This window comes from Xyrauchen texanus, chromosome 27, assembly GCF_025860055.1.
Source record: "Xyrauchen texanus isolate HMW12.3.18 chromosome 27, RBS_HiC_50CHRs, whole genome shotgun sequence".
NCBI classification, from domain to species: domain Eukaryota; kingdom Metazoa; phylum Chordata; class Actinopteri; order Cypriniformes; family Catostomidae; genus Xyrauchen; species Xyrauchen texanus.
Window position 1 is genome coordinate 37,403,568 of NC_068302.1, and position 144,179 is coordinate 37,547,746.

The window sequence follows — 144,179 nt, forward strand, 5'->3', positions numbered from 1 at the left end:
CTTGTAAAATAAAGAGCTAGTTAGTGTCAGCAGAGCTCTCCTTGAGTAGGATGCAAAATTACGCTTGACACTTAAAAAACAATGGGGTAAAAAAATTAGTTTTCAGCAAAAGGAGGTGCTTTTGGTTAACCTTAATGTTTAACATGACTGATTATTGTGTTGTAGCCGAGACCGAGTCATGACCAAGACCAGAGTGTATCGAGACCTAGACAAGATCAAGACTTTGAGGGGTCGAGACCGAGTCAAGACCAAGGCAGGGTGAGACCGGGTCAAGACCAGACCAGTGCAAGTCCCACACCGCATGACACACTTAAGATAAAACTTGGAACATGCTAACATAGGCACGTCTCAAATTGATCTGAAAGATCCACGTTCCTATAAAAACACTCATTCACCTCTTTTATTGCCACACATACATATATATAATATATAACATATAATAATATAATATATAATGTTGTTATTTTGAACAAACAAGTGTGTGCAATTTTGCTAACCACATAGAAAATAGAACAAAGAATGCCAATCATCCAACATATAAAATGCAGAAAAGCTGTAAATGAGTTTCAGAAATGATGACATAATATGCCAGACCTGAACAACTGCAGTGGCAAAACACTCTCAAAACACTCAACATTTCTGTTTCAGCTCTATTTGAGGAGCTCCACGTGTCTGCTCCAAACACCATTCAAATTCACTGACACTTACTTAAAAATGACAGCAAGTTATTACACATCTTGGTACTTGTATACAAATGAAGTAGATAGCCTTATAAGAAAACATAATATGCCAAACCTGAACAACTGCAGTGGCAAAACACTCTTCATAAATCCAAGCGCAACACCATCACTTTTGGGGTGCGGGGAGGGGTGATGTGTAATTTCAAACAAAAATGACTGAAGTTATTGGTTGCATTTGAAGCGTGACGTTTTACATCCAATCACAGTAATGATATTAACAAATAAATTAAACAATGCACTGACAATTTTGTGATGTTTCCACAGTTGTGGTCTTGACCGGTCTTGGAATAAATTCCTGAGACCTCTTTGTCCGAGACCGAGACCTTCAAAAAGAGACCGGTCTCGAGTACTACAACACTATCAATATTATCTACGTTGTTTTATTGTACAGTTATTTAACCTCCTGAGACCCGAGCATGACTGCTGCGTGCATTTTCCATTCCGCTTTTTGATTCGTAACTAATAGCACCAAAGAAAAATGCCCATTTTTTTTTTTAAATGTTTAGACAAAAGAGTTTGCCTCTTGGTGTCCACATATGTGGACAGCAGTAGTGTAGCGCAAACAGTGGTGGCCCACAAGCAAGAGATGCTTGTATTCCTGGCTGCTACCTCAATAACTTATATGTGCATAGAACACGATCTCAGAGTATGTTATGTTTACATTTGGCATTTTCAGAAACTGTCATCTTTTTGCACCACTGTGTACTGGTCGGCGCTGCACTGTCTCTCACTGTGCCCATTGTCCTGTTAATTTTTTGTAATTTATTGTACTGTCCCGTACTTTTTGCACACGTTTGCACATGCACTTTATATAGGTATGTTAGTTAGTCTGTGTAGTCTCATGTGGTTCTGTGTTTGACCTATGTTCTTTTATGTAGCACCATGGTCCTGGAGGAACGTTGTCTCATTTCACTGTGTACTGTACTAACTGTATATGGTTGAACGACAATAAAACCACTTGACTTGACTTGAAGAGAGGAGGCGGGGCCCCTCACCACATTACCAAATCAGGGGGGACTCACCTTTTCCTTCAGCATTGCATACCAGTTCTATTACCCTTGCCATTTGCTAGTCTATATTCCATCAAAACTATATTCGGCTATATGACAGATGGTCAAATATAGTTTTGAATTTGACAGAATTGTCTTACGGTATATCAACAAACAGGGTTAAAACGAGTTAAAGTAAGGAGTTAGTTTGATTCAATGAAGCTTTTGATAAAAGAATGCAATAAAGGAAGTCTTGAACATTGACTTCCTTTACTCATAGCATCTTACCATTTAAACTCCTTAACGATGTCTTTTATGTCCATCTGACACGCGAGAGTCTGTCCAGGCTCATTGTGCTTCTCATGCAGTTTTTTATACGTTTTAAATTAGAAAAAGACCTCATTGCACTTGCCACGGTGACAGGGATCGTCACAAAAAGCGTCAAAGCAGGTAGAGTAGATGTATGCTTCAGAAGCAGCAGCTCGGTCAGATATTTAATTGACCCCATTTCAATTGTTTTTAGTCCTTACAAAAGGGCACTTCAAAACGAAAGTAACTGTGATGGAATATCGGAGGAAATATCATCGTTGTGAATCATTGCAAGTGTTTTGGCATTGGATGCGTGCAACACATCATCAGCTGCATGTAGGAGTTCACTCGGAAGTAAAAAACTGAATCGTCTCGCAATTTTATCCAACCCTTTAAAATGATGTTTAAGCTGGGAAACAGCTGTATCAATGCAAGCTAAAAACACCTAATTTTGACATTTTCCTTGGGGTCTGTAAGACACTGATCCTCACTGAGTTCACTAAAGTGCCGCTTTATGAGTCATGCACATTTTTGAGCGAAATGACAGCTAATTGCCCCAGGATGCAGCAAAGCCTTGTGCGGTGCTTTTGATGTTCTCAAACTGATACCTTAAGGTGTTGCAAGTATTGACCAGTAAGGTAGCTGCTTTAAGAAGGTCCACATCTTTTTGTCTGTAGTGTTTGCGATACTATATTGACAAACTCTAAAACTCCTGAATCATCGCCATCATTGCGAACTTCAACGTTTCCATTGATTTGACAAGTCCAGTTGCGTTTGTACGTTTGTGACAGGGCGGAGGGCGATTATCAGGCTAATTAAGCCTCCAGTAGCACTAGCCACTGGCTATTTAATGACATTTAAGCCTCCACTGGCACTAGTCCATACTATGGATCAGCACAAGGATTTTTCTTTTTAGACAATCTGCAGTTTGATCAGTGATATCCCAGTTTTCTGGAATCCCAGAAAACTCTCATTGACATTAACAGCAACTGGATTATCATTTTCGTCTAAGCAAACAGTAATGTGTCTGAAAACTTAACTCAGTTGGTCAATTTACTGATACATATTATGATCAAATCAAACTCTGCCTCCTTTATCTCAGACATAATTTGGTTGTGCACATTCTTAGATAACAACGCAATCAATTCATTCTGAATTATTGGGCTCAAATAATTGGGCTTTTTTATCCAGTAACACAATTGTATTTCATAACTGGATCATACCGGCCCAACAACTCAATTACTGATAAAATAAATTCCCATTGTTTGGGTCACCCAATTTTTCATTATGCACTCTGAATACTAGATAGCATGAGGCTAATGTCAGAGTGATGTCGGTGATTCTTGTGAGCACCAAAAATTAGCCTGACTCTTGTATTTGCTGTCAAGTTGTAGATCAAAGGTAAGGTTGTTTTTCCAAGTATCATATGTTAAACAGGCAGCTAGATGAGCATGTAGGATGACCACCCGTCCCGCGTAGCGCGTGCGCGCACAGCGTTTTAAGCCCAATTCATACGTCCCGCAAATTGAGACCGTGTCACGCATAATCAATGCTTGCTCAAAAAAAAAGTTTTTCGTTGTTGTCATGACAGCGCACGCATGTGCATACTAGACGCTGGGAAGGAACTTTTAGATGCGCGCTTTCCAATTCAAAAAATGGAGATTTTTGTTTTTTCCTGCGCCTGCCTTTACTAAAATGCAAGTTCACCATCCTTCCTCCCCCTTCTCGTTCCGTGAACCTCTGGAGTTGTGAGTTTAAGACTTTTTTTTTTTTACTGTTCCTGTGGTGTTGAGCAACTACAATTCCTGTTAATCCTATAATTTTATATTATAATTTATTTAAAGTGAATAAATTGTAATGAAAAATAAATACAATTAAATAGCTAAAGTAAATCGTAAGTGGAAGTGCATCTGTCAATTCATTGAATGTTCAAAATATTATTAATCTTTATTTAGAAAAAAAAAATACACATTGGTTGGCCTATTCATGAGGATACATCAGCAATTACACATGTTTAGGGGAATGGGGCATTATTAATATACCATGTAAGGTGGTATGTGCTAGAAATGGGTAAACCACTATCAGTGAGTCTGCCCGTGGGGTGGGGGCACCGCTGCGCCAGGCAGTGTCCCACATTGTCCCTCAGAAACATACCCCTTGTCCCCCCTTGGGCTTATTAGCAGGTGGTCACCCTATGAGCATGTGAAGATTTGTGTTTCTTTATTTTGCCTGAAAGGCCCTACCAATCATTTATTCCCACAGCCCAGGATGGATGGTGGGACGGACACCTGCTGTCTGCAAAAAGCCAACATGGCTCACAATAGGCTCGGTCCATGTTTGGAGAGTAACACAGCCATTTCCTTATCCATCTTAGAACGTTTGAAATAAAACTCTTTCGGAAAGCATCTGCCATTTTTGTCATAGGGATAGGGTTCGTCTGGTTTACATGGTCCCAGGCTAAGTATGGTCCTCTTCACACTGGGATCAGTTAAACCAACTGGGAAGATTGCTCTGTCTGCTGGATGGTGTGCACCTGTTTCCTCTGTGATATTTTCAGTGCTGTCATTGGTCAGATGGAGAATCGTGCTTTCAGCGATGGGGTCGCTGTTTGGCGGTTCAGTTAGCATAGCTGTACCCATGTTAGCACTAGCACTGTCCATGCTGCTGCTGCTAACATCCACTGTACTGGTGCTCACAGCTGGCTCCCGTTGATTTGGGAGAAATATGGATGAGATTTTTGGTAGTTTGCATTAAATTCCTCTTCTCTGTGTTCATTCATTTTTGGGCCCCAAGTACTCATTATATGCTACTAGGTTCACTCTCAAAGCACTTGTGAAAATTCTAGATTATAATTAAATTATTATTATTAGATTAACTGGCAACAGGGTTGAAAAACAATGTATATGAATATTATTTAATTGTCTAAGTAACCATTTTAACGATTATTCCACTTTTTTGTAATTAGTGGAAATCCGTGAATGTCATATAAAATATTTAACATAATCTTGATTATCAATTCAACAGATTGTCATAATTATGACATATGAATTTAATTGAATACAGTCAAAACCTCTGAGGTGCAACAGGTCAAAATAACGTTATGTTCATTGTATGTTAAATAATAGTTTAACATTTATAATAGTTTTCACAATGAAAATGAATAGATTTGTACCTTTATTGTTTGAAAATGCATGTAAGAGCAGTGCTGGGAGTAATCTGATTGAAAAGTAATTAGTTACAGTAATTTATTACATTTTAAGTAAAAAAAAGTAGTGTAGTGGATTACTATTTTTGAGTAACCCAACACTGGTCATGAGACACTAAAGTGTACCAGTGTTTTTCTGTAAGATATTCTCGACTGCTTATTACATTTGCTGTTGCATTTAAATAATTGAATAAAGGTAAGAAGTAGCCACACATGGTGTTTTTCACGGCAATCAGAAGGCAGAAAAGAGAAATGGAGGGAGAGAGAATGATAATAGCATCTTGCTCTATCACGCTGTCACTCTTCACAGCTAGCTCACACTCTCGCGCTGTACCTGCAAAAGAAGCTTCACTCGGTCGACACTGCGATTAGTCACATCCGCTTCAGGCTATCACATATTCATCATACACAACATTGCTAACCAATGGTTTACATAATATATAACTTCTATGATTTGAGCAACTATAAGCAGAATGTCACGGGGGAATATAAAATTGTGACCTGAGGAGATGGGTGAACTAAGCGTAGAAGACATGTGGTTTAGCAAAAGACACGTGGAGCAATGGTCAATTGCTTTGCTTAAGGGCAAAATGTGATTCTCATGGTGTTGGGGGTTGGCCAACAAAGAGTACTTTAGCTTAAAGGGGTATTTTACCCCAAAATGAAAATTCTGCCCTTCGGTATGACAAATGAAATGTTAAAAATACAAATATTGCATCTAGTCTCTCAATTAATATGAGGTCATAACTGCTGCATGCAAGCAAATAGTGTTTAAAACAGCTTTAGATTGTATATACCATGTCAAACGCACATAATGTCAACTAACCCAATTCTTTGGACTCTCATGTACAGCGTTTGCTTACTGTGTAACGTCATGTCCCCATTGGTTCTGTACTGTGAGCTCCAGCCAAACCTCAGAGGTTTCTATTTATACCCATGAGTGGTGAACGTGTGACCAAAATGCTTGTCAGTCCTCTTTGATAGCTATATTTTCTCATTGTTTTAACTATGTGCCACTGTGCTGTTTTTATGAAACTATGGACTCCAATCTGCAAGCTCAACATGATTGAAGAACTAGTGTATACAGACATGTTAGGAAAGCATCAATATTACTATTGCTCATACTTTTAATCTGAACAATGCTCTAACCCTAAGTATTAAACTTTGTTGACATGACATGAACAATTTCTCAGATCGTGCAGTTTGTGAAGAAGTTTGTGAAGGTGTGCAATTGCTTTTGTAAGCAATCAGGCTCACAATTTTCCTGTCAAACAATAAAACAGGCAGAAAAATCCCATAGATTTAAACTAGAGGCACACAAGCCATATCTAGGGAACACACACTTGCATATAAAATACTGTGCAAAATGTTGCGGCAGTTGTGGAAAATAAGTAGATTGAGGATGTTTTCAAAAATAATGGCATGAATACTTTTTTTTGTATCAATTAACTTCATACAAAGTGCATTAAAATAATCAATATTTGATGTGACCAACCAATGCCTTTAAAACAGCACCAATTCTCCTCTTGCACAGTTTTCAAGGTATATTTTCTGTATACTGTATAGATCTTTTGTTAATGCTTTACGTGCAGAAACTGTTGTTGCTCTGAACTACACCTGAATCAGTTCAATCCAAGAGCAACAATCATAAATAATGGTTTGAACTGGGGTCTGGGTAGCTCAGCGAGTATTGATGTTGACTACCACCCCTGGAATTGTGAGTTTGAATCCAGGGTGTGCTGAGTGACTCCAGCCAGGTCTCCTAAGCAACCAAATTGGCCTGGTTGCTAGGGAGGGTAGAGTCACATGGGGTAACCTCCTCGTGATCGCTATATTGTGGTTCGCTCTCGGTGGGGCGCGTAGTGAGTTGTGCGTGGATGTCGCGGTGGATGGCGTGAAGCCTCCACACATGACAGATCTCCATGTTAACGCGCTCAACAAGCCACGTGAAAAGATGCGCGGATTGGCGGTCTCAGACGTGGAGGCAGCTGAGATTCGTCCTTCGCCACCCAGATTGAGGTGAGTCGCTACACCACTATGAGGACTTAGAGCACATTGGGAATTGGGCATTCAAAATTGTGAGAAAAGGGGACATTTTTTTTATTGATTTTGCTACACTCACGCCTCTCATCCACACTTGAACAGCGTTTACCTCTGACTGCAATAATGTTAAAAAAACTGAAAACGGAGTGGACAAGCATAAAGTAAAAGTAAAAATGTGCTAAACACATGTCTTTGGATGTTATTCAGCATCTTACTGGTTGTTTTTCAGCATCTTACACCATGGGTGCTGGCAAGGGGCTTTTCCACTGCACGGTACAACTCGACTCTGCTTGCTTTTTTGGGATTTTCCACTGTGGATACTTTTTTTAGTACCACCCGGTTGTGGTTCCAAGCGAGCCGAGCTGATACTAAATGTGACGTCAAAATCCTGCAGATCACTGATTGGCCAGTGAGAATCGTCACTACCAGCGTCACTGGATTTCCGACACGCGACATCAACCTGCTAGTTTTAATGTTAGCAACAGTGATAACAGTATAATTTGTTCACGCGACTTTCGAATTGTGACAAAAGAAATGGCTGTGTGCAAAACCACGCCATGGTCAATAAACAAGGTGCAGACGGTCCATTCATTAGTGATGAGCAAAACAAAAAGTCTCTCAGGAAGTTTATCAGCTGTTGGCCGCACACAGCTACCACCGGACCTACCAGCAGTGTAGGGAAAAGTAAAAAAAAAAAACTTAAAAGTGACTACAGGACCATCAAGGAAAAGTGGAAGTGGTTCGACCAAATGGACGCTATCTAGACCGGCGAGCAATGAGAGGGAGAGTGCCCTGGACTCAGCCAGGATGGAGGATGGTACATTTGGTTACGTTAACTCTATACTCTGCTTGAAAGCTTCACTTTAGTTAGTTGACAAACTACTGGAAGCTTGCTTCTAAAACAACCAGGCCAATTTATCTGTTTAACTTGTGTAAAATCACCATGCAACAACTGCTTTATGCAGCACACTGAGCTAGTAGCTAACAGCTAGCGGTTGTGTTATTGTTTTGGTCAGTTTGTGTTGTGTAAAAGATGATGTCACGGCAGTAGGGGTGGTGCAACTATGACGGTCAGCCTCTAATCCCACCCACGTTGAGGGGCACTGAACTGCAATGGAAGTGCAAGCTCAGAAAAGTAAAGCGAGTAGAGTTGAGGCGAGTCGAACCGTAGCATGCAGTGGAAAAGTGCCAATAGATTCCGTGTTCAAAATGTAAAAACAATGGACTAATCAGATGAATCTTGGGGAGGGGTAAGGATATTTATGTACATATGGACCATCATTTGACCGGTGTTTACATTAGCAATATGAGTCAATGTATCTAAAATTGAGCTGCTGCACTCAGTCTAGCTGTTTTTAATGCAAGAATGTGTCTGGTGTCAACGGCCCCTTAGGCTGTTTACATACACTTGAGGTCTGGGACATAACTCCTTTTCTAATCCCATGAAGGGAGAGAGACGTAACTACTAGGGGTTTGTTCAAATCACTAACCCTAAATAGGAGCAATAGTAATACATGCTAGCCTTAGCAAACATCATTATTACCCATGTTGGATGAAGTTACTAAATAGTGCTCACAGGTAGATGACCTTCAAGCATCCACATTTATATCATCAAAATGTCCAAACATACAATTATTTCACATTTCATAATATTGGAAATTAAGACACATTCCCAGAATGGAAAAAGCCACCTCAGAGTAATCTAATCTCTTCACCAGCTGGCTTTTATATGAGTATGTGGCCGTTTATAAACGTCTTAAATTGTATGTCTGTTGAATTAAAGGCATAGTTCTTCTTGCATTATTCCAAAGGCTGAGAGAATTTACTAAGGCTAAGAATGAAGCTTTAAAAACATCAGTGTCACTGACGCAAACCAAATCAGAACTTGTATGAAGAGTGTAAGGTTTTTATCCACAAATAAACTGAATGAAGACTTACTGAAGACTTACATTGGGTTGGTTGCAATTACCGAAAAAGTGAAGGTCTGACTAGGCTGTGCACAAGATCTGTTACTCAGCCAAAAAGATCAAACAATGACTATAATGTGCAATATTGACCACCCACTAAATAAAAGGCTTTGGGTACAGAAATATTTTTCTCATTCATTTCCTACAGTGAGATTTCAAACACTTCTTCAGTAAAGAGTTCTAAGCCGTGAACCAAACCAACCAGCTCCAAGATGAAAGGGCGTGATCTTCTCATCCCATGAAGGTCTTTGATGACAAGCCAGAGTTTTTCAAACGTTCTGATGCAAAGGACCCCTAAATATGATGATCCTCTTGCAAGGGACCCTCTTTCTAAAAAATTATGGAATTATAGTAGCTACATATTTCATTATTTTCATGTATAAAGACCCATTCATACTGTGTGAGGTAAATAATAAGTGTGATATTATAAAGACAGCAGCATGTTGTTTGCAAAATGAAATGATTGACATTTAAATTGTTGCTGTACTAAAGCCAAAAGAAATAATCTCGAAAACATTTACTTAGACCCCTGCATATATATATATATATATATATATATATATATTTTTTTTTTCATACACTATTAGAAAAATGCTACATGTGTAAACTTGAAAAGAACTTGAATAACACTTTTGACAAAAATAACAATTAAATTTTTTTTTTATTTATCTCATTATTTCAATTACATTTTCCAATAAGCATGTTTTTTACTTTTTTATTACCCTTATTTACAAAAGAAAAAACACTGACGTAAGCAACTCAGAAACATTGGTACAAAATAACAAATATTTATTTACCTTTAAAGATCAAAAATTGCAAAAACAATATTATGTAGTATATCTAATAAAAAATATTAAGTACTTTATACATTTGTACTCAATTCAAGCATGTAAAAATGAATGCTATAGCTTTTAAGTAAATATTATTTGTGATTGTTTGTCATCTTTACGATATGTCATCATGTATCAATCCTAGAGTAGAAAACCTTGTCATATTTATTGGCTAATTTCAGTAAATTTCCCAGGAAAATTAAACAAGTAAATTTTACTTAACTTTATAAAAAGTTGGGAGCTTAAAAAGCTGGTGTTCCCAGCATGCCGAGCTTGAATAATTAATGAGCATACATTGTTTCACTGTAAGTTTTTTCCATTTTCATTGGTTCATTGCAAGTTGATTTGACACTGTTTCTATTGTTGGTTCTTATTTTATCAAGTTTGAAGTAAATTTTCTACTCAAAATTACACATTCATGATCAATGAAATAATCTGTTGATTGTTATCACCATCGTAATTGTGTTACGGTCTGCGTGGCTTGTTTCTATCACAATTGAAGCAAGGTGATAAATAATGGACAGCATAACATGCATTAAGCTTCCCCATGGAAGGCTTCTGGGTGCCATGTAATGCATGATTAAGTATGTTAAAAAAGCATTGAAATGCAAGTACACTAATAAAAGCATGGCTTAATTCAGTGCAACATTGCTTGTGTAAAATGTACAAACAAAGATTAAGTACAATTTACTTGAAACAGAGTATTGCAAAGTAAACTTTACTTGAGAATTTCTAATTAAAGCCACAAGGAATTGTGTGTAGCCTTCACTTGAATATATGGTCTGTTACATTTACTAGCAATTTCTAAGTAAAACTCTGTACTTTTTAGTTAATTGCAAAGTTAATGCAGATATTGAGTGTAGGAAGACCAACTCGTTTACATTTACATTATCCGCAACATTTGGGAATTGGCGGCCAATGAGCTGGATCTCTCTTCCATATTATGTGGACTAGTACTTCACTGGGAATGCAGCTATTAAACACTTTTGAATTTTTTTATCACACTGACTTGTGATGTCTACAAAAGCATATACCATCACTTAACAACCTCTAAGCTCATGGTAGGTCTGTCTTGAAAAGTGTATTCGTTATCATTAAAAATTAACTGGTCTATTGAAAAAATGTAATGGGATTTTCACTTCCGGAGCCAAACTTTTGAGCTCTGCTGCACAACAATCAAACTAGGACACGGTAAAGTAATCATGCTGTAGATGCCAATGGGGTCACGAGTGTGGGTCTGTTTTGCATATACGGGACTTCCTAAAGAAAAATATGGGCTAGAGAGCCACTGCAGAGCCCATCTCCTTCCCAACCTATATATGGATATATCTCGCACACGGTCTCAGCGCTCTTGAGATTTACAGGGAGCCTGGCTCATTCACACATTTGTTATTCTCCACAGAGCGCCAGGCTGAGCAGCCAGACAGACTTCCTACACATCTACCGAGTTGGCCGCTGACCAATGAGATCTGCTGCGCTTTCATGCTATCATAATAACAGCACTAAAAGATGAAGTGGGTATTTTTTCAAGTTAGAATAGTTTCTCCTATCCTAGCTTAAAGGAATAGTTCACACAAATATTGAAAACGGTCATCATTTACTCACCCTTATGTTGTTATAACCCCCCTTTCTCCTTTTTCTCCTTCCATTTCTTCCATGGAACACAAAAGGAGATATTAGGCAGAATGTAGCCTCAGTCACTATTCACTTCCATTGCATAATTTTCCATTCATGGATGTGAATGGTGACTGAGGCTGTATGTCCCTACCATTCTACCAAACATCTCTTTTTGTGTCCCACGAAAAACAGAGCGTCATATAGGTTTGAAACAATATAAGGGTGACTAAATGGTGACATAACATCCCTTTTGGGTGACAAAAACTTGATTTTAGCTGAATAAGCCATACTTTTCTTGCTCCCAGTTACTCATGATATCTGTCTGGGAGGAGACAATATTGTTTTCCAGAACTATGTGACAATGATCAGGGGAGTTGTAGGGTTTGATTGTAGGCAGGCTGTGCTGTTACAGAGATATTTACCATTTTAGGAACAGACAGATCCCAGTTTTTGCAACATCCCTCACATTCTAACATTATCCAGCGAATCGTTATCCAAACCAAACAGACACAGACACAGAGACAGAGACATAGCAAACATGGTATAAAATATGATTGCTGCGATTATTTCTGCAATGACATATTCTTAAAGTAATACTCTGTGTTAAATGCAAGTTAGGCTCAATCAATCGCATTTGTGGCATATATTGTTGTCCCTCCTTTACTTAAAAAAAAGCAAAAATCAAGGTTACAGTGAGGCATTTACAATGGAAGTCAATGGGGACAAAACCTGTTAAATTTTTATGCATTTACATGGCCACATTCATTCGCGTTCTCCGTGAGAAACTTGGATGTGTTAAAACACTTTCTCTTAATCCCTTTAATGGTGTAAGGAAATCTCAACCCAGTCTCATGAAAATGTCTACATATTTTACAAGTTGGCTATTTCGTATGATGTTGTACAAGTTTGTTAGATAAATTTGTACGATTTCATCACGTGCAAATGCCCGGATGTGTAATGTGGAAGTAAGCGCGAGTTTCGCGCACGAGGCATTAAGGAAATGCTTGTTAAAATTACACCCTTACCCAAACCCCTCATCTAAACCTAACCGATCGGTAGAGTGTGTAAACATGATAGGAAGCTGCTGTTTGTGACAGAAACAAGTAATTGTCGCGTATTAGATGGAAACGACGTCAAGCGACGTCATTGGCTGTAGTGAAGCTCATACGAATACATACAATTAGCAACATTTTGAAAAGTCGTATGAATCCTTACGATTTCGCCGTGAGAGTGTGTAGGGAAATCTGCATTCTCGTTTACATGACGTTTCAGAAGTTTTCCACTTTCTGCAAAAACCCTGGAATAAACCATTTTCTTATGTGCATGTACCAACGTTGCTTACCAACCTTTTCTGTTTAAAGATATAGCCAATTTTATAACTTCATTGCCAAACCCTAAAACGACCATAAAAATGACAATTTAAACAAATTCACAGCTGAAATAATACCGTTGTTTTGTTTTTTTTACAGAAGGACTGATGTAAGTGCTTTCATAAAATTATACCCTTCACATTTCTGCCTTTAAACCCTCCAAAAACTGGCCTCATTGACTTCCATTGTAAGTGCCTCACTGTAACATCGATTTTTGCTTTTTGTTAAAGAAAAGGAGGGACGAGATGAAAAATAAATTTTTTATGGTAAACAACATTATGCCACAAATGCTGTCGATTAAACTTAACTTGTATTGAACCTGGAATATTCCTTTAAAATGGAAGGCACTATGTTCAGACCATTCGAATTTTCACCGAGACCTTCCTTACAAAAAACTTACTATGGTGATAACATGGTACAGAAATGGTATCATAAATACCATGGGGTTTTGATATATAACATGGTACAAAGAAAGATTACCAAAGTTATATACCAGTTACATACTCTATGGTCATTCAAAAAATACCATGGTATTACCATAGCACATGTCCAAATTGCACATGGTACATTCATGACACACACACACACACACACACACACACACACACACACACACACACATACATAGATATAGATATATATATATATATATATATATATATATATATATATATAAAACACACTGTAATAACATGGTATTATTATTGAGGCCTTGCTAACAAAAATGTACAGTGGTGATAACATGATACACTAATGGTATCAGATAGTTACTGAATACCAAATGCCATGTTCAAATACCATGGTAATACCATATTACATGTCCAAAAACATGGTAAAACCATGTTACATGTCCACAAAAATCAATAATATCGTATGTGCTGATCCAGCAAAGCCATTTTCAAAATGAAATGGCTTGTTATAAATACATTTGAGCGCAATCTTGAACCACATCCCTCCAAGTTTTCACACACACTGAGTCTCATTACACTATATGGCATTCCCCTTTCCTCTCTCAAAACCTTTGGAGAATTCAAACGATACAAAAAACACATGAATTTGACCACAATCTGTGAAGTCTCACAACAAGGCCTCTTTAAAACAGCTCATGACAAAAACACAGTATCTGTAAATCTATCAACAGATGCTTAAGCTGTGATCAGACACATCCAATACAGTTTTTATATCCAGATTTATATCTGAATGCATTTTAGGGTAACAACTTTCAATAAAGGGACAAAAAGCCCCATGACCCCATCTGTTACTTTCATCTGCAGTAAGGACACAAATGTTTCAAAACAACAGATTTAAAGACTCCCACCCTATTTTTATGGGTGTCCATGGAAAGTGATCCCATTCTGTGAGTCATTATGAGAGACTCTTGAATGGTAATCCTTGTGTTGAAATTTCAACAGTAACAGATAATGATATGTCCATTCCAAATACTTTCGTAATTAAGGTCAACATGAGATTATTAAAACGAATTCAAAACACAAACCAACTGCTGATGAGATATCATGTATTGTAGCATGTGCCAATAGGGTGTTTAACTTAAGAACACATCTACTGCATATGGCCCTTTACACAACAGAGCTATGCCATTAATCTAAACCTCTTCGTCTATGCCATGCAATGCACCAAAAACCCAAGCTCATGGCGTCAATGGAGGTTAGCACAGATGCAACCCACTGCATTGCTCTGTATTTCAGACTTTAATTGGATTTCACAGTGCAGTGCTTGAGTAAAGATCCCAAACTGACAGGCTCTTAAAGAACCAGACAGTAACACATACACACTTGAGTACTAACATGGCCGTCTAGGGCAAACATATAGCAATAAGATACAGGACGACTAGGCTATGCTTCAAGGTCTCTGCTGTTGCCTTATCAGCAAGTGAGCAGTGGACCATGTGAATATCATTATAGGCACACAGAGAACATCTGATGGCATGCATCACTAACACTTAAAATACCAGTTTCTATATTACAGCAAGCTTATTGTGACTCCTTCAAACTGCAACCTAATACGCTGTCTAACTTAGAGTCTACAGTATTAAGAGAAACAGTATGCATGCTTCTTAGAGACAGTCTTATCTTCTCTCTTTTTTTTGTTTTTACCAGAATACTAGTAGGATTACATGGCAATCCAGAAAATGTAATTCTGAAACAGAGGGCATTGATTTAGTGACAGGCTCTCCTCTGAGACAAACACGTGTGGTTACAGGCTAATACATTATGCCACTGTGACTGATGACCTTCTTCAAGCACATCCATTCAGAGCATGATTGCTTCTGTGATGTTGGCTGCATGCAGGATAAATAAGATGAATGGTGATTTCTTTCAGTAATCAGAACAATGAGCTCGCCCGCCTCTTAATACAGTGTAAGGTGACTTGTGTGCGATTCAACCAAGCAAAGACCTACACATTATGGTAAATGTGCTGAATGTCATGGCAGGATTCAGTATGCAGTATGCAGCATTCAGAATGCATTTAAGTAATAGGTCGCATTCATATTACTCACCTTATGCTGTGTCAAACTCATATGATTTTCTTTTGCGGCGCACAAATGAAGGTGTTTTGAAGGATACACATGATGTGTTTATATCCATACAATGCAAGTCAATGGGGTCCAAAACTTAAAAACTTTAAAAAGGACATAAAGGCTGCATAAAGATAATCTGTAGTTTAGTCCATGTCTTCTGAAGCTGGGTTTTGGATGCGAATAAGACCAAAACTCATTGGATATAAACGCATCATATATCCTTTAAAACAGTGTTTCTCAACTGTTGGGTAAAGCAAAAGTGCTTTAGTAAAGACACCGCTTAAATCTCCGTGCTCTTAAAGGCTCCTCTGCTTAAATCTCTGTGCTCTTAAAGGCTCCCCGCTTAAAAGGGCACCTTTACATTTGTGAATGAAAGGGGCTTGTGCCCCGTAGCCTCCGTTCTGTGCACGTCACTGTTCCTATGTAAAGCACTTTGAGAATAGTGTCAGAAAAGTGCTATATAAGGGTAAAATTAATTAATGCATTAATTTACTTGAATGACTTTAAAACAGGGCCAATGCATTTTTACCTTATATGAAGGTACATTTTTTATAACATTAGAAAAACATACTCTATGGCATGCTTGTATGTAAAATCAAATCATTAACCTAAATTCCCTGAAATAAACATTATTTAGAATTTATTAGCCTTTCTTTATAATATTAAATCAACATAAACTCATACAGTATTTTATGCAATAATGTGCACAACTACATCTGCAGTAGTATATTAAAAATATATGAAATGAAAGAAAATGACCTTTTGAAATTTGGGGAAATTTTTGCCCAATATGCCAATGGCATAAGAGGAGCCATAAGCTCAATCGACAGCATTTGTGGCATAATGTTGATTACCACACAAATACATTTTGACTCATACCTCCTATCTTTAAAAAAGCAAAAATCTGGGTTACAGTGAGGCACTTACAGTACAATGGAAGTGAATGGGGCCAATCCCTAAACATTCAAATACTCACCATTTCTAATCTATAGCCGCAAGATATGGGTTAATATGATTTTAGCGTGATAAAATCGCTTAGTAACCTGTTATATCCAATTTTAAAACTTCATTGCCATGACGATGTAATGCTGAAAACCCTAAAATGACAAAAAAAATTTACGTTGATTTAAACAACTTTACAGCTCAAATTATACAAAAGTTTTAACAGAATAATTAATGTAAGAGCTTTTTCTTAAATTATAAGCTTTACATTTCAGCTTACAAACCAGCAAGAAATTGGCCCCATTGACTTCCATTGTAATGACTCGCTGTAACCTTGAGTTTTTGCTTTTTTAAAACAAAGGGACGGACGAGTCGAGGTTATTATTATTATTATTTTTATTATTTTTTTGGTAATCAACATTATGCCACAAATGCTGTCAATTGAGCTCAACTTGTCTTGAACTTGTTTACCGTGAACCGGTTTTAATGGTTTTTTTTTAAACATTAAACATTTTTTAGTCTTAAAAATGTGCAGTCATCGCAAAACATTAAGCACCGTGGTCCCTTTTTTACATTACCCAGATGCAAGCATTTTGTCATTTAGCTTAATATTTTAGCCAAAGCAATTTACAGAGCAATCCAGTACATTAAGTGTATATGTGTCCATGTCTTAGTCTATTCCAAGCACTTCATCTATAGTTAACATTGTCATATTCCAACTGGATTGTCATGATAAAGTCTCATTTGCTGCTTTAAAAGTGTTAGGGTGATAACCACACTTAAATAGCAAAGTTGAAAGTGTAAAAAAAAAAAATCCCTAATGATTACCCTAATTCACCCTGCATTTCTTACAAGTTCTTTCCACATAGAGTAACCAGGGTGTAAGTGTCTCAAGGAGACAACAGTGATGGATCAACCTTGTGAGGTTTGAACCTACAAGCGGGTCACCAGACATTTATATTCATAATTTACCCAAATGTAATTTATAATGATGCTCTGGTAGTATTGCATTAGAAAAGGTAATTCCAAAGCACACTGATGCTGAAAAGAAACGTAGCCTAACTGATACAAATGTCTTATCATTTATTCTGTATAGCCTATTTATTAGATCCACACTCACCTGTTCTGCGCAGGGCAGGCTGAGGACTCGGCAAACCGCTGCCGATGTGGTATGAGAAGCGCATGGTTTTGAACTGGCTGGAAAATGAGGACGAATTGTGCGGACTGGAGGTGATCACATGAGCGCTCTTGGGTCGATTCAACTGCATGCCTGCCTGCTCAATCCTTACGCAGGCATATATGCCACAGGATGCGATCGAATCCAGGAGGGGAAATACACACAGTACGGTTTATATCCCAGGTCCAAATATAAGACCCGAATGCTCAGAACAGTCCAGGTCCAAAGACACAAGAGTCTCCTGCGTCTCGTCTTCTTGACGATGCTGTAAACGGTAAATCAAGCAGTTCAATCCCATCCGATCAGACGGTGGAGTGCAATTCCTATCCAAGTCGCTTTGAGCATTAAAAAAAGCCATCAACGATCAGTTGAACCGCAACCACACGTATGTTCCCAAGCCAATTTAATATACCGAACTCCGAGAATACGCAATGACCTTTAGGGGCCGTCCAGACCGATCGTTAAAGAACGCAAGTCGAGGCAAGTTGAAGTTCTTTTTAACTTGAAACGGCGTCTATATAGAAAAGACGGACGCAAAACGCGTTCGGTGTGAACGGCCCTTTAGGAATATTCCTCTTATGCCATTGGCAGTTTTATGCTTATCCCTTTCAGAGGTCACAGAATACATCGATGAATGACAGAATACACATGCATACATTGTTATGCATCCATAACAGAAGCAATATTTATCTCTTCATCTATTTTCATCTATTGACACTGTTACATTGAGTTATCCCATGCAAAATCAGGTTGAACTAAATTCACTCAGTTACTGACATTCCAAATGGAACTTTCCCATTCCATCTTTTTAAATTTCAAATTCAAATTTCCGATCTTAAATTGCGGGTTAAGAGCGCGACGGGGCAACGCGATAAAGCTTGCCGCACATTGTCAGTATTTTTTCCACGCTATTCAGACGGGTTTCCTCATTTCCTTTCTGTACAACCGTATCCAAAAATATGCACACTCAGCTGCTTTAAACAAAATCCTCAAACGCTTTGTTTACTAACTCCTCCGAATGTGTGTATGTGTCTCTTTAAATATAATCCTTTCCCAAAAGAACTGACAATATCGCGATGACCCTTTCTTAGACCGATTCAATGTTAAAATTTTGAGCTTGTTTTAGTCTCCACCGGTTGCTTGTCTATTCTTTTGTGGGACTCGACAACGCCAAAGTGTGCTAAACTGAAAATCCTCCTCCTCCTTCAGGACATATGAAACCGAGCCTCAACCCCCTCCATCTCTCTCTCTCTCTCTCTCTCTCTCTCTCTCTCTCTCTCTCTCTCTCTCTCTCTCTCTCTCTCTCTCTCTCTCTCTCTCTCCTCTTTTCCCAAAGTCTGTTTCTCATTTCTCTCTCTCTCTCTCTCTTTTCTCCAAAGTGTTTGTGCTTGAAATCTGAAGCGAAGGAAAAACTTTCAAATTATTTTTTAAATTGTCACCCTTCCTGAAAAGAACACATTTGAGTGTATAGCTAGATCAAAGTAGATAGCCTATAATTCACAAAATAAACATTTACACCCCCATAAAATATGTGGATTTTGGAGGAGAGCTGAAATGAGCTGTAAACATGGACTTGTCCCATTTGACCTAGATTTGAACAGTAGCTCAAGTTGAAGTTCAAGGGGGTAAAAAGACTTAGATTCAACTTTTAGTCAAGACATTTTTATTTGTATCGCGCTTTTCACAACACGCATCATTTTTAAAGCAGCTTAACAGAAAATGATGCACGTAATATAGTAATGTCTTCGAATCATAATAGACTAAGAACATGATTATATTTAACTAGTTAAATGTGGAAGTGAAAACAGATGCATTGTCTATTGTTATTTGGCTGATGAAGGCTGTAATTAATTTTATTATGTACGTATTCCATTTTAAGAGTGTAGTCCATCCTTTGAACAAGGTGATGCAGGCAGAGGTCAGTAAGGTCCACGATCATAAGGAGTCCATCTTAAATCCAAGTGAAGTATCCCGTCTGACGGTTGGTGCTGGCATCAGTTCGCCCTCAGTTTCACATTGGGAGGATCCAATTACTAACACTTTATTGTCCTTTTCTTGCCAGTGTTATTTTACTTAAAAATAATAATTTAAGCTCAAATGTAGCTTGTAGTAATCAATGGGTGAATATCACAAGAACGTGTCAATGCAGGTTACATCTCATAAATCAAAATAAATAAAAAAAAAAAAAAACGACATTATGAACTTGTTATCGTGCCAATTAAATAAATATTCTGAAAATAACTTTGCCTCGTCCATCCTTTTCTTTAAAAATGGCAAAAATCTAAGTTGCAGTGAGGCACTTGCAATGGAAGTGAATGGGACCACGTTTTAGAGGGTTTAAAGGCAGAAATGTGAAGCTTACAATTTTATAAAAGCACATACATTGAGTCTTTTGTTAAAACTTGTGTATTATTAAATGCATGAAAATGTCAACACTTACATCTTACATATTCGGGTCTTCAGAGACCCGGCACTTATATCTATCACAAATGGATGTAGAAATATGCCCAGATAAATGTAACATTTTCGAAATATTTTCAAGAAAATTAGAAAATAATAGAATGAAAAATATATTTAGCAATTTTATTTTTCATATATCAAAGAGAAAATGCAACAAATCAGGACAAATCATTCACACTAAAATTTTCTGAGACGCAACTGGCTGTCAAACACAAAATCTAGAAAGTATTTTCTCAGGCACTTGTTGAGTCCAAATGGATGCACAACCCAATATGACAATAGTCATATACTGTTCATGTGTTGTACTTGCAATAGCTTACTTCCATGTTGTTTATTTGTCAAATAACAATGTCAAATGTATCTCAAATCAATCACTAAAACATCAGCGCCACCTTGAGAAACAAATAGCATGTACACCGATCAGCCACAATATTATAACCACCTGCCTAATATTGTGTAGGTCCCCCTCCTGCCACCAAAACAAGGCCAACCCACGTCTAAGAATAGCATTCAGAGATACTAATAGTCTCACAACAATTGTACATTTGTACAAATGAGTGATTATCTGAGTTACTGTAGACTTTGTCAGTTCGAACCAGTCTGGCCATTCCCTGTTGACCTCTCAAATCAACAAGGCGTTTCCATCCACAGAACGGCCCTTCACTGGATGTTTTTTGTTTTTGGCACCATTCGGAGTCAATTTTAGAGACTGATGTGTGTGAAAATCCCAGGAGATCAGCAGTTACAGAAATACTCAAACCAACAAACACACACACGCACCAACAATCATCCATGCTATTATCTAATCAGCCAATCATGTGGCAGCAGTGCATAAAATCATGCAGATACAGTTCAGGAGCAGATACGAATCAACCATCATAATGGGGAAAAATGTGATCTCAGTGATTTGGACCGTGGCATGATTGTTGTTGACAAATGGGCTGGTTACTGAAGTATAAATATAATATAAATATAATAAAAAAAAAAAAAAAGTTATTTTTAAAATCAATTGCTTCATTGTCATGTAAATAATGGTCCTAAACAAGTTTTATTTTTAAGCAATATATATATATATATATATATATATATATATATATATATATATATATATATATATATATTCATTTATTTTGATTTTAAGATGAAATGCCACCCAGATATGTTCTTGACAGGTTTTGTGAGATTCACCCAATAATATATGAAATTATGCAGGGCATGCATTAAAATGGCTCTTAAAAAGACAGCCATCAAACTGGACAAAGTTAATGTAAGTTGAGTTTGTATAGGTGGAGTCAGTAGCATCTGTCCAGCTGCAGAACTGGATCTCATCCCAGATCAGTCTGATTCCTGTTTGTATGTTTATCTATATTTAGAAAGGGTAAAATAAATTCAGACATTTCTGAATCTATTCCTGCACCTGTCATGTTTAGTTCAGAATTCCCTCCATTTTTAACTTAAAGAGCCAAAAGAGCAAAACCAAAGGGACCTGCCCACCACTAAGTACAGGGATGACAGTATTTGACAAGGAGGTTTGAGCCTTTCTACAATTAGAGGCCACAACTACAGCATTTGGCCATTAGATGTCAGTCTTGCTTGGAAAGCCAGATAAAACATTTGAGCAAAGCCGAGTTAATAATAAAGGCCAAGGGGTTTTCATCAACTACTGATATTTTCACCATCAGTTGATTCCAAATTTTTCTTTTTTCTGATTAAACAGTTTTTTTATTCACATATTAAACACACACACACACACACACAAAAACATATATACACAGAATCAACAAATAACCCCTCCCCCTCCCAATCCCTAACCTCACCCAGGCCCCCAACAACATCCCAGTGGTCATACATGATTACACACACACACACACACACACACACACACACACACACACACACACACACACACACAAAATAATAATCACACATCCAGAAATGCCACATTTCTGCCCCATTTCCTCACAAACAAGTTCAATTTCCCAGTCTTCTAAATGACCCTTCTTCAAAGGCCGCCACCCTCCCCATCTCTGAGCACCACTCCTATAATGAGGGCACTCCAGATGACCTCTATCCCCTTAAATCTATCTGTCTGGCAATCAGGACACGGGTTAGGACCCAACTCTTTATGCGTCTATTCTCTACATCAAGGGTTACTTTTGAAATGTATTCCACTACAGATTACAGAACACATGCTGCAAAATGTAATTTGTAACATATTCCGTTAGATTACTCAAAGTCAGTAACATATTCTAAATACTTTGGATTACTTCTTCAGCACTGGTAGATTTTTTTCATTTGTTTTGACAATAAAAACTCTGTCAGTACAGTAAGACAAAATACACGTTAAAAATACATTCTCTGAAAAACCTAAATATCTTATGCAGTGTTCTTTCTAAAACAAGATCAATCAAATGTATCTTGTTTTAAGGATTTTTAGATATTTTTACAGGAAAACAATACAACAATGATTATCAAGAATAAGATTTTTGCCCTAACATCAAAAGTCTTCCTAGAAAAAAGAAATGATGATCCAACGGGAATTTTCTTGATTAAAAAATATGATCGTGTCTGGTAACATGTGCATGTAAAATGGCTAGAAATAGCATTTTAGCTTAGCGTAAAGCTGACAATTTACACAAGGTTTATTTCTATTTCTTCTGCTCCAAACTTACTTCAAACTCACTTCTCTGTCTGCTCGTATGAATGTAACATCATAAGAAAGTGTTTCACCGCTGTTCAAATGCACTTTGGATCACATCATTTCTATGTATAAATGTTTTCTGTCTGAAAGGAATACAAATATTAAATTTTAACTATTAAATATTAAATTCTTCGTGTTGTGACTTAATTTTATTGTATCTTAATTTCATTGTGCTGTGGCTTAATTGTGTTGTGGTTAATTTCTTTGTGTTGTGACTAAATTTCATTGTGTTATAGCTTAATTTCTTTGTGTTGTGAACTTTAGTTTGCTTTGAAATTTCATTATGTTGTGCACCTCTGGCCCACAGCACTTAACATCCCCCAAAGCTCTGAAATTTTATTTGCATTCTGATTACTTAAATATTTGAAAATAAAATGGGTTGTTTTCTTTTTTGTAATTTTTACTTTGACCTATTTTGGAATGAAAAAGAGCTGTATGAAAAAGTTTCTAAAGAGATCCGTGATACATGGAAGAAATGACAGCATACAGGTTTGGAACACACGATTTTTGCATGAACTACTCCTTTTAAAAAAAATAAAAAAATTGTGAATCCAGAAAAAAAAACAATCTGCAATACAATACTGATAAAACACTCAAAACAATATCTGTATCTGGCCTCTAAATTAATATATACAAAATGTATACTACAGTATTGCCATCCACCAGCACACTGTAGCTATAGACTGCTGCACATGAGACTCTGAGGAGTGCCGTGGAGGTTCCTTTATGGCTTCTATACAGCTCTGGATTTCTAGCAATGGACCAAAACTGTCACCATGCATGCCTTGTTGACAATATACATTTGCATTGGGATTTGGATTAGTTTTATCTTAATTCAACAAATTACAGAAATAAGATATATTATTGTTATGTCAACCTTCTTTCACAAAAAGTATTTATATTATTGTCTCAGCTTCAGAGGTTACCCTCTGAAACATGTCTTATGAAATGCAAATTGTCTCCTGCTCAAATTAAAATGTCAACACATTTAGAAGCACATCTTACTGCCATGATGGCCAGAGAATGTCAATAAGGTGGCACTAACAATGCTCGAGGGATGCAAAGAAACTAAATTGTCATCTCTATCTTCCCACTTGCTTTCCCAATGTTTTCGTCTGGACCTCTTCAATTTGTTGACAAATGCAGAGGCACTTTCTAGAAGATGCTACAAGAGAGATCATAACAATGTGTGGAACCAAATTAAAACAATCTAAATGTCAAGGAATCTGCTCTTCAGGATATACCTATCATACCTATGAAATTAACTCCCTCAAAATCTCAAGACTCTCTCTGCTGACATTGCGATACCGCAGAGTAAAGAACAGCAGAACAAGGCAAACAATGACAACCATGGTTTTTCTAAGAAGCCCAACTAAAATGGTGATTCTCTCCTATGCAAAAAGGAAAAAAACACGAAAAACTCCCATGAAAATCCATGACCAGAACTGTAATATAGCTGAAAATTGAATTCAAGATATGTAATATTAAAGGGATAGTTCCCCCAAAAGCAAAAAAAATGTTCTTTCTTCAGCTGAACACAAACTAAATATATTTAAAATAATTTTTTAGCTCTGTTGGTCCTTACAAGGCAAGTGAATGGGTACCAAAACTTTTAAGCTCCTAAAGTACATTAAGTCAGCATTAAAGTAATCCATAAAACTCCAGTTGTTTAATCCAGGCCTTCTGAAGTGTTATGATAGGTGTGGGTGAGAAACAGATCAATATTTAAGTCCTTTTTAACTATCCATCTCTGCTTTCACTTTCTTCTTTTGGAAATTCGATTTCCTTTTTCTTTGCAATTCTTCTCATAAGTCCTGCACCCCAGAGTCTTCTCTTTACTGTTGTACATGAAACTGGTGTTGAGTGGGTAGAATTCAATGAAGCTGTCAGCGGAGGACATGTGAGGTGTCTATTTCTCAAACTAGAGACTCTGATGTATCCTCTTGTTTAGTTGTACATCTGGAATTCCACATCTCTTTCTGTCCTTGTTAGACCCATTTGTACTTTGTCTTTGAAAACTGTAGTGTACACCTTTGGATGAAATCTTCAGTTTTTTGGCAATTTCAAGCATTGTTTAGACTTCATTCCTCAAAGCAATGATTGACTGATGAGTTTCTAGAGAAAGCTGTTTCTTTTTTGCTTTTTTTTTTACCTTATATTGACCTTAAGACATGTCAGTCTATTGCATAATGTGGCAACTCAAAAACAAACACAAAGACAATGTTAAGCTTCATTTAATGAACCAAATAGCTTTCAGCTGTGTATGATATAATGGCAAGTGATTTTCTAGAACCAAATTAGCAATTTAGCATGATTACTCAAGGATAAGGTGTTGGAGTGATGGCTGCAGGAAATGGGGCCTGTCTAGATTTGATCAAAAATGACTTTTTTCAAATAGTGATGGTGCTGTTTTTTTACATCTGTAATGTCCTGACTATACTTTGTGATCAGATGAATGCCACTTTGGTGAATTAAAGTACCAACTTCCTTACAAAACAGCAAAATCTGTACATTATTCCAAACTTTTGGTCTCCAGCGTAGGTGTGAGTATAGGGTAAGGATGTCGGTTTTGTTTATTTAAAACTAGTAAACAGGTTTTAAAGCTAAAGTTAATGCTCTATCATCTCAGATTTGCCTTTAAAGACACTATTAGATAGGTTAAGGTTAAAGGTAAAGGATATTGAGGTTGAAGTATTGATTCTGTTTGCATATGATTTTCTTTTCTTTGTTTAATATATGAATCAATAAATAAATGTTAATAAAAAAAAATAAAAAAAATATATATATATATATAGGGAGGTTGGTTTGTTCATTTAACCCCTTAAACTCAGATGATTTCCTCATCAAAAGATAAAATATTTTTCCGCTTACTTGTTTATCATGCTTTTTCTGGTGGACAGCTATTTGTTTCTGGACATCTGAGATATAACATTGGATTATTTACCAAGCAAGCTCACAGACAAGTAAACAATGGCTCATTTAAAAGAAAACAGCCTAAGGTAAGGATGAGGAGTTTTGGCTACTTGAGGCTTACAGAAGCACTAATCGGAGCACACATGACAAATTTGTCCTTGTTCACTTACAGAGATTTCATTTCATGATTCGTTTGATAATCATTTGAGCTGTGTTACATGGGAAACAAAATAATCTTTACAGTTACATTTCTGAGAGCTTTCATTTAATATACGACTTGTCTATTTATGTGTGAAAAATATACGCATCATCACCTCTAGGTGGCGCTTATTTGCGACATACAAGATTTCAGGCTTTATTTAGTTATTTTATGTAACATAAATGCAAAAATTATGATATTCTATGAAACTTTTAAATTCTAAGCTTTCAAATTCTACCAAATATGTATGACTTATATATGCGGGGACTTTTAAAATATAAGCGTAACCTTATCTTATGCTGGCGGGTCCATAGAGTTAAAGGGGTCATTTAAAATTCCATAGCCTTAAAATCATCATCTTTTTTGGAGAAACATTTCACTTTCTTTAAGTGCTCCTCAGTGGACATTTAAACTTTAAACTGCAGTGATACATTTACTGAATCACGTAATTTTATTTAGCAAAGAGTTCGCTAAATCGCTAATCTCTTTTATGGAGATTTTTCCATAAACATTTTTAGTGACTTCATACATCCAGTAAAAATAACCTTGGGACCAGTTAGATGAAATACTCAGAAAAGTGAAGGTAGTTCTGAAAAAGCTCAAGCATGGATGCATCAACATGCAAAATATAAGATAAAAATAAGATGAAGTTTAAAAGAGTCGATGATGATGACCTGAGAATCAAAACGGAGAGGGAATAACTGTGACATCCAAGCAAGCCCTTTACACCTCTTGGCTCCAAGCAACTGCATACATGTCATAAACAATTTCTCAAAAAAGCTTTATGAAGACCACCTTTTCATTCATAGAACCAGACAAACAGGTCTATTTAAAACAGAACCAGCACCTTGAGTTGAGTCTTGCAGGGTGCTCTTGAATTCTTCTCCATTGAGAAAGATATTCTCCTGGGATTTAAGTGCCGCTATCTGGGCTACAACCAGATCTTCTGCCATCCGCTGGGTGGATGCCAACTGCTCTGCCACACCGGGCGAACTCTCAGTCAGTCTGAAACATAGATGAACATCGGGGTTACATAAATATTTTAAACACATCATTGGTTCGATTCCCAGTGAACGCATAAATTGTTCCCACTGAATTTTCTGTAGGTCACTTTGGATAAAAGCGTCTGCCAAATGAATGAATGAATAAATAAAATAAAAACATCTATGAATGGAATGAATGACATAAATAAATAATAAGAAACTTTGTTTATACAATGCCTTTAAAGGTACAGTAGCTTCAAGGCATTTTACATAGAAAACATATGAATGAGAATATACAAAAACACAACATAAAAAAAAAAAAAAAAGAAATACAAAATTCAGTTATAAAATAACAATTAAGTTACGGCCCATATAAAAACTAAAATCAAATACCTTTTTAAATACCCTATGAAACTATAATTTCTACTGACCTTTGTACCTATAAATGGTGTTTTCGGCTCTCTGTTGCCAGCGTTCACTCTGCAAATATTGACAGATGCTGTGTGCGTGGGTGAAAAACTCAGTGTAGGTGTTGAAGGCCACAGGGTCCATGTCCTGGGTGCATGTTTTGACATCACTATTTTCTGGGCATCCCTACCAACCTAACCTATACTACCCTACCTACCCTAACCATAACCCTATACCCTATAGGGGCTAGGGGGAAACAGATTCTGTCGGGGAACACAATTTGATAAAATACCAGCAAGGCCAATTGTAAATGTTTAGGCCGTGGTCGAGCGCCTAAAGTTAGCTGGGTTAGAGAGAAAGTGGTAAGGACATCCACCTGGGATTATTTGTGACTAATTACAATTTCTATGTTCACAATGAGAGTTGGGGGAGATAATAGACAGCCCAGTCCATTTGTGATCAGAGACGATTTATGATTATTGCTGAAAAGTTGGACTTGGTTTCAATTTATGCTGAAAAGCAGTCTTTTGTTTGATATTTATACTGGGAAGCAATTTCTGTTTTATTTTAATAAAATCTGACTGACTTGGCTCATGGGAACCGGCTTCAGCTTCCTCCTTTATCTGCCCAACAACTAACCTTTGTTACACCGATAAACAGCCAATATTTGGCCACGTTGAGATTATTGGTATTGGCCGATTACCCCACCCGCTTGATTCGCTAAAGTATTGGCTCTCCTTGGTGTCACTTTCATAATGTACCAACTATCTAGCCATTGGATAAGAAACAATACTATTTTTGGGTGAATTTTGCACAAATGTTAACTCAAGAATATGTCACTCAAAACATTCAAAACTTTGAATGTCAGCATATTTATTTCTCAATTGCTATCTGGGAAATGATTCAATCATATATCATCAGCATCTGACACTGGAAAATGCATCCCCAGATACCACATGTACATCTCAGAGATGTCTGGAAAGCATCACAATCTAATTAAAATCTGATAAACATCTTAAAAAGATCAGATTTACAAACGTTCTAAATCATAAGCATCTCAAAGACATCTGCTGAATATCTTAATTGACATCCGAGACATACTTAATTGACATACGTCTCATAGACGTATTGCAGATAAGAAACCAACTTAAAAATTACAACTTCCAGATGCAAATACACACAGCAAATTGACATCTGGGTGACGTACATGTGTAATTGGGGTATTTGGTTGAGCACTAGATAGATAGAGTTGCAGACAGCAGGTAAAAAATGACTATGGTTGCAAATAGTAAAATAAAATTAATTTCAAAAATAAAATGCAAACGAAACTTTGACAAACTGAGTAAAATGAAGCCACCCTTGATAGCACATGTAGGCTACATCACCCAGACGTCTATTTCATGTGTGGGTTTACATCTGGATGATGTAATTTTTAAGTTGTTTGCTTATCTGCAATATGTCTATAAGACGTATGTAAATTAAGTATGTCTCACACAAGACTTTACGTTGTTTGCTCATCTGCAATCTATAAGGCGTATGTCAATTAGTATGTCTCAGATGTCAAGAAGCCATTCAGCAGATGTCTTTGAGATGTTAATCTGATCTTTTTCGATGTTTAGCAGATGTTAATTAGACTGTGCAGACATCTCGGTTGTCTATTCCCTGATAGCATGCATTCATCACCCAGACGTCTATTTGATGTGTGTTTACATCTGCAACACGTCTAGAAGACATATCAATTAAGTATGTCTCAGATGTCACTAAAACATTCAGATGATGTCTTTGAGATGTTAATCTGAACTTTTTAAGATGTAAACTAGGTCTTGATGCTTTCCAGATGAAAAGATCTAAAATAGACATCTCGGAGATGTATGTGTGTTATCTGGGACATTCACAAGTGTCCCATTGATTTGAACAGGCTACTATGAACTGCTGTTTGTTTACAAATGGTCATGTTACTATTTTATCATTGTGCTTTGCCTATGCAGTTCATGATAATATTAATAATACAATTCAATGTTTGATTTTAAGAATATCTGTTTACCTTTGCATGATAAAACAATTGCATTGTATAGGGTCACTACTACCAGAGTAAAATCTACCTCCTGAAGAAAAAACTGTTGACAACCACTGCTCTAAAATACAGTGGAACATGCCTCTGGCTCAGTGGGGTTTTTCCAATTGATTTCAGTAAAATATGCAGATGACCTCTACAGGTGGCAATGCGTGAAGGACAACGCGATCTTGCTCTGCATATCATCACTGAACTCTCTCTGCAGTTTGACTGGATTTTCTCCAGAGCTCGAGACCAGCTCGCGCCATAACGCGGCTGTTCTGCCAGTTCACGCACTCGAAGTAATTTGACGCGGCCCTTGTCCTCTAAACTTCTGACAGCGGTGCCAAAGAATGCAAAAGCCCAGCGGTCCACATTACATGAAAAGAAGGCCGCGAGGAGTTTAAAGAAGCTCACAATATGACTGGAAGCTACACCGGTGTTTTTTAAAGGAATGCAAACGTTCACTCTATGTAGTATGACCCAAAAGCAAGCTAAACACTCACCACCACTATAGTGAGTGAAATCATTTGTCCCATTAACCAGGTGGTTGTGCTCCCGCCTTCAGAGAGTGAACGTGGGCTGTGGGGTAATTGGATATGGAGGCCCAACATGCTCTTAATGAAACAAAGCAATACATTATTAAAAAAAATATTTTATATATTCCTTGAAAACAAAAACTTGTTTAAAACATTTCATGATATCCACTTTCAAAAATCTACTACTATCTTGTAATAAAAAGATAAAAAATACTATTTCCAAAAGTTGCTAGTTTTTCAAATATATAGGCTGAATTTACAAATTGGACGAATCCAGAGCCATATAAAGAGAGAGTTGCGACAACGGAAGTTCTAAATGCTTGATCGTCACGTGATTCACGTAGACTTCAGATAGTTCCAGGAAGTGATTTTGCGGTCATTCCAAACTGTTAGAGTAGAGTGACAGAACTGCGATTTCTGGTAATTAGTAGTCAATAAATGCATTTATTTTATATATTTATGTAACACACCGACATATGTATGTAGCATGAGTATGTTGTTACAGCGATGTTGTTTTTTTAAAGATCAAATCAGCTAATATTTGAGGATTAGTGTTCGCTAACCGTTATTTGCCTCAACTTATTTCAGGCTAGGGTTTCTGTTGCCTTTTTATGTTACCTCATGTTCATTGTTTTCACTAATCTCATGGTAACTAATGTCATATTTATGACTTTTCAGATAGTACAGAGACAGGCTGGTGACAGGTGATTTCCAGCTCGCACCGCACAATGGGTCAATGAACTATTAGCAGCAGTTACGTAAATGTAAAATTTAGTAAAATGAAGCTTATTGTTTACAATTCTTACAATTCTATATATAGTAATATAATTATTTATAATATTATAAATATTATATATCTAATATATAATTCTTACAATACTTATTCATATACACAATATATTCAGCTTTAAAACAACTTAAGCATACTCGTATATAAACTGCCATTCAAAAGTAATGAGGCTGAAAATTCAGCTTGGCATCACAGGAGTAAATTACATTTTAAAATACATTAAAATAGAAAACAGTTATTTTAAATTGTAATAATATATTACTGATATTACTTTTTTTTGTATTTTTATTCAAATAAATGCAATAACTATTTACAGCAATTCATGAATACATTTCTAATAAATTAAATAGCATGCCAAGCATTTTGTATGTGTCCTTTCTTTCATGTTGTCGTTGCATAGTCTTCACCATGGTTTGCTGTGCTGCATGGGGATGCTCCAATCAGCTCAGAGAAAGGTGTGCTGAATGTATGGCTTCCCCACTGACATGGAGAGGAGAAAAAATGGTTGGCTCAAGTCAGCAGGAGCAATCTAAATATAAATAAAAATTACAACAACAAAGAAATGTGTGAGGTATTTGCAAAGATTTTACAATTAATAGGGTGTTCATTACTAACTTTATCCAGCTCCAATCCTTGCCTAATCTGTTAGTTATCCGATAACATCCCTTATCTCCTAATTTAATGAGTAATACTCAACTATAAGGTTTTAATTTACAAGTTATTTTTATTTAAATGTACTGATAATATACAGAATAAGATAATATTATTCTTTAAACGTCTCACCTTTTAAAAGTGCGTCGCAAACGGTTTGTTCTGATGCATCTCTACGGTGTTTGCTGCTACTTCCGGGAACTATTGAGAGGCTCCACGAGCCGCCATTGCTGTAAAAAAAAAACGTTCCATTGGAGTCAATGGAGTTGTCGCAACTCTCTCTTTATATGGCTCTGGACGAATCATAGTACAGGCCACTCCTTTTTATTCCAATTAATATTTTTCAAGCTATGTGTATTTTATTTATTTATCCATGTTTAAATCAATTTCTGTGTTGACATATCATAAAGTCTTGGCCATAAAAGCTATTGAACATTCCCTCTGTCTGTTATGTTTTTAAAACTATAGAATAAAAAATACATTTTTAATTTACATGAAACGTCCAAAATGCTTTTTGTGTTTTCCATGGCAGTAAATGTATCATTAACCAAATCTGTGAGTAAAATTTTAAATAAACTTGGTATGCAACATGCATGTCTTTACAATCTTTAACTTGAGGTAATTCAGTTTAATTAAGTTTGATTTGTATAACACTTTTTACAATTTACATATTGTTCCAATGCAGCTTGCGAAGAAGGCCATTACAACAAAAGAAGACTGTGAGTTCAAAGAAGCTGTTTGGTTTAAAGAAATAAGAAGTTAAAATAACTGATAAAATTGTCTTTTCTGTTCTCAGCCAACTGCTTTCGATGAATTATGCCACACTTTTAAATTTAGGCCCATAAGAAAAGATGTGGGATGTCCCCTAATAGTATCTCATTTCCTTGTGCTATTTCTATCTTTCTTTCTTGTCACATTTATGTGCCAAAAGAGGAAGTTGGAACAAAATGAACTGCAACCCTCAACAAACATAACCCATTTTGGCCCGTGCAACTTGTTGGTTGCACACAGCTGGATTGATCAAAATGTCAATGTTAAGCTGAATTTACTACTGAAGATATACACTGATAAACCTCAACATTAATACCACCTGCCAAATATTGTGTAGGTCCCCCTCATGCAGGTTGGCACTGATTTGGCGGCATCTCAGAATTGCATTTCAAGATGCTATTCTTCTCACCACAATTGTACAGAGCGGTTATCTGAGTTGGCGTAGACTTTGTCAGTTCGAACAAGTCTGGCCATTCTCTGTTGATCTCTCTCATCAACAAGGCGTTTCCTTCCACAGAACTGATGCTCACTGGATGTTTTTTATTTTTGGCACCATTCTGAATAATCGCTAGAGACTGATTTACGTGAAAATAACAGGAGATCAGCAGTTACAGAAATACTCAAACCAGCCCATCTGGCACCAACAATCATGCCACAGTCCAAATCACTGAGATCACATTTTTTTCCCTATTCTGATGGTTGGTGTGAACATTAATGGAAGCTCCTGATCCGTATCTGCATGATTTTATGCACTACTGCCACAAGATTGGCAGATTAGATAATCACATGGATGATTGCAGGTTCCAAACAGGCTAGTTGAGTATTTCTGTAACTGCTGATCTTCTGGGATTTTCACACACATCAGTCTCTAGAATTTACTCAGAATGGTGCCAAAAACAAAAAACATCCATTGAGTGTCAGTTCTGTGGACGTAAATGCCTTGTGGATAAGAGAGTTCAACAGAGAATGGCCAGAATGGTTCGAACTGACAAAGTCTATGGTAACTCAGATTTAAATAAACAAAACCGACATCCTTACCCTATACTCACACCTACGCTGGAGACCAAAAGTTTGGAATAATGTACAGATTTTGCTGTTTTGTAAGGAAGTTGGTACTTTAATTCACCAAAGTGGCATTCAACTGATCACAATGTGTAGTCAGAACATCACTGATGTAAAAAAACAGCACCATCACTATTTGAAAAAAGTCATTTTGATCAAATCTAGACAGGCCCCATTTCCTGCAGCCATCACTCCAACACCTTATCCTTGAGTAATCATGCTAAATTGCTAATTTGGTTCTAGAAAATCACTTGCCATTATATCAAACACAGCTGAAAGCTATTTGGTTAGTTAAATGAAGCTTAACATTGTCTTTGTGTTTGTTTTTGTGTTGCCACTGTATGCAATAGACTGACATGTCTTAAGGTCAATATATGGTAAAATATGGCAAAAAAAATTGTTTCTCTAGAAACTCATCAGTCAATCATTGCTTTGAGGAATGAAGGCTATACAATGCTTGAAATTGCCAAAAAACTGAAGATTTCATCCAAAGGTGTACACTACAGTTTTCAAAGACAAAGTACAAATGGGTCTAACAAGGACAGAAAGAGATGTGGAATTCCAGATGTACAACTAAACAAGAGGATACATCAGAGTCTCTAGTTTGAGAAATAGACGCCTCACATGTCCTCCGCTGACAGCTTCATTGAATTCTACCCGCTAAACCCCAGTTTCATGGTCAACAGTAAAGAGAAGACTCGGGGGTGCAGGCCTTATGGGAAGAATTGCAAAGAAAAAGACACTTTTGAAATAGGAAAAAGTAAAGGTTTGAGTGGGCAAAGAAACAGACATTGGACAACAGATAATTGGAAAAGAGTGTTATGGATCTTAAACCAATGAGATTTTGTGGGATCAGCTAGACTGTAAGGTGCGTGAGAAGTGCCCAACAAGACACGTCTATGGCAAGTGCTACAGGAAGTGTGGGGTGAAATGACACCTGAGTATTTGGACAATCTGACAGCTAGAATGTCAAGGATCTGCAAAGCTGTCATTGCTCCAAGTGAAGGAATTTTTTGATGAGAACTCTTTGAAGTAGTTTAAGAAGTTCTGAATTGTTTTCTTAATTGTAATAGTAATTTTTCACATTATTAATGCCTTGACTTTACATTGTGATCAGTTGAATGCCACTTTGGTGAATAAAAGTACCAGTTTCTTTCCATAAGAGCAAAATTTGTACATCATTCCCAACTTTGGTTGCCAGTGTTTATAAAATATATATATATAGATTCCAGTCACTACCAGCTTCATATTGCATGCTCTTGTATATATTTATTATTTTTATAAGGTGGTTATTTTGCTTTTATTGTTACATGCAACATTGTTTACCAGAATTAAATACATTGTTTTTTCTATTATAATTTTACTTAGTTTAATTATTTTTAGCTGATTAAAGTTATAATAAATTACTCCCTTATTTAAGTTACTCTAGTCTTTTTTAATATGATGCGTAGGCCTGTACATTTTGAAATTTGAAAAGGCTGTTTAGAAATCTATACATTGACTTTCAAGACAATGAACTCAGAACGTAGTTTAAAAAAATACATAAATGTATTTTAAATTAACTATACTTTATCACAGAATGGGAAACAATTAATAAGCCTATGCCATGTTGTTCTGATGTGCAATGCAGTTTTCCTCGCCCTGGACTGATTATACACTTTTCAAATCTCGCGAGAACGTACTTTTCACCCTCTTTCCCTTGCGCCCCACCTCTCGCGAGAGCTCACGTCCGAAGGATGGTGTTGTGTGAGAGGGAGTGGGGAAGAGGAGGGTGAGGGGTACCCACAAAGATGTTGCGTGATTTTTTTGGACATTTATTTATTTGAATAAAAATGGCCGCCGCAGAGAGCGGAGTGGAGAGACTGTAAGTGTGAACCGCATCTATTCCCATTGTCACCGATTCCAGTGTCAGGCGTCGCGAGCGACGCTGTGATGGCGTAGGATTTTGATTGTTTTGTCAGACAGGCTCTCGGGCTGAGGGGGGAAAATGTCAGCCGCGCTAGACGGCGAAGGCGTTGAGAATACGTCACTCGTGTTTCTCCCGCTCTTTTTCCACATCATGGATGATCAGCGGACACTTTGTACGGCACGAGAGCCGCTTGCGTTAGCCGCGCTCGCGCTAGTCTGAGGAGGTGTGTTCGGTGTCAATTTCTGACGTTACTTCAAAAACTCTTTTGAGATTTAGAAAGAAAGCCTGCCAAGGTGTTTAGACAGACACATTTGATGCCATATGTTTTGTTTGGGTGATATTTACGTCTCTTGTTTTAGTAGAATTCCAAGTGTTTAGTGGTTGTCAAAAACAGCAGACTGAAGTAAGTTAGCTTGCTTGTGACGCTGTACACAGCTGCAGGACAAGGCAGGGGACTGAAATTAGATTTGCTCCACATATATCCGTCTGTCTTGGCATGAAAGTGCTGGAAATAAGCGTATAAGTGATTAAGATCCTGCACAATGGAGCTATGCTTGGGTTTCCTGTCTAGGTAGCTGAATATCTTAAGGTACCAAGTTTGCATTTGCAAGCAAGTTGGCCAGTGTGCTATTTCTCTGCCTGATGTCACTGTCAGTTGTTGTTGTTGTTTTTGCTGCTGCTCCTCATTTTGTCCCTGCAGCATGCAAGCCATATAACTTGAGGTGCAAAACACTGTAAATATCAGTGTTCCTATCACATCATTGCGATATAAATTGAGCATGCTTTGGCAATGCACAAGGCACTCCCATGTGAGAGCAGGCTGGTAATTTTCAGAGTAATATTGTTGTGCTGCTGACTTCCGGTAGCCAGATAACGGATCTAGCAGCATCATATTTGTGTGAATATGTGTGTGTGGTCGACCGCATGGGGGTTTGCACAAACTGCGTAACATGCAAGAGACACTGGTACATGTCTTCTGCACAACACACTTGTGACATGGCTCGAAGTTTAATATTGCATCCTCTGCAACTTATTCCTGTGTTGCTAGGACATTCATTGGTTCATTTGATATAAAATTAGATGTACTGTTTGCCTGATGTAGAATATTTGACTCATCTTTCCTGTATATTTGGCTTCAGAGGGATGTTCAGTTGAGAATATTTGTAATTGCATTAAAATGGAAGTTTTAGCATTGTGCGCCCTGATAATGAGTAAATCAGATTATTGTCATTAACATTTATGAAATTAGTGATGTTAATCAATTATAATGTAGTTCCTAAATGAGGCAAATTGAATTGGCATTGTTATGACCCACAGTGATGGTGAAATACACACAATTACAACCTTCATGCCACATCAGAACCCACTGTCTGTCAAACATATTTTATTGGATTGGAATATTTCTACTAGGGACTAAAAACGTTGCAAGGAGTAGCCGAAAACAGGAACAAATTTCCTTTAAATTTTTCCAGAGTAGAAACATAACCAGTTAATTTTGTTCCCTGTAATGTTTTTCATGAAACCAAAGTCTAAATGGTTTATTACTAGGGCTGGGTATTGATAAAGATTCCCTGATTCGACCTCGATTCGATTCCGATTCAGTATCGACTGACATGGGCATATTTCAGTTTTAAAGTCCCTTTTGCTTGCATATTAAATAGATTTGCTCTCAGCTAATGCTGTTAATTATACAGGGAACTTTCTAACAAGGTACAATATGAAAATGTAAATTTTACAAATTATATTATATTCGTTTTTCAACACTTTGGTCACATTTTAAATCAATGTCTTTAATCAATAAATATTATCTTACATTGCATATATTATATTTTGGTACATGTTTGTTTAATTGCATCATTTGTACTTGTATTTACATTGATTTGTTGAACGTTTCTAAAAATCGGTACTGTCTTTAAGGAAACACGGGATTTCTGTAAACAGCATCTTTAAATGTGCACATGTAAATGAGAGAGGGCTCAAATGGCTTTATCTTCTCTGTGCTGTGCCTGATAAAAATTAAATGTATATTTGTTGTTGTTTTTAATCAACAACTGACTGTAAAGAACTGAAAAGGTATTAAAAGAGACATTATTCGTTGACAAATCGGTTGCGTGGAATAACTTTTACTCTCAACGTGGAGTGAAAGGATCTCACTGCTGAATACTCCACCACTATACTACAAAATTATTGGTGAGTGAAATCTTAACATTTACCAGCCAGTCGACAATATAAATTTTAGGTCGCATAGCACAAAATTGTATTGCAAATGTGAGTGATTTCCTCTAATTGAAGTGGAGTTGGGGATAGATTTAAAGATCGTTCATGGGATTTTTTTAATTGATATCCCTCAAATAAAGATTGCGATTCATCGGAAAATCTACATTTTTACCTACCCCTATTTATTACAGTACATTTTTAGAATTGCACCAAATTAATTGCATATTATTACTTATTTTGGATGAGGAAAGTCCCTTATTTTAGTGTGTTTTTCCAGACCAGGTCCCTTTTTTCTTTGTAAAACTGCAACTGGTACATCACTCACCCTTAAAACAGTACTGCCATTTAATAAAAAGAACGTTGTTTAATTTTGTTCTTTAATTTCATTCTAAGTCAACGCTGGAACGAAATGAAAAAATAGGCTACAGTCCTATTTAAAAGTCCCTGATTTCTACTCCTGTGAGAAAATTGTTGTATCCTGTTGACACCCTTTAAAATGTTTTAACAAAGTCAATCCAAATGCAATTTTGTTTTTTAGTAAACATTTTAGTTTTTGGATATTTCGTTTTTTTGCCCTACTATTTTAACCTGGTGTTCGCCATGAAAATAGCCATAGAAGCTGGCATGGCATAAAGAAACAAACAACCTTCATGTCTCTTATTCCAATGTCTTTTCAAATGCACACAAATATTAGGCCATATCTTTCAAGAAGAATCCTTTAATAAAGAAATTCAATGATGTCCAGGTGAGGTCCAATATACCTTCAAGTCCTTATCAGAAGTTCCTACTTGTTTGTAATTATGATGTGATATGCATCCAAGTGGTTTTTATTGAAATAAAATGAACACATTCGGAAATGTAATATTTCTTTCTCTCTTTTTCACATCCCGACAAAACAGGTAGCTTTTTATAGTGCTAGTGCAACAAAATTAAGAATAAAAGATAAGCATTAGGTGTGTTTTGATGCTTTTTCTATTAATTTATAAAGCTTTTTTACCATTTAGTTAATACAAGCTAAATCGTACAGTCAAGATTTACCATTATAAATGAATTATGATCAATACCAGTTAACTTATTTCTTTAGTTAACACATCCTCATCTAGTAAAGCCACGGCTTAAAAGAGTTTTCCACTGGTAAATATGACATTGTGATTGTGTTCATGTGCATTCGTCTTCGGGAAAACCGAGCGGGCCGGTGTGTTGGCCGCGAACCGGGCCGCGATGGGCTCAAATGAGCCACCGTGTTATGCAGAAAGGACCACAAAATGGCGCCGCGACAGTGAACACAACCTTTGGGCCAGTTGCTATGTAAAATCCCAGGCCGATTTATCTTCCCAGTCCAGCCCTGAATACGATGATTCTGACAATACGACTTGAAGTGTTTAATCAAACATTTTGTATTTTTTAACGATTTGTCATTATATTCTTGGGTCTTGTATTAACCTAGCAACTTGCGGAAACATGCAATCATGACAGCTGCTCCTCGATGATTAACAAAACATTGGCTAAACCAAGAAAACAGATCTGAATCTGAATTAAGAAATGATGCTGAGGGGATAGCACTGTCTTTAGTGTTAGTTTGGGTTTAATTAGTGGCCATGATTCATTTTAGCCAGTCTGGAATTTTTATCTTCATCTTGATTCTGACTGGTTTCTTAATTCTTTATCTCTTACTATGAAATGTCACTTAATGTGTCACAAATCATTTAGATAATATTCAGTTTAATTTTTAGTTTCCCATCCCTTGTTAATGTCCGTTTGATTTTCAATTAAAACATGCTAGGTGTTTTGCACACTGCATCACTGTAGACTAGACTACCTAACTATACTGTATGTATACTGTAAAAAATTAAGGCAACCAGCTTCAGGACTTTAAGTTTTCTGAACTCAAGGGCAAATTAGTTGTATCAACTTAACAATTTAAGTTTGTCTGTGCTTTCAGTTAACTAAATAAATTAATCCAACACACTCAGATGTAACAATGATTTCTACATGTTCACCAAATTTCAACAAGCTTACATTAAGTTTGGAGAAAGAAATACTTTAAGCAGCTTTTCATTTCTACTCAAGTTCATGTGTCAACCCCACCATAATACTGTTTAGTTAGGCTTAAACAGCAGTGTCGGTAATCACCACTAAAACTTTCATAAAAGTGAAATCAATATGAAAACTGAAGAAACTTCACAAAACAACTTTTTACAGCAAGACATCATTAAAACACTAAAACCCCCCAAAAAGAAGCATCTACTGTATTCATGCAAAACAATAATAAGGTCCATGTACTCGTATGTCGCCATGCTTTGACCAAATACATCTAAGCGCAAGGGAATTATGGGTATTGCCTCCACACAAATTGGTTCTCCAGTCGGCATGCTCAGTGGCAGATGCAACAGTATAAAGTTTACAAATCTTTTGACCCGGTCATTTTCAGTACCTTATCATGACTACTACAGAATATTCTTAAGAATCAAAATCATACATTTTAAATTGCCTAATAATTCCTGATTTTTCATGTCTGTAGGTGCCCTGGTCTTAACTGACCTACTACAGTAAACATGAATCCACTAAATGGACAATCCTATACAGTATACACACCGATCAGCCACGACATTAAAACCACCTGTCTAATATTGTGTAAGTCCCCCTCGTGCCGCCAAAACAGCGCCAACCCGCTTCTCAGAAAAGCATTCTGGGATGATATTAGAGTGGTTATTTGAGTTACCATAGACTTTCTCAGTTCATAATTACATGCTTTGATTTGAAGCAACAACAAAAATTCAGATTGGTGGTATTCGCTTTGGGAATATGGACAGTTTAGTTCCTCAACAGGAATCTGGCAATTAAATATATATTTTTTTTAATTAAGTTGAAATCCTTGGCAAATAACTTCTGACTTCTAAAGAAGCATACCATATAGAGCTGGGATAAACGATTATTTTTTAAACGATTAATCTAGCGATCTATTTTTTCGATGCATCGATTAATCTAATCGATTCATTTTTCCAGTCCGATTCGATTTCGATTCGATTAATCGACTTGTGACAACACCGGTAATACCGGTTTCATCGGGGGTGGGGGTGTATAAAATGTAAAAAAAAATAAAAAAAAAACATTTGCTGGGAGTTTGATTGACTGGCAATCTGATCAATCAATCATAATACGCCATTTTTGTCCGACAAAGTAGTCAGGAGAGAGAAGATTAACGTCGTGGATTTGGATTTGAATAATGGATTGTAGGCTACTGTACTGACATCTTTCCGCGGTTAAAACAACAGTCCTTCTGATGTAGGCTACATTCATGTTTAGCCTATTTGATGCTATAAATTAACCAAGGAAAAGATGATCGGTTCACAAGCAGCTTTAACTGAGGCAATCTGTCACGACACATTAAAGAGCCACAAAATAGTAGGCCTATTTATGGTTTAATTTTCTTTGAATGACCAAATTTTAAAGTTGAGACTTTATTAAATGTTACCTGCTTGGTCCGGTCTGTCAGCGCGTTGTCAGTGTCCTCTATGTATTTTTCACGACATTCATAGCTATAAGCGCATTATTAATAGCTATAAGCGAAAACTTTAGGTGTTGACAACGTATTATAGCTTACTCCAACATCGAGTGCAAAGTGGGGAGTTGAAAAAACACTTACGGTGCTCTGTCATCTGCAGCTGCTCCCGGGTGGCGCCTCTTCAGATGCTGGTGCATTGCCGTGGTGCTAGAATGGAAGGCCATCTCTATTTTGCAAAGACGACATATCACGGAATTGTTTCCTTTTAAATTAAAGAATTCCCATACTTTAGAGGAACGAGTGCATGCCGCTTTGCACTTCTGATAGTCTGAGGAGCCGCCATCTTTGTTTTGGGTCCGACGAATCGACGTGCATATTTTGCATCGACGTCGCGTTGTCCCAGCCCTAATACCATAACTTAACAACCTCAGAGCTCATTGTAGATCTGGCTTGAAACTATTATACATTATCTATAGAGCTGTTCAGGTTGTTGTCCAAAATCGCCAAAGAGAATTAGCCTTTTCGGGACATGTTTTCCCTCTGGACTTTCCTATGGGTTTTTAAAAATGGCAGTTTTGGATTTGGGTAAAATAAGATCTGTGGTAAACATTACTTGAAGACACTTGGACAGTTTGTTAAACATGCACAGTCATATCTCAAACGTGAATTTTGAAGCTGTTTTATATAAATTATGTTTTAAAACATGGCAACTTCAAAATTCACATTTGAAGGATGACTGTATGTAAAAGTATATCAACTACATATCACTTGCATAATGTACTTAAAAATAATAATCCACTATAAATAAATAACTATTTCCCTAAAATTGTAATCAGATTACTTTACCAATTACTTAATTGAAAAGTAATCTAATTACTAATTACTTTTAATTTAGGTCATTTTATTAATTTGGTTACTATCTAAAACACTTTTCTGCTAAAAAATTCAAAATAAGGTCTAGATTTCTTGTTCATTGTTACACACAAGTCATGCTCAGCACCTCACATCTCTGCGTAACAATGACTTGATACAGGACCATAATTCTACATAAATAATATATATATATATATAAAAAAAAGCATCACACTATAATGTACTTAAAATTAATTAAATTAATTGAAAGTCAGTTTAAAGTCAAGAATTTAAAATGTAATGCATTATGCTACTTTTATTTACTAAAAAGTAATTTGATTACAGCAACTAATTACTTTGTAATTGGATTACACCCGACACTGCTCTATACTAAATGCATATAAAATGTGTTTCAATCTTTGAAATGTAGTATGATGGCATGCTATTTTGATTACAACAAAAATGTATCATTTCTGGTACGATAAATGATCAAAGTCAGTTTTTATGTCAACATTTAATTTCTTCTTTATATGATGACTTCTGCCTTAAATGCCATGACTAGTTGATGTTACTACTTTTTACTTACAGTTACACTTTTTGAGGATTGTTAGCAGTATGTGTAACATAAAATAACGTATTAACCAGTCACCATTTGCTGTGTTCATCATTTGACTGAATACTTTTTTGTTTTTAAATAATGAAACATCATTGAGTGTAGTACATATGTGGTCTGTTACAAGTAATGCTAGTACTACAGTAGGCTTTGCTTTTTAAAAGCACAGACGCCATCAAATATTCTCTCATCCAACACCTCTGACACATATCCACAGCGCCTCCCTGTGGACTTCATTTTAACTGCGAGATTTGGTGAGAGGTTAAATGGGAAAGTACATTATTCAGCGCTGCTCACGGCAGTAAAATGGGCAAATTAAAATCAATTTGTGATATTCGAACAGTATTTTTAAAAGTGAACTACCTGGTGCAGAACGAGTACTCGATTAGTCGATTACTTGTGCACGCCATTAATTTGAGTGCAGTCAAGTTGCGCGGTAGCTCAGCTGATAAGGTCCTAAAGAGAGCACGCGATTCGACATATGAGCCAAAAGTGTCATTAAAGTAACAAAAAATTACATGGTTGCATTTTTCATGTCACATTTGCTTTTATTACACTAGTGGTTAGGTTTAGGGTAGGGAGGTAGGTAGGTAGATTTTGTTGATTTAAAGCAAGGCATTAACCTCAAAACACGCAACTGCTTGGGAGAACATATAACTCGCTTTTTGCACCACAAGGTGGATCTTTCACCTCGGAACTACCGCAATACATGCAAGGATCCACGTAATATCCATCCATCCATCCATCCATCCATCCATCGTCAACCGCTTATCCTGTGTACAGGGTCGCGGGGCCACTTAATATCATTTTGCAAAAATGTGGCAGCAGTTACGCAATTTCAAGAAATTAGGTCGTCATTTCTGCAGCATTAACATCACCAAACAAAATTGCAAAAATGATTGTTTTCAAAACAATTTCCATTGGGTGGACAAACAGATAGTTATGCCCCAAACTCCCACCATTAGTTGAGGCAGTGTTGCTGTGTTGGGCTGGTTGAAATGCTCACTCAAATGTTTTGATAGTGCAACAGTGTTGTTTACACTTAAGGGGTATCAACCTACGAATGGCTTTCTTGAAATTATGTATTTTAATATCGAAAACTGACTTAACCTTCAAGCTGCAAATTGCATCAATTTATTTGATTAAAACTAAAGCCAAGTTTTATGCTTATACCTTAAATTCTGGCCACATCTTGCATGCTCCTTGGTATTTAATAGAGCTTGTGTGATCTGAAAGTGAGCATGCTTTCAGCCAAAATATTGAATTGATGATAACATATGAAAGCACAGCCCTGTTTTTTCTTTTGTTTTAAAAGTTTTCATAGACATTTTGACAAGCAGTTGAATGGAATTAGGATCTGTAAAATTTTCATCCTGTCTAAAAGTGTCACTTATCTCCTATGTTGTCAGCAGAGGTGAGGACAAGAATGAAGACCAGGAGGCCTCAAAAGACAAGACACAGAAACAGAAGAAAAACAAGAGAGAAGTTCAGAATGTGGAGAAACTGGAGGCCACTGTGTCTGTTCCTCCACCCGCAGCCCCCTCCACAGCGGTGGATGACGGACAACAGACAGAGGCAGGAAAATCCGAACCCACTGACCCTGAAGTTGGAGCTGCTCTCAGCGCTCCGGAATCTTCTGCATCAGCCAAGCAGCGGCGTTCCATCATTCGGGACCGAGGCCCGCTGTATGATGACCCTTCACTGCCTCTAGGTTGGAAGCGCAAGCTGAAACAGCGCAAGTCTGGCCGATCTGCTGGCAAATTTGATGTCTACCTTATCAAGTTAGTATAAAATAGAACAAGTGCATTTTTAAAGTACATCTGTGTCTGTTAATATTATAATAATATATCCAAATGACATTATTCTAGTGCTTTCAAGACAAGCAGTGTATTGAAATACCTCTTGACTTTTTTCTTTTTTCTTCAAATTTCAGCAATAAATTCCGCCTGAACCACTTAACATATAGATTCCATTCATATGTTTGTTTTGTAGATCATTTTGAATGTAAAATTAAATAAAAAAATGGCCCACGGACGTGCATCACGTTACATTACATGCATTAGAAATGTTCACCATTCAAAATCTAACCTACAGCGATGACATTATAATTGCACTTTGAGTGATGGCGTTATGATTGGTCTTTGATCTTGCATGTATTTCCATTCTTGATTGTGGTTGTTTTTTCTTTAATTTCTCTATTTAACCATCTATAGCCACCTTTATACTGCAAATATACAGTGATGTGAAAAAGTATTCACCCCCTTCCTGATTTAATCTATTTTTGTGTATTTTCCATACTAAATTGTTTAGGATCTTCAAACGAGATATAACATAAAACAATGGCAACCTGAGTAAACACAAAATATAATTTTCAAATATATATATATATATATTTTTTGAAGCAAATAAGTGATCCAACACCTATATCGCCCATTTGAAAAACGAGCTGCCCTCTTAACTTAATAGAGATCGGTCTTTCACAATGCTGTGGTTGAATTTTGGCCCACTCTTCTTTGCAGAACTGCTTTAGTTCAGCCACATTGTGGAGGGTTTTCAAGCATGAATTGCCAGTTTAAGGTCCTGCCACAGCATCTCAATCGGGTTCAAGTTGGGACTTTGACTAGGTCACTCCAAAACTTAATTTTGCTTCTTTTGAGCCATTCAGAGGTGGACTTACTCCTATGCTTTGGGTCATTGTCTTGCTGCATAATCCAATTGCGCTTGAGCTTCAACTCACGGACTGATGACCGGACGTTCTCCTTTTGGATTTTGTGGTAGAGAGCAGAATTCATGCTTCCCTCAATTATTATAAGTTGCCCTGGCTCTGAAGCAGCAAAGCATCCCCACACCATCAAATTACCACCATAATTTTTGTGGAATTCTGTGTTTGAATTAATGTAACGGGACTCCTGTCTTCCAAACAGTTCCACTTTCGACTAATCAGTTCACAGAACATTCTCCCAAAAGGTTTCCATGGATGGAATTTTTGCCCAGTGTCTTTCTGATAGTGGAGTCATGAACAGTGACCTTTATTGATACGAGAGAGTCCTGCAGTTCCTTGGATGTTGTCCTTGGCTTTTTTGTGACTTCCTGGACGAGTCGTCGCTGTGCTATTGGTGGAATTTTGGAAGATCGGCCACTTCTGGTAAGGTTCACTACTGTGCTAAGTTTTCACCATTTGGAGATAATGGCTCTCACTGTGGTTCTTTGGAGTCCCATAGCTTTTGAAATAGCTTTGTAACCCTTCCCAGACTGATGTATTTCTATCATCTTTTTCCTTATAATTTCTGGAATTTCTTTCGTCCTTGGCATAGTGTACTATGGGGTGAGACCAGCTTCATGCTGCTGAAAAAGTTATATTTCAGTGATGATTTGATTGAACAGGGCTGGCAGTAATCAGGCCTGGGCATGTCTAGTCCAGCTGAACCCCATTATGAATGCAGTTTCATAGATTTGGGTATCTAGTAACTAGCAAATACTTTTAAACACAGACCCAGTTGGTATTGGATATATGAACTATTTTGCTTCAATAAATAATATTATCATTTAAAAACTGTATTTTGTGTTTACTCAGATTGCCTTTGTTTAATGTTAGATTTATTTATTTTTCGAAAAAAAAAAAAAACTTAGTATGAGATATAAACAAAAACAGAAGAAATCAGGATGTAGCAAATACTTTTTCACAGCACTGTAGTATTGTCATGTTCATTGTTGTCCTTTGTTCTTTTGTGTACTTTTATTTTGAAATTCCTGTTCTGTTCCTAGCCTTGTCACATCCTGTTTTCCCTCCATGTTTGGTATCTGGTTTTTATTGGTTCATTGTTTGATTACTTTGATTCAGTTCTTGTTTGTCATTGGTTTTAATTAATTATCTTGTTATCCTGTTTCAGAGTTCTGTTTGTTGATTGGCCTTGTTGGCCTTGTTACCCTTGTCCTTGTGTATTTAAACCCTGTTTATTCCTCCATTTCCTTGTCGGTCGTTGAATGTTTGCACTTCGATCGTTGTTCCCTACTTTCACTTACTCGTTTGAGGTTCCTGTGCCCTTCGTAGATGTTTCCATGTTCTGTCAAGGTTTAGTCTCTGTTTTCCCTTCGTGGATGTTTCCTTTGTTCCTGTGTTTTGTATTATTTTTAGTTTTAGTTGTTGCAATAAAAGTTCGGCGTTTGGATCCACACCTCCCGTTTGCCTCTGTCATGAGTAGAGACAGAGGCAAACGGGAGGTGTGGATCCAAACGGGATGTGACAAGGCTAGGAACAGAACAGGAATTTCAAAATAAAAGTACACAAAAGAACAAAGGACAACAATGAACATGACAAGTATTGTGTGTTGATTTTTATACAGAGTCAACAGAAAACAACATTAACCCTATTCTTTTGCTGCAACGTGAGCACTGGCATTTCTTTCAGGAAATGCGAATCTAGTTAAAGTTACATTGCCGTGTCTGGGGACTCTTTGCGCACTAATTGAAACACTGTTTACACTGGACGCAAGCTGCATGTCATGATATGACAGAAATAGAACGTTTCCATTATAATTAAATAAATAACATGGAGCTCCTCACATGAGAAGTGCCTGTTGCGGCTTCATTTGGTGGAATTCCATTTTCTTTGTCTACTAAAATAAAATTATTGTATTTACACAAGTCATTATTATTATATATATGAAATTATAATTAATTTCTATAATTATTTTGTTAAAATAAAACATTTATTTACACATTTGTAAAGTTGTGTTTATAAATGTATCATTCTGACTCTTAGTTGTGATTGGAAGAGTCTCGTTTGGCTCACTTACAATTAGGAACTAAAATTAACTATATTACTTGGTGGAACAATTGCTTATTCCAATTTGTTAATGATAACTGTTTATTGAACATTTTTTACCATATTGCTGTTGCCACTGTTTTATAAAAGCAATAAGCAATTGCCATCTGTGATTTTACAGTGATTTTACCACGGTTGGAGCTAAATTCTATAAAAAAGAATTAGCTTTGCTGAAATGGCCAGTCCTGTTTTTTAATACCAGTACTTGCGAAAGCATTTCTGTTGAAAATAAAGTAGATTCATTCATTGAAAATAAATTCAGTTTTACTGTGGCTAAAGTCGATCCTCGAGTCCATGATAGGGAACATTCTGAGGTAACTTAAGGCCAACATACTCGTCGCAAGTACTTGAACTTACAGGCACTGTTAGCTTGGAAGTTGGTTTACAACCACAACTTTTCTCCCCACAGAATGATTCTTTGGAATAATATGGACATTAAGATTAAAAACAGATCGATTTTTTTGGAAAAATTATTTAACAAAGACATATTGCAGACCTGTTTGATTGCAAAGGTGACATTTTGGTATATGAGGAATTTATGAATATCTAGCAATATCCTTTGCCATTTAAAGATTATCAATCTGTTGTAAAGGCGATACCAGAGAGCATAGTATGTTTGATGAAATCATCTCTTAACTTATGGTGTTGGTCATAAACAACAACCTCAGTTATTTTTGGGAGGAATGTTATTTTTAAGTACAGCCTGTAATAACAAATTTATCCAACAATTTTCCCGTTCGCAGTTAGCAATTGCACCAAGAGGAAATTTGTTTTGGATGTCTTTTATTGATAATATTCAATGGAAGAAAGCGTGGTTGTTACTATATAAATATTGTATTTCAAATAAAATTAAAGAAGTGCACTTTAAAATTTTGCACAAAATATATCCATGTAATGCACACCTGGCGAAATTTTGTGATGTAAGCGATAGGTGTACTTTTTGTAATAATGAAAGTGAAAGCCTTAGCCATTTATTTTTCTCTTGTAGTATATCTTCGAAGTTTTGGTGTGAATTGAGTAATTATTGTTTTTCTACAATTGATAAAAATTATATTTTTTGCATTAAAGATATTATCTGTTATTTTGAACATGAGAATAAAGCATTAGTTTGGTTTGTTAATTTTTTTTAATTCTTGTAGCAAAATTTTATTTGCACAAGCAGAGATATCTTAAAAAGCTACTCAGGCTCACCGAGTTCTTAGTTGATGTGGAGTACTTGGTTAAATCCTTAAAATTGCTCACGAATAAGAAATGTTCTTCTTTTTTAAGGTATTATGATAACATTTCTGTATGAGCCGTGAACTAGGACAAATATTAAGTTTATTTGTCTATATGTTTATTTATTTATTTACTGTTTTTTATTTATTATTTATATATTTTTCTTCTATTGTTATTGCCTTTTTGTATATGCAATTATAAATGTACAATTGTAAAATGTTTTGCCTTTACAATAATTTTCTTTTAACTTAGATGCAAGCGCTTAGCCACGCTTAATGTGTGTTTTTGCATTACCATGGCAGGAACAAACCTCATTACTCAAAGGGGCAATAGAGTTACCTTCAAACATCTGTGCCATTGAAATGTATGTTATTATTCTGCCATGACAGTAGTTGACTTTAAAGAAAAAACTCAGCATAGATGCTGACAGTTCACACTATTCTCGCTGTAGTGTCCCTTGTGGCAACATTGAGAATGCAACGCATACTTGCGTTGTGTGATGAATTGCGTTCTGACAAATATTAGAATGCTACTATGCACAAGATCAAGCTTGCGAAGGTAGAAGCATCTGCGTTCCCATACTTACGTAGAGTATGTTTCGACCTTTACAGCTTCAATGCTTCAAGTGTAGACTGCTTTGAGATGTTGCGGCATGATGTGAGATCAGTCGCTTCCAGTGTTGAACATGTGTGGCAGATACCAACAGTAAATAAAACTCTGTTTAACAAATTAACTGCAAGAATAGAGAGCAATAAACTAGCAAGGGCCTCTGAGATTTATATTTTAGAGCTGTATGGGGATTGATTTACAAGACTTGTTGTGAGGCTAAATAATTCAATATTGTGAAGTGTATTGTATTGCTGACTAATTTGGTTAATGCTGACCGATGTGTCCTGGGTCCCACATCACTTTATCAGCACTAATTTTAGTTAAATAAAGGTAACATCAAATAAGATGTTCATGTTAGGACAACAACTGATTATGATGTACTTGATTACGCTGAATCAAATTTGGTACAAATATACTTTCCCAAGTTCAAATACAGTGGCCCAATAAAATGTTTAAACACTTAACCCACACTGGTTAATCTCTGAATGCCACTGCATTCGATAATCAAATATAAATCCAATGTGGCATCTACAAATATGCTTGTATATTGAATTTTCTGAGCCATCTGATGACTTTTAATGAACTGGTTGTAAGAGAATATTTAGTAAATTTATGAAGTCAGTTCCCCTTAAGTTAACACAGTTTTTGTCCTAGCAGAGTAACCACATGTGTAGTTCATCACATTAACTATGGACTATGTTCCACTGTGTTAAATTTTATTTGAAGTCACATAATTATAATAAAACATTTGTATTTCTTTTCTAGCCCAGAAGGGAAAGCCTTCCGTTCCAAAGTCGAGCTCATGGCATACTTCCAAAAGGTGGGCGATACCTCCACGGACCCCAATGACTTTGACTTTACGGTCACGGGCCGAGGGAGCCCCTCTCGCAGAGAAAAGAGACCACCAAAGAAGCCTAAAGTGGCAAAACCCACCGGTCGCGGGAGGGGGCGGCCAAAAGGCAGCGGCAAGATACGGCCGACCACAGAAGGGGTGGCAGTAAAGCGTGTTGTAGAAAAGAGTCCTGGGAAACTCCTTGTGAAGATGCCTTTTGTGACCCCTAAAACTGAAGCAGGGGCTCCCTTGGGGCAAGCGGCAGTTGCCAAAGTGCACAGAGGGCGCAAGAGAAAATTGGAAAAGAAGCCACCAAGTACTCCCAAAAAACGAGGCCGTAAGCCAGCAGCTGTATCTCAGTCGGCAGCAGGGACTGGCTCTAGTGCAGCTTATGTCGCTGCCGCCATTCTCAGCGCAGAGGCCAAGAAAAAAGCTCAGAAGGAGTCTTCTGCAAAGCCTGTTCAGGAGAGGGCGCTTCCAATCAAGAAGCGCAAAACACGAGAGACTATGGAGGATCTGGAGGGATCTACCACCTCTACAACCGAGATGTCAGCACTAAGTAGTGGGACTGGGGTAGCAAAACGACTGACGGCATCAACTGTGACCCCTACAGGGGAGGAGGTAGAAATGGAGAAACAGAGGCTTCACAAGCATCTGGGTCGGAAACACAAAGAGGCATCTATGGATCCAGGGAATGGCAGTAGCAGCAGTGGTACCAGCGGTGGTGGACCAAAGGGTCACAAAAAAAAAGATCAACGCGGGCAGCACTTTAAACACCACCATCACCATCTTCATCACCACCACCAACACCATCTGCAGGCAATGCCACCCTCAACCTACACTCCACAGGCTCACCAGCTCTCCCTGGGTCACTCCATGCAAGGAGGCCCACCTGTCTCCGCAGAAAACGAACCCCAGGACTTGAGCACCTCTAGGCCCAAACCGGAATACATGGTCTGCAGGGAAGAGGCCAGAACTGACAGCTCCTCAAGCAGGGACGCTGAGAACGCTGGCAAGATGGCTTCCACTGACCTGAGAGGGGATGGCAAGGAGCTGAGAGACATTGTCCCACCCTCCGCCGTTCCGAGGCCGAGCCGAGAGGAAACGGTTGAGTCGCGGACACCAGTGAGCGAACCCGTGAGCTGACTGACTAACTGACCAATCAGCAACCGCTTTGTGTGCAAAGGAAGTCGAGGCTGCCCTAGCGAGAGTGATTTTCGTTTTTTTTACTGATGGAAAAAAAGAAAAAGGAAACACAAAATATACAAAAATGTAAACGTACTTAAACAAAAGGCAGCTGTTGTGTCTCGTTCTCTCTGTGGGTTGGACGTGGGGCGGTTAATTATCTCTGCCGTATTGCTTCCGGATGAATTCTCTGCTAACCTTTTCCTTTATACTTTTTTTTTCCCCTCACTATATCTTTGTATTAGTATATCTTAGAACTCACCTAAACCCCGATATTTCTTTGTCAAATCTTGTAGGAAATAGAAACACACTCGAGTGGTAATGAATGCATAAGTCACACACCATAGTTGTCGTAAAGCAAAATTTCTCAGATTGAAATCCTCTCAAAAGTACTAAATTGCTTCATGGTCATGTCATCTCAGTGCTAGGAAAAAAATATGTCATATTACTTTTTTCCTTTTTTTTTCAACGAGACCTTTCCATTTGAGTCGGACACAGCTGTTGCTGCATCCCCACGTTAACCTTTTTAAATAAAAGAAACTAGCTTAACTCCGACAGAAAAGAACTTCCTAGTTGTGGGTTCGTGTTGACCTATGAAGATTTATTGAATGCTATTTCCTTTATTGTTGCTGAAAATGCTGTAGTGAAATTTTATAAGGCTGGGGTATACTTTGTTTTTCTGCTTGCCGTTCTGTCTTGCACGGACGCGTTCAACGCATGCGTGCCAAGACTGCTCTGTGATAGACTTCTACCACACTCAATGACGTGCACTGTCTGCTTGTCTAGAAAATCTAGGCTGTACGCGTACAGTCCACTCATGCTGTGCTGATGACGAAATTGAAGTCACGCACATTGTGTGTGAGAAAATTGAAAGTATACTTTTGCCTTTATTTATTAGTAGTTCAATTAACATAATCGCTTGTTTTAGTAGTGTCCTAGAAAAAGCAACCAGAGAGTGATGATTTCTTTTTTTTTCTTTTTTCTTTTGGGAATGCTAAAGCACAAATGTATTTGTTAAGGAATATTGAAAGCACAGTCCAATGTAGAGTCAGGAGTAGATGTTAACTCGGTTAAGTGAATAAGAAAAGTGGAATGAATTTGTTGTTTACCTGCGTTTGTCCATGAAGTACAATTGAAATAGTGGCCTTGTGTTATAGCGACACAAATCCCTAACAAAAAAGCCTACAGTTTCAAATGTAGCTTTTCTTTTTGTTGTGTGTGGTTATAGATTAATCCCATGAGCTGCTGTTCTAAAAAAAACCGATTCAGACGGAAAAGTTAATAGATGGCTATATTTATATAACGTCTTGTCAGGCTGTAGCGTTGTCTAATGCATGGGTTGCTTATGTTTGTGTGTTTTAGGTCTACACACACAATAGCTGTTTACTTCAGTACTCTAGCTTTGTCTTTCCTGTACATAAACGTTTATACAGCCAGGTTCAGCACTTATGGCTAACCAATGGGGGTGAAGCATTTTACACATGTAAAAATAACGAACAAACATTTATAATGACTTGGTTGGCTTGGCAAAAAGTAAGAAAAATAACGTTAATCTACACGCTTTACGTTTTAGACCACCTTGCCATCATGTTTATTTCAAAATATTTATTTTTTTAATCTAATGCCTACTGGTTTTCTTTCTTAAGGCTGATAAACTATTCAGCAGAAATAAAAAAGAACATTTGTGAAGAGTTGTTATAGATTGGACAATGGATGTCTTAGTAATTACATTTCGAAGATAGACAGTATATTTGATTGTATATTTGGGATGAAACTTAATCCTAAGAAAATTGTGAACCAAACTGAGGAAGTTCTTCTTTGTTGATTGTGTAAAACTTTGTTTAGGATTTTGCAGGAACTTTACAGCACTTTTTTTTCTGTTTTATTTTTATTTTCTAGATGAAATGCACCTTATTTTAAATAAATCAGAAGTGAAAATTAAATCACGTGAAATTGCGAGAGGCCCACCCACGTTTTTGCAGATATTTTTCTTTTTAGCCTTGCACACACTTCGGTTTCATGTCGGGAGGTATTAACTCTCTTGAGAAGTTTGGATAGATTGCATGTTTAAAGTCATTTTAAAGAGCATTTTTTTTTATTTTATTTTTTTATTTTGCTTTCTCTGTTAAAATACCCCAAATATATCAAATAATATGTGGTACACGCATCTGCACGTGATCTAAAATTCTCATGTCAGCCCTACAGTTCACCTACAGTATATTATATCACATATTTCTGGCCAGTAATGAGGTAATGAAGGCACTAAAGTCATTTAATGACTTTTGACTGTTACCATACAAATTCTAGTAAATCTAGGAACATGCAAAAGGAAAAGGAAACTTTTAATGTGCTCCAAATACATGAAAGACACAATATACCTGATGGATTTGTATTTTCACTGACATAAATAAAAAAAATTAAGGTTATTACTTAATCTAAATCAGGAGAGTGAGGTATAAAATAACACTTAGTACTCATTAAATATTTTTGTCTGTTAGATCTACTAGAGTAGGATGTTGTTTTTGATATTTTCTGTCATTTAGGGGTTAAATTGCATGCAAGGGAGAACTTGCCAGTCATTATTCTGAAGTGTGCTTTAGGGTAGTCTTAAAAATTTATTATTTTTGTGTTGCTAAATGTGTAGATTAAACTAGAATCGACAATCACACGGGACATTACATCTTACATTTTTTCGTTCTCAACTCCTTGCTATAATTGTTTAAAGGTTGAAAACTTGTTGTACGTTTCCATTCTCCTCCTCCAACCCCCCGTTCCCTCGATCCTCACCACTGGGAAGAGGCATAGAGAATAATAGAGCATTTACGCTCAGAACAAGAGCTATGTAATCGTTTTTAATAGTCGAAAGGTAGTGGGTTTTGAAGTCAGTGTTTTTGGTTTGAAGAAAGCGGAATCCATTCAGCTCTGTAAAAGCAAACTCTGTTAATTGCTCGAGGTTGAACAAGAGACTTTAAGCATCATCAAATACCATTGGCTCATTCTGTGTTCTTGTAAGAGTCTGAGCACTCAATTTACCAGCGGCTGACGTTTGTGACCTGTCCGCAGTGAACGCCTCCCTGATCTGACTGAACTTAGGTGGGAGAATGGAGGTTGCAGAATGGATTCCTTCAACTTTAACTGAGCAGGCAAGGCACAATAAGTACATTAAATACTTGTAGACATTCTCAGTATTACAGGGGAAAATCCAGTTAAGAAGAAAATAATATGTAATGAAAGAAATGTAACCTCCGGACATTAATTGAAGTTACGACAACTCTTAATTTGAAATTTTGACTCTAATTGACCATAAACGCTGCATTGAACAGTTTGGCTGCAACAGAAAGGGTAGTGCCTTTATTTGGGGAGATTTTCTAAGTGGTAGAAGTGACCTTTAAATCTGGAGAAAAACCTTAATCCGAATGAAGCAAAATGGATGTTGAATTGGTTAAGACGTGCACTGGTGTGTGTTGTAACTAGTTATTGTTATTCATATATCTTTTTTGCCATCAGCTGGATGTTTTCGTCCACCTAGGAATGGCGTGTTCTTCAAAACCCTCTGCTTATTGAACTTCTTGCTTTTTATAGCGCTCAAAGCCCATTGACAAAAATGGAGCCCTACAAATGGGTAAAGAATAAGAAAATTACTTTTGATCATTTATATGTTTGTTTGTTTGTTTGGATTTTTTGTGCCTCTGGCAGTGAAACATGCTATGGAATGTCCTTGTGTCCCTGTACCCAAAAATACATGCTATGTATGTGAACATGTATCAGTATGCATGATTGCCATTAGAAGATATGACATTGCTTGCCCTTTGCTAATATATATATGATGTTTTTAAACAGCGCTCAAAGAGCTGAGCCCAACCATGCCAACTGAATCTGAAGATTTTGATGCGGTATAAAAATACTGAATGTGCTCCGGTCAATGAAGGCTGTGCTTTTAGGTCTGTTTTAATGAACATTTTATTTCATTGAAGTATTTGTTAACTGATGGTAGCTGAGTTTTGGCTTCAAATGCCACTACTTTTGTCAGCAGCTGTAGTGGCTAGAATAGATTTACATGTTAGATTTATTTTACTTTTATAATTATTATTATTATTATTATTATTAATAATAAATCTAACATTGGGAATAGGCTGTTTTAACTTCATAGCAATAGTATACCCAGCAGATCTAATGAGTTTTCACCTTTAGCATGTCTGTAATTTAGCAAAAGGAATACTGAAGTTTTACCCATATAACTGAACTACAGCACTTCAAACCATGCAAGGAGAACAATTTAAAGTCAAATGAAACAAGTTTAACTATAAGAACTAGTTTCCAGATCCACCGTTGTAGAGAGTTCATGGTCTATTTAACATAGTCTTGTGCCTTGAAGTTTGAATAATAGAATTTATCTTTATACCGTAGTTGTATTTTTATTCCGAGTCCTGTGTTTGCCTCTTGTTGGTATTCAGTGCTTTGGATGTATTAAGGATTTCTAGAGAACAACAGTATGTTTGCCTTGCTTTATTTTCTTAATTGAAAAAAAAAAAAAAAACAATGCATTGGATAATATCTGGGAGATGTACTTGGGCAATATTGATTATGTAAAAAAGCTCTAGGATCTTGATGTGTTTCTCATCCCTGGTATGTCGAATGTGTCTCGGATTATTGAGTGATGTGTTTGTTGGGAAATATTCTCCATTTTAACATGACCATAAAGTAACCTGGCTGCAAACATAATCTTCCAATCAAATTACATTTTGTGACAAAAATATTTCAACCTTGACCGGATGGACAACCAAGTCTAAAGATCTGCACTTTATAAAGTATGTTTCCCGGCAGGACACCCATTAACTTTTTGTATGTATTTTTTACCTTTGTCCAAAGCAGTTTTTTGTTTTCATATTATTTTTTAATTTAGTTTTAAATAAAAGGGATGGGTAGTATGTATCTTAAAAATGTTATTTTAACCAAACAATCCTACAGACTAGGTGTCAGTGGTTATTCGCCATCTGCCAAGCTAAGTCCTTGCCTTCCTGACAGTGAAAAGTATAGTTTGTGTCTACTTTTATAGTACTGTGTTACTGTATCATTTGTTTGCCGTATGTAACAGATACACAATAGTAAACAACATTTACCCGCTCTCTGTCTAACCTGTTTATTTCACTCATTACAAAATGGCATTTTGACAGATACTTAGGCCTATAATAATGTAATTTAATGATGTAGTACTACGGGAATGTAAATGAATAATATTAAATCACAAATTTGTATAATCATTATTGTTTTATTATCCACAATGTAGTAACGCCTCTATTTCTGGAGTCACTCCAAAAGTCCATTGTTAAAATGGAAAATTCAGTTCATGAGTCAAAAGTGAAAATATAATGTAAACAAAACCAGGAAAAGTAAACTGATGGCTTTTCATTTGGAAAATTAAATCAACAGTAAAGTTTACTGTCACGTTTCAGTTTTGCTTTGAGTGTTTCTGTGTAATTTTTGCAGTTTTGACCTAATTTAAAACATAAATGTTGATTAGTATATTTTTTCATTGCGTTCAAACTTGATGACATTTATCCGACCATTTGTTTATTTATTTATTTATAACAAATGTATTATTGGTAGAGGGGCCTACATAAGAAAGTACAAATTTATTAACATGGTTAATGTAACGGGATATGGTGATGTTGCATCACTTGAGATTAAAACAAACAAAAAGTCATAATATGTAAAAACAGCACATTTAGTAGGCTATACTAGCGGTGCAATTTGCCGTCTAACAATATCATCGTGGAAAAAGGAAGTGGAAGATGTGAATATATTGTTTGACGTAACGGCGAAGGAATTTACGAACCCTATCATGGTGAAGGTTTTAGCTTATGAATATTAATTCCGTAACGTCACGTTTGTCCAGCACGCCTTCCTGATTGACTGAAAAGCAGATGTTTAGTAAGTGGGTGTTTCAGTAACCTGGCGACGTTTAGAAAGTGGGCGTTTCAGTTAGCTGGCGTGTGTACGGCGTAGGCTCGTAATTTTTAAATGAGATGACTCGCGACCTATTTAATATTCATGTTCAAAACCTTTGCCATAGTACGATGCGTAATTTCGGTGAAAAAGACAACTGACACAGGTGACAGCCACAAGCAGGAAAGTCCCTCTTTAAAACAATAGCAGGGCTGATTTACAAACTAAAAGTACACTGCACAGAAAGGAAAAAAAGAGAGAATAAAATCATCTAAAACACGCAAGGTCTTTGAAAATGTCTCGATCGGAGTTTGACAGCGAGTTTCTGTACAACTTACCCGCATCTGTTATGAGTGACTTTATACGGCTTATGGACTCGTTTTCACACACGGACTGGATATTATTTGGTAAGATTACTATATTTATTCGTAGGTGTGATAATGTTGTTTTATTGTTTTATATTAATTTAATTCGTCTTAGCGCGAGGAAGTGTTGATTAGCTCATCCGCTTACTCGCTTAGCCGTCTGAATAAATGTGAGGTTAAACGTTCAGATTGTGTGAAATACTTTATTAAATGTTCATTTATTACAGCGATGGGTTATTTACTTATTTTAGATTGTGAATAAAGTTACTCGATCTTTGTAATGGTAGTTGTTTGTTTATGGATCTGATTTAATTTACCCTTATGCGTCAATAAAAATGTTCCTCGGAGGACCTTCCATGTCAGAAAACTGCCATAAAAATATTAGATATAAATATTATTTTCCACTTTCACTATCTTAGATTTTTTTTTTTAACCAACAGCAGTCCTGATAACTACCAAATCTTCGTAAATTTTCGGGATTTTAACCCTTTAAATGCCAGTTTAATGCCACTGTTGTTTACACACACACACACACACACACACATTTCTCAATGCACACATACAAAACATACTCTGACGTCCATACCAACACAACCATACAATTTTAGCTGCATCATTTATTCAATTGGCCTGCTGTGCCCTATAATAGAGCAAACAGACAATAGGACAGGGGTGGGCAACTATTTTGGTAAAGGGGCCACATCGGCTTTACGTAGTGCATGGGGGGCCACATTGTATTCCTTTTGAGATACAATGTTCTGCATTGATTTGGTTGTTGTATTTTTAAAGCCCAGAAAATAGTTGTGTACTCAATTTTCTGAAGTGTATCAGTGACTAATGGGACTATTCTGCAATTGCCTAAAGTATTATATTGCTCTACAAAGATAGATACTTTTCTATCAGGCATTAAAAAACTGAATAAAGGCTGATCCTATAAATGTATTTTACCATCTCTACTTCCCTGTTAATTTATTATTCCATTGAACAATCTCTACATCAGGGGTCTGTTTTAATCTAAAAAAATAAATAATTTATAGAACTTTTAATGTTTAAAAGTGTGCAAGTTTACTTATTTTTTTTCTAAAACATTACCTGTTTACATGTGTAACTTTATTGTGTACACCGTGTATTATAGATGTATTATTGTAACTGAGGTTGAAATATCAAAATTCCCCAAAAATACACACCTTTGGCAAAATGTATGCCACTGGCATTAACACAGCCAAAATGATAGAAAAAACAAGGTCGCACAAGGGTTAAGCTAACCCAAGGTTTAGGAATGTTGACCAGGCCTGATGATCGATTTACATGAGAGTAAATAATGACATTTTAGATGCTGAGATTTTATCTTTTACATAGTTATGGTTAAATCACAATGCCTTTCCTCAGTTGAGAGGACTGAGATTTATTTGAAAAGTTATTAGCTTTATATTTGGAGTATGTCCGTGAATGCTGTCCATTTATTCAAGACATTTTTATTTTTGTTGTTGATTTAAGTTTTGGCATGTTTGAGAAACGTATTTTGTCTTTTGTAAAAATGTACTATGTAACCATAATTTTCACCCAACATGCCAAATTGTTAATTCAGTTAAACTGTGGCAACTCGTTGTTAGCCAATACTGTCGTTAAATAAATAAATAAATTGTAATTTAAAAAGAAATAAAAGAGATTAAAAATGCCAGAAAGCTTTTAGAATGTTAATTGTAATTTTGCAAATGTAAAAGGTCATTTATTATGATTTTACTGTAGTAAAATGTTTATTTTGGTGGACAATGTGAATACAGTGGTAAAGCTTAGTAAGGGGTGCTTAAACTGCTTTTATTTCCAATCCAGCTTCACAGATAATATCTGATCAGACTGAGCTGCGCCTTTTGGAGCAAAGCAGCAGACGGACAGACGAACTTATGCACAAATGGGGCTGTCGCAATGGGACAGTTGGAGAACTTCTGAAGATTCTTGAGGACCTGCAGTGGTTTAGACCTCGTGATATCATCCTTGAATGTATGTCAGTTTTTATCTCATTGTAACTTCTTGTCTAGATATTCTTCACCACAGCTACCATAACCAGATAGCTTATCGAGTGGGTTTTTTGCCAGCCTCAAAACCCACTTGATAACTTCAATTGAGGACTTAACTCTGGTACTGTATAGACAAGTCCCAACCTTCATTTCAAAACTGAATTAAGAAAACAAGCATGATCTTGTCAGGTCTCGCATATCCCTTGTCATTAGGGCACAGCTACTACAAATGACATTCTCCATTGATATCTTGAGAGAAAAACAACTAATTTGACTAGATCTTGAAGTAAAAATGGACACTATTCACTTTAATACATATTCCTTTTCTTATTGTGTATGATTCACAAGTGGAAGTTAAAATACTTGTTTTTGTAATCTTTCAATTGAATCCAATAACTTGCTCCACCTCTGAAACTAAACAAAGTTGGTAACAATGAATAGTCAACGGATAAGTGTTTTTCAATGGCTCATACCTATAACTAGAGAATGGGATGGCCAATATACTGCATACAGTATGTGTGATATAGGCTAATAATATGTAACCCTTTAAGCTCGATGGGCACACGAGGAAAAAACAATTGTCAGAATATTGATGACTACTGTCTTGACCAACACATAATAGGTATCATTTCAAAGCTTAGAAGCTGTACTTTACAATACATGTAGGCATTACGACCTAAACTAAGTTGAAATTAGCATACAAATCAGAAGTGTTTTATGAAATGTATTAATCATTCTGCTCTTTACATATTATTGTAATCAGTAAAAACATCAAACATTCATGTGTCATATGTTGTTGGAAAGCTCTCAAAGAGTACACTACGACCAGCTCTTTGTTTTGCTCAAAGACAAAAATATAGCGAGTAATAGCTAAGTATATATCTTTAGCATTTATGTTGATGTTGCTTATATGACGCATTATCGCTTATAACTTATCTTTCAAATGAGCCCAAACCCAAGGTAATAGGATGCATAGATCATTAGATAATCCACACAAAGCACAATGTTACATATGGCAACCAGGAGATGTGGCCAAGTAAATGACACCGACTCAATCATGGCTCAAATGGCACAGAATGAAACTCATTCTGTGAAATCTTATTACTAATATCATGTCTCCATGCTATACCAAACTTTAGTCATTGTAGTGTTTGCATGTGTAAGTAGTTATTATGTACATTTATCATGTTATATTTGTATGGAGATGTTTCTGGACACTATGATGAATTCTTTTTGGAATGTTATAAATTAGGGGTAGGCGATATACATGATAAACCGGTAGAAATTTACCAACCAGTATACATTTTGGATTATCGTCTCTATCGCATTAACGCAAAATTGCCACATGAGAAATGTGTACAGCACATAACACACACGCATTACACACTCTGTCAGATAAATGGAGGAAGGCGGGGGGGACTGCTTGTTCTTCAGATTAATTTGAATGAGAAGATGAGAGGAGATTATGAAGGAAAAAGTGCGTCCTCCGTGGTGTATATATCAGTGGTCAGGGCTTCAAATGAGACTGATAGAAATAATGAAACGCAATTTTCAGCTGCACGTGTCATTAGATGAAAAGCTTGTCTAGAATGCTTCTGCGGCATGAAATTTCGCTTTAGCCACCATCAAAGAAAATTCTGTGACATTCGTCCCACGCTCCAAACATGCCTCCCATCAAAACATGCGCAACGGTGTTTTGTGCGAGTGTTGCGCACGCATTCTGAAGTGCGTGCGAGTGTTGTCATCCCAGTCCATTCATTTGTGCTCCTGTGAGAGAAAAAGCACAGATCATACTGTTACTCATTCTGGTTTCTCTCAATGTTATGTGGGTTTGAATGATGTTTGATATCAGGAAACAAACCAGCCATATTTTCCTTCAGATATTTTAGATTTTCTTTATAGAATTTATTAAAAACACAATTACTTTCTGCATTGATTTGAGAAGATGTTAAGTTTCTTCAGGAAAGTTATAACAATAATCATAATAATAATAATAACAACAACAATAATAATAATAACAAAAACAACAACAACAATAATAATAATAATAATAAAAGAAAAATAAGAAAATTGTTGCACATCATCAGACTAAAATACTTTGGCTATGTTTGTCAAGTTCAAAATAAATGAAGTTTTCCTTTATAAAGTATTTAATTCACTGACTGGATTACCGGTACTCAAAATTACACATTGCGACACAGCTTAATATATAATACAATTAATTTTATTTTATCGAGATATATATATTTATCATGATATAAAATTACTCATATCGTGATATAGGAATTTGGTCATATCGCCCACCCCTACTATAACTTTTGATTGCTTTGACGTATCAGCACAATTTTACAGTTGAAGTGAATGGGAACTAAATAAAAGCAGTTTTTCAGAGCCACCTCATTTACACCCAGAGATATGTCAAATAAGAAAAATAAGACTTTTGACTTTCTTACTCATTATTTTGTGATTTTTCAGCAGTTTCTTAGGCTGAGAATCATAATCTATATCATAGGTTTTATATGATATCAAACACATTTTTTTTCTTTTTGATTTATAAGCCTTTAGTTTTGGGTATGCCACGGTAACAGGAAATCTTAAAAAAACACCCTCAGAGCTTAAAGGGTTAATTATAGCCATTGATATGTACCAGGGCCTGAAATTATTTTCGGGTATTTTGCACAATTTTAATAATTCCCTGATGTTCCACGTTTATAATGTGTGAAATTTCTACATGCTTTTTATTTATTTATTTGTTTTTTTAAATCAAGCTCTTGTGCAGCTGTCAACAGTTCATTGAATGCTTGTGTTAAGTGTGAGCACACACAGGGAGGAAGCAAATATTTCCTTAAGTTAAAATTTGACACATGTATAAACCTGCATAAACTTGTTAATTCGACACCCAAATGGTGTTATACTGTCTCTGTAAGCAAGCAATGTGATAAAACTATCACTCTTATAATCAACAAGGCTGCCTACTCTGCAAGAGTGCAAAGTTTTCACAGTCTGTTTTTGCCTTGTGACATCGTGGCGCTCCATTATATTACAGCATGTTTGACAAATGCAGAAATAACAAAGATGCTTTGTGTAAAGCAACCAGAACTACTCTTTGTTACATCTCTCATCTCCATCTCTATAGAGCTCCATCTGACATATGACGTCTGCATGTGAATCAGTCAATTATGTGATAATATACAAAAATAATAATAATCTAATAATATTAATGCTATAATATTAATAAAATACATAATCTGAATATATTTTATATAATATATATCTTTAATATACATATTATTTGTTTTCAATAAGCATCATAACTATTTAGCAGCAAGGTTCTCTGTCAGGATTTAATCTGTTAAAATTTTCAATGTATTTTGTCAACATTAAAGGTGCTGTAAACAAATTTGTTCATGGAAAGGTATGCAAAAATTTCCCTCTTCTCTAAAAGATATCACTGTTATAAGTGCAGTAAGATATCCCACCTGTTTCTGTGACCGCACTAGACGCTGTAAACGGCAAATATTATTGTGGCGTACCTCCATTTTTAAGTCTGAGAGTGCTATTTTGCTGCTGTTGTTTTTAACAACCGTTTCTGCATTATGTCGGTCTCATTAAAGCTAATTTGCTATCTTTAAGTGTAGGGTTTTGGAAAGAGGGGTGTGGCTAATTCTCGTGAAAGTTGAATGTCTGAAATCGCACCTTCAAACGGCCATTTTTAATGTAACTGATGAGAACAGACTTGAACACTTAAAAGCATAGTTCACCCAAAAATCTAAATTCTGTCATCATTGCTTGACCTCATATTGTTGTCTTCCATGGAACTACCCCTTTTCAAGGATATATGCATTATCTACATTGGCACACCCTTTATTGTCTCCAAGTTTTTGGCACTCCTATGCATCACATACATTGCATATATGGTTTTTGCACCTCTGGGCTTGAGGGTGAGTAATTATAACAGAATTTTCTTTTGGTGAACTGCCCATTTGTTGAAGCTATCTACCAAGAACAAAAATATAAATGTAATTTTAAAAGACTGAAGAGAAGGGTCATAATTAGGCTATATACTTTAAAAATAATTAGAATTGAAAAAAAATAGGTAAGAATTGAGAAAAGTAGCCCTCCCCATGAGCTTTAGGTGAGATTGTTTTAAAATTTCAGATGTTTTAGTATAATATTGTGTGCGTATTGTAAATCCCCCCATATGATCCATGTAAGAGGGGAATTCCCCTCATAAGAGAAGTGTAATACACATATAGAGTTTGTATGTACCATCTGATTTTGTTTTGTGCAGACACTACCGGTAAAGAACTTAATAAATCTGCTAATGTACTTTTGTGTGCATTTCAACAGGGATATGTATTCAGCAGACTCGCTTGGTGCAACAGTACTCTTCAACAGTACCACAATCTACAATATCTCAACCAAGTACAGACATCTATGTCGAAAAGCTTCTCCCTGTGCCTGGTAACATGTCATTTTGAGTTTTAAACAGTGTTTGTACCTGTCAAACTGTAGTCAGTCAAATATTATTAGCCTTAGTCACTGACTTCACCACTTCCAATCAGACTGTCATGTCTTTTAAACCTTTACATCTTTTAAAATACTAATTTGTTTTTTTTTAGAAATCAGACGACTACCCAAGCCTGGCCCTCCACCCCCTGATCTGGATTCTATTTATTCAAGAGTCCTTAATAAGGAAGAAGAGGTGATTAATTTCATTTCATAAAGACAGAACTTTTAATAAACATTTTTAGATCTGTCAGTACACAGTAGGGGTGTAACGGTTCAAATGTCTCACGGTTCAGTCTGTTGCGCCTTTTTAGCGTCATGTTTCAGTATGATTTGGTTTTTTTATGTTCAGGGGGGAAAAAAATATATTACTGCCAAACCCATAGTTAAAATATTCTATTTGGTAACAGACAATTCAAGAGATTTGCCATCACTAAAAATCACCCTGGGTTTACTACAGTAACCATAGTTTAAACATTGTATTTGTAGTCAAATCAAAGTAACCAAAAAATTGTCATGGTTCCTGTCATGGTTACAATACTATAGAAAATAAGAATCGTCCTCTCATTTTTAACTGCTTTTTTTTTCAGCAAACTTATCATGTGTAAATATTTATATGAACATTAAAAGATTCAACAACAAAGACATAAACTGAACAAGTTTCACAGACGTGTGACAAACAGAAATGGGATAATGTGTCCCTGAACAAAGGGGGAGTTGTCAAAATCAAAAGTAACAGTCAGTATCTGGTGTGGCCACCAGCTGCATTAAGTACTGCAGTGCATCTCCTCCTCATGGACTGCACCATATTTGTCAGTTCGTGGTGTGAGATGTTTCCCCACTCTTCCGCCAAGCCCCAGACATTTCTGGGGGAATGGCCCTAGCCTTCACCCTCCGATCCAACAGGTCCCAGATGTGCTCAATGGGATTGAGATCCTGGCTCTTCGCTGGCCATGGCACAACACTGACATTCCTGTCTCACAGGAAATCACACACAGAAAGAGCAGTATGGCTGGTGGCATTGTCATGCTGGAGGGTCATATCAGGATGAGCCTGTAAGAAGGGTACCACATGAGGGAGGAGGATGTCTTCCCTGTAATGCACAGCATTGAGATTGCCTGCAATGACAACAAGCTCAGTCCGATGATACTGTGACACACCGCCCCAGACCATGACGGACCCTCCACCTCCAAATCGATCCCACTCCAGAGGACAGGCCTCGGTGTAACGCTCATTCCTCCGATGATAAACCCGAGTCCAACCATCACCCCGGGTGAGACAAAACTACGACTCGTCAATGAAGAGCACTTTTTGCCAGTCCTGTCTGGTCCAGAGAAGGTGGGTTTGTGCCCATAGGCGATGTTGTTGCCGGTGATGTTTGCCTTACAACAGGCCTACAAGCCCTCAGTTCAGCCTCTCTCAGCCTATTGTGGTCAGTCTGAGCACTGATGGAGGGATTGTGTGTTCCTGGTGTAACTCGGGCTGTTGTGGTTGCTATCTTGTACCTGTCCTGCAGGTGTGATATTAAGATGTACCGATCCTGTGCAGGTGTTGTTACACGTGGTCTGCCACTGCAAGGATGACCAGCTGTAAGGATGACCCCTGTAGTGCATTGCAATTTATTTCCCTGGCCACATCTGCAGTCCTCATGCCTCCATGCAGCATGCCTAAGGCACGTTCACGCAGGTAAAATATGGTATCCTGAAAAGGGGCAGTTTATTACATAAACTACAGTATTACTGTTGTAAAAAAACAGTTAATTCTATCAAAACCATGATTTCTGCTAAGAAAACCATGGCGACAACAGTCCTTGCTATTACAGTCATGGTTACTACAAGATTACTATAGTAAAACTATGTTTAATTTTTGTTAGGGTCCTTAACTAAAATAAAAAAAACTTTCTCTAATTACTAGCTCAACATTTTAACTTAATACATGCATTATGACGTGACATGCATCAACATAAAGTGCATTTCAAACTCAATGTATATTCACTATAGAGAAAATAAACTTGCTATTAAAGTGAATACGAGAACGTATGTCATAATGCGACTCAAGGATTTTAGTCATACGCGGAAATCCCACATCTTCATCGATGGCGTAAGGGCAACATAACTTTGGCTATGAACGCCCCAAGGGCTTTAGTTCTTGTTTCATGTCTGTCCGAACTAACTTAAGACGGAAGGGAGTGTGTCTGTTGGCCCTTTTCCACCAAAATTGTGATGGTTCTCGTGCCGAACCTGTGCTCCGCTGGTTCATGGCCGGGGCAATCTGGAGCCTATTGTAAACTGGCCTCAATTTTCCACTGACCTTGAGAGCATAACGGTGACGTAACTGGTTACTGTCTACGTGGATGGTTCATTTGACTACCTCAAACATAAACAAACATGGTGCATCACAGTGTGTTTGTAAACAGCTTGTACTCTTGTTTTTGAGGACATATTTACACATATGTATTAATGCAATCCATTGTTATTACATTGCTCAAGATTGTCAGAGATGACATCTACGCTAAAGATGACAGGTAATGTAATTACATTATATTGTATGAGCTATGGCTTAACTTGCTAAGTTCTGTAAACTGTTACAGTGGAATCATTATTAACATTGGTGTAGCAGATGATTGTATATGGATTTTTTTCCATAGCTTATAAAAATATTGATTGAGAATCCCACCGTTTTACTTAACAGATAGCCACGATCTTCCAAACTTCGTGAGTAGCTGGTCAAAAATCCCCTCACAGAACAAATCAATGCACAAAATATGATGACAAGAGTGTAAGAAAAGCTAACAAAGTTGGCAAATATAACAACTTACTGAGATCAGCTGTAGAGGACACCGGTGATTCACTGTTTATCACAAGCATTACTGACTGAATGAATTGCCCCGGTTAGTTAGCAGGCTGTATTCGCCACTGTCGCTTTTGCTCTTTCTTACTCCCTTAAGTGTTTTTCAATTTGTTTATGATTTGGTCAATTGTCCGATTGAAGGTGGCATGCATCATTTTGTGCTGTATCTTCTTTCTTGTAGAGTATTTTTTCCTTTGCGATCTTTCTAGTTTATCTCGGATTTTTGTAAATACCATATCGCAAGTAGAGCACTCGTTTCATTGTGTTACCTGAATGCTTTTGATGTCTGATAATACTTTTTTTTATTATTGTTTTTATAGAGCAAAGAAGTACTCCTTGCTGCAGGCGGTAGCTACTGTTGTTGTTTGGGAAAACTTTACCATGGTGATGAAACATTACCCCCCCCCATCCCATACAGCAGACTTAAATGATGTTTTCTCTGCTTGCCATTTTGCCAACTAACGTGTGCAGAACTGTGGTATCATCAACTGAATTAACATACTAACAGTTAATAAATCAGCTTTTCTCTGTAAAAAGAAAACTTGACCTGTGTGAAACACAGGTGTAGCGTGTCCATCTACAGAGACATACAGGTGCATTAGCGGAGGTTACAACTGCGCATGTATATTTGGTGCTTCATTTTCATCGCCAAACTGTATGATCCAGATGCATTATTAAACTAGAGATGAACCAAACCTTACCGAACCGTGGTTGGCGAACCGTAGAACCTCGTTACACCTCTAATACACAGCCATTTCTAATTGTATGAGCATTTACAGTGTTTTTGTTGCACTTTATCCACTGACACATTCATGTTCGTTTATAGTGCCCATGCGAGAACCGTAAGGACCCCCTGCCTCTTTCCTTTAATGTGATGAACTGGCCAATTGAGGAAATACAGAAAGGTACATGCAACTTTTCCAAGTGCAAGCAGATTGGAGAGGGAGGTTTTGGACACGTGTACAGAGCTACAATGAGAAACACTGAATTTGCCGTGAAGAAGCTGAAAGAGGTACTTTAAAACAAACAGTAATATATAATCATTAAGATATTTACTTTATCTGTTTTCTCAAAGAACTTGCAAGAAATTGGTTAGTCATAATTTATTTAAAAATTAAAATATGTACATGTTAAATGTACATGATGATGAGTTATTTAGAAACATTTTTACAGGTATAAATCTTTGATATAGGTATATGTTTATATGCGGACAATCTTCTGGCATTTTTTCTGTTGACTTTTTTAATAATATGATCAAATGGAAAGATTCAGTTCATATTAAAGGGGTCATGACATGGGTTTTTTTATTGTATTATTATGTTCCCTTAGGTGCAATTATAGTATTAATATATTTTTTTTTAAGAAAAACTTTTAAAATCTAGTGATTTATGACCTTTTCCCACCCTGTTTCTCATCCTCTGATTCAAACAGTCTGTTTTGGGGGCGTTTTCCATTTAAGACTTCAGTGTTAACGCCCACTGTTATGATTGGCTAACGTCAGTGCCTATGTATCAATTATTGACGCCCCAGCCAGAACAATATGCAAGTAAACTAAGTAAAAACACTGTGATTATTCATAATGAATGAAATTGCGCTTTAAAAAGTAGTTTAAAGTTTAAAATAGATTACTTACAGTTTGCGTCGTCGTTGTTCCCAGAATAGTCGGCACGGACTTATCTTTGAGCAACAGTTTTCTGGCAAAGCCAGCATCATATTGAGATTTGTTCTCAAAACAGTCATCCTTAAAATGTACAGAACAAACGCTTAAGTTAACACTGCCGTGACTGGGACGTCCGCAAAAAATAAACTGCATCCATTTTTCCCTGACGTCTGGATCTTTCGGCAGCTTATTCAGAGGTTTTGTTTGACCACAGCCAGGAACCGCAAGCACATCTGTGTGGCATCGTAATTTTCCTGTGCACAAGTAGTCTCTGTCAGAGCTCGCTGTCCATCGACTGAACACTTGTGAGGCGCACGGCGATACGAAATGAGCGTAGTTGTCTTGCGCTTAAATCGTAGTTATCTTGTGCTGGAGGCGGTCATATGCAAACGCTGTTACGTCACTTCTAACCGACACGTCACTTCTAACCATGAATCCAGAACGAGCTGTATTTTGAGCTTGATTAAATAAATGATTCGTTTAGAATGGGGAGGACGTCTTAAAATATTAAACTTGCAGGACGTTTTAATGATACAAAGACCTCTTATATACCAAAAGATCAAGGCAAATTTGGTTTCTCATGTCATGACCCCTTTAAGCTTTATTGGCAAGATTAACTTAAGTGTACATTGCCAAAGCAGTATTAGACACTATACAGATATAAAACAAACTGAATGCTGAAGTTTAAAATCTTAAAACTATTGTTTTCTTTCATGCACATGCGGTTTTGCATTTGACACCTGTTCAGATGACAGTACTTTTTTTTAGGGTGATGCAAAGAGATAAGGCAGCTTGGCCGTATCTCTCCCACACCTGGCTCACCACTTGTGGGTGAAGTCCCTATTCTCCAAACAGTAAATTCGCTGCTTGTTTGGGCTTGTACCTTATTTATATAAAAATGGGGAACTGGGTTCCACAGCTGACCCTGGTTTCTCCCAAGGTTTTTATTCTCCACAAACTTGCATCTCATGGAGTATGTCTCTCAAACAAATTTACATCATATGAAGTTTTTCGTTCTTGACAAAGTTGCCTTTGACTTGCTCACTGGGGTCCTCAAATTTTAAGCCATAACTTTTAATGACTTTTTTAAAAAAAAAATGTTTTATTGCTTTTTTAATTGCTCAATGGGGACTTTAAGACATAACAACTTGTTTTCTGTAAATCAGCTTTAAAACGACGTGTATTGTGAATGCTGCGCTACAAATAAAAATGACTTGACTTGATGCTTGAAAACCATGTAATACCTGTAAACAATTTTATCCAATTAAAATCATGTTAACACAAATAATGTTTATGCCTTGTAGCTAAACTGTCGGAAAAGTGTGTATTTTAATGTTTATGGACTGGCCACATTCACTTCCATTTTAAGTTTCTTATCGTAACCAAGATTTTTGCCTTTTTCGAAAAAAAACTTTTTTGGGTAATCAACATTGTTACAAATGCAGTCGATTGAATTTAAACATTAGTGTAATTCTGGATTTTTTCTTTTAATGTTGGAGCAAACGTGTAAATAAAAAAAACTGTGGTCTCCCATTCACCGCTATACAAAGTTTACCCTGCTATCGTTTACTTCCGCATTCCAAACCTGGATGTGAAAAGGGTTCATTGAACCGAAAACATTCCTTTATCCTGGTGTTAGATGCACTCTTATAGTGTTGTGTCATTGTCATTCATTTTATGTACTTTTTCAACTGATTGACAGTAGTAAATCTTCAAATGATGGAGAAGAACGTTAAAACCGGTCGTATTTTCAGACACAATTTAGTCAAGTGCTATTTCAGCATTTTAAAAAGCTGATTCGGGTGCCTGGATCATAATGGTGAAGTGATGCTGTCCAGTCCCAGTAACACATTCCAAATCGCAGTAGTCCGCTGCATTTAGAACTAACCCGCAAGCTAGGGAAATGTGCTGTGCAAATTACAGATCAGCCCTAATTTTGGCCGTATTTGCACCATTACCTGATTTGGCTAAATTTCTCTAGTGAATTGCAGATGGCAAATGCAAGTATTTAATCCTGCCTGCAGATGTAATTCTTAGTGAATTTCCTCTGTTTTCTAAAACAAATAGATTTCAATTGCTGTCTCTGTTTCCTGTTGATGTTTTGATCAGGACTGCCATTTGGCCTGGAATATCTTGAAGGAAAGTTTCAGGACAGAAGTGGAGCAACTCTCACAGTAAGAAACTTTCTTCATCCAGACTCTCATTTTGTGGCTTTTGCTTCTTTCTCTTGCACCTTGTGCTTTAAATCTGCCTTTTCCTTTATTTCTTAATCAACTTCTTTTAGTCTGTCTGTGATTCATTTATGTTTGTTCTACAGAGGCACAAAAGGGACTTGCCCAATTGAAATTTTGATTGCTCATACATCATGACCCAAAAAACGGAAAGTCTCCAGCCCAACCTACAAAACTTTTTTGTGGCTAGTTGTCATCCTTTAGTCTCCTAATTAGGTCATTTTTTCTGACACTTCAGCCAACGGTTTCATGCTTCCTTACCTTCTCTGTTATATTCTCGTTAAATGTAGTTTAATCTAAAGTACCAAGTACTAAGGTTACTTTTGCGCTTTTTTACCCCACAGATACAGACATCCCAACATAATGGACCTTGTTGGCTACAGTATAGAAGGACAAAATTATTGTATCATATATGTTTACATGCCAAATGGCTCTTTAGAAGACCGGCTTCATTGTGAGGTAAGTTATCACACAAGAATTAGTTAACCAAAAAAAATAAAGAAAAAAAGAAAGAAAATTGTCATTGTTTACTTGCATGTTTCTTTCATCCGTGGAAAACGAATAGGTTTTGAAGAATTTTCTGAGTGTTCTTTTTACATAAAGTGAAAGTGATTGGCGAAGGGCCTATCGAACTCCAAAATGTACAAAAAAAGCACCATAAAAGTACCATAATATATCATTTATGTGGTATATTCCAAGTTTTCTGAATCTGTACAATAGCTCTGTGTGAGAAACGCTGAAAATCGCCCCATTTGCAATGGCTTTCTAATCTCATTTGCGTTCCCGTACAAACGAAATGCCACGTAAAAACTTTTTGCGCCTGATTTGACGTCAGTGTGACAGCCCATTCCATTTGAAAATGCAGACAACTATGGCACGTTTTTTTTGTCATTTTAATAGAAAAAGTTTCAATTTCTTTTACCTTTCAGTCAGGACAGTCAAATAGGTTTGACATGAGAGTGAGTTACTTATGACAAAATGTTCATTTTTGGGTGAACTATTCATTTCAGGCACTGGGCCTCTGTTATTCACGATGCTTGTGTCTTTCAGGACAGCAATGCCCTCTCTTGGCCACAGCGTGTAAATATCTTACTGGGCACTGCCAGAGCTATCCAGTACCTGCATTCTTGTTCACCTGCGCTTATTCATGGAGATATCAAGAGGTGAGTTTAAGTTGAACATGCCAACATTGTACATGTAAATTTGGTCTCTATAAGTTTACCTTAATGCTCTCTGAATCACAAGTATTCTGTGTGTGGCAGCAACTGACAGTGACTGAATGTAGTGACACTTAGAATAGTTGAACCAAACTAATCACTAATATAATTTTATTTGCATAAGTACTTGTAAATGAGAAAAAAAAAATGGCCCATGAGCCATTATGAATGATGTAATCAAATATAAAAATTATATACATGGTTACCCAAAGAGACTATTCTTGACATCACATCATGCGCCAGTACAAGCTCTATCCAAGAAGCCAACCAACAAAAAGCTTGAATCTACACTGCTGTTACATGAAATGTAGGAAACATGTTGACTTATACCACCGCACAACTCCATTTCTCAAATTAATTCTCTACCGATGCCTTTATTGTGACATGAGTACAGCTGATTGCACCCATTAAATCTGTAGAACTTGCAATCACTGCAAAGTGCCTTTAGATTGTGATGGGATTAATTAAAGGTGTGATTTTTTTTTTTTTTTTTTCTCTCATTTGAAAAGTTTTACTTATAAAGAAATTAATAGTAATTTTGAAACATGTGTAAAAGCATGAACATGTGATAAAGACACCATTCATATCAGAAAACTTATAAAAGTGGTTTCAATCTACACAGAGAGGGTCTCCTCACAGTGAATTTAAAGAAATTACTTATTACACCTTTCAAAGGAATAGTTAACTCAAAAATGAAAATTCTCTCACCATTTACTCACCCTTATACCATCCCAGATGTGTATGAATTTCTTTCTACTCCAGAACACAAATGACAATTTTTAGAAGAATATCTCCGCTCTATGGGTCCATACAATGCAAGTGAATGGGGTCCAAAAATGTTAAGTTCTAAAAAGCATATAAAGGTAGCATAGAAGTAACCCATGTGACTCTAGTGGTTAAATCTAAGCTTCTGAAGTGAAGTTCATTAAATTATTTTTTGTATAGTTTTAACAATGGTATTTGTAACAAGACCATAGTAAGCACATGGAAGCATGGATCTTCTTCACTACCATTTTTAGATGTAACGTGATTTCTATAAAACAAACTATGGCATTTCTTAAATTATAAACTGTAGACCTACTCTAAACACATGTAAAAACAATAAATACAAAATATAAATATGTATAAATTGTAACACAAATGTATTATATTCCCTCACTCTGTAGCCTATGACAAATTTAATATAGAAAGTCAAGTCAAGTTGTTTTATTGTCGTTCAACCATATACAGTTAGTATAGTACATGAGACTACGTTGTATAGTACATGAGTCTACACAGACTAAATAACATTTCTACATAAAATGCACGTGCAAACGTGTGCAAAAAAAGTATGAGATGGAACAATAAATGACTAAAAGGAACAGGAGAATAGGCACAGTAAGAGACCAGTACACGTTTGTAATCGGAGTAGTGCAAAAAGATGACACTTTCTAAGAATGCTAAATGTAAACATAACATACTATGAAATAGTGTTCTATGGACATAGCAGTTATTGAGGTAGCAGCCAGGTATAAGTGAAAATGAATTAAAGTGCCACTCTGGACATGTGCAAAAGTTGGATGGTGTACAGGTGTGTGTGTGTGTCAAGTGCAGTCTATGAGTATTGAGGAGTCTGATGGCTTGGGGAAGAAGCTGTTACACAGTCTGGCTGTGAGGGCCCGAATGCTTGGAGTGTGGCAGAGTTGGCAGGAGTGTGAAGAGTTTGTGTGAGGGGTGTGTGGGGTCGTCCACAATACTGGTTGTTTTGCAGATGCAGTGTTTTGTGTAAATGTCTTTGATGGAGGGAAGAGAGACCCCGATGATCTTCTCAGCTGACCTCACTATCCTCTGCAGGGCTTTGCGGTCCGAAACGGTGCAAGTCCCAAACCAGGCAGTGATGCAGCTGCTCAGGATGCTCTCAATAGTCCCTCTATAGAATGTAGTGAGGATGGGGGTAGGAGATGTGCTTTTCTCAAACTACAAAGAAAGTAGAGACACTGCTGGGCTTTCTTGGTAATGGAGCTGGTGCTGAGGGACCAGTTGAGGTTCTCCGCCAGGTGAACACCAAGGAATTTGGTGCTCTTGACGATCTCCACAGAGGAGCCGTAGATGTTCAGAGGAGAGTGGTCACTATGTGCTCTCCTAAAGTCAACAACCATCTCTTTTGTTTTGTCCACATTCAGAGACAGGTTGTTTGCTCTACACCAGTCCGTTAGCCGCTGCACCTCCTCTCTGTATGCTGACTTGTCATTCTTGCTGATGAGACCCACCACGGTCGTGTCATTGGCGAACTTAATGATGTGGTTCGAGCTGTGCATTGCTGCACAGTCGTGAGTCAGCAGAGTGTACAGCAGTGGACTGAGCACACAGCCCTGGGGGGCCCCAGTGCTCAGTGTGGTGGTGGTGGAGATGCTGTTCCTGATCCGGACTGACTGAGGTCTCCCAGTCAGGAAGTCCAGGATCCAGTTGCAAAGGGAGGTGTTCAGGCCCAGTAGGTTCAGCTTTCCAATCGGGTGCTGAGGAATGATTGTGTTGAATGCTGTGCTGAAATCTATGAACAGCATTCAAACGTATGAGTCCTTTTTATCGAGGTGGGTGAGGGCCAGTTGGAGGGTGGTGGCGATGGTGTCGTCTGTTGAACGGTTGGGACGATACACAAACTGCAGTGGGTCTAGTGAGGGAGGAAGCTGGGTCTTAATGTAGTCTACGAGCCTCTCGAAGCACTTCATGATGATGGGTGTGAGTGCGACGGGACGGTAGTCGTTGAGGCAGGACACTGAAGACGGACGATGGTGGTGGCCTTGAAGCACGTTGGAACGACGGCTCAGAGAGATGTTGAAGATGTTGGTAGGAACATCTGCAAGTTGGTCTGCACATCCTCTGAGCACTCTGCCAGGAATGTTGTCTGGTCCAGCAGCCTTCCGTGGGTTGACTCTACGTAGAATAGAGGAGGGGTGGTCTTCCTCGCCACTCTGTGCTTCAAACCGAGCGTAGAAGATGTTCAGCACATCTGGAAGATAGGCATCTTTGTCACAGGCAACTGATGTTGTCCTGTAGTTGGTGATTGCCTGGATGACCTGCCACATGCGCCGAGTGCCACTGCTGTCCTGGAGTAGTGATATGATATTTATTATCAATCTATTTCTCTCTAAAGTACAGTTAGTGTTACTATAGTAAATTCAAGGGTGGGGATGTAAAATCCGATACTGAATTCAAATTGTTTCCACTTGTCGCACCTGCTCTGTCCATTGAGCTGTATCCATCTACAGACCATACAGGTGTATTAGCAGAGGTTGTGCCTCCACCTGTGTATTTGACACGGCTAAATCAGATACTTCAAATGCATCGCTAGGGAGTGGTCAACAGAGAATGGCCAGACTGGTTTGATCTGACAAAGTCTACGGTAACTCAGATAACCACTCTGTACAATTGTGGTGTATATAGAAGAATATAATCTCAGAATGCTATTCTGAGATGCGGGTTGGCGCTGTTTTGGCGGCACGAGGGGGACCTACACAACATTTGGCAGGTGGTTTTAATTTTGTGGCTGATCGTGTATACTGCAGAGGAGTTTCATGTGTGGCTGAATGGTGCTGTAAGCGATTTAAGCCATTCTGCTTCCACCAAACTGAGCCATTGGATTAGATACGCCCCCTCTTTCCAAAACCCGAACTCCAAAGATACCAAGATTTGCCTTGAGAGCAGAAATGGTTGTTAAAAAAAACAACTGCAAAATAGCGCCCTCAACTGACAACTGTTATGAACAACATGGGATAAAAATGCATTATGCCTATATAATTCACTACAACTACAATACTATGAAAACATGCAAAATTATTGACTGGCAGAAAGCGTAATTTTCCACGGACCGCGGACACAAGAAATTTTAGGAATTTATTTTATTTATGATATATTTGTTTTATGGCAGTGTACAATAAAAAATAGATTCAAATGTGTGACATGCTTACCTGTAATTTGGTCCGTTGTTAAAAAAAGAAAGAAAGAGTAGTCCTCTGTCAAAAGGACCTTTTATTATTGGATCAGTTTATTTACTATTTTCCATAAAAATTTGTATATCATAATATATAAATATATATATATATATGTATATGTATGTATGTATGTATGTATTTTCAAACCTTTGTTAGAACCTCAGATTATTAACTATTAGGCTACCACCAGGTAACTCTTACAAACCAGTCATGTTTCTTCCTTTGCAGTTCTAATGTCCTTTTAGGGGATCACCTGGAGCCCAAACTGGGGGACTTTGGATTGGCACGTTTAAGTCAGAACCCCAATAGAACTCCGGGCAAGACGTCCAGTGTAGCTCACACTTCAACGGTACGAGGAACACTTGCATACCTCCCAGAAGAGTACTTGAAGGATGGACATCTGAGCGTGGAGATTGATGTTTATAGCTTTGGAGTGGTAAGAAAATGTATACCTTAATGGGATTTAATTTAATTTAAAAAGAAAATAAGAGTAAATAGGTTAAAATATAGTGCAAATCACTGTTTTAGGTATTCTACTTTATACTGTGATGTAAACCATTACATGTAAACCGTTTTGCCATTGATCTGGAGCTTTTTTACTGATTGAAATTAGACAGGCTTCAAGGATTGACATTTTTAAAAACATCTAAAGCCATATTTGTTTAAATTAGCAATTGAAGAATACATATGTCTGCATGCATATACGTTTTTGTCCATATGTATTTATTTAGCATTTGTTCTCCATACATTCCATTTCCTTTTTTATGAATTTACACTTTTTTCTATTTTACTTATTTTTTGTTATTGCAATAATTTTCTTAATGTATTTATTTTCTGGTACGTGCAACACCTTGAGCTGCATTTGATGTATGAAAGGTGCTATACAAACACAATTTATTATTCTACATTATAAACCTTCAAGCTTCAAGATGCGTGATGATAAATAGTATGATGGTTATATTTTCTTTTATGTTATATTTTTGATAAAATCTTTTATTTGTTCATTTTTGTAAACAGATGCTCTGTTTTTCCTGTACCACAGGTTTTGTTAGAGATACTTTCTGGCCGAAGGGCTCTTGAGTGTGATGTCCATTCCAAAACTATTTACTTGGTGAGGAGATGTGGAATCTTGTCAAGTCACATAGTCTCACATTATAAAGTGTAAGTGCTAATGGCTGGTGGTTGTAAACCTCTTATTTCTGATAGAAAGATCTGGTAACATTGATGGAGGATGATGGAAGCAGTTTCAGCAGAGGGAAGCACTCACGGGAGAAGTCCTCTTCTCAAGCAGCAGAGAACATCTGCAGGAAACATCTGGATCCTCGATTGATGACTAAAGACACATCTGCCCTTTATGGTTCAATGGAAATCACTCAAATGGCATGTCAATGTTTAGACCGACGTAGAAAGAAGAGACCTCGAATGACTGAAGTAAGAGAATCTAAAGTTATAGGCCCATTATATTATAATATTATAAGTGGGCCAAAGTGTCCATTGAAATTGCTTTAAAACATTGGGGGTTTTTTTGTGTCTCACAGGTGTTCAAAGAACTTCAAGAGGTGGATTCAGTGTTGAAGACCTCTTGCAGATCAACTATGGTCAGAATGTCTCCTGTATCATTACATCCATCCACCCCTGAGCCTCTGCGCTCTGACAGTTGCACCCTGGACTCTCTTGCCAATCAATTTTCTAAACTCCGCCCTCAAGAGAACACTTACCCCTACATTCACAATCCTGGCTTTCCTACTTTGACCTCTGTAGTGACCCAGACTGACCTTTCAGAGTCAGAGTGGAATGCTGATTCGTGGGGTTCACTGTCCTGTGGAATACCATGTGAATCGGATGAGAGTCAAGGCTTCTCTCAGTACTTAACAAGTCACGATAGCAGATCTGAGCAGTCATCTTGTAGGTCCTGTGAAATTCCGGGCACTAAATCAACTGGTTCTTTAGTTGATGACCCCTCACAGTCCAATTCAAATAAAGGTAATTAGATTCCTAGCAAACAAATTCTGATTGATTAGGAAAATCAGAAATCTATAAAGGGTATTACAACCCTGTATGCTTCCTTTTGTTGTCCCTCTCTCATTATCTGTCTGGTTATTTACAGAAATCTCTGATCAGGAAGTTTTTATTAATCCTGTGAGACAGCGACTTGTCCAGAAGATGGACCTTTATGAAGAGGGCAGAATTCTGACTTCTGATCTGCTATCATCAGGTGACTCATGTAAGTGCCGAATCAACTCTTGTTAAGAATCTAAATAAAACAAAAGCAAATGAATTGATATAAACGCAGATGATAGAGGTCGACCGGTTGTTTGAATTTTGCCAATACCGATAACAAAGATCGTGGAAAAGCTGATAACCGATTAATCGGCTGATAGTTTTTAAAATCGATTTATAGCATGTTATAATAATCTCTTAGTCTTTCCTTACTATAACAGGCACAGACATGAAGGCTACAAGAGTACAAAATTAATAAAATCCCAAATGTGGTAAACTGTGCAACCAAAATCCATATAAATATATATATATATATTTCAACATATGTTTTTTTTTTAATTGTTTTTTTATTATCATTCACAAGATATGAAGTTGTAGACATGATGAAAAAACTATCGCTGTTGATTTTTGCCAAATTTTATAGTTCCTAAAAACTACTATTGGCACCGATCAATCTGTAAAACCGATATATCGGTCCAAAATACCCAAATGTATTAACATAATTGCTGTTTTACTTGTGGAAGTTTACTTGTGTTTTTTTCATTTTAAATAATGCACTTATCCTTTTTCATTGTTTTGTAGATAGAGGGATAAACACTCAAACAAGGGAGCCAGAAGAGAGTGATGAGTTTGCAAGTGAGACCTCTGAAACCCATGTACAGTCACCTACTGCAGTATAAGACCAGAACTTGTCTGGTCCAGAAAGAAAAGCACACACAAACATATTTTCACGAAATATTTATAAATTCTAGGAATTTCTTTGTGGTACACTTGTTTACGGCAATGGTAGAAAAAAAAAGACTTTCGTAAATACCTCATATCTGCCAATGCTGGAGAATTACGCTACTTTTTATTTTTTTAATAGAAACTGGTAAAACGTGGTATGGTAATAGCAAGCAAGTGCAAGCTGTGTAACTGTACATTACTGACAGGTCAGAGACAGAGGTAGTGTCTCATTTATAATTATACGCCTGTTATTTTGGCGATCTGATGTCTGGTGGTTTTTTGGGCTTTGTTCTCAGAGACTTGGTGAAAAAGTCATGTTTATGGATTATGGCAAAAACACCTACATGTATGAGAGTACTATTTAACATTAATAACTATCCTGTTTGTAAGGGACTAACCGGTGGTACACTTAAGAGGTTGACCGATATTGGATTTTGCCGATAACAATAGCTGAGGTGGTGTAAAAGGCAGATAACCGATTAATTAGTCGATAGTTTTTAAATAAATTTATAGAATGTTAGCAAAAACTTCTTATTCTTTCATTACTATGACGCAGACTTAGAGGCTACAAAATAAATGAATTCCCAGATTCACTAAAATTCCAATAATAACCAGACAAAAAAAATTAAGATTTGGTGCATCACGTGGGACTTTTAACCATAATCAAACCTTAAACCCACCAGGGACACTTATTTTGAAATGATCCTCTTTTTTTTTAGCCCATACATTCACCAGGTGTGTGTGTGTGTGTGTGTGTGTGTGTGTGTGTGTGTGTGTGTGTGTGTGTGTGTGTGTGTGTGTGTGTGTGTGTGTGTGTGTACGTGTACACACAGTTGAGGTTTAGAAGTTTAAAAACACTTAGGTTGAAGTTATTCAAATACATTTTTTTTAACCACTCCACAGATTTCATATTAGCAAGCTTTAGTTTTGGACATCTACTTTTTGCAAGACACAAGTACATTTTCCAATTATTTACAGAGATTGTTTCACTTTTATTTGACTATATCACAATTCCGGTGGGTCAGAAGTTTACATACACTAACTTAACTGTGCCTTTAAGCAGCTTGGAAAATTCCAGAAAATTATGTCAAGCCTTTAGACAATTAGCTTCTGATAGCGAGTGTACTGAATAGGTGTACCTGTGGATGTATTTTAAGGCCTACCTTCAAACACAGTGCCTCTTTGCTTGACATCATGGAAAAATCTAAATAAATCAGCCAAGACCTCAGAAGAAAAATTGAGAACCTCCAAAAGTCTGGTTCATCCTTGGGAGCAATTTCCAAATGCCTGAAGGTACCACATTCATCTGTAAAAACAATAGTACACAAGTATAAACACCATGAGACCACGCAGCATCATACTGCTCAGGAGGGAGACGCATTCTGTCTCCTAGAAATTAATGTAGTTTGGTGCGAAAAGTGCAAATCAAACCGTGAGCAACAGCAAAAAACCTTGTGAAGATGCTGGAGGAAACGGGTAGACGAGTATCTATATCCACAGTAAAACTAGTCTTATATCGACATAACCTGAAAGGCTGCTCAGTAAGGAAGAAGCTACTGCTCCAAAACCGCCATAAAAAGCCAGTTTGCAAGTGCACATGGGGACAAAGATCTTACTTTTTGGAGAAATGTCCTCTGGTCTGATGAAACGAAAATGTAACTTTAGCCATAATGACCATTGTTATGTTTGGAGGTAAAAGGTTTAGGCTTGCAAACCGAAAAACACAGAATACTCACATTTTCCTTTGTATGACCTTGCACACTATCAAAATAACAAGATATGCATTATAGTGAGGATAAAAATATAGATGAATTTTCTCAGTGATTAAAGATTTAGATACAGTAAATCTCCACGAGGTGACAGTGATTGTTTTTATTTCACCATTGCTGCTGTTATAAGAACTGTAGAATCCTCCAGCGCTGGCCACAGTGTATAAAAAAAACATTGGCAACTATCGGCATAGATTTTGCTGATAACTGATTGTTTCATAAAGCAACTATCGGCACTGATTAATCGGTAAAACCGATATATCGGTCTACCTCTGGTACATTTATATATTTAAATAGGTTTTTAACCTTTGTCATGCACATTTTCAGAAATGTAACATTTGAGAATATGAAATGTTTGTTATTTTGTTTAAAAAAAATTGTTGATTGTATTAAACTACAGCAATAACTAAATAACTGCTTTGTTGTTTAAGTTTATGTTTTCATAAAGGCATAGAAATTTACTAACGTTTAGAATTAAATTTCTTCTTTTGTCCCAATTATTTTTTAATTTTTCCTACACCTCTGGTTTTTGGTCAAAGTTTTTGAAACATGTTTGTGATTATATTATTTCTGGATCACCCTTTATAAGATAATGTGCATTGTTTGCTAAAAAAAAAAAAAAAAGTTTAGGAAGAGTTCATTTGATCTACTGTGTTTAAAGCAAAAACAGTTCTGTATAGATCTTTATTTTTGTGAATATAAAATAACTTAAGAGTATGTGTATTGGCAAGAGTTTAAAGGCATGTATATTTTATTACTCCTACGTAATATTAATTTGACAATATTATCTCATTGTTTAGGGATGAAATTAAACTGGAATTTAAATTGGAGTCATATTAGCCATAGCCATCGTCCAAAAAAATATATAAAATGAGAATCTTTTTGCATTGTTTTAAAGGAATATTCAGTACAAGTGAAGCTCAGTCGACAGCATTTATGGCATAACTCGCCCCTCCTTAAAAAATAATAAAATAAAAAGCAAAAATCAGGGTTATAGTGATATTTGGAGGGTTTAAAGGCCAAAATATGAAGCATATAATTTTTTAAAGCACTTGCAACAATTTTTAGGTTAAAAGTCTATTTGTGCTGTACAGTTGTTTAAATCGACATTTTTAGTGGGTTTTAAGGTTTGTTTGTCATGGCAACAGAATTGTAAAACTGGCTATAACGTTACAAAGAAAAGGTTAGTAAGCGATTTGATCAAACTAAAATCATGTTAACATGCATATTGTTTATATCTTGTGGCTATACTTTAGAAACAGCGAGTATCTTAATGTTTACGGATTGGCCCCCATTCACTTACATTGAATGTGCCTCACTGGAACCCAGACGGACAATTCCAAATTAATTTGTGGAAATCAATGTCATCCTACAAATGCTGTTGATTGAGCTTAAATTGTATTGGACCCGGCATATTCCACATTTATTATTATTTTACAGTAGTAACAATAACTGTAATGCCTATGGTTTAAAGGTGGGAAACTAGTTTCTACCAAACGTTAGAAATGGTAAAGTTTTATAGTTGTAGTGAGTGCGTGCAGTAATAATGATAGAGATGTTGTACTAGCAGAGCAGGCTATCATTGTAGAGTTTTTTTTTTTTTTTGCTGACAACATTCAATAAAAAATAAACGTACAGCACATAATATCAACAATAAGAAATAAATAAAGACAAAAAAAATAAATTGTAAAAATAATAATAAAAAAAAAAAATAAGGGCCATTATATCACATAAAAAAGATCACATGAAGAGCCCAAAAGCAAATACTGCTTTCTTATTAACAGATACTGAGATCACGTTTAAATAATTTTCCATTTCTTTCTGAATATCATCGTAGAGTTGCGGCGCTGAACGCAACCGTTTGTCAAGAAGATGGCGGCGTGAAAAGATGTAGACTTAGTATTATCTACAGTGAAAGGCGCACCCGGGGTTGAATTTGTTCTCTGAATCCTCATTCGTGGTTTTATAAATTAAATTAACAAATCGGAACGAGTAAGTATTTTGTGTTTCAGAATGAGAGAATCCGAGTATTTTACAGCTTTCTTTGTCGGCTAACGATACATCCGCCATTTTTCTTGAGGGAAGCTAAGCGGATAGCACAAATACTAAAGCTGAACTGTACAACTCGAATAAAAATGGCATTATGAAATTCTTATAGGAAATAAAAACAGAAAAATTAAACATGCAATGCCGAATAAGTATGTAAGTGTTGCAGCGCTCAAATGAGCTATTTAGCATTTAAAGCTAACTGGATGCCTCTTAGATCTCATTGAACATTTCAGCTAGCGAATGTAACCTGCTTTCGGTCTTATTTTGAGATCAAATTGTAATATTCAAGTAAGTGGTAAGTGACCCCATAGCTCTTGTTTAAATGGTCCATTCATTTCTAAAGGAAAAAAGGGGTGGATTGTTTGGTTTGTTTACGAAGATGGCGGCACCCAGACAAGAGGCATGACAAATCCACATATCAACTTTTAACACACAAATCTCTATTGGCTTTGTATCCTTGTGCAAACTTAAATTTAAAAAAGTTCCTTAGAGGCCCTTAGAGGAAAAATGTCCGCGTCAAACAACTGCTATTAAAATATTATTTATTAATATTATTTTCCACTTTCACTGACTCATTTTTTTAACCAACATATGCAGGATTTGAACCCTTTAAATGCCCGTTTGTTTACATAATGCCACTGCTGTTTTAACAACACCCACAATTTTAGCTGCATAAATTATTCAATTGGCCTGCAAACAGAAAATAGGGAATAAGTTTGGCTCCGAAATGAAAGCATAATATCATATAATTCATGCTTTAATGGCACTGGGATCAAATATTGCTGTTTTAATGGGTTTCACTTGGGACATTTTTGTTCTGAGTGTAACTTCTCTGTGTACACCGTGTATTATAGATGTATTTTAGGAACTGAGGTTGCAATATAAAATCCATAAATGTATGCCGTTGGCATTAGCCAAAATTATCGAAAAGACCAAAAGTTCCCCATGGTCGCACAAGGGTTAATGCATAGTTTCAATCTAACCGTGCGATTTTGACCGGTGCGTGTTATGATATAGCACATGTTATCAACTTCAGTGAAAGCTGATATTTTGCTTGATTCACCGCCCATTTTTATTCGTTAGCTTGCATGTGTGTTTTTTAGCCTAGCCGCTCAGCAGCTAACAAGGCGCTTGCTTTAGCTGTAAGCGGGCTACAAGATGGCTGCATGCACATCTTCACTGAGCTCCGCTTCATCTCTGAAAGGCATTTAACCCACCCGCCGCAATTTTTACGCATATGGAGGTTTATGAAAAAAATGCCCGAGACTCCAGCTGCATGTAACGCTACGGCTTTGGAGTTATGTTCGTTCGTTTCTCCGTGAATTGGCGTTTGTTGAGCCGCCAGTGTTCGCCTCAATCACTCGTGATGAAAAGCGCCTTTCGCCGCTGAAATGGCGGCTCGCGCATATTTCAGCTAACCGGCTAACATCGTTTTACTGGCATTTTCGTGTTACATGCTGAACTTTTCAAGCACATATAAAGTCCAAATTTATTTTAATACACTTGCAATCACATAACGCAGCGGTTGGTGCAGAACCCGTGTGGTATTCAAACATTTTCAGGTGACCTATTTAGCTCGCGCTAAGCTACACAGTACTAGCGCGCTAAACACAATAGCACATAGCATTGGCACACGAATCCTGTTTGCATCCAAACTAAAATCAGGACTGTGCATGGGATTTGTGTCTCGTTAGAGAAGTGGACATGGCATCTTCAGGCACCGCGGGCTCTGTTCTGCAGCCTCGCTGGAAGAGGGTTGTCGGCTGGTCCGGTCCGGTTCCTCGCCCGAGACACGGACATCGAGCTGTGGCTATTAAAGAGCTGATGGTGGTGTTCGGCGGAGGGAATGAAGGCATTGTGGATGAGCTGCATGTCTATAACACAGGTGAGGACGTTTATACGTTGTAAAGAGGTTATTGATTTGATATTTCTGGATGAATTTATAACATTGTTTAGCCTATTGCTCGCCAGTTTTTATCTATCTCTGCCGCCTCGGTTTTATTCGTTTTGAACTGATCTTATTATTTAATCAGAGCACGTTTTAGTCTGGGTTTTGCATTGATTTCGGACCACTTGCGTACAGATCCACAGTTAGCTCCGTTGCATTAGCTTGCCAAGAAGTTAGCGGCTAGGCGCACTGGAATAGACTATCTTTGTGTTTAGTGTTTAGCTAACAAGCACTAAATTAAATTATGCATATGGTCGATTTGAGTCTCGTGTTTTCAGATAGTTGAACTCAGTACTTTGCAATTTAATTGCATCGACTGCTGAATAAATATATGTTTTTGTCTGCACTGTGTTGTGTAGCGATGTTATGTATAACCAACTGTGCTAAGTGTTTGTGTTGAAGTGTCAGCTAGCCAGCTATCGCTACAGCACTAGCCGTCTTCAGCTAGCCAAGCGGCGGAGAACTGGCTGGCACGCCAGGGAGAAAGCCAAGAGAAATGGCGGGTTAATAGAACGCCTGCTACGTCATCACAACACACAGGCCCCGCCCACTTGATTACCCGCATTGCCATGTAAATACTCCTAGTGTCAACTGAGTGGGATAGAGACTGTGTGGATGATTTTGTTGAATGTGGAGTTGTTGCATATGTTATTGTTTGAGGGTCCGAGAACTCGTAGATAGAAATGTAATGTGCCTACCATCTAAGATATTGAGTTGTCTGATTTGTACATGTTGTTGGCTGGGATGTTTTTTATTTAGTTGTAGACATTGTTCACATTAGTTCTGTTGTTGAAACCATACCATAAAGTACAAAATATGCAGTAAGATAAAGTTTGTTTACTGTAATCATGTTGCATTCTATTTGTTGTGCTACATTGTATCAGCTGAACTGAATGAAAGAATATGATGCATTGCAACCCACTACTGAGTGTACTGTATTAAACCGAACCAAAATGATGCAATTACACATTTCTCAACAGCCACCAATCAGTGGTTTATTCCTGCTGTCCGGGGTGACATTCCTCCTGGCTGCGCTGCGTATGGATTTGTTTGCGATGGCACACGGCTGCTTGCATTCGGGGGCATGGTTGAATACGGAAAGTACAGCAACGATCTCTATGAGCTACAGGTAAGCTCACCACCATCGTCTTTCACATTTTCAAATGTTGAGCTTAAAAGAATGCTTAATTTTCATGTACATTTTAAACAGGCCAGCAGATGGGAGTGGAAACGGTTGAAGCCCAAAGCCCCTAAGAATGGACCACCACCTTGTCCTCGTCTGGGCCACAGCTTTTCTCTAGTTGGAAACAAATGCTACTTGTTTGGTGGACTGGCGAATGACAGTGAGGATCCCAAAAACAATATTCCAAGGTAAACAACAAAGCCTTGTAAAGCTCATACTTAAGCCTTGCGTACACTTTACGACTCAAGCTCCTCTCCTTTGATGTTTTGATTCGGCGACTGGTCTGGAACGAGAAGTCTGGGATCTCACGACAAACAGTCTTGTGTGCGCACTCCTGCGACATGCTTAGTCTAGTCCTGGATGCTACGACAGTTTTCAAAACAGCTTGATATCTAGATATCTAGGTGTGCGCACTCATGACGAGCGATAGATGACAATGAGCCGCAGCCAATTAAATATAGAGAAAGCACGATAGATAACAAAAAAGTATTATAAAATAAAACTTCAACCACATCTCCCTACCCACTATGTTTTATTATTTTCCGCTGTTTTATAATTTTTTCCCTTGTCAATTTAGTGCAAATACGCATAAAACATGCACAAGCCCTTTTATGTTTGATGATGTTATCAAAAATAACTGTGTGAGTTTGTGAATTAATTTCATTATATTTTAAGATACATTTTGGGCGATCACTTGAAACAGGATGACGCTAAAGGCAGTTGTAACGGCCATTTTTTTGCCGGTTACGTTCAGATTTAAAGGGAAATAACCATAAGATCTACAAATTAAAGCAAATGCATGAACGTTAGGGTTGGGAACTGAGAACCGGTTCTTGTTCAGAACTGGTTCCATTCCCCCTCTCCCCAATTTGGAATTCCCAATGTACTCTAGGTCCTCAATGAGAGTGGCTGAGGACGAATCTCAGTTGCGCATCTTATCACATGGCTTGTTGAGCACGTTAACGCAGAGACCTAGTGCGTGTGGAGGCTTCACGCTATTCTCCGCGGCATCCACGCACAACTCGCCACGCCCCCACCGAGAGCGAGAACCACATTATAGCAACCACAAGGAGTAACCCCATGTGACTCTACCCTTCCTGGCAACCAGCCCAATTTGGTTGCTCAGGAGACCTGGCTGGAGTCACTCAGCACACCCTGGGACTCGAACTTGCGTTTCGTGGTAGTGATAGTCAGCGTCTTTACTCGCTGAGTTACCCAGGCCCCCGAACCGGTTCCATTCTTTTCAAAATACTGGAATCAGATGATCTTCGTGACTTTCGGTTCCGTTAACGGTTCCCCTGCTTGAATTTTCCGCCAATTCGGAAATTCCGAAACAGTGACGCTGCTCTCCAAAACATGGACCAGCACAGGTGAGCATATTTGATTGCATCTTATTCGATCAAATGCAGTAGCTGTGGTGCAGTAGTGCGGTCAAATCTATAGATGTAAAAATATAATATCACAGCAGTTGTTACAAGTGGTAACAACGGGTGTGTCTTATCTAGAGATGCAACAACTTATTGATAATTATCGATAATGAAAATCATCAACAACAAATGTCATCATCGTTTAGTTGGATATTTGTGCCGAGCATAGAGAAGCTCAGACATAGACATCACTTTACAGCCAAGTGAAAAATGCATCGCAAATGTAGAAATGTAAACTGCACTGGGTAGGGGAGGAGGATATTGTCATATGGTAATTGTTTTGGGTTACGTATGGTAGTCAAATAAAGAAAAGCCTCTATTTACAGCAGGGGTGTTCACACTTCTATGAATCAGATCTACTTTTTCATCATGTTATTGCAGCAAGATCTACCATGTAAAATAAAGGCTTTACATTATCACAATACCAACATTTCTGTAGTCTGTTGTGAAATTTGATGATTCACAATACCAGCTTCAAACCACAACAAATAATAACACTAACTAATAATAAGTTAATTATGGAAGAATGGTTTCAAAATCTTAAGTAATTATTCAAGACTAGTAAAACCGTTAATAATAACAATAAAAAACAGCAATGAATAGATTAAAAATAATAAAACCAGAAATACAAATTAAGAAATTCTGTGCTGTTTTTAACAGCAGTAAGATATGAAGCATTTAAATAAACATTCAGAATGAAATGCAATATAAAACTACTACTGTTCTTCACTGTATGATTATAATACATTAAAGTTATCCAGTCAAGTTCAGTGAGTGTTGTCTTGTTATTGTTTGGTTATTATAAAGTCGTACAAGACAGCAGCAGCAGGTCTATTAGCTTACATTTATACTTACAAGTCTGACATTTTAATACAAAGCTGCTTTTTTTTTCTCCACTGTTTACCTTCACTTTAGACATAACTCTCTGTGTTTACATGAATACCTCACCAAGACGGGCATTTTGGTGTAATTTTTAAATGTATTCAACCGTTCAGGTGCGCATTATTAGTGGGAGCATTCTCGGAACACGTTGTGCACACACATATGCCGCCTGTTAATCAAACAGTTGCTAGATCACTAACGAATTATAAAATGATGTGCTCATGATTACTTTCAACAGCAGAATAAGAATATGAACTTTCTAAAAGGTTACCTGTGTTGAACTTGCTGCTCAGATGCTGAAAATATTTACGTTGTCAGAGCTGCTGTTTATAACGGTAATAAGATAATTGGTTTCAGTGTGAGTGTGCCACAGTCTAGATAATTAATGGGAAACACTGAGATTTCTTATTTCTTTCTCTGTTCATACACCAGGTACCTTAATGATCTCTACACACTCGAGCTACGCCCAGGCAGTAACGTAGCAAGCTGGGACATCCCCATTACATACGGCGTGCTGCCCCCTCCTCGAGAGAGCCACACTGCTGTCATCTACACAGAGAAAACATCCAAAAAGTCTCGCCTCGTCATCTACGGCGGCATGAGTGGCTGCCGTCTTGGAGACCTCTGGACTTTAGATATCGGTGTGAGAATATACTAGTTTGCAATTAAAAAAAATAAAAAATTGTCAATCCTGTTAAATAATTTAATATGCAATAACACTTAGTTTGTGTGCGATTTGCTCTGGTCTGTAGATACTTTGACCTGGAACAAACCAGCCATAAGTGGCGTGGGGCCTCTGCCTCGCAGTTTACACTCTGCCACCACTATAAACAACAAGTGAGTCACAACCTCAAATGATACATTATATAAATTTGATTTTATTTATTTTTGATAGTCGAGTTGGTGTGGTATTAACTAACTCCGGTCTCTTTTCATAGGATGTTTGTGTTTGGTGGATGGGTCCCTCTTGTTATGGATGATGTCAAAGTAGCTACACATGAGAAGGAATGGAAGTGCACTAACACTTTGGCCTGTTTAAATCTAGGTAGGTTTGACAAATGACCTCTAGCACCCTAGAAGCCATGTGATAGTTATTCAAAGACAAGCTTTTGTTTTTTGTTTTTAACCTTGACTTTCTATAACTTTTAGACACAATGTCATGGGATACTATCTTGATGGACTCTCTAGAGGATAATATCCCTAGGGCCAGAGCTGGACACTGCTCTGTGGGTATTAATAATAGGCTGTATGTCTGGAGTGGCAGAGATGGTTACCGCAAAGCCTGGAACAACCAAGTGTGCTGCAAAGACCTGTGGTACCTGGAGACAGGTGGGCTATTGAGTTTCCTGGTATTTTGCATCTGTAAATTTCATAATTTTGAAATAAAATAAAGTTTGGAAATCTTTCAGTGTTAGAATTTTTACCATTCTGAATTTATCTGCCATTTACGTAATTATGATATTTGCATGAATTCAGGTAGTTTATTTCCTTTATTAAATTGTATTCTGCCTTGCTTTCTTGATTTAGCATTTAATTTACTTGGAACTAAAACCTTAAATGTTAACAATTTCCTTGCTGTCATATATCCCATTTAGTGATAGACCGACCGATATGTCAGCCAGGCCGATTAATCAGTCGATATTTGGCCATTTTGCATTACCGAGATTGGCCGGTAACTGTGTTTTCTTGGCCGATTAACAGAAGCGTTAACTTTCACTTGTGTCAGTTTCAAAATCTACCAACAGATTTGTCAATGGAAAGTAAACCATTTCTGTTTTTAAATACTTAATAGCTTTTTAATTTTATTCTTAGTAGTTCAAAAAATTATCTTATCATTAACCTACCCTCATGTCATCCCAGATGTGTATGACAGATGTGAAGATTTTTTTAAGAATATTTCAGATCAGTAGGTCCTCACAATGCCAGTGAATGGCGGCCTGAACTTTGAAGCTCCAAAAACACAAAGACAGTATAAAAGTAATCCATATGACTGTAGTGGTTCAATCCATTGTCCATGTGTGAGTCTAATATTTAAGTCCTTTTTTAATATCAATCTCCACTTTCGCATGTGCCTTTCAGAGGTGCAGATTTAGAGTAAAGAAAAGTAGTAATAGTATAAGTATAGAGTACTTTTGTTTCTTTTATGTGATTTTTGGAGCTTCAAAGGTCTGGCCACCATTGACTTGCATTGTATGGACCTACAGAGCTGAGATTTTTCTAAAAATCTGAGTTCTGCAGAAGAAGTAAAGTCATACACATCTAGGATGGCATGAGGGTGAGTAAATGATGAGAGGATTTATATTTTTGGGAGAACTATCCCTTTGTGATTTTAAAATGATTTTTAATCTCATATTTTCATAATTTCCAGGTAAACCAGTTTGAATTACCACGGTGTATGAAATGTGCTAAATAAATAAACTTGCCTTTTTTTTTTCTTCCCCCAAGCAAATTTGAGTAATATTGTATAAAATGAGTGTTCTTTTTACTTAAGAAATTGTGTACATCTGATTTGTTGTTAAATTGTGTGTCAGCATTTTTACCAGCCATCCTGCTATTTATATATTGTATCTGTATCCGCTATCAAAAAACCCATATCGGTCAACCACTATTACACTCACTTATTGTATCGGCATCTTTTATCAGATCGTCCTTTGCCTCCATCACGTGTGCAACTGGTCCGTGCCAACACCAACTCTCTGGAGGTGAGCTGGGGGGCAGTGCCCACTGCAGACACATACCTGCTACAGCTACAGAAATATGATATCCCTGCTGCGACAGCTGCCACGTCACCGACCGTCAACCCCACCCCGTCCCTACCCGTGAACTTGCCCAAGAGTCCATTGCCTGCCGCTGCTGCTCCTGCAGCTCAGAGCATGCCCCGTTCTGGTGTCACACTGGTGCAACAAGTTTCTTCACCCACCACTGCCATGCCAGGCAGCCCACTAGCAGCCTCACCTCGTGGGCCAGGTACAGACCCAGCTTAATTATGTTTTGCCTTTTTTCTTTCACATGTCTTTTTATATTCCTGATTACCTTTAAAAAGGGGCAGTTCACCCATATAAGCATAAGGTCATACATGTGATGTTAACATTTATGCTCTTGATTTCTAGCTATTCTTAAATTGGCGGTGCCTCATTCCACACCTGGGACGTCTGTTGTTACTGTACGTCAGGCCAACCAAGGAGCTAAATCCCCGGTCACTGTTACATCACTTCCAGCAGGGGTCCGCATGGTTGTCCCTGCACATAGCACCCAGGGCACGGTATGTATACATCAGCATTATTGGTGTACTCAATGTTTTCCTAGTACTTCTTACAGATGTTTAAATTTTTTATATTTTTTTATATATAGTGCTGGCAGATTCGCAGCTTCATGAACACTGCCATGTTGAGTTCACATAACCAGCTGAATATTACTTTATCTCAATAATCCCCTGTAACTAGATACATTCACTTACTGAATAAATGTATCTTGGCTGTCTACGAATAGTACAGATTTACAATGACCGCTAACTGTGCATGATGCTGCATTTATGCCACTAGCTCTCAGTGAACAAACCAAGTGCACCTTTAAAATCTTTGTCTATGTTTTGGTATCCAGCCAATCGGCAGTAGCCCTCAGATGAGTGGCATGGCTGCTTTAGCTGCAGCTGCAGCTGCCACACAGAAGATCCCTCCCTCTTCCACGAACACAATGCTAAATGTTCCAGCAGGAGCCACCCTAGTGAAGACAGTCACTATGACTCCTGGATCTGCTTCTATCAAAGTAGCTTCACCGATGATGGTAAGTGCAGTTAATGAGATCATTAGTGAATTTGGGTTCCGTACCATATACAAGCAAACAACGCTTGGGATAAAAACATCTGCAAAATGAGTTAAAGGAAAATGCATGAATTCAAGGCTCAATAATAAGAATGGCCCACTTGCACAGGGCCAGTGTGATGACATTTTGGGCCAGTTGATGGACCTGAAAGTTTTACTTTCGTTTTCATGCCTTGCAAACATAAACATTTGGATTTCTGTGATGTTTTAAACACTGTTGCTGTGAATTCTGCTTATATAAACTTGTCACCAAGGAACCATTACCATGCTGGCAAACACAGATGGTTTTGTTGAAATTGTGAGAATTATTTGTCATAGTCTTTGAGTCACCTGTAAGAATGAGTTGTAAATTAATAATCAATCAGTAATGTTTTACATCATATGCAATGTTTTTACAGCAAAGCTAGTTAATTGTAAAGAAAACAGAACATGAAAATTAAAAATGTAAATGTTATTCCTGCAATATACAAGTATAGAAATCGATTGCTAAAAAAAAACATTTATTTGTTTATTCATGGTGAAAAATGTTGGCAGAGCAAATAACGGCACATCCACACTAATACGTTTCGGTTTGAAAATGCATTAATTTTTCGACGTTTTGGCCTTCTGTCCACACTGATGCCTTTATTGTCGAGCCAAAACTGAGCTTTTCGAAAATGCTCTCCCAAGTGGATAAATCTGAAAATGGAGTCTTCGCGTTGTAGTGTGGAAAGGGAAAACGTAACAACTTTTTACGCTGTACATCTTGACAGCAGTCTCCTTCGCAATCATGATTTCAAGCTTGATTACACTTCATATAGTGACAACTAGTGCTCTGCGCATATGTCATGTACTATTGTTATTGTCAATCCCTGAATGATTAAATGTTTAGGAAGTGGTACTTTTCATTTACACATTTGACATCCAACTGTAAGTCAGTGATCTTCCCTTTTTGTTGTTAAGTTGTACATAAATAAATCTAAATATCCAGTTCCTCCTTTGGCTGTGTCGATACAATCAAATATCGATATATCGTGAAACTTTTTCTCACAATATTCTATCGATAATTAGATCCATGTATCGTGATATTTTCGGTGCAGTCCAAGACGCATCTACGAGGCATAAAAGAGACTGAAACTGATCCTGCAGGTTTCTCTTGCAGACAATGCTGGACCTCTCACGTGTTTGGATCAAGGGCCGGGCACAAATATTGATTTTCAACTTAATCTTCAATTGTACAATCTCCACATCAATTCTTAAAATGCCAAGATCGCTCTTTCTTTCTATCTGCAATCCCCAGCAATCATATGTGCGTAAATACTTCCCATATGCTACAAAAAAATTCTGTGATTTATCCATTGGCTGGTAATTTTTTATATTTCACCCACCACTGTTTGAGTTGTGTAGTGGTGAAGTTCAGATCTTCTTAGTGGTGGTGGTGTAGTGGTCTAAGCACATAACTGGTAATCTGGTGATCAGAAGGTTGCTGGTTCGAGCCCCACAGCCACCACCATTGTGTCCTTGAGCAAGGCACTTAACTCCAGGTTGCTCCGGGGGGATTGTCCCTGTAATAAGTGCACTGTAAGTCGCTTTGGATAAAAGCGTCTGCCAAATGCATAAATGTAAATGTTCTTCAGAAGATCTTTTCACTGCATGATGAAAGTAAATGTTTTGACTCTTTCTATGTAATGTGAGTCCAATGACAAGATCCAAGAAAACCATTTGTTGTTTAATAATGTCTCTTTTAATATCCCTTCTGTTGTCTACAGTCACTTATTTATCAAAATAATTAAAAGAAACATTTTATTCTAATCACATATAGCATGAATGCTGTAAAGAAGCCATTCAACTAAACAAAAACTACTGTCAAAGACCACATGTCTTAAAGAGACAGTACCATTTTAGCAATTGTAAATACTTGTTAATATTACAAATTAGGCATATAAACAACAAGCAATATAATATATGCAATTTCAGTACATCATGTTTATTGATGTAATATATGGAATACATATAACTTTTTAAAAAGGCTAAAATGTCAGCACAATGATGGAAAACTAATGATAAAATTATGTTTTAAAAATTGATACTCTATGTCCATAATTTAAAAAGTTAGAAGGTCCCCTGTATAATGAGAAAAACAAAACAAAATGGACATTAAATCTGAAGTATACCCAAATTAATTGAAATTAAAATAAAAATTGAATCATGATATCGTGATGTATCACGATATATCGAATTATGACGTGTTTCATGAGGTAGTTGGTGATACCCTAGTTCGTCCACCCATATCTTGTCTGTGTCTGATGTGTCTGGGTTCCTTCTATTCCAGGTTACTAACCCTGCTACCCGAATGCTAAAAACGGCTGCAGCACAGGTTGGCACTTCAGCCATCTCTACTTCCAACACCCAGACTCGCCCCATCATCACTGTGCACAAATCAGGCACAGTGACCGTAGCCCAGCAGGCCCAGGTCGTCACCACCATGGTTGGAGGAGTCACCAAAACTATAACGCTTGTCAAGAGCCCCATCACGATGGGTGGCAGCAGTGCTCTGGTAAGATGAACAACCATTGTTTATTTTCTGGACTCAAATGTAGTGTGCAGTGACAAGGTTTCAAAGTAAAATATAACTCTTACAAACCCGATGGCTGTTCCATCATGAACTGCTTGGGGTTTGTGCACCCGTTATTGGAAAGTCCTGACCTGAGATGTCACATAAAGGGATCGTTCACTCTAGTGAACTAAAAAAAATGGATAATTAGCAGTATGTCTTGACTGCTCTTTCCCATAAAATAAAAGTGTACTCTTTATACTGCCAAGCTCTAAAAGAAAAGGTCCAAATGACTCATGCATTATATTCCAAGTTTTCGGAAGGAATATGATAGCTTTGAGCAACAGACCAAAATTCAAGATATAGCATGGACATTTGCACACAGTCTCTACCATGTATCTTCTGCTTTATTCCATGGAGGAGAAAAATTTATGGTTTTCACATGATCATTTTTTTTGGGTGAACAATCCTTTAATAGAAGTACTTATCATTGACAACTTCCCCTTTTTTGATTGTGAACTTCAGTTGTGGGCAACCCCCAAGTAATAACCTTTTTACTATTCACAGATCTCCAGTCTTGGGAAAATGATGTCTGTTGTTCAGACCAAACCAGTGCAATCGTCTGCAGTGACTGGACAGGCTGGAAGCAGTCCTGTTACTTTAATACAGGTCAGCAATCTAGCCTATCGAGACATTTCTTTACCTGATTCTGTATCATTGCAATATTAAACACATTATCCGTAGCTTGTGATTTTTACATTTTCTTTTTTTCTCTTAGACAAAGACTCCTCTGCCTGCTGGTACCATCTTGAAGCTTGTCACATCTGCAGATGGCAAGCCCACCACTATCATTACAACTTCCCAGGCAGGAGGGACTGGCACCAAGCCCAAAATCCTGGGCATCAGCAGTGTCTCTCCAACCACCACCAATAAACCAGGCACCACCATTATTAAAACCATTCCTATGTCTGCCATTCAACAAGGAGCTACTAGTCAGTTTCATATTTGACTCCATTATTAGACCGCTAGACTGTTATTATTGCTCTTGAGTTAAGCCATTTTATACACAAATTGGATGATTTGTTATACTCATGATTTCCTGTTATTTCCTTTCTAATCACAAGGTGTGACCAGCACTTCTGGTATAAAGTCCCCTATCACAATTATTACCACCAAAATGGTTACTCCTGGCACACCAGGCAAAATCATAACAGCTGTGCCTAAACTGGCTACAGGAGCAGGACAACAGGGGGTCACACAGGTGAGAGTCTCCATGGAAATGGAGGTCACAGTTATTTTGGTTTTATCAGCCATGGTTTTGTTTATCTAAAAAAAAAAAATGTGTCTGTATTATGGTATTAGTGGTTCTTGACTTAAGTCATAAAAAAGAAATTTGCTCTTAGGTGGTCCTGAAGGGGGCACCAGGTCAGCCTGGCACCATCCTGCGTACTCTTCCTATGGGTGGAGTGCGTCTAGTTTCCCCAGGCACTGTGTCAGCTGGCAAACCAACTGTTACCACATTAGTCGTCAAGGGTACCACAGGTATGAATTTTCAGGCCGCAACTTTCGCAATAATCTTGGCACAGGTTTTCCCGTAGCTTGAGTATCTGCAAAATTTGTTCATCTTTGACAAATCTAGAGTACTTTGTACAATTGGGTTTCCTGAAAAAATAAAATGCTGTTCTAAATGTACATTCCTTTGAATTTAGGAGTCACAACTCTGGGCACAGTAACTGGTACTGTAACCAGCAGTGTGGCAGGGGGCAATGTGGCAAGTGTTAACGCCAGCCTGGCAACACCTGTCACCAATCTTGCCACCATTGCTACGTTGGCCAGTCAGGTGATTAATCCATCAGCCATCTCTGTATCTGCTGCCCAGACCAACCTTGCCACTGCCACAATACAGGTGAGGCATCTCTTATCAGTCAAGATATGTATTCATAAAAAAGAGTGGTCTTAATGTGTTACATGTTGAAGAACTCTGGTAATTAGGTCTGTCAATTAGGGCTGTCAACAAGGCTAAGAAATGAAATTTGAATTATATTCAAATTTTAAAGACATTATTTCAGGTAGTGGGAAAATCTAAAAGACATCTGACTTTTAAATCAACGTTGTCTCCTACGTCCTCAAGAGATGCAACAAATTAACAAACCAATGTTGTAGTGATTGTTTATTACAAAGAACATATCTGTCTGTTACAAATGTGCATCAAATTATAATCATAAGATTTAGCCAGTTCATATGCTCAAATATTATGTAAAAAAAGTCAAACGAGAAAAGAAACACTTCATTAGACGGCTGTGTTAAATTACACAGTAGCCCGTACCGGTGCCATATTACTACCGCAGGCTCCAGCTTTAAAATATAGGCGACTAGGGATGTCACGATGTGAATTTATAATGGCACGATTATTGTCTGATTAAAAAAAATCACAGTTTCAAAATTTTTACAATCATCTGCAAACGTACCTATTATGCAACAATAAAAACCTCTACAAACATATCACAACTTAAGTTTTATTGCAGCATTTGTTAGGACATGCAGTTAACACATATATTCCTACTTTTAACTGAAAACAAGTGGAAAACAATTAGGTAAAGTACTTGTATTTAAGTTTTTGCAATTTTCTCTATCTGATACCAAAACGTACTGTACCTTTTCAACAAAAAAGTATATATTAAGTAAAATAAAATTATATATAAATTAAAAATAAATAACCAATAAATATATAATAAACCATATCTTTAAAATAAAACTGTCAAGCTAGGAGAACCTTCTTTCTTTATTCAGTAATCTAATGATCAGCCAGATAATCACAACTCTTTTAAATGTAAAATATACAACTCTTCGGATTTACACCTTTTCAATTTTGTGTTTGAAGTTACCAAAAGGTAAGTAGGTACACTACATATAATATTTACTGCGGATTGTGATCCCTCAGGTGCTGGAACATATTAGATGTTTTCACCGCTTTTGCTGAATCTTTTCATCTGCTCGTTTTGCATACTGGATACTCCTCTTCAACAACTCCTGTGTCATTTTTTCAGATAGACAAAATGCTTCTAAATAGCTAATATATTTAGCTTCTTCGGCGGATACAACTCCGGGAGATCGCATTGTTCCGCCATGTTTTCATTTTGAGTTTCACGTGCGCTGAAATTTTACGTTCTGCGCACACCCCGCCTTACCTAGACAATCACCTCGTGAACTCCGTTACCATAGTAACAGCCTCACAGACCAGCCAAGCAGGGGCCAGGACACACAAACACACATTGTTAGACCGACACCGAAAGACTCCTTTTCAGTAACAAAATATTTAAATAGACAACATGGTTGTTTTTTCCGTTTTTTCCAGTCCAAATTCTTACGGTTTAATAACAGTGACCATTTTAACTGCGGTTAATTGTGAAATCTGGTAATCACGACATCCCTACTGGTGACACCAGTGTTTTTAATTAAATACAGTTGTTTGTATGTACCTAATGCTTATGCAGCGAAATGCTTATAAGAGAGCAAAACATGGTCTTTGGAGGTTGTGTCTTGACTTCCACCTAAGGGGTTGTTCATTCCGATCTAATCCGCCTTTTTCTATGTAAGTATTCACTAGACGGGCATCTTTGATCGCTGTAATGGCTTGTGTAGTAATAATGTATTTTTTTTAGACACCGTGTCAATTTAAAGGAAGTTCAACATTTAAAACACGTCTTGAGACATTCTGCTTTATTCGTTCCACTGCGCCCAGTGCCGCAGATAAGTGGGGGACAACTGGACCTTTTGTCTCAGGCTTGAGGGGGGGCCCACAGAAAGTCTGTTCCATATTGTAGAGCGTATGTAAATGCATTCAGCAGGAGATGCGGATAGAAACGCAGAGCCATCAGGGTATCGCACATTGATTGAATAACTGCATTCACTGTGGATTTTTATTTTACATTCAGCTAATATTCAAAATTAGAATTTTTTATTTGATTGTCAATAGTTTTAAAATTATTCCAGAAAATCTACAAAAATTTAACTTTTTTTTTTTTATCCTTTTAAAATGTAGTGTATTTAATTTTAACGCATTTGGTTCTTTTGAAGGAAGGACAACTAATCTCAAAAGTATCGTTTTAGTTTGGCAATCCATATTTGTCTTTTTTTCCTTTTTGTTAATAATTTTTGTCTGTTAGTCGGCAGCCCAGCCTACTCAAGTAACTCTGATCACCACTCCCAGTGGTGCTGAGGACCAACCTGCACAGGACTTGCCTGTCTCCATCATGGCATCTCCCACATCTGAGCAGCCCTCTTCCACTGGTGCTGATGCTGGAGATAGTGCAGGCAACAGTGCTGGTACTGTGACGTTGGTCTGCTCCAACCCTCCATGTGAAACTCATGAGACTGGAACAACCAACACCGCTACAACAGCTTCTGCTAAAATGGGCACTGAACAGATCTGTTCCAACCCTCCATGTGAAACTCATGAGACTGGAACAACCAACACAGCTACAACAGCTGCTGCTCAACTGGGCAACGGACAGATCTGCTCCAACCCACCATGTGAGACACACGTAACGGGCACCACCAACACCTCTACGACTGCCTCTGCCAATATGGGCAGGGCACAACAGGTGACAATTCTCAACTATCACACTGCACTAAGACATTTCAGTACCATTTTACTTTCCAGCCACTTCCTACCATTAATTACTATTATCTATACAAAAGTTCTGAGTTTCGTCATAAGCATTTCAATCCCCAGTGTACAAGTGTGAACTGCTCAAATGACAAATTAATTTGACTTGACTTAACAGGTGTGCACCAACCCACCTTCAGAAACCCATGACACAGGCACCACTAACACCGCCACCACTGCCAGCTGCAACATGGGCTCTAAAGAGATGGGCAAGTCAGTGAACAGCAAGACAGAGTCATCTACTTCATCGTCGGCTTCCGGGTCAGAACCAGCCACACCTGTCGAAGAAAACAGTGGCCCTTCTGGTTCCATGCGGCCAGAGAATCCCCGTACGGGGACCACCAACACCTCCACCACAGCCCGCTCCAACATGGGCTCTGATCAGACAGGAACCGTGCAGAGCTCTAGCAAAAGCCAAGCTGCAATCTCCTCCACAATGACAGCCGTTTGCACCAATCGTTCCTGTGAGACGGACAAGACGGTTACCACAGAATCATCCACTGTGTCTGGTGTTGAAGACGTCCAACAGGTCTGCTCGAAACCTCAGTGTGAAACACATGAAACGGACACGACCAATACTGCTAAGCAATCGACCTCCAGTTTGGAAAGTGGGCAGAGCAAAGTTGTGCAGAAGGTGTGTTCAAACCCACACTGTGAAACCCACGAAACGGGCACTACCAACACGCCAACACAAGCGTCATCTACTATTGGAGCAGAACAGAATAGCAGTGTACAAAGGGTGTGTTCCAACCGCCCCTGTGAAACTCACGAAATGGGCACTACCAACATGCCAACACAAGCGTCATCTACTATTGGAGCAGAACAGAATAGCAGTGTACAAAGGGTGTGTTCCAACCCACCACGTGAAACCCATGAAACAGGCACTACCAATACTGCAACTCAGGCGTCATCTACTATTGGAGCGGAACAGAATAGCAGTGTACAAAGGGTGTGTTCCAACCCGCCCTGTGAAACCCACGAAACGGGCACTACCAACACGCCAACACAGGCATCGTCTACTATTGGAACGGGTCAGAATGACGGTGTACAAAGGGTGTGTTCAAACCCACCCTGTGAAACCCACGAAACGGGCACTACCAACACGCCAACACAGGTGTCATCAACTATTGGTACAGGGCAGAATGGCACTGTGCAGAGGGTGTGCTCCAATCCACCCTGTGAAACTCATGAAACGGGCACTACCAATACATCTACAACTGCGACTAGCAGCTTAGAGACTGGAGAAGGAACAGGTATGTGTCTCCCACTACTTTTAATGTTAAATTATAAAGTGTGCATTATTTCAGCTTCAACTGCGTTCAGTATCAGAATTTGTGAAAAACATCACTACCCCATGAATCTTGAAGACAAAGATCACGAATCAGAGAATTGCTGCAAACAAAGTGTGGTAAAAGTGCTCTGCAGCAACCGCCTACTCCCATGAAGCACTGTTAATGACGCAATCAAGTTGGTCTCACTACACTCTCAAATAACTTGCATATTCACATATATATGAAAGTTTTGCAATTTAGTTACTTTCTATACTTTCAGTTGTTTTAATTGTAGTTCATTCTCTTATTAAAGACATCAAGTAGGGGTGGGTAAAAATATAGATTTTCCGTTGTATCACAATCTCGATATTGATTCTTAAATGCCAATATCTGTCTTCTACCCTATGCATAATCCTCCACTTACAACTCACATTTGTAACCAAATGTTGTCCTATTTGACTAAAATGTATATATTTGACAACTGGTTGGTTAATGTTTACATTTCACTCACCAGTAATTGTGTAGTATAGTCATGGATTATTCAGCAGCGAGATCCTTCCACTGCGTCTTGCGAGTAAAAGTTGTTCCTTGTAATGCGTGTCCAAAGACGCGATCCATGGCAGTAGCGCCTGCAGCTCTATGGCCGTACACTCTGTGCATACAATGATCGCTCCGACTAACCTGAAAAAAAATTTATTTGAGAATATTTCAGCAGTCATGAAGTGTGTCCCGTATTTTGTTTAATGTTTAAAAGAACTAGCAATGCATGATTCGCAAATGAATAATTCTTTTGAGCCAGTTATTTACAGTGAAACAGGCTTGTAAAGCAGTCTGAATTGATTTGTGATTCAGTACAATTTGTTCGGACCGCTCTCTTACTGAATCATTTGGAATGGTTTCTCCGCATCGGCATATTTATGAACGCAGAACAAACAGCGCTGGATAAAGTGGATAATTACCTACAATCAACTGAAGTAAAATGCTGCCTTTTTGAGAGGTAATTGAGAAACTTAAGCTAGTGCTGTGTCATGAGAATAAGGGGCTGTTCACACCGAATGTGTTTTTGCATCTTTTTTTTTTCAATCATTTTTCATAATGTTTTTCATAAACATATGCTAGATGGATGTGACCACTACGTCACTATTGCTATGATTTTAGCATCTTTCACAGAATGTTTAGATGCTGCATCAAGAAATTTGACTGTTAAAAACGCATCTCAAGACACCTGCGTTCTGCTTTTGTCATTGCGCTACGTTTTGTGCGAGATTACGCATGTTGTGAATGGTTACTGTCTTTTAAGCTTTGGCCAGTGCTACACATACTTGAGAAAGTTCACCAGAATTGAACGCTTTTGCAAAACAAAAAAATCTCCTGGGGGTGCATGCCCTTGGACTTCCCCAACAAATAAGGCTAGCTATACTTTAGTCAGATTTCTGTGCATACCCTGAGATGAACTCTTGCAGGTGCCCATGATCAACATGACCCATTTGTCATTGAATAGTGTCTCTTAATATCCGTTCTGTTCTCTACGGTCAGTTGTTGATATAAAAAAATATATAAACCTTTAATTCTAATCATGTATGGCACAAATGAGATTAAGGCCATTAGAGTCCTCTCTCATTAACGTGCGCTCATTTTCGGATGTTCTTTACATAAATGCTGGCCTATCTGTGTTTGTTCTTTAGCTCAGCAGGGTGCTGATGGACAGGATGACAGTGGCAACAGCTCAGAACCCACATCCTCAACAGAACCAGCCAATCCCACAGCACAAAGTAGAGCCATCACCACGGTGACACAGGCCACGGCCACTCCAGGACCATCAGTACCGGTATGAACCGCTGTCTAATGGGATTGCTTGTTTTTTGGGACACATAATAGCAAGTGAACAAAACATCCTTTGAGAACACGTGTATATATTCCACTTAACCACCAATAAATATTACATAAAGCAAAGTTAAAAGCAACTTCGGTTTGTCACTTCTAATATTGGTCAAATGATAAGCTGTAATGTGGACCAGATCTTATGTGGATTGTCTTGGTCATTAATTTGACAAATGCTTTAATTTGGTTCTCATGTATAAAGATGCTCAAAGTATTTTGTCTTCTTTGTGCAGGAGATCTCGTCCATGGCTGGCTCTGCAGTGTTGGGAGAACTACCGGGAGAGGCAGAAGCCATGGAGCAGTCCAGCACTGAGGCTGTAGCAGCTGCAGAAGAGCCCATGCAGACAGAGTGTCAGGGAGAACTGGGCGAAGTGGGAGCCGTTAGGGTGGTTGCCATAGATGAAGGTACAGCGGGTGATGGGAGCACTGTGCTACAGGTTCATGTTGCCATGGAAGCGCAACCCAGCCAAGGAGATCAGGCTGAGGTAGGGCCAAAAAATATTTAGTAATCATGTGAATTTCAATCGGTTTGATATAAATCTTTACTCCTTGTATGAATAGATCTGATGTGTATTAATATGTTGCAAAATGTGCTGTGAGTATTAATATAGAGACATTGAAATGTTGTGTAACGTTCTAAAAAAATTTAGTCAAGGTCATTTTAATTTAGATTTTGTGACAATTTTCCACACTCTCTCAGACCCTTGAAATTACCTTCTGTACCTTTTAACTCTTCTATATATGTAAATGACCTCTGTTGTGATTTCACTAACCTCTGTATACCAATGTAGTTCACTCATTTGTTCATTAGTGGTTCAAGTTACTAAATATTGAATAGTTGTTTTTAAATTGATTTACTTTGTTTTTCTATAAATAGTCTGGGTAGACTGAGGAATGCGCTTTGGGATGCAAACGTTGTCTACATGAAAGTTTTGTTTTTCATCACATGTCCCCTTTAAATGTCATACCATGATTTTCTGTGTTAATCACCTTTGTATTGGTTGACTTGATAGAATATTTCTTCCTTGTTCTGTGTACAGCAGATGGAGGCAGCAGAGGCAATGAGTCTTGCCGCTCAGGACTCTGAGGCTCTCGCTCTGCCTCAGGAGCTCATGTCTGCAGAAGGACAGCAGACAACTCTCATGGTGACTGGACTGACCCCAGAGGAGCTGGCAGTGACTGCAGCAGCTGAGGCTGCTGCACAAGCTGCGGCTGCAGAAGAAGCTCAAGCCCTTGCCATCCAGGCTGTGCTACAAGCAGCTCAACAGGCTGTACTCCGTAAGTGAATAACAGACATACTGTATTAAGAGCTCAGTAAAGGTTGTAGACTTGCCAAGGGTGACCCATGTAACAGACAGTCTTGTGCACCAAATTATTGTCACTGTTGAGTGCAACACAACTTTAGCCAGACTTTAAGAAAAGTTTGAATTAGGTCATTCAATTGCTTGAATGCAAAATGCAACCCATCTATCATAACAGATGTGTAGATCAAATAATTTTAAAATGTCTTTTCAGACATTTAGACTAGAGATGACCCAATACCATTTTTAGAATGGGTACCAATACTTCCTTTTCGGTACTAGCTGATACCGTTTTTGATACGGAGTTTCATATCAACAGTTTATTTCAGAATATATCAAAATGGTGTCTAAATAAATGAGTTCATATATAATTTTCATATTTAATCAAATGAAAACATGGGATACACCGATCCGATACCTGGATCGGTATCGGCTCCGAAACGGCTCAAATTATAATACAATTTTTAATTATCACACTAGGACATAAAGTTAATTATCACACTAGGACATAACATGTTTTTAATTTGTGCACTGAATGTTTACGGAATGACATTCGTACGTCAGATGTATCAGTTTTTGGTATCTGAGCATTTTTCCAAGCATGAGTAAAAGTACATGAGCGCTGTATTGGACCCAATTCCAGTATCGCTATCGGGGCATCCCTACTTGAGACTGATTAGAACTCCTGATATTTCCCAGTTGACAAGACACAAATGGTTTCTTGGTGTTGCAATATATTTGGCATAATTATGTAACTTGTCGGCATAATTACGTAACTTGTCAGCCTAATGTATTTCCTGTTGACATTGATTTCCTTTTTCTGTCCCAGGTGAAGGGGGCGCAGGTCAGGCCGGGCAGCAGTCCACCACCATCCCAATAGTTTTGACCCAGCAGGAGCTTGCTGCTTTAGTTCAGCAGCAGCATCAGCTGCAGGAGGCACAGGCAGCTGCAGCAGCAGCAGCTGCAGCCCAGCAGTTGAGCGCTGAAGCGGCTGCAGCCGCAGCTGCACTGCCCACAGAGGGCTTGGCACCAGCAGACAGCCTCAACGATCCAGCATCTGAGAGCAATGGCCATGAGATGGCAACTGCTGTTCCGGTTACAGTGGCACGTCTACTTCCTCGCACTTCTGCTGAGAGTAAGAGTTTAAGCAAATCTTTTAGATGAGAATGCGTTCTTGCACTCAAACACAGCTGGATGGTGTGCAGTTACGAATGCAGGGATCTCATACTACATTAACCTGACACAGCGACCTAAAAACACGGTTTACGACGCAACGCAACTAAAGTGAGACGCGTCCTTGTAAATTGGATTGTGGACTGCAGTTCAGTGATAGTTCAATGTTCAATAATATGGAAATTTACAATTGCATTCAAAAGACACTTTTTATTTTGTCTGTCTCATCTGCCACAATTATGTAATGCATTTTAATTGTCTGAATTATATTTACTGTATATTATATTTAAATATAATCTATAATTAATCATTATATAGAGTTATTGTTTTTTTGGGATCCTTGTTCTGCAAATATTTATGTATGCAATTTAATTGCGTTTTAATTTGATTAATCCGCATATATTACTCACAAAACAAATGGCTTGACAGCCATTGTAAAAGAAAACATGGACAAAACAACAAACAGTTATGTACATGTTATGTTTGATCAAGAAATCATATCCATTACAGTCACTTCTTTCATCTTTGTTTTATGCTAAAATGTGATTTATTGGAAAGGAAAGATTAACAGATTGTTTACTCTCATTCTCAAACCTAGTTTGAAATAATCCACTTACTCTACCAAGAATGTTTGTTGTCTGAAAAGATATTGGACGATGTGGGAGTGGTCTTCTTTTTTGGTGCTTGTTGAAAAATGCCTCTTGTTGTTATAGCTTTGGCCCCATCAAGTACTTTTGCTCCATCTCAGCCAATGGTAGTCGCCAGCCACCCTGCCAAGATGCAAGCTGCCACCACTCTCACAGATGTGACCAATGGGATAGAGTCTGCAGCTGGGGTGAGTTCTCCATTGGCACTTAATAATTATTTCACAGATATCGGTGATTGGTATAATTATTTCAGACATTGTATTCAGAATATTGTTCAACCAAGTCTTTGTTTTAGAAGCAAGATGCACCTCCAGCTGTTGTGAAGCCTCCAGTGAAGAAAGAGAATCAGTGGTTCGATGTTGGAATCGTCAAGGTGACAAACATGGTTGTCACTCATTATTATGTGCCGGCAGATGATTCACCCGTTACTGATGTAAGTAATGAGTAAGTTGCTCCAACAGTCATGTATCAAACAGTCATTGAAGTCAACATAAAGCAGCGTTCGCAATGTATTTGACTTCTGCAGTGTGACTTATTTCAAAGTGAAACGGGTTGAAACAGGAAAAAAAAAATAGTCTTTGACTTTCTGGCATTGTGTCCTATGGGAATTGATTGGATTGTGACAAGTGATCTCTGACATGTAGTTGGAAGTGACAGGTTGAATATAAAAGGGCTTTATGACGGCAGCTAAAAAGTTGTCATTTTTAGAGGTGGAGCAAGTTATTAAATTATGAAAGATTACAAAAACGTATCTTTTATTTTTTCCTTTGGAATAACATGCACTAATGTATCATGCATAATAAGACCAAAAATGTGTATTAAGCAAATTGGATAGAATTTGACTTGATGTTATTATAGTTTTCACATTGCCAGCTATTAGGCTATGTTCAGACTGCAGGCACATTTTTCTCAAAACAGATCTTGTCAGGCAGACTGTCCGCAATATTAATTGCAAGTGATCAAATCAGATTTGTGCGTTCAGACAAAACCAACCTAACTGCATGGGTTGCTGTGGTAACGACGTAGGCGTATCCACATGACCATGCTTTCAAAACAGATGCGGGGAAAAGTGGTGCATCATCTTGCTCTCCAAATAAGCGCCCTGTCCAGTCGAGGTGCAGAACTCCTCCGTCACACAAGAACAATTCGACGGAGGAGACTGGTAAATATTGTTTGTGCTGCAGTCACCGAATTTTTATATCATCGTTGTGTGTCACGTTAAGCGATGCAAAAGACCATTTGACATCCGAATTGAGCAGCCAGAGCATCCGGACTGAGACGTATCTGAAAAAATCAGATTTCAATCGCATTTGAAACCACTTCCCGATGTGGTTCTAATCCGATTCAGAAAAATCTGATTTCATGTGTTTGTTTTTTTTTGCTGTCCAGACTATCAAAAACTCATACAATCTGGATATGCAAAAAATTCGATTTTTAGTGGCAGTCTGAACAAGGTCTTAGTCTTTATTTATCTATTTATTTAGTCTAATTATTTATTTATTTGGTTTTTAAGGCTAAGCGAAGACACAGGATATTTTTTCATGGAGAATCACTATGGTGCCATTTTAAACAGTATAAAAAAAAATTCTTGGGCATTTCCTTTATCGCTGTACATAAGGACGAATTGAACTCTTCTTGTCTGTGATGTTGCAGGATGATTCTGGCACCATACCAGACTACAGCCAGATGAAGAAAATAGAGCTGTCTCCTGGCACTGCGTACAAATTCCGCGTTTCTGGTATCAATGCGTGTGGCCGTGGAACGTTCTCTGAGGTCTCTGCATTTAAGACCTGCTTACCTGGCTTCCCTGGAGCACCGTGTGCCATTAAAATAAGCAAGGTTGGTTGGTCACTGCACACTAAATTTAAAAAAAAAAAAAATTATTATTTTTGTATTTAATTTTTTTCTCTTCTTCTCCCTGTCATGATGGCTAAAATAAAATTCTTATCCAAAATCTTTGATTTCAGAGTCTTGATGGTGCCCACCTGACCTGGGAGCCTCCTTCAGTGACGTCAGGGAAGATCATCGAGTACTCTGTGTATCTGGCCATCCAAAGCTCACAGACAGTCGAGGCGAAAGCATCCGCTCCGGCACAGCTCGCCTTCATGCGGGTGTACTGTGGGCCCAGCCCGTCCTGCCTGGTGCAGTCATCTAGTCTCTCCAACGCCCACATCGACTACACCACTAAACCTGCCATCATCTTCCGCATCGCCGCCCGCAATGAGAAGGGCTATGGCCCTGCCACACAAGTCAGGTGGCTACAAGGTGTGTAACTCCGTGGCATCATAGACTGTGATAGTTATCATTAGGGATCCCACGATAATGGAAAACCTAGAACTATCAGGGAATTTTTAAATTGTCTTCCAATCCTGGAAATGAATAGAGAATTAAAAAAAATTAGTCTTTTTAAAGTTTAAACTTTTTTTTGTAAATATAGTTAATGAAATCTTGAAATGGGCATGACATGAGGAGTCAAAATTTCCTTAATCTTTTGAGGTGATGATTGGTCATTTGTAGTATAAAAACATACTGTACATTTCAGACCTCAACATTTGTTGAAACCGAGCTGCGAAATCGACTCATTCTCTTCTACTCCATATTGTGATGTCACACTGTAGTAGACATTTGCATCTGTCCAGCTTTACAACAACACATGAACATGTACTTTACCTTTAATCACTTCCGTAGTCCGCCCAGTAGTGGTGAGTAAGTGGTGAGCAAGTGGTGAGCAGTAAGATGGCAATGAAAGAGTACTGTAGGTTAGTTAATATTAGCCAATCAGAACAGTGGGTGTTTACTGTCAAGTCTTAAAAGACTTTAAGACTTGACGCTGTTTTTGACCGAGGGTCAAAATGAGGGTTGAAAATCATAATTTTCAAAAAATGCATGACTCTTTTAAATATTTGTATAGTAAACCTAAAGGAACATATTAAAATAAAAAGGCATGTCATGACCCCTTTAAAAGTCATTGAATTTTCTATACTGAATACACATTTTTCTAGTGATGCTCTACTCTAAAATGGCTAAATATTGCTCTGGTATAGAATAAAACTTTGCTCGCAAACCATATTGATATCCAATTTGTGACTGATTTATTTTAATTGGTCTGAATCAATTCGAATTTTAATAGCACTTCTGCAGAAATCACAAAGTACAGAAAAAAGATCATGGAAATGCATGGCTCAAAATGTGAGGGAACCTAGTAATATGTTTGAATGCAATGAATGAGACTTTTTTATTTTTTTTTTTTATTTAATACTCTTTATTTGTGTCTTTGCAGAAACAAGTAAAGATGGCTCTGCAGCCAAACCAGTAGCAAAGAGACCGGTCTCATCCCCTGATATGTGAGTGTCTTTTTCACCACCAATAAATAATGCATGCTTATTTCATCTTTCCTAAATATAAAAGGTATGATACATGTGCTAAAAAGGTTTTCTACTCCTGAATCCCCTTTGTAGGAAAGGCACTGGTCCAAAGAAGGCTAGATCTGACCAGTGAGAGCTCATCATGACCCCCTGAACCTTGACTGAACTTCACTTCCTGGTGAATGGCCTTCCTGCTTCCACTTCTCACCCCATTCCAACCTCAACAACCAGAAATGGCAGCCAAAAATAAGAGAACGTTTAAAAAAAAAAAAGGAACAGAGAATCAATTTTTGAAAAGACAGCACCCATCAGTGGACATTTCGGTGCCATGGACGCCTTATTTCAAACTGTATTTTTTATAAAACCATTCGCGTTGTCCTCCCTCGAAGTATAAAGCACATATCTTTGCTTTTCCTGATGACTTATTGTGTAAAAAGATTCCAGCAGCAGCGTTCAGTCTAGTTAACTTTATTATCAGATATTCATTGTTTTCCTCCCTCAATATTCATTTATTTTTAAACTTATTTCAATACAAGCAATAGAAAACAACGAAAAAAATTCCTATAATGTTTTCATTATTTGGGCAAGTCTGTATATTTAAAAGATGATGGAAGAGACACAAATGAATGCGGACAATGCAGCGTCACCGGGAGATACAGCAAAATATATAATAAAGAAAACCAACAGCACTTGGTGATGCTTTTGAGGGGAAAAATACTGTAATTATTCATTCACTGCAAGTCCGTAGCCTGTCTTTCATCACTGTGTTCATATATTTGCGTTGATGGACAGAAACAAGGACCGTAATGCTGAAGACAAAAGACTTTAAGCAATGTGATGAATGGCATACTATTGCATTGCATCAACTAGATCTTGTATAAAGCCGAAAAATAGTAAATGGTAATACAGGAGTTCATTGTGTGTGTGGTTTATTTTTGTAATATTGTCTTCTTTTTTTTCTCTCTCTCTCTCTCTCTCTCTCCAAGATAAATGTCTTTCCTTTAAAAAAAATCTAACATGTTAACCGCTCGTTCCTTGTCTCCATACTCCAATCATTCATAAATGATTTACACTTATTTTGGGAATTGAAGTGTAAAATCTATGTATTTCTTCCAAAAAATGGCCCACGTTAAACCCCCCTTTTTTTGTTGCATTCATTTGTTTGCCATTTATTAGAGCCTGCTGTAGAAAAATAAATGCTTTTATTTAAAAGGTTTCCCCTGTTATCCTTTCACTAGTCTGTAGTTTCTGTACATTTACTTTCTGAAGCTTCTTTTTATATGCTTGATTTTGTGAGTTGCTAGAGACAAAATAAGATTGTTAAAATGTGCAGCAAAAGTTGGAACCATCTTTATAATCTGCAGACTGCTGTGGTCTTGTTTAGGGATGTAGACCTGTGTAAATGCTAAAATGGTGGAATTGTAGGAAAGGTTTGACCGGTATGTTTTTTTTTTTTTTTTTTTTATGGAACTTGGAAACAGTTATTCCTGTTTTCAGCAGTTAGAAAGCGTTTAAGACGGATTGTTGGCTTAGCCAGAGTTTGAACTCGGTTGTAAATTAGTTCTTTCACATAGTAAAATGAAAAACTCTTTGCCTTTTTTTTTTTTATATAATTATCTGTAACAAAATGTTTTTACATGTTGTCATCTATTGATTGCTTGTGTCTTGACATATAAAAGTAATTTAATTCTGTCTGTTTGTTCATTTGTGGTGATGCCTGCTGTTTACTTTATTGCATTGTCATTGTGTCCAGTGGTCTTTGAGATATGTTATCTATAAGCTAGTATAGATGACCATCAAGAGATTAAAGATTATTTGTATCTGGACAAAGGAAAGATATGGCTTTGGGACATCAATATTACTCTTCCAAAAAATGTCTGCAACTGAATAGAATTATTTTTAATTGAAAAAGGCAGAACAACACTTCAGTGATTGGTGTTGCAAGCGATTTTAGCCAGAATGTATGTATGTATATGTATATATATGTGTGTATATATATATGTGTATATATATACATATATATATACATATATATATATACATACACATATATATATACATATATATATATGAGTTTTAGCCGCTCTGGAACTTCCATGAGACAGAGCCATTGAATTAGACACTCTTTCCAAAACACCGCCCATCAGTGAGATATCTCAGGATAGTTATTTCAGTGAGATCTGTCAGGAAAAAGGAACATTTTCTGCATACCATTCCATAAAAAATTTGCATATATCACCTCTAAATCATCATTTATTTGTCAAAGTGTTTCAGTCAGTTATTCTAAAATGGAACCAAGGCGAGGATACAACAAATAGATACAACTTGGCAGTTCTATATGTAAAGATGGGAACATTCACCCCAAAATAAAAAAAAATTGTCATGTACTCACCCAATGGCCTAGATATGTTTACAGCGTGAAGCATTTACATGTTTCCTTAATCATGGTATAAATATTAGGGGGGCTTGTTTTGATTGTGGGGGTACCTTCCCCCATCCCCCCTGGAATCTACACCCTGGTACTCCCCCTCATAATGTTCCAAACCAGAATGAATTTCTTCTGTGGAACATGGAAAGCGATTTGAGGCAGAATGACAGACTCGGTCACCATTCACTTTCATTGCATCTTTTTTAATATTTTAGTCAAACAATGAAAGCGAATGGTGACTGAGGCTAACATTCTGTGTAGCATCTCTTTTTGTTTTACTTAGTCATACTGGTTTTGTACAAAATGATAGTGTGTACAGTTTTATTTGTTAGTTATCCCTTTAATATTATGGATGTTGAGGGTTCTTTACTGCCGGAATGGTTCAGTTAGCTTTGTGTGGACCTTATTCAGCGTAGTGTTATATTTACTGGAATGAAAACGGGATTGTTAGGAATAGACAAAGTCTCTTCAGTGGGTTGTAAAGTTGTTTAAACTGTTTTTCATAGTTCTTAAGACAAAACATTGAAAAAAGCATCTTTCAGTTTTGTTTTTAAAATGAATACAAACTCAATGACGAAAGAGTTGTGAAAATAAGATGTGATCTAGGTCCTTAGCTGTATACAGTGAGTGCATGCACTGAAGATACTGTATCTTTCACAGCCTTGTTTTCATTCCAGTAAAATGTTTAATCTGGCCAATGTGTCTTTCAAGGCAAGTCAGTCCACTCAGCGACAGAAACTGTATTCAAAACATCTGTCTACATGAATTGGAAAAGACGGAGATCTCCAAATGATTGGTCAAGATTATGATCAAGGACATATTTTAAATCTAACAACACTGCTGTCATAAATTGTGCTTTTGTGTAAAGATCAGATTATGGTAAAAACGGAACATAAACGGAAAAACTTTGCATGCGTGTTCTCGAGTTGACTGACAGACCATCTCTCTCTATCTAAAAGGTGATTGGATTTTTTACCTGTAAGGTGGTACTTCCTTTTCTACATCTGCCAATATCTACCATTCATTTAAATGTTCACTCAGTAACTTTTTTCCTCATTTAAAAAGTTTTGGTTATACAGAAAGAAATGGTAATTTTGAAACATATGTATATAATAATGACCACTCGTGAGATTAAGAGTTCAGTCATACCAGTAACCATATAAAAGCTCTTTAACTCTAGATGGAGCAGTGGTGCCACATGGAGGCCGCCATGTTAGCATCACATGACCATCTGAATACCTTTCGCTTAATCTCAGTAACTGCCCTTTTAGTGGACATGGACTTAATTAATCATGGTTTACTGTGCATAGTGAATTTCTACAATGGCACTGGGAAAGGAAAACTACTGTTTGAACGATCCAGGGTAGGGTTGCACCAGCTGTGCTTAATGTCTCACTTAAGTTGGGGTGTTAAGTTTAGGCTTAGTTAAGGGCTTAGTAACTACTAGATAGTTTGTAAATCAGTGCTTAATTTGGTTGCACCACCTGTTCTTAAGGCAAGACTTAACCAGTAGGTCATAAGATCTCCCTAAAGTAATGCATAGTTACATAATATGATGTTTACCTGTATTTATCCAATAAGAAGCCTTGAAATTTGTGTTAAACAGCCATGCATTTCAATTTGATCTTGTTCAAACCTTGATTGCTCAAGTAACTGTCCGCTGTAATAAATTATATCCCCATTGAAATACGATACGTAATAAAACAAGATGGTATATTAATCCTATGTAAATAACAATATTCAATAACTGTATCTACAAATGAATAAGGGGCAATACATGAATAATTACTTATACAACAGGCTGGAAAAATAGACATTAATTCATTTTAATATTTTATATGTATATATTATATTTTGAAACTTGAGATCCTACACAGGAAATTGCACCGTTTGATCGGTTGAATCATACTGAAGAAGAAAGTTTTTTACACAATGTTTTCTCCCGTAAATGTAAACGAGAGTAATTGCCAACATCATCAGGTATATGTCGAAGGGACTGAAGCCTGTCACACTAAACATGAGCTCATTGATGTCAATAAATGTGTCTGCTTTTTTATTCCATTTGTTACTCCTGGCCGGAGGCTTCCGTAAATATTTAATTTATACACAGGGTTATGTCCTACCTAAGTTTAATGGTGCAACGCTCAATTATTTTGTAGAGCATAAATTGTGACTTAGTGCCCATTTACGCCACAACTATGCCAACTTGTAACTTACATATAGCTGGTGCAACCAGCCCCAGGCCACTAGGTGTCAGTGTGAGCTAATGTAAGCCACTCTGACATCAAAAAAAATTACTGAGTGGCCCTTTAAAGCCTTTAAAGGACTTACACTGTCACCTGGCTTGGATGCAGTATAATTTAAAATAAATAGTTTTCAGTTTCAGATGCCATTGTAGAAATTTAGTATTCACAGTCAGTCATGATTACTTTAATCAATGAGTGAAAGTGTCAAATAAAAGGACAGTTACTGAGATAGTATTCGGCTGGTCATGTGACTAACATGGCAGCCCTCATGTGTGGACCCACTCCATGTAGAATAAAACAGCTTTTATAATGTTACTGATATGACTGGAGTCTTCTATTTAATGTGAGTGGCCATGATTTCCTATATATATTGCATAATTACAATTAATTTCGTTTGGAGTTAGACTTTTTTGATAAGGAAAAAATGTGTGAGTGCACCTTTAAATACAACTGCTTCGAATAGGGCTGGAAAACATTTGGCACCTCTCAGTTGCCGTACAGGAACGATCTCCCTGGCAACTCCTACACACTGCAGCGCAGCGAAGCGCTCTTCGAAAAAAACACCAAGCTCGCGTTTGTTTTCATTCAGTTCTTCTTTTATTTCGTTATTTAAATGTCGTACAGTTAGTCAGCTGAATAGCTGTTCTCTGATGGAATGGATCAGTACAGTATTCTGGGCAGGATTGGAGAAGGGGCTCACGGAATTGTTTTCAAAGCCAAACACATCGAAGTAAAATCATATTATTTCACTAGGCTGTGTTCTACATAGCTGCATTTATCCTGCATGAATAACATACATTTAATGGTGTATCTTCACCTGTTTATACTTTCAGACAGGAGAGACTGTGGCTTTGAAAAAGGTTGCCCTGAGAAGACTCGAGGATGGAATTCCTAATCAGGCCCTGAGAGAAATTAAAGCCCTGCAAGAGATTGAAGACAACCAATATGTAAGACATATTCTGGCCATCTGTGTACAAAACTGTACTATGGTTGGTAAACATAGTTTCAAAACTGCATATTTACTCTATTTAATGTTACTACTTGGAAATAATATATATACACTGGCGGCCAAAAGTTTGGAATAATGTACAGATTTTGCTTTTATGGAAAGAAATTGGTACTTTAATTCACCAAAGTGGCATTCAACTGATCACAATGTATAGTCAGGACAATAATAATGTGGAAAATTACTATTACAATTAGATTTTTTTTTTCAGATCTTCTTAAACTACTTCAAAGAGTTTTCAACAAAACTCCTCCATGTGCAGCAATGACAGCTTTGCAAATCCTTGACATTCCAGCTGTCAGTTTGTCCAAATACTCAGGTGACATTTCACCCCCCACTTCCTGTAGCACTTGCCATAGATGTGGCTGTCGTGTCGGGCACTTCTCACGCACCTTACAGTCTAGCTGATCCCAGAAAAGCTAATTGTTAAGATCCATAACAAAGGAGCCAGTTGTCCTTAGTCTTTGAAGACTGTAGTGTACACCTTTGGATGAAATCTTCAGTTTTTTGGCAAGTTCAAGCATTGTATAGCCTTCATTCCTCAAATCAATGATTGACTGATGAGTTTCTAGAGAAAGCTGTTTCTTTTTTTGCCATTTTTATTTTTACCTAATATTGACCTTAAAGGGGACCCATTATACAAAATTCACTTTTACATGGTGTTTGAACATAAATGTGTGTACACAACCACCATATAATGATAAAAATCCACCCAGTCCTTATTTTTAATCCCCATTAAGCACTGTCAAAGTGACGTCACTTTATACAGGCCCTGCCCATGACTGTTGATGGACACTGATGACGGTCCCTATTCTGGATTCGGGGTGGGGAGCACCAGTTCATTTGCATTTAAAGACATACACTCAAAAACTGCTCGTTTTTATTCCCCCCCAAAAATTGACATTTTCCACATGGTATAATACATGTCCTGTAGGGTATTTTGAGCTGAAACTTCACAGACATATTCTGGGGACACCAAAGTTTTCAATTACATCTTGTGAAAAGGGGCATAATTGGTGCCCTTTAAGGCATGCCAGTCTATTGCATACTGTGGCAACTCAAAAACAAACTCAAAGACAATGTTAAGCTTCATTTACCAAATAGCTTTCAGCTGTATTTGATATAATGGCAAGTGATTTTCTAGTTCCAAATTAGCAATTTACCATGATTACTCAAGGATAAGGTGTTGGAGTGATGGCTGCTGGAAATGGGGCCTGTCTAGATATGATAAAAAACGTTTTTCAAATAGTGATGGTGCTGTTTTTTACATCAGTAATGTCCTGACTATACTTTGCGATCTGTTGAATGCCACTTTGGTGAATTAAAGTACCAATTTCCTTCCAAAACAGCAAAGTCTGCACATTATTCCAAACTTTTGGCTGCCAGTGTATGTATGTGTGTGTGTGTGTATATATATATATATATATATATTATTAGATAGATATATATAGATATAGATACTGATCAGTCACAACATTAAAACCACTGACAGGTGAAGTGAATAACATTTATTATCTCGTTACAATGGCACCTGACAAGGGGTGGGATATGTTAGGCAGCAAGTGAACAGTCAGTTCTTGAATTTCATGTTTTGGAAGCAGGAAAAATGGGCAAGCCTAAGGATCTGAGCGACTTTGACAAGGGTTTAATTGTGATGGCTAGACCACTGGGTCAGAGCATCTCCAAAACAGCCGGTCTTGTGTGTTGTTCCCAGTATGCAGTGGTTATTACCCACTAAAAGTGGTCCAAGGAAGGACAACCGCTGAACCGGCAACAGGGTCATGGGTGCCCAAAGCTCACTGATGCGCATGGGTAGTGAAGGCTAGCCCGTCTGGTCCGATCCCACAGAAAAGTTACTGTAGCACAAATTGCTGAAAAACATAATGCTGGCCTGATAGAAAGGGGTCAGAACAACAGTGTATCGTAGCTTGTTGCGTATGGAGCTGCGTAGCCGCAGACCAATCAGAGTGCCCACGATGACCCCTGTCCACCGCCGAAAGCACCTACAATGGGGATACGAATGTCAGAACTGGACCATGGAGCAATGGATGAAGGTGACCTGGTCTGATGAAACACGTTTTCTTTTAGAACATGTGGATGGCTGGGTGCGTGTGCAACGTTTACCTGGGGAGCAGAGGGCAGTAGGATGCACTATGGGAAGAAGGCAGGCCGGTGGAGGCAGTGTGATGCTCTGGGCAATGTTCTGCTGGGAAACCTTGGGTCCTGGCATTCGTGTGGATGTTACTTTGACATGTACCACCTATCTAAAGATGCAGACCATGTACACCCCTTCATGGCAGCAGTATTCCCTGATGGCTGTGGACTCTTTCAGCAGGATAATGTGCCCTGCCACACAGCAAAAATGGTTTAGGAATGGTTTGAGGAGCATGACAAAGAGTTCATGGTGTTGACTTGGCCTCCAAATTCCATCTGATTGAGCTTCTGTGGTATGTGCTGGACCAACAAGTCTATTTCATGGAGGACACACCTCGCAACCTACAGGACTTAAAGGATCTGCTGCTAATGTCGTGGTGCCAGATACCACAGGACACCTTCAGTGTGGAGTCGTGGAGTCCATGCCTTGACAGGTCAGAGCTGTTTTGGTGGTACGAGGGGGACCTACACGATACTAGGCAGGTGGTTTTAATGTTGTGGGTGATATATATTTTGGCTTATTGTGTATTTATATACTTATGTTTTCTATTTGCTTTTTAATTTTATTCTATTTTAGTATTATCTCTGTCTTGTTGTATTGTTTGTGCACTGGAAGACAAATTTGTCACCAAGACAAATTCCTTGTACTGTATGTGTAAGCATACTTGTCAATAAAGCTAACTTTGACCGGTAGTGTATGTTCTAAAATAGCTAAAATGTATAATATAAAAGAAAATCAGGAAAGGACGTTTTCTATTTGGTGAGGCATAAATTACTTTTTGTATATCATCACATTTAGCTTATCACATAGAAAACTCCTGCCTTCCCTTAATTTTGTTGTATACAGGTGAAACTCGAAAAATTAGAATATCGTGCAAAAGTTCATTAATTTCAGTAATTCAACTTAAAAGGTGAAACTAATATATTATATAGACTCATTACAAGCAAAGTAAGATATTTCAAGCCTTTATTTGATATAATTTTGATGATTATGGCTTACAAATTCAAATGCCATTCAAATGTGTGGGGGAGCTTCACAAGGAGTGGACTGAGGCTGGATTTACTGCATCAAGAGCCACCACACACAGACGGGTCCTGGACATGGGCTTCAAATGTCAAATGTCTTACCTGGGCTAAAGAAAAAAAGAACTGGTCTGTTGCTCAGTGGTCCAAAGTCCTCTTTTCTGATGAGAGCAAATTTTGCATCTCATTTGGAAACCAAGGTCCCAGAGTCTGGAGGAAGAATGGAGAGGCACACAATCCAAGATGCTTGAAGTCCAGTGTGAAGTTTCCACAGTCTGTGTTGGTTTGGGGAGCCATGTCATCGGCTGGTGTTGGTCCACTGTGCTTTATTAAGTCCAGAGTCAACGCAGCCGTCTACCGGGACATTTTAGAGCACTTCATGCTTCCTTCAGCAGAGAAGCTTTATGGAGATGCTGACTTCATTTTCCAGCAGGACTTGGCACCTGCCCACACTGCCAAAAGTACCAAAACCTGGTTCAATGACCATGGTATTACTGTGCTTGATTGGCCAGCAAACTTGCTTGACCTGAACCCCATAGAGAATCTATGGGGCATTGCTAAGAGAAAGATGAGAGACATGAGACCAAACAATGCAGAAGAGCTGAAGGCCGCTATTGAAGCATCTTGGTCTTCCATAACACCTCAGCAGTGCCACAGGCTGATAGCATCCATGCCACGCCGCATTGAGGCAGTAATTAATGCAAAAGGGGCCCAAACCAAGTACTGAGTATATATGCATGATTATACTTTTCAGAGGGCCGACATTTCTGTATTTAAAATCCTTTTTTTATTGATTTCATGTAATATTCTAATTTTCTGAGATTCTGAATTTGGGGTTTTCATAAGCTGTAAGCCATAATCATCAAAATTATATCAAATAAAGGCTTGAAATATCTTACTTTGCTTGTAATGAGTCTATATAATATATTAGTTTCACCTTTTAAGTTGAATTACTGAAATTAATGAACTTTTGCACGATATTCGAATTTTTCGAGTTTCACCTGTATTATGTTTCACAAGAGAATGCATGTCATTTTTTAGTAAACTATTGTTTAAATTGTGTTGGAAAAACCATAATCAGGTGGTCCCAGAAGTCCCTGCATGACCCATCACATTTAATTATACATTAATAGGGTGCCTGGATAGGTCAATGAGTATTAACGCTGACTACCACCCCTGGAGTCGTGAGTTCGAATCCAGGACATGCCTTGTGGTCGCTATAATGTGTGGTTCTTGCTCTCGGTGGGGGAGAATAGCATGAAGCCTCCACACATGCTACGTCTCCACAGTAACGCTCTCAACAAGCCACGTGATAAGATCCGTTTCAGACACAGAGGCAACTGAGAGTCATCATCCGCCACCCGGGTTGAGGCCAGTCACTACACCACCATGAGGACTTAAAGTGCATTGGGAATTGGGCATTCCAAATTGGGAAGAAAATCAGAAGAAAAAAATTATAATACTTTAATAGTTAAGTTTCTTCTTATTTTTAATATCAGTTATGCACATTGGGGTGTTCTGTGTTATATGTTATGTAGTTTAGTTCATGTTTATTGCATTATTTAGTGTCACGTGTTAGCCTGATGTGGCTTTTGTTTGTGTCTCCACATGTGTATTAATTATTGCTCCAGGAAGGGTCACTCTCAATGAACCTTAAGTCATCATGTGGCCTTTTCGTTACTACGATGATAAACAATACTTTTAAAGTACAAAAATCGGACTTTTATAGTTCCAAAATGTTACGATATCAAGTTTACATCATTTATTAATAGAAACGCTTGTGAACCGTAAAATATACAGGTATCAAAATGATATCCTGTAAAGCCTGAAACATGGTCACCATATTTTTTATGGTAAATTTCTTGTATATTGTATATCAAATTCATATATATCCACAAAAAGTGTATTTATAAGACAAAAGTGTTTATTGCCTTACTTTTGCCTTGTAGAAATAAATGTAATCAGCTAAACATTTCTCTATTGTTTAAAGCTAAATTAACTCGAGAAACACTTCTTTCACAGACATCCTTTTACAGTTTGTATCTTTTCATAATTTAATTTGTACAGGTGGTAAAGCTGAAGGATGTTTTCCCTCACGGCACAGGGTTTGTGCTGGTGTTTGAGTACATGTTGTCCGATCTGTCAGAAGTCATTCGGAACTCTCAGCGGCCTCTAACTGCGTCTCAGGTCAAAGGTTACATGATGATGCTGTTGAAAGGAGTGGCTTTTTGCCATGAGAATTCCATCATGCACAGGGTAAGACTGCGTTCCTGATGACATAAGATCTGTCTAACCTTTTATAATCTGCTTATATCTGTGCATGACATGTTTGTGTGTAGGACCTGAAGCCAGCAAACCTTCTAATCAGCTCAACGGGTCACCTGAAGATTGCTGATTTTGGACTGGCCAGGTTGTTTTCCAATGAAGGAGACCGACTGTACAGTCACCAAGTGGCCACCAGGTAACCGTTTATTTGGATAGCAAACATTGATTTATCAGGAAGTTTCACCCAAAACTAAGATGATATGATGGAAATGTTGGCTAATACTGTATTTCAGATGGTACAGAGCACCAGAACTTTTGTATGGTGCCCGAAAATATGATGAAGGGGTTGATCTCTGGTAAGAAATTGAGACTATAAACTGATATGACAATTTGCATCAATTACAGATATAAATGTATAATTATATTTTCTGGAGAATCTGAATAAAAAAACTTGGTGTATTGCTTTTGTCAATATTCCACTTCTTTGTAAATTGTGGCTCCAGTTACATTTATTTGAGTATATTTTTGAAAACAATTACAAATTGAACCAAAATGATTTAATCAAATCAAAACCAAATTGTAACCGTATTTCACATTTCAATGCATTGCATCACTTAGTAAAGAAACGCAATAACATTTGTGTTCAGAGCAAAGATTTAGACCCCTACTAAGAAGTACATTTGAGTTGTGTACATTCTGTCTTCTCTCAATTGTTCACTAGATGGCAGAAGTGCATATGTAACATTTGTTGTCTCTCTCTTGTTTCAGGGCAGTGGGCTGCATTTTTGGGGAGTTGTTGAATAACTCTCCTCTTTTCCCTGGAGAGAATGACATTGAGCAGCTGTGCTGTGTGCTACGAGTTCTGGGAACTCCAAACCAGAAAGTTTGGCCAGTGAGCTCTCACTTTACATTCAGTAAATCTGTCTGTACCATGGCATTATTATTGATTTGCACGAATAGTTTCTTTTGATGTATATTATGATTATTATGACTTTAATTCAAACCTATAACCTTGTAAATATTTAAAGGTGAAGTTATTTCACTATCAGCACTAAATGAAACTGCACAGAGAATATTTCCCATGCACTAAAATATCCCTAATGCCTGTTAAATCTGTTAAAATTACCAATCAGAACTGGGTTTTCCTTTTTATTGAATGGCGATATATCTTGTTAGGTTAATGCCATGTTTATCTAAACATTTTAGGAAATAACAGAGCTACCGGATTACAATAAAATCACATTTAAAGAAAACCCACCCATTCCTCTGGAGGAGATTGTGCCTGATACTTCACCTCAGGCTGTGGACCTGCTGAAGAAGTTTCTCGTCTACCCGTCCAAACAAAGAATCACTGCTAGACAGGTCCATACATTTCAATTACAGTATTCTTTCACTACCTGTCAAACTTTTGGACATGCTCAAAAAGAGTTTTGTTGACAAATATGAATTGTGCCGACGGATGATTTTCTTTACAAAACTAAAACATTAATTAGGAGAAAATGAGTGGTTTTACACTTCTGATTGGGTTCAATACAAGTTAAGCTAAACAGCATTTGTGGAATAATATTGATAACCACAAAAACCTATTTTGCACAAATTTGGGTACCAGTGCGGCACTTACAATGGAAGTCAATGGGGCCAGTCTGTAAACATTAACATACTATTTCAAAAGTATTGTCACATGACGTAAACGATATGCATGTTTACGTGATTTTAGTGTGATAAAATCACTTACTAACCTTTTCTGTGTAAAGTCAGCCAATTTTACAACTTTTTTGCCTTGATGACGTAACTCCATAAACCCTAAAAGGACCTTAAAAAGGGCAATTTAAAAAACTTTACAGCTCAAATAATACACAAGTTTAACAGAAAATGAATGTGTGCTTTTATATAATTATCAGCATCACATTTCTGCCTTAAAATCTTCCAGAAATTGGTCCCATTCACTTCTATAGGAAGTGCCTCACTGTAACCTTCATGTTTTGTGTTTATTTTTTAAGAATAGGATTTTCTATGCCATTTATGCATATACATTATGCCACAAAGGCTGCTGATTGAGCTTAACTTGTAGTGAACCCAGAATATTTCTTAAATAGCAGTAATAACGAATGCACACTGTAGGTGTATCCACACTTTAACTGGTAGTGTATGTGTGTTTCTGTGCAAAGAGATTTGGTCATTTAACTTCAATGACACTCACAGTTCTCCCCATCTCTTACATCAGGCATTGCTCCACCCGTACTTCTTTACGGATCCTCTCCCCGCACATCACTCTGAGCTGCCTATCCCACAGCACGGGGGAAAGCACTCCAGACAGCGCATGCAACCCCCCTATGAATTCACAGTGGATCGACCCTTACATGAGAGCTTGGTGGACCCTGGATTGATCCAAAGGCATGCGTGGGGTTGTCTGTGAAATTGATATGTGCAAAAGTTTTGTTTCAGGCCGATAAATGCTCCAGAACTCGGTTCATGTTTGTTTTATTCTACAGACTATGGAAAAAGAAATCTAAAATTTAAGTGACACCATTACAATAAGGTTCTGTATGTTACAACAGTTAACGTGTTAGATATCGTGAATGAACAATCGTTTTTAGACTGCATTAATTAACCTTATTTTTTAGTTCAGAAAGTGTTACTGCAATCATATTGATTTATGCTAACTCACATATTGTTTATGTCTTGTTGCTTTACTTTTGAAACAATTAATATTTTAACGTTTACAGATTGGCCCCATTCACTTCCTCATTGGAACACAGATTTGAGCCTTTTTTAAAGAAAAGGAGGAGAAAGTCAAAATACATTTTTGTGGTAACTAATATTATGCCACAAATGCTGTCAAATGAGCTTAACTTGTATTAAATATTCCATTTAATCCTAGTTTTTGGAATAATTGCTTATTTGACTTGATCACATCTCAAGCGGTTGTACTTTTACTATTTCAGTGGAAGTGCAAAATGAGAATAGAAAAAAAGGTTCCTTCCTGTTGTGCAAGCATTGGGAGCGTTGGATTCTATTAGCATTGAATTATGATAATGTTGATTTGGATAACATTTCTGAAAAACGGTTTGATTGGTCAATGAAGGCATTCTGCAGTCAAATATGTTTGTATAAAAACTGCTAAACTGTATAACTGACTATTGTCTCAAGCAACCAATTTCCAATATAGCTATGCTAGTAGAAAGAGTCTCTATGGTCTCTTTCTTCTCACATAATAAAATAAATTAAACTCATCATTTTTGCATTTAAATATTTATTTGGTAAGCAGCTGTGTAAAAAACCCAACTTAAAATTCCTTACTTAATATCTGCTACCATGTTCTCATCTTGGCCAGTCTTTGTCAATGTTTGTTTAAAGGCATAGTTCACCCAAAATAAAAAAATAATAATAATAATAATAAAATAAGCTTTTCAACAATATAAGAATCATTTTAGAGGGATTTTCTCTGCATTAAAGGGATCGTTCACCTAAAAATGAAAATTCTGTCATCATTTACTCACCCTTATGTTGTTCCAAACCTGTTTGACTTACTTTCTTACTTGGAACAGGAAACAGATGTTCAGCAGAATGTTATAGCTTCAGTCACCATTCACTTTCATTGTATGGAAAAAGGTTATTATGAAAGTGAAAGGTGACTGAGTCATTTCTCCCCAAATGTTTTGTGTTTCATTGGAGAAAGAAAGTCATATGTGTTAGTAACAACAAGAGGGAGAGCAAATGATGACATAATTTTCATTTTTAGGTGAACGATCCCTTTAATGCAGAGAAATCCCTCTAAAATGACTCTTATATTGTTGAAAAGCTGTGAAGGAAATCAGTCTTATCAGTGAACATGCAAACACCTGCCCCAGTTTCTATTAATAGCGCTATAAGGAGTCTTATCATTATTTGAATCACTCTTGATTTTACCTGTGATTACTTCAGCCACTAAATCTTTTACAGCGTTGAAACCCTTATGCAATAACAACATCACACAACATTTCTCTAGGCTATAGTTGGAGGACAATTAGTGTAAACAGCTCTTTTTATAAAGAGAAAGTTCACCCAAAAATGAGTTGTTTGTCATCATTTACTCACCCTCATGTTGTTCCAAGCCCGTTTGACTGACTTTCTTCTGTGGAACACACAAGAGATGTAAGGGAGAAGGTCAGCCTCAGTCATCAGGGGGAGCAATGATATAACATGAATGTGAGTAAATGATGATGGAATATTCATTTTTGGGTGAACTATTGCTTGCTTGTCTGTCATATTTTTGTTCTTAGTTGTGGTTATTATACTGCACATTTAGTTATCTGAATGACGGACACTCTCTAACACACCGCTTGATTCTTCATCACTTTAACTGAACAAAAGAAAAAAGAACAGTACACTTTGATTAACAAATGACCTCCACAGCCCATGCTCTGTCTGGATGTGGTCAGGCCATGCAGCTCTATAATGATTGCAGCGTTTGACTTTATTTGCATTATTGCAATCAGCTCAACTGTCCTCTTGTGTTACATATTAAGCAACACTTTACATATTTTATTGGCTGCACTTTCCCTTTTGTTCCATCTGTGGTTTGGCTTTTATCAAGTTTTTTTTTTTTTATCAGCATGTCTCAAACGTAAGTTTAGTTAGGTTTATTTCTTTCCACTTTATTTTAGTGCATAGAAGCCATGTTGGTTCTCTCTGTACAGATTTCACTGATCAAATAACATCCATTTATGGAATATAGAAATAATGACAGTGTTTACACGCACACCAGTACACTGATAACGGCCAAAAATCCGGTTATAAGAAAATCATTATTAAAACATTTCCACAGATACAAGAGGAAAAACATTTGTGGTGTTTACATGACCTTAGACGTTGCTGACTTATTAAGCATAACCGGTATAAAATCGTGCATGTAAATGCGCTCTTTATTTCTTTATTACTTTTTTTATGTAACTAATTATATATATATATTGGTAGCTGACATGACATTTCAAGCATGGACTGTATAGTGTCCTGCACTGTGCTTTAATCTAAAACTTTTTAGCATATTTCTAATTCTTGTTCACTTAATACATGCAGTATTTATGACAAGCTCCATGGACAATATTTGTGGCATCATTTTGATTACTACAAAAATGTATTTTGACTTGCCCCTCCTGTAATCTGGGTTACAGTGAGACACTTACAATGGAAGTGAATGGGGCCAATCCATAAACGTTCAAATACTCACTGTTTCACAAGCCATAAACGTGGTAACATGATTTGTTAGTGTGATAAAATCGCTAACTAACCTTTTCTGTTTTACAACTTCATTGCCATGACGATGTAATGTCAACAAACCCTAAAATGACTGTAAAAATTATGATTTAAACAACATAACAGCTTAAATAATACATGTGTTTTAACTGAAGAATTAATGTAAGCGCTTTTATAAAATGAAATGATTTACATTTCTGACTTTAAACACTCCAAAAATTGGCCCCTGTTCACTTCCATTGTAAGTGCCTCACTGTAACCTTGATTTTTGCTATTTATTTTATTTATTTCTTTAAGAAAAGGAAGGACGGTCTAAATAATTTTTCGTGGTAATCAACATTATGCCACAAATGCTGTGGATTGATCTTAACTTGCATTAAACCTGGAAGAAGCCTTTAAAGGGATAGTTCACCCAAAAAATTGAAATGTACTCACTCTCATGTTGTTCCCAACCCGTTTGACTTTCTTTCCCATGGGAAAAGGATACGTTAGTCAGAATGTTTGGTCTCAGTCACCATTCACTTTCATTGCATCTTTTTCCCATACAATGAAAGTGAATGGTGACTGAGCCTGTCAGTCCGAAACATTCTGCTTAGAATCTCCTTTTGGGTTCCACCGAAAACAGAAAGTCATATGAGTTTGGAACAACATGAGGGTGAGTGAATGATGAATGAATTTGCATTTTTGGGTGAACTATGCCTTTAAAATGCACTTCCTTAATCATAGAAACGGTGTGAGTCAGGTTTTGCCTACATTGTGATTACCAGATGTTGTGTGTGGGTGTTTTAGGAGAGGTAAGACCTTTAAAATGCTCTTTTTTGGCTTTGCATATTGTATCTGAAATGCAGACTTTTGTTAGATTTTCAAATGTGGTTTATTTCCAGTGTAATGTTTACTTACGAGGCACCATATTTCATAAAGCTGACCTGTTTCTGGCTCCACCCACCACCCCACATGTGTAACCTCAATCCCCCTCAATACAAGAGCACAGAAACCTTCAAAGTTCTGACCCATCAGGAGCGCTGCACCTTACACTCCCCTACATCACACACACCTTTCGTGCTCACAATCAACAGATAATCTCAGGTATGCAACATTACTTTATCTGCTTACAATCGAACAGATATATCAGTAATTTGCATCTATAAATGTAATACCTATATTGTGCTAAGTGTTAGTGAGAATCTCATTTCTCTTGTATATTGTCTTTATGGTGAATTTCAAAGCAATGTCAATTATTTCAGACTTGTTTAAATTAAACATCCAATGGGTGTGTTTGGTATTTGGAAGTATAAGTTCTTGCATAAAGTGCTTAAAATACATTTGATTGTGATTGTAATTTGATTCCCAAATACATTTTACTTGCTGATATTTTATTATTCTAATGGTTGAAATGATTACATTTTATAGTATATTAATCACAATTAATATAGCATAATGTTATTACAGTATTCTCAATATTAAGATGTAATGCAATTTTTTAACATTTTAACATGCTAGATGTAAATATAATATACTGTAAAAACTCCAATTGTTTTACTTTCTCTTTTGTATGTGGATTTAACTCACTTTTGCTTCATCTTTTTTTAGGGGTGTAAATACGTGCACAAAGATTAGAATAATGCAATGCAGAATTAAATCTTAAAGTTAGTCCTTATGGTTATACTTTATGATAAGGTTGTATTTGTTAACATTAGTTCATTACGTTTGTTAACATGAACTAACAATAAATGATTCGTCAACATTATTTGTTAATCTTTGTTATTTTCTACATATACTAATAAATGTTTAACATTAAAAGTTGTATATATTAACATTATTAATGCATAATGAACTAACATGAACTAACAATGCACAACAGTTTTGATAAAATAATAATTAATAATTGCTGTAAAAAACCGGGTTCATTCTTATTTCATGATACCTACTGCATTAATCCTAAAAAAATAGAAGCGTTTTGTAAAGTTATACCATCATTTCATAATTAAATACTGTTATTATGACAATTTTATAACTAAAAATAGGTCAAGAATTGTATTTGTGATTTCAAATCAACACAACATTCATTGGGAATTATTATAATAATTATATTCAATTATTAAATCCCTTAACAATTGCATTGAATTTCCATTCAATGAAACAAAAAAAAAAAGTGTCTCAGTGGTTAGCACTGTTGCCTCACAGCAAGAGGGTCCTGTGTGAAGTTTGCATGTTCTTCCCGTGTTTGTGTGTGGTTTCTTCTGGGTGCTCCGGTGCCCCCACAAGTCCAAAAACATGTAGGTTAAGTGAATTGGAGACTCTAACTTGCCCAATAGGTGTGCGTGAGTGTCCCCCAGCCACTAGGGGTTGCATCAGGAAGGACATCCGGCGTAAAACCTGCGCCAAGTCAAATACGTGGATCACGGATGGTCCACTGTGGCAACCCCTAACGCGTGCAGCCGAAAGTAGAAGTTTGATGCATCACAATGCAATCCTTTTATGCATTTTAACAACTCTAATTTCTATTTCATTCAATACAAAGGGTTCCTCACAGACATGGAGACCTCAGTGGAGCAGTCTCAAAGGGTATCGTCCTCAATGATGTCATCAGAGGTGATGCCCAACTACTCGTCTGACTCCAGTTATCTGGTTCATGCTGAGGAGGGCTCATCGTTCCCTTGCCCTGAGACTGATCACAGCAGTTTCTCATCTGTGTTCACCAGCTCTGTGCACAACTGCGGCCCTGGAGCGTTTCAACATAACCAAGGTCAGTGCCACATATACATGGCACAGCAAACTGGCATAACAGCTTGAGCCCAGATATTATTTGAATTTAATTAATTATAAGGACAATGCATATTAACATGACAAGTCAAAATATGCCAGAGTTAGCCAAAAGGCTAGTTTTCATCTGCAGTCCTAGGCCAGATGTACAATAGGAAATCCATTATAACTATTTAATTCTCTAACTGACGTTGGGATGTCATTCCATTCTTTTGAGGCTTTAATAGAGAAGGCAGACTGACTAAAAGCAGTTTTCCTGAAATTAATAACACAGTCCCTTCTAAGTGTACCTCTAGTGAGACGACTGTTATCCGATCTTAAACTCAGAAACTCACTAAGAGGTGGTGGGGCCAGGCCATTAAAAATTTTATAAGCTAAACAGCCATTTGAAAACTTAACAAAGTTTTCCCAACTCAACAATTTATATTTTGATAAAATCTTACAATGATGAAAATGACGTGGTTTCTTATCAAAAATGTTTAGTGTTTGTTTATATATAGTCTGTATTGGTAGCAAGGCGGAGTAGTTGGCCTGAGACCAAGTAGTTAGACAATAATTCATATGTGAAAAATCATAGAGTGCATAAACATTTTGGCAGCTTGGGTAGACATTGAATTCCTGATATGTCGAAATTTAGATAGATTACATTTTATTTTCTTAACAGTTTTTGAAATCTGACAATTAAACTTAAGTTTGGAGTCAATGATAATACCAAGATATTTAAATTCTGAAACAATTAGAATTTTTTCACTGGTAATAAAAATGTCCGCATCAACTGCAGAGTTGGTGGTTTTACTAAAAAACATACCGACTGTTTTGGAAAGATTTAACTGAAGGCTGCAGTGGTTTAACCATTCACTAATTTTAACCATAGCATTTGTAAGTTTGGCTGCCACTGCTGCTTTTGATGTTCCATGTATATATAAAACAGTGTCGTCTGCATACAGTTGAACTCTCACTTCTGGGCACGCATGCGGCAAATCATTAATATACATGCAAAACAAACAAAGAAAGAAATACTCTCAATGTCTCAGTTTTTGACATTATATATCTCAGGGTGTAAATAAGGTAGTTCCCAATCATGTCACCTGTAACTGTGTACATGTTTGTGTTGACAGAGAAATCACAAGTTATAGCATTACAAAAATGATTTATCCTAACACCCAAAAACATCTCCAAGTGTCCAAAAGCCTCTCCAAACAAATTAAACATAAGAATTGTTCATAAGAACTGCTGTACTTTGAAAAAGTATTTGCCCCCATCCTATTTTTGTGTATACCTCATACCAAATTGTTTTAAAAATTAAAACAAAATCTAACATAAAACAAAGGCAATATGAGTAAACACAAAATACAGTTTTTAAATGATAATGTTATTTATTGAAGCAAAAAAGATATCCAATACCAACTGGGCATGTGTGAAAAAGTATTTGCCTCCTTAGTTACTAGATACCCAGATCTATGAAACTGCATTCATAATGGGGTTCAGCTGGACTAGACACACCAGGCCTGATTACTGCCAGCCCTGTTCAATCAAATCATCACCTAAATAGAATGTTTTCTGCAGCATGAAGCTGGTCTCACCCCATAGTACACTAAGCCAAGGTCGAAAGTATTTCCAGAAATTATAAGGAAAAAGATGATAGAAATACATCAGTCTGGGAAGGGTTACAAAGCTATTTCAAAAGCTCTGGGACTCCAAAGAACCACAGTGAGAGCCATTATCTCCAAATGGTGAAAACTTGGCACCGTAGTGAACCTTCCCAGAAGTGGTTTACCTTCCAAAATTCCTCCAAGAGCACAGCGACGACTCATCCAGGAAGTCACGAGGCTCTCTTGCATCAATAAAGGTCACTGTTCATGACTCCACTATCAGAAAGACACTGGCCAAAAATGGCATCCATGGAAGAGTGGCGAGGCGAAATCCACTGCTAAACCAGAAGAACATACAAAATTCCATTCCACAAAAATAACATCATACCAACAGTCAAGCATGATGGTGGTAGTGTGACGTGTGGGGATGCTTTGCTGCTTCAGAGCCAGGGAAACATGAATTCTCCTCTATACCAGAAAATCCAAAAGGAGAACGTCCGGTCATCAGTCCGTGAGTTGAAGCTCAAGCGCAACTGGATTATGCAGCGAGAAAATGATCCAAAGCATAGGAGTAAGTTCACCTCTAAATGGCTCAAAAGACGCAAAAAAAAAGTTTTGGAGTGACCTAGTCAAAGTCCCTTAAACGGGCATGTGGCTGAACTAAAGCAGTTCAGGAAAGAGTGGGCCAAAATTCCACCATAGCATTGTGAAAGACTGCTCTCCAGTTATTGGAAGTGTTTGGTTGCAGTTGTTGCTACTAAAGGTGGCACAACCAGCTATTAAGTTTAAGGGGGCATTTCATTTTTCACATGGGTGATATAGGTGTTGGATAACTTTTTTAGCTTCAATAAAATTTTTATAAAAAATTATAACAATTACAAAAAACTTTAAATAATATATATATATATATATATATATATATATATATATATATATATATATATATATATATATATATATATATATATATATTTTATATATTTTTTAAACTATATTTTGTGTTTACTCAGGTTGCCTTTGTTTGAATATCTAAAACAATTTAGTATGAAAAATACACTAAAATAGAAAAAAATCTGGATACTTTTTTCACATCACTGTAAATACACAACAATTACTTAAGGTATGCGCTTCTCTCCAAAGCATGCAGGCATGAGTAAAGAGACCTCATTCAGTTCCATTCTGTGTCATTTGAGTCATCATTGAGTCTGAGTCATGTACTTGGCACCATCTTCTTGTGGCCATATGTAATTAGAGTGAATGATCCTCTCTGCCCATATTTGGATGACTACCACCTCTGGTTGCAGCGATCTGAATCCTAATACGATTGGTTTAGTGTACCATGATGCTGGACAATGTACTACATAATTTCCAATTAAGTCATCTGATCCAGGAAAGCTTACGTGTTTTTAGCCAGATGTGTGCACATTGTGCTTCATGTGGATTATCTAATGATCTCTGCATCTGATTACATTGAGCAAGGCACTTAACTCCAGGTCTCCGGGGGATTGTCCCTGTAATAAGAGCACTGTAAGTCGCTTTGGATAAAAGTGTCTGCCAAACGCATAAATGTATAATAAAAAATGTGGCATATAAGCAACACCTGTTTACATGTATCATACTGTATATGTGAAAGACATGTACTCGGTTTTTACTCCTTATATGTTTATCTGCGAATAAAACAGGCTGTTTTTATTTTACTCTGAGAGCTTTCCAACGACATGTGACACATGTCTATTTGATCAGTTTTTGTTGAATACAATTATATGTGCAGTGCTAAATTTGTAATAAAATATAAAAAGAGAACACATTTGAGTTGTCTTCAAATTTCAAAGCACTTGTTTAGTTTTGGTCATAATGCCTACATGCATTGTAAAGTGGAGCTTCTAAGCTTTACATTTACATTAATGCATTTGGCAGACGCTTTTATCCAAAGCGATAATTATTACAGGGACAATCCCCCTGGAGCAGATAGGGTCAAGGGCATTGCTCAAGGGCCCAACAGTGGCATCTTGGTGGTGCTGGGGCTTGAACCCCCGACCTTCTGGTCCGTAACCCTGAGCCTCAACCACTGAGCCACCACTGCTGTGAAAATCCATTATACTGCTGTGAAAATCCATTATAAAAATATGAATTATTACAAGTTTAAAATTATGATAATCTAAACAAAGAGTAAAATAAACAAACCATTTCAATATGTATTGTGTGAAAGTAAATATCAGACTGTTCCACATTTGTGGTGTCATTCCCACCATAACAAACATTTTTGCCCCTTATACATTTTATTATTCTTTCCAAATATTAGTGTACTTGTCGACCAATTGGACAAAAGGGTCAGTAAAGAGCATGCTTGAGATGAAACATGTAATAAGTGATGTTTGACGTAAAAGACAACTGAATGTAAATCACTTGTGAGCAGAATATTTTTTATTGGGCAACATTTCCAATCAAGCTGTAATTTTGTCGAATTATGCAAAAAGTGTGAATGGGGGTAAATAAGATTTAAGCTATAACATTAGCCTTAGCAAGACAAAGGAGTCTGACGTATTATTTCAAAACATAAATAATGTCATTTTCATCAGCATAATTTTAACCAAACATTATATAACCACAATAAAGAATTTGAGATGTGCTGGAAATGACACTGTGGTAAAAATGTTCAGACTTTTAGAAAAAAAATTACAAAAATAATTGAAATATTTGGGGATGCATGTACAAACATTGTTGGACATTGCTAACAATAAAAGAAAAATTGTGAGAGTGTGAACTAGACTTTACCTCCCAGAGGTCGAAGAAGTTAAAGGAACACCCATCCATATATTTTCAGTGACATCAGTTAATGATATCTGTAAATGTATGACAGGATCTGTTCATGTGAATTAAAATACTAAATAAAGTATGGGGGAAAACAGGAATTAAGTATAATTCCTCAAGTACAATTCACCACTTATTCAAATCAATTAGACTCAATCCACTGACTTCAGTTCAGTATTTGATCATTACTCTCTCTCTCCCTCAGTATATCCCGTTTACTCCTCTCCATTCCTTGGCAACCTGTCCTGGTTCGAAGGTTCAAGCGGTTCCTCTCTACCCAGCCTCTTCCCATCCTCTCCATCATCCTGGCACAGTAGCGCCTTCTCAAAGACGTCCTCCGCATCTTTCCACTCCTGCACTCCCCTCTCCTCCACCAAACCGCCTCATTCTGCACTTCCCTCTCCTATCCTGGACCACAAAGAGATTCTCAGCCTCCAAGAGAGCATGAAAGGAGAGAGGCTGAGCCCTTCTGGAGGTGGGGAGGCATTCGGTGGAGTTTATCCGCTTAACCCTTCAGTAAGCGGTGTGTATGTTCATACACACTCTTCAAAAGCACACACACTGCCACATTCACAGTCATTGAGCCACTGCGGTCCATATGGGGGCTTGACGCAGGATTACAACAGTGCAGTATTCTACGCACCCACGTCCTTCTCTCCAACATTACACAGCAAGATGAGATTCTCCCCTACAGGTGAGAAAGTATTGCTAACAGGCAGGTAGTTCAGGTTTGGTTCAAACCACGAATGGGGTGATCTAGAGTGGCCCAAAAAGTATTTGGACACTTATGTCACACTTAAAAGTATACAAATGTCATTGCATTTGATAACAAAATATTACATTTGCAAACAAATGCTGCTAGAGCATTTCTCAAAACTAACTTCACAGTTGTGAGCTATTATTGGCTTTTAACCAACTGGCGTCAAAAGTGATTTTTAGTGGATGTGTGAAATCCATTCCTGTCAAGTTCACACAGGCGTCCTTACTACAGGTGTAGTTCAGCACATTAAAATGAGCCAGATACTGTTTGTCTTAAAGGAATATTCCGGGTTCAATACAAGTTAAACTTGACCGCATTTGTGGCATAATGTCGAGCCTCCTTTTCATTAAAAAAAGCAACAATTAAAGTTACAGGGAGGCTCTTACAATGGAAGTAAATGGGGCCAATTTTTAGAAGGTTTAAAGGCAGAAATGTGAAGCTTATAATTTTATAAAAGCATTTACAATAAGTTTTCTGGTAAAATTGTGTATTATTTGAGCTGTAAATTTCTTTAAATCCTCATTTACTGGGATTACAGAGTTTATGGTAAATCATCATAGCAACAAAGTTGTAAATTAGATATAACATTACACAGAAAATGTAATAAGCAATCTTATCACAATAAAATCATGTTAAAAAACATATTGTTTATGTCTTTTGAAACAGTCAACAGTTACTGTTTACAGATTGACCCCATTCACTTCCATTGTAAGTGCCTCACTGGAACTCAGAATTTTGCTGTTTTTTAAAAAAAAAGAAAAAAAGGAGTGACGAGTCTAAATATTTTTGTTGATTTAACATAATTTGTATTGAACCTAGAATGTTTCTTCAAATTCAGGTACATTTGTGTATCAGAAATTGTTTTGTTTTTGGTTTGTTTTGTTTTTTACAAGCAAATTTTACCATTTTTGTTTTTGTTATGTGAAGGTCTCATTAAAACTGAATTTGAAACTTTTTACCAGGCCTTCATTGTTAATTTTTGGTACTTTTCAAATGCCTTTTATGTTAAGATTTAATTGTTTAAGCCTTGTCCCAGACCCAACTTCCAATATTAAAATAGGAAAATCCATTATAAAAATAATTTTCAAACTATGATAATCTAAACAAAGAGTGAAATAAATTTAAACCAATATTTATTGTGTGAAAAGGATGTTATTTTTATTTTTTTTAAATGATGACTTTTTCACAGTTGTGACATCATTTCCACCACACCAAACAATTTTGCCCCTCACCGATTCTTAAGATAAGGGACAAACATGTCTAACATACAAAAGTAATCTTTATTTTAAAAATCAAGAAATTCCTAATAATAAAAATTCTGAAAATGTTAAATCAAAAGAAAATGTGTATTCTCAGGGCATTTATTACTTTATTTAATTATAAGTTTTTTAAATGCATGCTCTATACTTGGAAGCACATGTAAATTAACCTGTCATAAGAGGTCACAATGTTAAACTACCAAACAATGTTTAAAAATGTAACAAATATAAATATCAAATGAAAGGTAGGGATCTGTAAGGTAAAAATCTAAAAAAATTTAAAAAAGTCCTGCGATGCATGTACATACACTGTTGCACATTGTTAGTAGACAAATTAAATAAACTAGCGAGAGTGCGAAAGATTTTTTTTTAATGAAGACTTTACTTTGTAGAAGTCCACACAACTTCATATATTGGTGTATCATTTAAAATCCAACAAAAATATTTTTGTGAAATATTTTTCTTGATATGTTTGCTTGCACATTCTTTCACTTGGTTTGATATTTTATCCAATGCAGTTGTGACATTCATGCACTTCTTATGCATTATGCATTAAACTACTGTTTTTAAGCTTTATTCATCAAATGTAAGACATAGCATGGAATTTCTGATAAGGATAATGACGTGGAATTTGAACAAAAATTCTGATCTTATTTGCTGACAGAGTCACGAGAGTGTGTGAACTGTGGAGCCACTGCCACCCCTCTGTGGCGGCGCGATGGAACAGGCCACTACCTCTGCAATGCCTGTGGACTGTACCACAAGATGAACGGACAGAATAGGCCTCTTATCAGACCCAAGAAAAGACAGGTATGCCTCACAAACACTGAAATAACATTAATGAGCAGCATTAATTACTGTAAATTTCACTTTGAAGCCAAATAATGTTTCTGAAATTGCTTTTTTAGAGTTTGTTGGCTCGCACCTCAAGTATATGACATGTAGAGTCACTCTGGCATCCATCCCTCTTTCTGTAGGTTGTCAGTAAGCGAACAGGAACACAGTGCGCAAACTGCCAGACCAGCACCACCACGCTGTGGAGACGCAACGCCAGCGGAGAGCCCGTGTGTAACGCCTGCGGTCTCTATTTCAAACTGCACAAAGTGAGTGACTTCTGTGTGTGTGTTTACAGATTCAGTAAAGATTTGAGAGTGACAGTCTGTCATCATTTGCCCAAAAACATAACATTACAAACCCATAAGACTTTCTTTCTTCAGGATACCCTGGGAAAGGTTTTTATTGAATACATTTCTGTCTGTTCCTCACACAAAGCTATGGTATGACTCCAGAAGACTTGGAATATAGTGGATGAGTCATATGGTCTACATTTATTGTGCTTTTATTTTCTTTTTAGAGCTTGACAGCCCTATATGATTGATCATATAGAGAACATTTCATAAAATCAGCATAAACCTTTATTAAAATCTTTCATTTGTGTTCCATGGCAAAAAGAAAGTTATAAGGGTTTAGAATGACATGAAGATGAGTAAAATGTTGACAGAATTTTCCTTTCTAGATGAACTAACCCTTTAACTTTACCTCTGTATTTCTCTTAGCACAAACATGTCATATACTTGAAAAACCGCAGCTAATATTTTCACTTTTCCTCATTAGGTGAACAGGCCAATGTCTTTGAAGAAAGAGGGTATACAGACACGCAACCGTAAAGTGTCATGCAAAAACAGGAAAGGAAAGAAACTGAATGCTGCAGAAGAGGATCTGTATTGTGATTTTTCTAAGTGCCACGTATCTGATCAACATTTCGAGTCGTATTCTCTGAGCCCGGGACATCTGGGGGTCTACAGCCACTCTTCCCATTCACTACCCCTCAGTACTGCCTACCACGGCCATGCCTCCATGCCCTATCCATACCATCCACCGGCTGCTATCTTACCCAGCATGGTGTGAGAAACTGGACAAAAGGCTGTAAGAAGTGTATGGAAACCTGGAAGAACTTTGACCAAACTTCTGCATGATTTTGTTATGCAGAAACAATAGACTCACATTAACCTAGTCATCAGTGAAAGCACTCAGTGTAAACATATATGTAAACTTTACTCTATGCAATTTTTTACTTTATGCATTTTTTGTTTTTTTCATATTTTCTAGATTTCGTGGAAATTCACATCACACTGTTTTTTGAGCACATCTCAAATTCTGTATTGTGTTAAATAGAATTCAGTGGTGAAAATAACCATGATGAGTCAAAAAAAAGCAGAATTCTAATTTCATGGCTAACATTTTATGTATTCTACATTCACACAATCAAATAATATTTTTCACACTTTTTGCATAATTTGGCAAAATTAGAGTTTGATTGGAATTGATGGCCAATAACATTATTCTGCGCACATGTGATATGTACCTTGATTTTTCTTTGTCTCATATTTCATTTCAAGCACGCTCTACCCTGACATTTTTGTCGACTTGGCTAACAAGTACACTAACTTTTGAAAAACTTAATTAGGGGCCAAATTTTGTGCTGTGGAAATGATTCAACAAATTTGGAACAGTCATACATTTTGAAAAATTGATAGAAATAATTTTAATCTTTTTGGATGAAATTGATTTAATCATGTATAGTGTTTCACATGTTATTAGTTAAATACCCTGTAATTTTTACTTAAATACATTAAGTAGAGGGAACCTAACTGAATCAAATAAACCCAACAAAATGTAACATGCCAATAACTGAAATTAAACTCTTTTAGAGTTATATACCAATACAAATTAGATCATTAAAAATAAAAAATGTAATTGAAAATAGAAAAACATAATAATAATTATTGAAAAATAAACCATAAAACCATCTAAAAGTATTTTTTACACAAATCTCAAAAATATTTGTTTCATAAAATGGCTATCACTTCATGTTCCACTGTATTTTCAGAGTTTGGACATTGATTTTATTACCACATTGCTGGTGGAATCTCTAAACTTTAAATGCAGGAACTCAGTTTAGACTTTGCGCTGAAAACAGACCTGCTTTTAAAACGTCCTGGCGCAATGACCTATTTCTCAGGAAAATAGCAAATTTCACTTTCCGCCACTTCATTAACATACAATACACCCACAGTCTGCACGCATACACCCACATATAGTGCAAACACTCCTACCCATGGCAACTTGCGCTTTGTGCTGGCACGAAAATTGCACAAACACCCTTGTGACGAGGAGGAGGGCGGGACTACGCACGCCCGGTCCCCAATCGGGCTAATCAGCCGATGAGTGTGATAAGTGCAGAGGGATACAGTAGCTGCACGTGGCTCTCTCTCTCTCTCGAACTGCCGCATCCCATTGCACTCATCGGCTGATTAGCCCGGATTGGGGGCAGGGCATGTGTAGTCACGGCCCAGCCCCGCCCCCTCCTTGTCACAATCCTTTCTAAACTGGGTGCATTGACACGAATGTTCTAAACCGTATATTTATGTTGTTGGCAGTAGTAACGGCAGCGCGTGCACTGCAAAATGGAACGGGACACCCGCTTACTGTTGGTGCAATGTGACGCACCGCAACGGACGCTTCCAGTGTAGACAGCGTCATTGGTTGCAATGGTCCTATTGCATTTCTCGCGACAGGTCGCTCTCACCTAGTGTATACAGATGGTGCTTCTCATTTCTGAATTTGGGCTTCCTCGTTTTCTTTGATTACTACTTTTCCTCATTTCCTAGCTCCACCCTCTTAGGAAACAAGGAAATGATGCAAGGAAAGGAAATGAGAATGGAGGAATTGAAGCAAGACGGATTTGTAAAATGGAAAGTCCTGCTCACTCACGCAACACTTTAAAGTGCCGTCGCTGCGCAGCTGCAGTATCTCAGAGCGCATGACGTTTTGTTGTCAAAAACTGATGAATTTATATTTTCATTAAAAAAAAAGTCTTCTCGATCAAGCATTCTGGGGAAGCTTCCTCCATCCTCGAACCTCGCCTCCTCGTGGTGCATTTAGAGAATTGAACGTATACCTCTGCAGAACAAAAATGGGCTTTTACAAATCAGTGGGCATTTTCAAATCATTGAGATTCCCTACTTTAATTAGATGGTTTAGAAATGCCCATCCTTGTTTGACAACGCCCACAGATTACTACATTGAGATTCCCTACTTTCACTGGATAGTATAGAAACACCCATCCCAATTTGAAAATGCCCACAGATTTGAAACCACTCATTAAAGAGCTGTTCAGCTTGTAGACCCAAAAACCCAGAAGAGAATTCTCCACAGGTTCCCTCTGGATTTTCCTATGGGTTTTTATAATGGGGTTTTTGAACTTATGAGAAAAATAAGGTCTGTGGTAATCATCACATGATGATACATGGACCTTTTGTTCTACAACACAAAATACACACAGTCATACCTCAAAGGTGAATTTTATAGCCATATTGAATTACATACTTAAAAAAAAAAAAAAAAAAGTGTACAGAGGCTTAGAAATTCAAGTGTGAGGTATGAAAGTGTGCAATATATGTTGTAGAAGAAAACGTCCAAGTATCGTCAAATAATGTTTACCATAGACCTTATTTTACTCATAAGTTAAAAAAAAAACATTATAAAAGCCACTGGAAAATCTCTAGGGATCCCATGGCGAATTAGACTTCTGAGATCGCTTACAAATTGACGTCATGGCTGAACAGCTCTATTGTTCCTCAATAGATTCCTTGGAATTAATATGTACTTCATTAAGGTGGACTTTGATCAGTTTCCGGGTCACTGGCGATGCGCAAATGCACAATTTAATAAATGAGAATCGCCCAGTGTGTTAGAATTAGTACTCTTACGAAAATTTAAGTAGCGCATTGTTAATGTTAGCTTGTAATTACCGTTTTTTGACTGCTAAAATGTCCTAATGTCCGACATATTCAAACATTGTCGGACACAATGTCCGGTGAAAATATGAACATTATAGGCCTATTAATTGTACAAAATATTTATTATGCGTCAGCAACCCCTATAGTTGATGCCACAAGTGTACAGTGTGACGCCATGCCAATGATAACAGTGCTTCACTGTGGGCACGCTTGAGCCTCCCGTTCAGCCCACAGTGAGAATCTTCTGGAAACGAAGAACACCAGGCTTATGTGAATCTCAAGTTGTAGAGAAACACTGGACATTTGACTTCACTTTGGCAACAAAACGCTTTTGTGCTAGGAAAATAGTCATAAAAAGAAAGAGCTAAGTAAATTAGCCAAGGTGATTATAACATAACCTAATTAATTTGTTATTTTAATATTTATTTATAAACGAAAAGATATGTGGCAAATTGCAGTTTAGTTGTTTTGTTTTGCCCCATTGTTGAATGTTTTTTTTTAATTAGACATTAATTCCATGATGTCCGTTTTTAATTTTTTAATTATGAAAAGCAGTTATAGCTATTGAACAAATGTTTATCTTTCATTTGACTTGATTGTGTCATTATTAAACTATATTTCATTTTTATGCATATTCCATCATGTTTACAGCGCAAAATAAACACTGAAATGAGATGACCAGATTTTTTCAAATTTATTTCTGGCAAACTTTATCATTCCCGATCATATTGGCCGACATCTGAATGTATTTGTGGAAACTCTGGCATAGCACTGCACTTTGCGCCCTTATTATAATAGAGCCCATAAAATAACACTTCATTTTAACATTTAGTCTACCTGTCAAGTCCCATACAAAGCATGCTGGGAACTAGAAATCCTCTGCCCAGTTTCAGTTCACCAAACAAAAAATGTCATGTTGCCCCAAAGCAAATGGATAAGGTAAAGCTAACAAGACACTTTGTTTAGTTGAATCAACAGTTATTTTTATGTTACCTTGGTTACCATAATTTTTCAAGTAAAAAAACATGGGGGGATAAATCATGAGTTCTTTTTCACTTACCCATTTGCTTCAAGACCAAAAGAAAAAAATCCACTATTACGTTTGAGTTACTTTCCAGAATAGGAAACAAAATTGAGAGCGGTGGATTAAAAAAAGTCAGATGGGAAAAGATTCCAAATTTACTGTCACACTTTCAGCAGCTGTAATAGAAACCCCCTTGTGGTAATTCGTAATTCCAGGTTAATATTACACAAAGCATAATGTTATACCGCTTCACTTTTTCCACATTTTGTTATGTTACAGCCTTATTCCAAAATTGATTAAATTCATAATTTTCCTAAAAATTCTACAAACACTACCCCATAATGACAATGTGAAAGAAGTTTGTTTGAAATCTTTGCAAATTTATATATATATTTAAAAAAAAAATCACATGTATATAAGTATTCACAGCCTTTGCTCAATACTTTGTTGAAGCACCTTTGGCACCAATTACAGCCTCAAGTCTTTTTTGTATGATGCTACAAGCTTGGCACACCTATTTTTGGCCAGTTTCTCCCATTCTTCTTTGCAAGACCTCTCAAGCTCTATCAGGTTGGATGGGGAGCATCGGTGGACAGCCATTTTCAGATCTCTCCAGAGATGTTCAATCGGGTTCAAGTCTGGGCTCTGGCTGGGCCACTCAAGGACATTCACAGAGTTGTCCCGTAGCCACTCCTTTGTTATCTTGGCTGTGTGCTTAGGGTCGTTGTCCTGTTGGAAGATGAACCTTTGCCCCAGTCTGAGGTCCAGAGTGCTTTGCAGCAGGTTTTCATCAAGGATGTCTCTGTACATTGCTGCATTCATCTTTTCTCAATCCTGACTAGTCCCCCAGTTCCTGCCGCTGAAAAACATCCCCACAGCATGATGCTGCCACCACCATGCTTCACTGTAGGGATGGGATTGGCCAGGTGATGAGTGGTGCCTTGTTTCCTCCAGACATGACACTTGCCATCCAGGCCAAAGGGTTCAATCGTTGTTTCCTCAGACTGGTCTGAGAATCCTTCAGGTGCCTTTTGGCAAACTCCAGGCGGGCTGTCATGTGTCTCTTACTAAGGAGTGGCTTCCGTCTGGCCACTCTACCATACAGGCCTGATTGGTGGAGTGCTGCAGAGATGGTTGTTCTTCCGGAAGGTTCTTCTCTCTCCAAAGAGAAACACTGGAGTGTTTACCCATACTCATACCCATACTGTGACATATTACCTCCCATCCGACCATATGTGCCAACCCGTTGGCAAAGGCTGTGACCATCAGGTTCTTGTTCACCTCCCTGACTAAGGCCCTTCTCCACCGATCGCACAGTTTGGCCGGGCAGCCAGCTAGAGTCCTGGTGGTTCCAAACTTCTTCCATTTACTGATGGCGGCCACTGTGCTCATTGGGACCTTCAATGCTGCTGAAATTTTTCAATACCCTTCCCCAGATCTGTGCCTCGATACAATCCTGTCTCGGAGGTCTACAGACAATTCCTTGGACTTCATGGTTTGGTTTGTGCTCTGACATGCACTGTTAACTGTGGGACCTTATATAGACAGGTGTGTGCCTTTCAAAATCATGTCCAATCAACTGAATTTACCACAGGTGGACTCCAATCAAGTTGTAGAAACATCTCAAGCATGATCAGTGCAAACAGGATGCACCTGAGCTCAATTTTGAGTGTCACGGCAAAGGCTGTGAATACTTATGTACATGTGATTGTTTAATTTTTTATTTTTAGTAAATTTGCAAAGATTTCAAACAAACTTCTTTCACGTTGTCATTATGGGGTATTGTTTGTAGAATTTTGAGGAAAATAATGAATTTAATACATTTTGTAATAAGGCTGTAACATAACAAAATGTGGAAAAAGTGAAGCGCTGTGAATACTATATATATATATATATATATATATATATATACTGTATATGTACATATATTTTGTATATATATTGTATATTTCGCACATCCACCAGTGCCTTTGGTCCAGCTGCGGGGTCACCAGCCGGGAGCCACCGATTATAAATATTTCGACCCTATTAATCCCAGAACATTTCCTGGTGGTGGGGCACGTCTCCTTGCAACCCCCCACAGCTGGGCACTGGATCCTTTGGATTGCCTCTGATTCTTGCCTTCCCATCAAGACATTGCGCCTTCAGATCATAACATGAGGCCAAGGTTCACCATATGTCCAAGGCCTCTGCCATACAGACATCTGCTGCCCATACCATCTCATATCCATACTGTGACATATTACCTCCCATCCGACCATACGTGCCAACCCGTTGGCAAAGGCTGTGATATTCACTTTCCCTACTTTTCAATTCTGCACACCCCACTTTTTGTATTTCCTTCTCAACCATAGCCAGAAGCTCCCTTTCTCAGCTTACTCTGCTTTTAAGTCTTTTAGAGACTTCTTCAATGCTGATCCACCGATACCAATGTCTTTCAATAAGCGCTGCACTGATATAAATCTTCAATTGTGTAAGTGGCAGTCCTCCATCTCTTTTCCCTGCACTCGGCAGCCAGCCCAAATCAGCATATTTTAGCTTCTTCCTCTCGTAGGCTGCCTCTAGTCCCTCTTCCCATGGGACAGTAGGCTAAATCATAATGAGTTTCCTAACTGATGCCCACCATAACACTATGTCCGGCCTTAAGGAGGTAATGGAAATGTTTGCTGCTGGCCAAGTTCAACCACCATTGTCCAGTCACTTCCAGGCACCAGGACTGATCTTGCTTTCCTCCATGCAGTACCTTGTGTGATACCTCCCTTTTTCACAAAATCAACGAACTACCTCAGTGGAGCATGGTGGTCTTGGTTTGCCTTTACAAATTATATCAGTGTAATGGTCTGAGTGAAAGGTTTAATGAAAAAAATGACAGAATTACCTGGTATATTACACATTATGTAACGACAGCATGCACTCAAGATGGCATGGACTCAAGAAGTTTGTGCAAAACCTGATGATCGTGTTATCCAGCATTATTTTCAATTGTTCCAAGGAGCATCTGGTGTGCTTTAATGGAAATCTGACCTTTTGCACAAAGGAGTTAACATTGGTCCATGTCACAGAAATAGTGCAGTATCTCAAATATTTCTTCTTCATTTTAATTTTTTAAAATTATTATTATGAATTATCAAAAAATCAAAAAACTTTGTTTATTAACAGGTTTAAAAGGAAAAACAACAGATTTTCAGTGTGGTCTCAGATTTTAGAACCACCTTTTTTCAGTGTTTGTAAACTCTTTTGGCTTTTTTACTCTTTTACAAGTGTTTTATAAAAATAATTTGTCATCTGGTTTACAAGTTAACGTTTATGTAAAATAACACCTCTGATTTTCTCTGCAACTTGCGACTATGGTTGCTTTAATTCTGGATGAACCGCGTGGCCTCGCTTGAAGGCACTTTGACATTCAAAACATCTGAATCATAACACTCACATTTAACGTTGTGGTTGGGGTTTTTCTATGGGTCCATTGTAAGCATTACAGCTTGGTAATTAGCCTGTAGTGAAAGTTTGACAGTTACAATGTTTCATGAAAGCATGTATGCAAATCCAGCACTTTCCATAGTACAGGGGCGTCAACCAAGTGTAGTTTTGAAATAATACACTCCATGGGTGCCAAAGATGTTACAGTTTAAAAATAAAATGAGCTGTTTTAGTGCCAATTCAAACTGAATGGAAAAAAGGCATTTTTTATTTGTTTAAATGAAAGATATGTAAACTATGACATGTCGACAACAGTTCAAAACACAGTGAAACTGAACTTTTTAATAATAAATATTTTATTGAATAATTATTGGTGTTTGCCAAGTCAAGCATAACTATTACTATTGCTCCTAATTAGGGTTTGGACTTAGAGCCTACTTCTAAATCAGGGATGCAAACTACTCATATTTTGGCTAGTCACCTTTTTTTTTAAAAACAATTTTCCAAAAACATCGTTTTTTTCTTTTTTGCATATTAATTATTAAAATCATGCTAACCCTATCTTCAAAAACTTTAAATAGCAAGAGCAAGCGTCACATTATTTTCCTTTTTGTCCTCAAGAATGTAACCAAATATTCCACATATTCCACATATGGAGGGGAACAAATTGTAATTGAAAACCCATTTCTATTTACCACTATTATGAATATTGGAGTGGACGTAACATTCTTCAAAT

The 144,179-nt window shown here is 37.3% G+C and overlaps 4 protein-coding genes and 1 pseudogene across 7 annotated transcripts; all 5 read left to right on the forward strand.

Moving 5' to 3' along the window:
* The first annotated feature begins 35,017 nt into the window (after nt 1–35,017).
* On the forward strand, nt 35,018–56,403 carry LOC127620716 (methyl-CpG-binding protein 2-like). Its single transcript, XM_052093917.1, has 3 exons — nt 35,018–35,122; nt 43,767–44,135; nt 49,772–56,403. Exons 1-3 carry the CDS (start codon nt 35,091–35,093, stop codon nt 50,982–50,984), a joined length of 1,614 nt encoding a protein of 537 aa, XP_051949877.1. The 5' UTR covers nt 35,018–35,090; the 3' UTR covers nt 50,985–56,403.
* Nucleotides 56,404–57,108: 705 nt separating this feature from the next.
* On the forward strand, nt 57,109–80,947 carry LOC127620715 (interleukin-1 receptor-associated kinase 1-like). Its single transcript, XM_052093916.1, has 14 exons — nt 57,109–57,376; nt 59,168–59,335; nt 63,703–63,816; nt 63,975–64,057; nt 67,538–67,723; nt 70,481–70,545; nt 70,947–71,061; nt 71,653–71,765; nt 76,019–76,226; nt 76,833–76,901; nt 76,997–77,221; nt 77,329–77,773; nt 77,898–78,014; nt 78,593–80,947. The coding sequence occupies exons 1-14, from the start codon at nt 57,265–57,267 to the stop codon at nt 78,688–78,690; spliced, it is 2,118 nt and encodes a 705-aa protein (XP_051949876.1). The 5' UTR covers nt 57,109–57,264; the 3' UTR covers nt 78,691–80,947.
* Nucleotides 80,948–82,299: 1,352 nt separating this feature from the next.
* On the forward strand, nt 82,300–110,341 carry LOC127620714 (host cell factor 1-like). 4 transcript variants are annotated; one of them, XM_052093914.1, is made up of 29 exons: nt 82,300–82,497; nt 84,249–84,439; nt 85,483–85,631; nt 85,713–85,873; nt 88,427–88,635; nt 88,747–88,831; nt 88,933–89,039; nt 89,144–89,323; nt 90,638–90,961; nt 91,105–91,256; nt 91,595–91,777; nt 94,127–94,351; nt 94,916–95,017; nt 95,127–95,340; nt 95,473–95,609; nt 95,752–95,890; nt 96,058–96,254; nt 98,515–98,952; nt 99,136–100,270; nt 101,974–102,116; nt 102,403–102,654; nt 103,213–103,447; nt 104,300–104,605; nt 105,357–105,478; nt 105,586–105,723; nt 106,944–107,129; nt 107,258–107,555; nt 108,571–108,634; nt 108,749–110,341. In XM_052093914.1, exons 2-29 carry the CDS (start codon nt 84,259–84,261, stop codon nt 108,786–108,788), a joined length of 6,102 nt encoding a protein of 2,033 aa, XP_051949874.1. In that variant the 5' UTR covers nt 82,300–82,497; nt 84,249–84,258; the 3' UTR covers nt 108,789–110,341. The 4 variants fall into 4 exon arrangements, with proteins under 4 accessions (XP_051949874.1, XP_051949872.1, XP_051949873.1 ...); XM_052093912.1 differs by having other exon boundaries at nt 82,301–82,497; nt 103,210–103,447; XM_052093913.1 differs by lacking the exon at nt 82,300–82,497 and adding an exon at nt 83,710–84,116 and having other exon boundaries at nt 103,210–103,447.
* A 3,493-nt stretch (nt 110,342–113,834) lies between these two features.
* cdk20 (cyclin-dependent kinase 20) lies at nt 113,835–123,172 on the forward strand. The gene is made up of 8 exons (XM_052093918.1): nt 113,835–114,059; nt 114,163–114,276; nt 119,580–119,768; nt 119,852–119,973; nt 120,071–120,133; nt 120,546–120,669; nt 120,984–121,139; nt 122,002–123,172. The coding sequence occupies exons 1-8, from the start codon at nt 113,985–113,987 to the stop codon at nt 122,191–122,193; spliced, it is 1,035 nt and encodes a 344-aa protein (XP_051949878.1). The 5' UTR covers nt 113,835–113,984; the 3' UTR covers nt 122,194–123,172.
* Nucleotides 123,173–123,488: 316 nt separating this feature from the next.
* LOC127621027 (GATA-binding factor 1-A-like) lies at nt 123,489–136,804 on the forward strand (annotated as a pseudogene).
* Nucleotides 136,805–144,179: the final 7,375 nt, after the last annotated feature.

What these genes read in the sequence shown, in the direction of transcription:
- LOC127620716 (XM_052093917.1), top strand. Translation starts at nt 35,091, where the DNA reads ATGGCCGCCGCAGAGAGCGGAGTGGAGAGACT. An exon ending in GAGAGCGGAGTGGAGAGACT is followed by an intron (nt 35,123 to 43,766) that starts GTAAGTGTGAAC and finishes TGTTGTCAGCAG; the next exon opens with AGGTGAGGACAAGAATGAAG. An exon ending in TTTGATGTCTACCTTATCAA is followed by an intron (nt 44,136 to 49,771) that starts GTTAGTATAAAA and finishes TTTCTTTTCTAG; the next exon opens with CCCAGAAGGGAAAGCCTTCC.
- LOC127620715 (XM_052093916.1), top strand. Translation starts at nt 57,265, where the DNA reads ATGTCTCGATCGGAGTTTGACAGCGAGTTTCTGTACAACTTACCCGCA. An exon ending in CACGGACTGGATATTATTTG is followed by an intron (nt 57,377 to 59,167) that starts GTAAGATTACTA and finishes TTTCCAATCCAG; the next exon opens with CTTCACAGATAATATCTGAT. An exon ending in ACAGTCCAATTCAAATAAAG is followed by an intron (nt 77,774 to 77,897) that starts GTAATTAGATTC and finishes GGTTATTTACAG; the next exon opens with AAATCTCTGATCAGGAAGTT.
- LOC127620714 (XM_052093912.1), top strand. Translation starts at nt 84,259, where the DNA reads ATGGCATCTTCAGGCACCGCGGGCTCTGTTCTGCAGCCTCGCTGGAAG. An exon ending in GCTGCATGTCTATAACACAG is followed by an intron (nt 84,440 to 85,482) that starts GTGAGGACGTTT and finishes ATTTCTCAACAG; the next exon opens with CCACCAATCAGTGGTTTATT. An exon ending in CTCCAGGACCATCAGTACCG is followed by an intron (nt 102,117 to 102,402) that starts GTATGAACCGCT and finishes TTCTTTGTGCAG; the next exon opens with GAGATCTCGTCCATGGCTGG.
- cdk20 (XM_052093918.1), top strand. Translation starts at nt 113,985, where the DNA reads ATGGATCAGTACAGTATTCTGGGCAGGATTGGAGAAGGGGCTCACGGA. An exon ending in AGAATTCCATCATGCACAGG is followed by an intron (nt 119,769 to 119,851) that starts GTAAGACTGCGT and finishes GTTTGTGTGTAG; the next exon opens with GACCTGAAGCCAGCAAACCT. An exon ending in CAAACCAGAAAGTTTGGCCA is followed by an intron (nt 120,670 to 120,983) that starts GTGAGCTCTCAC and finishes TAAACATTTTAG; the next exon opens with GAAATAACAGAGCTACCGGA.